At 40.0% G+C, this 144,179-nt stretch overlaps 1 protein-coding gene and 1 pseudogene across 1 annotated transcript; both read right to left on the bottom strand.

Annotated features, from left to right (window-relative positions):
- Positions 1-30,147: 30,147 nt before the first annotated feature.
- On the bottom strand, positions 30,148-30,579 carry LOC138376449 (ubiquitin-conjugating enzyme E2 D2 pseudogene; annotated as a pseudogene).
- A 24,331-nt stretch (positions 30,580-54,910) lies between these two features.
- On the bottom strand, positions 54,911-82,362 carry LOC138376344 (zinc finger protein 737-like). The gene is made up of 5 exons (XM_069460597.1): positions 82,333-82,362; positions 66,575-66,701; positions 65,978-66,073; positions 56,155-56,451; positions 54,911-55,986 (listed from the first exon to the last, which is right to left on the bottom strand). Exons 1-5 carry the CDS (start codon positions 82,360-82,362, stop codon positions 54,911-54,913), a joined length of 1,626 nt encoding a protein of 541 aa, XP_069316698.1.
- Positions 82,363-144,179: the final 61,817 nt, after the last annotated feature.

The raw sequence follows: 144,179 nt of genomic DNA, 5'->3' as shown, positions 1-144,179 counted from the left end.
CTAGGTATAATGGCAAAAGGATGACCCACTTTTTTGAGAACAGTTGCTTCTACTTGTGATAGTTTACAAAAAACTAAAAAGGTTACACTTGGACAGCCAGTGACTGTTCATACTACACATTACGTGTTATCCCTACTAGAACAGAATGGGGGCTATTTGTTGACAACTGGCCATTTGGACAAATATCAAGCTACTCTGTTAGATAATCCTAACGTAAATTTTAAGACCATGTCTATCTTGAATCCTGCCACCTACTGCTTATAGATTCTCCCCTCTCTAGTTCATGATTACATTCAAATCATTGACCAAGTCTATTCTTGGTACTTGGATTTGACTGATCAGCCCCTGTTAGACCAGGATAAAATATTCTTCACAGATGGGAACAGCTTCCGGGAAAATGGACAACACAAAACTGAGTATGCTGTGGTTGCCAGCCAACAGGTCATTGAGACAAAAGCCCTACCCACTGGGATGTCTGCCCCGAAAGTGGAATTGATGACATTGACTAGAGCCCTATATCATAGAAAAATAAATATATCAATATATACATAGACTTTAAATATGTCTTTATGATGATACATGCTCATAGAACTATTTAAAAGAAACAAAGATATCTTACTTCTAAAAATAAATTAAATATGGGCCTCAAATTCTTAAATTATTAAAAACAGTTTTACTGCCTAAGGACATAGCCATTAGGCCCTACTGGGGACATCAGAACACAGACACTCATATTACAAAAGAAAACACTATGAAGTTTAATTGCAAAAAGGGCAGCCTGACTAATAAATTGTCAACTGACGCTAATTCCCTCTCTTCAATTAGGTAAACATGATCCCCAATATTCTAAAAAGAAACTAGAAAGAACTAAAAAACAAAGATTCTCAAAGTGGAATAATGAAAATTGACTCACAAACCCAAAAAAGTTCTTCCTTTTAAAATGTCTTGTCAGACCAGTGCCTAAACAGAGTCATCAGAGTGCCCATGTTAGATGAGATGCCACCTTCCAATAAACACAGCCCCATATGCCTGGGCCCAACTTACAGAAAAGTATTCAAACAATAGTCCCAAACGGACTTACATACTTAAAAAGTAACCCAAAGCCTCCTGAAGCCTCACAGCCACCCCTAAAAGAAAAAATATAATACAAAAGAGTTTCCCAAGAAAAGACTGACAGGTAGACTGTACTGTGAGGCCATGACTCCCTAAAAATTTTCAATATTTACTGGTATTTCTTGATATTTTTCCAGGATGGGTTAAAGCTTATCCCACCAAGACTAAATAGACATCAAAAGTCACTAAGGTCCTTTAAAAAAAATATTCCTAGCTTGGACTTCTATAAACTCTCCAAAGTAATAACAGAACAGCCTTTGTTGCCAAAAACACCCCAAAAGTATCAAAAAATTTAAAAATTAATTAAAAACTATTAAGACATTTATCATAGAAACCCCAGCCTTTAAAAAAAAAAAAAAGAACAACTAAACAGATAATGAAAACCTTAAAAAGACTCTCTCTAAAATTTGTCAGGGGACCAATTGAACTTGGCACAAAGTGTTATCCCTTGCCCTGTTAAAAATTCAAGTGGCCCCCAGAATTAAGCTGGAACTTAACCCCTTTAAAATTTTCTGAGAGGCCATTCCTAAGAGCCTCCAGCCAGGGCTTACCCAATAATTGTCTGCCCCCAGTGATGGAGGCTCACTCGTATGTAAAACAGCTTGATAATATACTAACTGATATTTCTGACTTTACTTCCAACAGCCTCCAGTTTCCAATGGATGTGCCCCTTTATTCCATAAAGGCAGGAGATGAGGTGTAACTGAAAACCTGGAGAAACCAGCATCCTAAAGTCAACTATAGCCACAATGGATTGACCCATTTGAGATGCTCCTGACAATTCACTCAACAGTTAAATGCACAGGAGTTAAGCTGTGGATCCATCACACTCAGATAAAAGAGACACCCCTACTGGAGACCCCCACATCTCCAAAATTCATCACCTTCTGAGAGACTAGAGGAACAGTGGACTTATGAGCCCTTAGGGGACCTAAAGTTACTCTTCCACAAAAAGAGATAAGTAACATAAAGTTATATGCCCTATACATCTTACTTGTTCCTTCAAAATTTTTGTTTGCCTAGTGAGATAACTCTTTAGTTAAGATTTCTCAAACTGTCACCTCCTCCACTAACATGTCTTGCTACTGGTTTTGTCATCTTAAACCTCATTCAGTACAAGACCATTCTGACCCTATAGTTGTCCCTGTATATACAATTTCACTAATGTACCCTCTGTACATTAAAGTCATAGAAGTCTGTCTCTTGGGTCACCTATAGGGTATAATGGATAACTCCATATCCAGAGGTCCCATGTTTCTTTTGTACCCAGCCCTTTATCAGACATTATGTACAAGGTGACAGTAGGGACCCGTGCTTTCACAAGTGTACTTCCTACTGGACAATTGGTCTCTCTAAACTGACCACCTATTATAAAAACTTGACAATTACAGTCTTTTCAACACCCTCTTTAAATTACTAACAAATGTTTTAACCCCTCAGACAAAGACCATGAGACCCCTATCTGTACTATAGTACGCCAACAATAACCGTGTCTTCGAGGTTATGGGAAACTGACAGCCTGGCGACTAACTCCCAGAGAGACAGAATCAACTCTCTTATTTTGGCCTTTAGTTTAAAAATATAATCCAAAACCCTTCTGGGACTTATAATTACTTAAGCAGGTAAACAATGGGGAATACTTGTTTATTAGGACTCCTCACTGCTCCCTTCTCTGTCCATAACAGATCTAAAGTTGCTCATTAGACCAGTTCCCTAAAATTATTTTCATGAATAACTAGAAAAATTTTAGACAGAGCCTCCATCTGGGGAGCCCCAAAGCAGTATCTCTCAGGGACAATCCAGATGGAGATGACTATTTCTTTGAGTACATCCTACTACCCTTGTAGAAAGTGACAGCTCATCAATACATGTTCTGCAACTTCTCCATAAAATTAGTGTTGAAAATTAACACTAATAAAATTACAATAACAAACTCTTTAGATGCTTTAGCTCAAGTGGTTCTTGATAATCAGACTACTCTCGACTACATTTTAACAGAACAAAAATGTTTCTTTTATAGCTAATTCTTCATTCTAAACTTATATAAATACCTCCACGAAAGTAAAAATACCTGTTAATAAAATTAGACAACAAGCTTCATAGTGAAATAGTTGTATATGGTTTTTTAGCACATAAACTAGAATTTAACATAACATTAAAGAAAAAAAAAAAAAGCGCAGAAAAATCCTCAGTGCTGAGTCTCATCCTAAAACAAACAGGACATAGAAATTTACACTAGTTTCACTGCTGAGGCTAACTGTGAAACACCACGAGGCATGTTTACATTTGCATTACATTAGGATGAAAAGGTTTCGAGTGCTTAAAAATTCTGAGTAGCACAAATTTGGATGTGACAGGCTCATTTGGTTAGATCATTGTGATAAAGGAAGCCAAAATTACAGTTTCAATTCTTACATGTGAACAACTAATTTTTTTTTTGATTTGTTGAAATGAAAACCTAATTGTAGACTAAACCCTGTCATTCATCTTTAAAATGTGCTGTTTGGATCAGCAGAAAAAGGGCAAAGAAATATGGAGCAAAAGGGATAAATCTATGACCACTTCTAAATCACATGTGTGATTTACAATGTGAAATACATTGTGTGGATAAAAAGGTGGCAAAATGTGTAAACAGAAAGTCTACAGGTTCTCACTAAAACAGTGACAATTAAAACAAGTGGATCATGTTTAAAATAAGATAAATGAATATATGAAAAGTTGAAATATATAAACTAATTATGAGTTCTTCTAAATATCTTCTATAGTACATCCCATAAAACAGAAACAGTTTTCAGATTTTTCCTGGGAGGAAATAAAATATTGTCTTGGAAACCATTTGAGATTTTTCTCAGGAGAATTGTGCTTGCCCTTGAATGATCAGAAGGTTTTAATTCCGAAGGTTAATCTGTAGAAGAAGAAGATAGGTGAGTAGACAAGTTGATTTTTAAAATAGCTATACGTCACTGGACATGGTGGCTCATGCTTGTAATACCAGCACTTTTGGAGGCCAAGGTGGGAGAATCGTTTGAGCCCTGGAGTTGAAGCCTGCAGTGAGCTATAATCACCCCACTGCACTACAGCCTAAGTGACAGAGCAAGACCCTGTGTCAAAGAAAAATAAAAAAGCTAAACATCAATTTTAATCACTTTTAACAGTCTTGAGAGGAGTTTTTAGTGATAAATATGAAAGAAATATAAAGAAAACAATTTAAAAATTTCACTGGGAAATGCATAGCTGTTGAATATCTCCATACATGTAGACTAAAGGTAGAGTATGTCTGTGACTTTTTTAAAAAAAACTTGTACCTAAATAATCTGAGGCAACTTTTAGGTAAATCATATACATACTCTCCCCTCTGCTTATCAAATACAAATAACAATCACCCTCCTCTATGCTGTTGTGACTGGCACATTTCAGGAACAGTCTCAAGCAACACGTGATGTTGTGGTCAATTACTGTCAGACACCAGCTCAATATATCAAATATGCTAAAACAAAGAAAGTTGCTTGTGGCTAGCATTCTTTAGAGGATCAAATGGCTAATTTTAACTCCATTCAACAAGTGAACAAATTTAGTCAGCTGTGGTTTATTTGGGGGTTGGTCGTCGTGGCAGATTTAAGAGGGCTGCATAAGAAGTTCAATGTTCTAATTTACAGGAACACTTCCACGACAGAAAGAAATTTTTAAATTTTGCCCTCAATTTCCAAAGCTAAACTCTCATGCCTTCCTTCCAACAGCATGATTAATTTGGACCTTCATCAAAAGTATCTTCTGAAGAAAGTCATAGGGCTTCTTCTAAAACTTTTGGCCCTATCTATGCCTGCAGTCCACCTTGCACCAAAGTGGGATAATCTCCTAGTTGCATGAGACTACAAAACAGATTTTTGAATTTTCATAAAAGAAAATTTGCCATCATATGAGATAATGAAAGTTGTCATGAGAGGGCTATGACACTCCTCAGCAGTGTCCACGTCAAGCTACTTATATTAACCAATCTTGTACAAAACTGGGCCAAGTTCCAGACAGATTAACGGCTATGGCAATATTTCTCAAAAGTCATAATAATTGCTCTAAGTCTTAAAAAGGGGTTTAGTGGTCAAATTACAATACACTATATCCCTGGCTCTTACAGAATCAAAATGCACCTTTATATATTAAAAACTAATCAGTCTAGCAGTGAATACTGTCTAACTCAGCATTCCACAAATTTATCTACTTAGAATCTTTTTGTCCCCTCCTAGTAATATGGATTGAATCTTACATGAATACACACAACTTGGGCTTCCCATTTTAATAGAAATCTGAATCATCCATTTTAATGATTCTGCCAGATCACTAGAAACTTACAGAGCTAAACCAACTGCTTTGTTCTACATGGAAATTCCTTCACCGGTTTGAATTTTATTAAACTGCTTTTGGAGAAAACTATTTTTATGTAAAAGATCCACACAAAAGTTATTTTAAAGGTTTTTTCCCCTATATTTTAAAAAAGATGATGAGACAATACTAGCTATTTAGAAAATACTTTTTGTCAAAAAGTGGCAGGAAGACACTCACAGTGGTCTCTAATCTAAAGCTTCTGAAATTATCCATGACTACTTCCTACAAAAAAATCATATATACTACCATTGAATCTAAAAAATGAGAATATCTGCAGAAGAAGCCATATTAGGTATCAGTACCTAAGTCATAATAAAGTTTAATTAAGAATTTTCAATGCAAGTCCAGGAAAATTAGGTATCAGAATCAAATAGGAGCAGACTTACACGCACACACACGCAGACACACCCCCACCCAAGATGTTCTATTATGTATTAAAATACAAAGATCAAGAAGGCTACAATAAAAGAAATGACAATGCACAGGAAAAAAGCAAAATTACCCAAATGTCAAGCTGGTATTCCCCTACCTTGAGGTTTCAGTATGGGCACATGACCCAGGACTAGCCAATCAATCACAGCTCTGCTGGGACTTCCCAAGAAACAGGGGAGAAAGGCAGAGCTGTATTCTATGATGGTGGGTACTCAGGAGCTGCCAGGGCCCCAGAAATATGTACATAGAAAGATGTCCAGGAAATAAAAACACGTCAATACCATGCATCATATGTGAATGCCTTAAAAATTATTTTAAAAAAACCTCTAAGAATGTTTGTAACTAGGGAAAATATTTTTGATCTTATGATTAGTGGTTATGACTAAAATTATATTTTAAGACCCACTACTTTTGTATTATCAATTTAAATTAAAACTGAATTAAACAGCATGAAATTATGATGGAAGAAAAATAAGACTTAAAAATTAATCTCAGGTCTTAATGTAAACATCCTTCAGAGGAAAAAATCTGTAAGACACCACTAACATTGAATACTTCTTTTCCTCTAATCTAAGATTCTATTACTAATAGTTATAAGATCCATCTCAATTACGCAGACGTTAAAAATATAAAAATATATACAACTTAGAGTAAATGAAATGTATTATTAAATTTTGTGTTAAATTTATGCAATTATAAACCAACAAGAAATAATTTTTCTTGTCAAAATGTTAATATTAAAGGGAGAGTGTAGTGACCAAGAAGTTAACTGACGGAAGTGGCATATTTTAGAGGAAGAGATTGATTTTAACATATTAATTTCAATATATCCCAATTAAATAGAAGCAGCATCTGGGCTAAGTGCTGAGCACCCACCATTTAAAGGCTGACTTCGTTGACTGGCCTGCTCTGTCATCCCTGTGCTGCACACTGTGTTAGTTCTATGGCCCGTAACACACGCATTTTAAGTCTCTCAGTTCCAACGTGAAGTCTGATAATTTTGTCTGAGTCCACACTGTCCTACCTGGTGGCCTTGAAGTGGCGGGTCTCTCCACAGGGCACACAGCCACGGCAGAGCTTCATGCCCAGGCCAGTGCTCACGCATGGCTCGCTTCTGCTTTCCTGGCCTCTGACAATCCGAACTCTGGCTTCAAACCTCTTCTATACCTGCTCTGCGTCAGTTCTCAGTCTTGCCTTAACTGTTTTAATCCTCAATCTATGATTTAGTGACCATGACGAGCTGTGACATTTCATATACTGTAGTATAACTGTCACCCTTTATATACGTCTTAATAGCACTTAACTCCATTTCTTAGAGTTTTAAAAACAATTCTGGGTTATGAGTACCTCTGTATTATTTATTATCCAATGTTACTAAAATATTTTAACCCTAAAGCTTAATTACTTTAATATACTAAAAAAGGTAGTATTCAAAGAGGTCCATATAAGTCATTCTATAAATTCTGTTCCTATATGCCATGGATCTGGAATTTACATTCTTGATCTACCAAGTTTTATTTTTTTAAAACCTTGGAAACTCAATTTACACTTCTCAGAGCCTATCTTGTCTTATGTAAAACAGGTATAATTCCTAAACTACCTAACTCAAAACACTGTGAGGATCCAATGAAATGGAAGAGCAATATATATACTATATAATGCACAATAAATTATGAAATGAAGATTTCACTAACTTAAAAGCAAAAATTAAACATTTAGGGGGGTGGGGGAAAAAATATGAAACTGTTGTTTTTAACTTGCATTGTTCACTTAATAATTTATCATGAATATTTCCCATATTATTTCATATCATTGTACAAGAAATAATGTATACATTATGAGGACATACTGTATCTAACAAGATATACTGTTAGACTCTTTGATCCTATAAAATTAAATTGTTATTAATGATAAAAAAAAAATTAAACATTTAGCATTCATTGGAAAACCCATGCCAAAATAATATCTTGGGCAAATATGCAATTTGGCTATCTACTAAAGTTAAGAGGAAAACAGTCACACACAGTCACAAATGTTGTTTTTTATTAAATAAGCAAATACATATTTCCCCTGTTTTCTTTCTTATAGATTAAAATATGTTCTCTCTCTTGCTTTTTTCATGTACCATACCCTAATGATCACTCCCTAGCATATAGAGATATTCTCTTTTATCACTCCATGGTTCTCCTCTGTGTGGATGTACCACTTTATTTTACCAGTCCCTTACTAGACATTTATTTCCAATATTTTGCTATTAAAAATAGTGCAGGCGAGGTGTGGTGGTTTATGCCTATAATCCCAGTTCTTTGGGAGGCTGGGGTAGGAGGAAAGCTTGAGGACAGAAGTTTGAGACCCACCTGGGCAATATATTGAGACCCTGTCTCTACAAAAAATAAAAAAGCCAATTATGTTTCTCTGTAGTCCTAGCTACTAGGGAGGCTGAGGTGGAAGGATCACTTGAGCCCAGTCATTGGAGGCTACAGTGAGCTAAGATCAGTCCACTGCACTCTAGCCTGGGTGACAGAGTAGACCCTGTCTCTCATTTTAAAAAAAGAAAAGAACACAGCAAAACCTTTGTGCATAGGTTATTTCATATTCGTGGGATGTACCTGCAGGATAAATTTGACAAAGTAGGATATCTGCATTAAACTTATTTGCAATGTTATGAGATTGTGCCAAATTCCCCTTCATGGCCTAGAACCATTTTGCGTTTCCACCAGCAATATATGAATGTAACTTTCTTCACAGCCACACCAAAGAATGTACTGTCAAGTTTTTGATTTTCTCCCAATAGGAGAGAGACTGCAGTATAGTTTTCATTTGCTTTCTCTTATGTGTGAAGATATGTTTAAGGATCATCTGCATTTCTTTTTCTGTGACTTGTGTATTCGTAACGTTGTTATCTACTTTTATATTCACTTACTTTCTTCAAGTCAGCCTATTTTCGGTCCTTATTCTCTTTTTGTTCACTTTTGGCTCTCACCTGAACCACTCCACCAGCCTCCTAGCTGGTCTCCCTTCCTCACTCATGCCTGCATGACAGTGTGTTCTCTGATAAGCCAGTCTAATATTTTTCTTAAAGAATAACATTATTCCCCAGGCTAGAGTACTCCAGTGGTTTCCCATCACAACTAAAGTCCATATACTTTGTCAAGGCCCACTGTGCATACAAGGCCTTAACCCACCATACTCCAGTCATCCTTTTCACTCAGCTGCAGACACCCTTGTGTCTTTCTGTCCACTGCCCAAAACAAGTACCTAACATTAAAACAAGTTCCTAACATTAAAATATAAAAGACTGTGTGAAAAGTTGATGAGTAAAAATTAGATTGGATAATAAGATGTTAGCATTTTATTTTGTGTTACTGATAATACCATTAGTTATATTAGATGTACTATTTTATTTTTATTTATTTATTTATTTATTTATTTTTGAGACAGTGTCTCACTCTGTTGCCCAGGCTAGAGTGCCGTGGCGTCAGCCTAGCTCACAGCAACCTCAAACTCCTGGACTCAAGCAATCCTTCTGCCTGCTCAGCCTCCCGAGTAGCTGGGACTACAGGCATGCGCCACCATCCCCGGCTAATTTTCTTTTTTGTATATATATTTTTAGCTGTCCAGATCATTTCTTTCTATTTTTTTAGTAGAGATGGGATCTTGCTCTTGCTCAGGCTGGTCTCGAACTCCTGACTTCAAGCAATCCTCCTGCCTCAGCCTCCCAGAGTGCTAGGATTACAGGCGTGAGCCACCACACCTGGCCTTATTTTTATTTCTTTTATATATATATATATATATTTTTTTTTTTTTTTTAATAGAGACAGGGTCTCACTCTTGCTCAGGCTGGTCTCAAACTCCTGACCTTGAGACCTTGAGCAATCCTCCCGCCTGGGCCTCCCAAAGTGCTAGGATTACAGGCGTGAGCCACCGCTCCTGGCCTACATGTACTATCAAATAAAGCCTCGGTGGCAGAAAATACTTTTTAGTCTATCTGAAATCTATACTAGATTTTTAGGAACATCTCTTTGAAATGGCCTGAAGAAATCACGTTCTTCCATAATTTTTCAGAGAAAAAGAACAAAGCAGAGCACCATTTACATATGATTTTGTCTAGGTAACCAAAATAATTCAATTCTTCACTATAGAAAAGTTAAAATATTTTATATCTAAGTAGAAATGTCTCAGTGTCCAGGGAAACTGATATAAAATTATCTGGAATAAAAATATTAAAAGCAAACTTTCAGTGTGTCTATACTTTATATTTGGTGTTTTAACCATGTTTCTATGGGAACTCAAGAATAATGGAGAAATGTTAAAATTGAGGTTTCTCTTATCACTTTACTGAATGCCACAAAATTCAGTTTTAGGACACACACTGAAATGAAAATTTAACTGTAATTCTAATAAACATAAATTGATACATTTTGTGCTCACAAACTATTTTTTTAACTTTTCTGATTTAACATTTTTTTTCATCACTCTATGCTTAATGTCTGGTATTTTACCTGGCCTCTTGTCAGCTGCTCCTAACATTCGTCTGTCAGGGCATTCTCAGCTTCAATTCACAGTTACCGGAACAAACTCTTTAAAAATTTTTACCCATCTATTTGACTGATAAATTTAGGCCATTTTGTTTCCTCTACTTTTATTCTCATCCATGGAAATGAATATGGACACAAAATGGAGCCAGACAAGGTGGCCCAGACCTGTAGTTCAAGCCACTCAGGAGGCTGAAATGGGAGCTTGAGCCCAGGCTGGGAGTTTGAGCCCACCCTGGGCAACAGTGAGACCCAATCCCTTTAAAAAAAAAAAAAAAAAAAAAGATGGAGAGAAAAATGTTGCCTCTGAGTTGTGTAAAATAAAGTTTAAGTGGAAGTAATCAACCCAGGAGTAAGTTCTAAGAAATAGGTTTACTTTATGAGGAAAGTATTAATCTAAGATGCATTCCTCAGTGTTTCAAATTTTTCAACAACCAAATTTGGCATATCTAACACTTCCATGTCAGTCTGATGACTTAGAACCTAGTTCTATTCAGCAGTGGACTTACATAGGCATTTCAGATCCTTAAGTCCTTGTTTCTTCTTCAGCAATATAGGGAAAATATGCCTTATTTGTATTTGGAAGGGCCAAATAAGATGTACATAAAAATGTGTTGCAAATCCTAAAGAATGATATAAAGAGTCTATTTGGGGCTCTAATTTTTATGGTACCCACCTACTAACTGGTTTATAAAATCACTGAGAAACTCACCCTATACTACCAAGCGGAGCAGAACTTTTCACAAGTGCTTACATGCTTTGTGTATAAAGGCACCGTCAAATAATTAACATAATATATTTGTTAATACTTTTACGATTTTTTAATATTCTGAATAGTGAATACAGTACTTCCCAGTTACAAGGGCACATCCATTATGTCCTGAGGCTTAATTAGTCTAGCTTTTAAATAGGTTGAGGCTAACAAATCTTAAATAGAAGAGCTATAAGATATTTCCTCTATAGTAATGAAACCACTGGCATTTAAATGCAACAAAAAAGCCAAACATATTTAACCATTTTTATGATACAATGCTTTCTACTTCAAAACACTCATTTTTTATTAAAGAACCACCGTGTTATCCTGAATTATTTTTACCTAGATTTATCCCTTTCCAAAATCATAGAAGTAAAAAAAATCAAACGTTTCCTTTCTTCTACCCCACCCATCACTCCCCAGCTAGTGGTTTGAAGTCTGAAAAACTTTTACCTAAACATTCTTATCTTTGAACAGGATTCTGTTCCGGTGGAGGAGGGGAGCCATGGAAACAGTCTCGCACAGGCAGGGTGGCATTTTAACTCCGAAACCTTTACACCACCTCTCCTTTAGAAGGGGAAAATGAAATTTGTTATATCACTGGAGTAGGGCTGAAGATATGTCTGTTTCAAAGTGGGAATTTTAAAGTAATCAGAACTCTATGGATAAAACACATTGGTTAAAAATAAACCAAACAAACAAAACAAAATTTCTGCAGCCCTGGCAGTAACATTCACACTGTTTACAGTTATTGGAACCAACCCCCCAATTTTCTTTCTTTGTGTTCAAATTATAGTTGGAAGAAATAAAGCAGCCTATTAAAAATACCATATGCACCGTCCTATGGCAACCTATATTTTGAATTTAAGAAAGAAATCCTCAAACATTTGGGTCTCTGAACTGTCCCCAGTATCAGATACTTAATGAGTGGGAGGAAGGAACAATGAGGTCCTTACCCGGGTCCTTCACTTTGGTTCCATCTGGACGGGAAGGACTCAGGATGGGATGGGAACTCTGAAGCCAGAACGTGTGAGCTTTCATTCAAAAATGGGAGGGAATATACCAAAAACATCTTTATCAAGTCCCATGGGATGATGAATAGCGCTACAAAAATAAAAGGCCTCAGAGAGGGTCCCATGCGGAGTTGGGGAAGTGGGAAGAGGCGGCAAGAACTGGGCATTTGGGCAGGAGGGAGGGGAAGAAACAGGCCGAGTGGCAGGGAAAGAATCAGGGGTGGGGCTGTGAGGCAGAGCCAGGCTTCACCCCGGGTGCCCAGCCTCGGGAGAACTGGGTCCGGGCAGGAAGGAGCCCGAGGGTGTGGATGCCTCCTGGGGGACCCTGGGGGTCGCAGAGGCCAGAAGTGTGCCTCTCAGGCATCTCCTGGGCACTGATGTGCTGCAGGTGGTGGCCCTCACCAGCTCCAAAATCCAACTTGGCAGTCTTCATGGCAGTGGGTGCCAGCGCCACTGCTGCTGGGTTCCCCCCGCCACCGCCTGGTAGATCTCACAGTCCAGCTGGGCTGGATGGGTGCGCCGGCCCGGCCCTGGGCTGGATGGGTGCGCCGGCCCAGCTTGGGGCTGGCACTGGGAGACACGCACCAGCTCCGCGTGTTCCCCACGGGGCGCCGCGGCTGCTGTCCGGGGCTGCCCGCGCGCTCGCTCCCTCCCCAGCTCCACCGCGCTCACAGCCGCTGCTGGCCCGCTGCTCGCCTGCTGTCCCTGCAGCCCTGCCCTGGGCTGGGCTCCAGCCTCGGCCACGGCCCCGCTCCCGCCGGCCGCTGCCGCCTCTGAGCTGACTCGGGTTTGAGGGTGGGGACCAGCTGGGCTTATTTAAAACGGATGGAGACCCAGCAAACTCTGAGGGCACCGCCACGGCCAGGAAAAAGCATGGTCAGAGCTCCTCCTCCTTCCGCTGCAGCCTCCATACTGCAGGCTGCTTGCCCTGGCCGGTCCTTGCCAGCTAGTGTCCTGTGGTCGCCTGGATACAAGGAAAACGTCACACCCAGAGTTCCCTCTAGGCGCCCACCTCAGAGCCCAGGGACGTGACTGACAATGTCCCGCCCTTCCCTGCCCCGCCCCTGGGCTTTGAGTACCAGACTCTGGTTCTCATTCATCGCTGGCTGCCAGCACCTCTCTCCTGTGGGAAGTGCAGTGGCCACTTGTTCCTTGCAGCCATCCTCGTCAATGGGCTTTATAGAAAACCCCTGTTAATAAAGAGCCGATTCCGTTAGCGAATTGTTTTTTCCCTAGTCTAACACGTTTTCTTTCCTCATCAAACTTAGTTACACCTGGAGCTCAAACCGTGAAAGCCAGTATTTCACAAATGAAACCCAGATCAATGAAGCAATTTGCTGCAGGTTGCAAAGTCAGCTATGCAGGTATTATGCCCATGGCGTTCACAATGCTGCCTTTAATACGTGACTCCATTTCTGGCACTGTTTCTGGCTTCTCTTGTGGAGAATTTCATCTTTTTAGAGGTTAGAGAAAGCAACTAGGGAGCCACTACCATGAATTAAATTCCCATATAGAAGAATTGGGACAAAACATCAGCAACCTTGGGAGAAAGCAACTGGAGTTTTGAGCACCAGGGAGGGCCAATCTGCCAGAATCAAAAGTATATCCCGGACGTTAGAAAGATGGGTTCAAACACAATTGAAAGAAAGGAGGAGCTTGGTTCTGTTACATTCTGAAAGGACAACCTAAGATGGCTGGGATTCTCTTTTTCAGAGTTTTCCAGGCAACACTGCAATTGAAACCAATGACAGAGAAAAGGGAAAAATACGTACAGACACCTTTTCACGTTGCTTGGCAGATAAAACACAGAGTGGAAATACGGAAGAATGACTCAATGGTGGCACGGACCCCGAAAAAAGACAAATGTCCAAAATCATGCAAAATGCTGCATATAGTTAAAAAGCCTTTTTAAATCATTCTAGGAAAAGGAAGACAGGAACAAGGAAAGGATACGCTTTAGTTCTAGGGTTGAAAAGCAAACAACTGAGGACGCCAGCATTTCTCAAACTGTCCATATTCTACCAAAGCTCCGTGAACCAGCAAGTTCATTACAAACAGCACCGAACGCTCTTTTCCCTCGTTTTAACTGTGTAAGTGTGAGAAGAGCAGTAAGGGTTTGGAAGGCAGAGGTGGGTGTCAGCAGCTGCACAGTTGTCCTTGGGGGAACCTGCCTTTAGACAAAGACAGAGGCCCCAGCCCGGGCCTGCCCTGCTGCCTCCCCAGACGGCGACTGGGTGTGACTCCCACCCGAGGCCGCTCCCTGAGTTTCTTTCCCGCCCGGCCAAGGCAGCTGTAATATTAATATAAAACATGAAGTGACGCCGGCTGCGGTGAGGCCCAGGCAGCAGGCAGCCCTGGCCCATGGGCCTCCACTGTCCCTCGGGGCAGCTCCGCCCAGGACAGGACGGCACAGTGCATGGTGGCGATGGGCGGCGGCTGTCATCTCCGTCCTGCACCCACGAGCCGCGCCCACCTGCGCCCCTCCCACGCGGCACCTGCAATGAGCACAGGTCCCCTCCTCTGGCACGTCGCCTTCCTCCAGAAGAAGCCACCAGCTTGGCCTGTGCAGCCACCAGCTGCCCCACGCGCCCACACGCGACCCCCGCGCAGCTCTTGCCCCTCTCGGCCAATGGGATCACCAGACCTGGGCCTGCCTCCTGCCCCGCTCGGACAAGGGGGTCCTTGGGCCGGGTGGGACCTTTAGAAATTTGCAATTTACCCCTGTTAGTGACTGAGGGAGGAGAGGGGAGGGAAGACGTTGGGTGCCGGCGACATCAAGACTGGAGCTCACAGCGGGGCCCTGGTGGCGGGGCATGTTTGCTTGGTGCAGTTTAACGCTGCTTGCACAATAAAACGCTCGCAGGTACATGTAGTGTGTGGCCTATTTATTTACTGGTGGGTCTCAGCGGATCGGCTTGCCCTGGTGCTGAAAAAATGAGGAGATAAAACAGGAAAGCGGCCGATGGAGATGAGGGCCATCTTTTAATGTAGCCATGATTTATGTAACCCCTAGAGTCCAGTCGGCAAGGGGTGCTGGTGACAGTGTAATGGCTTTCCTGGGGTGAAGACAGTAAAGGTGCGAGAAAGACACCATCTCAGCAAGGGGAAGCACTTAGGGTCCTCTAAGAGCCACTACAAGAACCTCCCTTGTGGGATATCTTGGAAAAGTAAACGTAAAATAAAACTGATTTAAGCACAATATAGATGGCATTTAGGTTTTCATCCAGTGGAGACACTGAAGGAGCGGATGGGTCTTTCCCATCCCCTCCCCACTCCCACCCCGCCAAGATGCCAGACCAGAGGCGGGACAAAGAAGCCAGGAAACTGCCCTGGAGTCTGGGTGGTGTGGAACACTGGCTGCATAGACGGCAAGGACTCAGAACACCCAGGGGAGGGGCGAGGACTGAAGAGTCACTCTTCGGAGGCCAAGTCCGCTCCAGTTTCCTTCGCTGGATGTAGGAGGTGATCTGGCCACTTCATCGCCTCCAGCAGGCAAGGGGACACCCAGAACCCGGGAGAGGACACCCAGGTCCCAGGCCGCTGAGAAGCCGAGCTCCTGTCCCGCATTCCCATCGCCCCACCTGAAGCCTGACATCAGGGCCAGGGCAAGGGCGTCTCGTTGGGGGGCAAGGCGAGCAACCATTGGAGACAGTCCCAGGGTGGGAGCGAGTAGGGCAAGCCAGGCGGTCCTGGGAGATGAGGAGGAAGGGGCGGGGTGTGATCTGCCCAGTCTTTTGTTTGAAAAGGAGGTTTAAATGCCAGGGCCGGTCTGTGTGACCAGGACAGCCAAGGCGTGGGGACAGAGCGCGTGTCTCAGGGCGGGGACGTGTTGGCCACAAGCTGACCCTCCCGCTCGGAAACCCAGGCCCTCTTGGTCCTGGCCCGCGCCTCCGCCCTTGCTCCAGCTGCATCTCTGACCGCAGCCCGGGACTTGAACCTGGACCGGTGCTCGGCCTGAGCGCCACAGACTGCAGCCTTTTGGTATCGCCTTCCCTGCCCCGGCCCCTGGCACAGCGCAAGTAAACCCCGCATCCCTGTCGCCCCCGCGCACCCATGAATCTAAAAGACCGCGGCCGCCCTCAGTGCCGCGCGCCCAGTACCCGCCGCCCCCTCCCTGTGACCGCAGAGTGCGCTGCGCTGCGCTGCGCTGCCAGGGTCCGTCTCCCCGGGCAACGGCAGGACGCCAAGCGACAGGGGACTAGGGGCTGGGGCGCTGCGCAAGCCAGCCGGCAGATCTGGGCTGAGCACCAGTCCCCAGCCCTCGGAACCCAAGGCCTGTCCCCCCTCCCCCAAGATTGCGGAGAGCATCCTCCTCCTCTAACCCCGCCCTGGGAACCCCTGACCAGCCCTTGCTCCCACTGGAACTCCAGACCTTCCCACTCCACCGCCCCTAACCCCTGGAATTCTACTCCACTTTACCTGGGAACCCCAGATCTGCCCTGCTCAGAACCCCAGAACTTCCCCCCCACACACACCTGCCCACCTCCACCCACCTGCCCCCTGAAGCCCCGGACCTGCTCTCCCTACCTTCTCCGCTCTTCCTGGAATTCCATGACTGCCCACCTCCCTCTGCCGTCGGAACCCCAGACCTCCCCTCCCCAACCCCAGACCTCCCCTCCCCAAACCCAAACCCGTACCTCTAAACACACATCTGTCCCCCAACCCAGACCCGTCCCTCAATCTGGGCCTTAGAACCCCTGCCCCCTCCATGCCTTCCGTAGCTTAACTGGTAACAACCACATCTCTCTCCTCCCGGGGCCAGAGGCAGGAAGGGCGGGCTGCTGGAGGCCAGCACGGAGTCGGAGAGGAAGAGGCTCTGGTCCGCTTCGTCAGATGGAGACAGGAGAGAAGATCTGTCTCGCCTGGGTCCCCAGTGCACTCCCTCCGAGCCAAGTGGCTGTTCAGGTGGGCTGCCCTCGCTGTAGTCAGCTGTAATGAAATCCGTGAACCCGGGCGGCCCAAATCACCGACTCTGCCGAACGCAAGTGCCTCGTCCAGGACTGTCAGGGGCTCAAGGCCCGCGGGGCTGTGTGCGCTTCTGTGTGGGAAGGGGCCACTCCTGCTGCTCCCGAGCGCCCCCGCTGGTCACCTTCCCTCTTGGGAAACTGAAAAATTCAATGTGTTGGTGTGGAAAGTCTCTCCTGGTGGCACTATGGAGAGCCCTGCATTTGCCCCTGTCTGCCGAAGTGTCCATGCTTGCCTTTTGTCAGACGTGGCGGTCATTTCGTTGGTGACTACTACCAAGAATAAAGTTGGTGGGTCACACAGTAGGGATATATTTACCACCAAACAGTTTCCTAGCTGGCATAAGAGTTCAAGTCACTCCTCTTCAATGCCAAGTTGGTGCTGTCATTGTCATTTGGGGCACGCTGGTGGGTGTATGTGGGTATCTCCGTGTGGTTTGAATTTGCATTTCCCTGACGACTGATGATGTTGAGCCTCTTTTCACGTGTCACTGGCCATTTGGAGCTCTTGTTTTATGGAATGCCTCTTCCAGATCTGTTGGCCATTATTAAATTGGGTTGTGGGTCTTACTTATAGGAATTCTTTGTATATTCTGGATACCAGTTCTTTATCAGATAGAGGCATTATACATCTAGCTGGCCTCGTCAGGCACTTAATGATTCCTTTTGATAATCAGAACTTCTTAATTTTAGTGAAGTCTAATTGTCAATCTTTTCTTATATGTTTAGTGCATTTTGTGTCCTATTTAAGAAATCCTTGCCTATTCCATTGTCCAAAGACAATGTCCTGTTGTCTTTTAGAATTCTTACTATTTCACATTTAGGTGCACACCCTGCTGGGGTTTTGGGTGTTGTGTCTGGAGTGAGGTAGGGGCCGTGGGTCACTGTTCATTCCACTGCTCCCTCCCCCATGAATATCCAGTCGACTCAGCCTCTGCCTGGAAATGTCACCTTTGTGGACAGTCAGCTATAGGTCTATTTTGGGGTTCTCCATTATGTTCTGTTGATATTTCTGCCCATCCATATTCTATTCCCTCCTGTTTAAATTCCAGTACTTTTACAGTATGTCTTACTACCTAAAGTCCTCTGACTTTGTTCTTCTTCAAGATTGTTTAGGTTTTCTTGGACTTTTGCTCTGTCATATAAATTTTAGAATCAAATTGTTAATTTACAAACATGTACAGATCCTTCTGGGATTTTAATTGTGCTTATATGCAATCTCTAGACTATTTTCTTCATCGTTATTGTTAACCTTAACAATATCAAATCCTCTAAACCATAAACATTTAGTTCTCCTTTAATTCTCCTCAGCAATGTTTGGTACATTTCACTGTATACTAGACTTCTTCTGTTAGATTTAATCCTGGATATCTGTTGTTTTTTAATGCTGCTGTAGATGATATTTTTGAGTTTCATTTTCTAATTCTTTATTATATATAGAAATACAATTTATTTTAGTGTACTGACTTAGTATTGGGTGACCTTACTAAATGCTTATGCTGATTCAGATTGCTTGTGGATTCATTTAGGTTTCCTACATACACAGTCATCATCTACAAATCTTTTCAATCTTTATACCTTTGTTTTCTGTTTCATGCACTATTGCATTGAATAGTACTTTCAGTACAATGTTGAATGACAATAGTATAATATACATCTTTGTATTGTTCTCAGATTCAAGAGGAAAGTGTTCAATATTTTGCCATGAGGTATGATGTTGCTATAGGTTTTAAAGGAAGTTCTCTTTTACTGCCACCTTCTAACATGCCTAAACCCTCTGCGTCCTTCACATATGACCTGTGTGGCTCACCTTGCTATCTCTCCACTATCTCCATCGGTCTCTTTCTTGGAGACTGTAGTTAACTCCAGGAGGTGACGCTGACTCTAAGACTCAGACTGTAGACAGGCCGGCGAGCACTTGGTCCAGAAACTGCCCAGGGCACACAATGGAGAAAGGAGTTTCTACACCAACCTACAGGTGAGGAACTGTTGTGTTGTCTGTTTTGTGTTATCTCAAACCATCCGATATCTTGCTGCAATTTCTATTTCCATTTTGTTTCTCTCATTCTATTAAAGTATTTTGGGGGTACATGTTAGAGTGTATGTAATTGATTAGTATCGCAACGTACGTAAAATATGAATAATTATAATGTCTCCTACAAGATGGATGCTCAAATATTTTTTGCTAACAGAAAAGTGTAAACAAAAATGGAGAAAACTGAGAAATCTGGTCATTATTTGGCTGTTTATTTTTGGCACAACACAGGAGAAAAAATTATACTGAATATCCAGTATTTCCCACCAAAACAGTGGTGACTGTCCTATTTGGGAGTGAGGAGGGCAGTGCAGAGAAGGCAGGAGGGAAGGATGGGAGGAAGCTGGAACGTCGCACGGTACTTTCCACACTGCTGGGGGTGGGCAGACTGCCCGAGCGGCCCTCAGGGCAGCCCCGCGAGGAAAGGGGCGAAGGTGCGTGGGCGCCGGTGCTGATGGAACTGGCGCGCGGCGGAGCCTCCGAGCCAGGCGAGGGCGCCAGCCCGTCGGGCGCTCTGCGCCAGTAGCCGCGTGGTCAGCTCTTGCCTGAGCGCTGCTAATCGGAGGGTCCCTGCGCTGACCAGGCTGCTGGCGGGCAGCGTCAGGTGCGTGAGCAGCATTGGGGGCCGAGGGACGCGACAGGGCCGTCACAGGGTTTTGCTGCTGCGCCTGGAACCAGAGCGCCTAACGTGAGATGAGAGAGGTGGGTGCCTGGCCGGTGCAGCGGCAGCGACAGCGACAGAGACAGCAAGTGGTTGGCCTGGCCGAGGGGGGCACCGCTGCTCCTGCCCAGGCCCTACTGTCCAGCAACAGGGCACTGCTGGCAATGAGTAGCCATTGCATTTGACTTCCTTATTTTACTCTTTTTTCTTTCTTTTTTTTTTTTAGTTTTAATGTAGTGTGTAGTTCAGTGAAATGTTATCTTTTAAAACAAGAGAAATCTGAAAAAATTCGGAAGGATTTAGTTATAATTCTCTGTTTTGAAATTTGGAGATACTTAAGTATGTTTATAATATTTTAAAACCATTTAAAGTTGTCATTGTAAGACTGGCGGCAGGCACCCCTGCCTTCCCTAATGAAAAAAGAAAAAGCCCCTCCTATTCCTCAATACCCAGCCCTAAAGCTGAAACAAAGAAATTCCTCACTCTTCCCACCGAAACCTTCCCTCGGGAGAAACTCCCATCCCCCAGCCCTAAAAATGTATATAAGCCCACCCAGACTTCTGGGCGGGGCGACTTCTCTGGTTCCACTCCGTGGGTCCCGTGAAGCTCCCCCGGGGCCCTCTCTTGGGACTCCTTACCCCCACCCAGGAGCACTCCAATAAAGCCTCTTTACTTATCCCTTTCAACTCTGCTTCTCTTTCTTTCTCTGGCGCCAGACACTCCAAAAAAACCTTACAGTTTTAAATCATTTTTCAATATTTTAAATTAATTAGCTCTTAGAAGATGCCTTTAAAAAATTTTATTCTCTTATACATTACTAATGCAGAATTTTTGTTGTTATTGTTACAAAAAGCCCCATCTGGACGTATACCTTTCTGCCACTTATGAATTTTCTGTAGTGTTAATGATTACATCACAGGAATGGGAGGTTGAAATATTCTGCATGATTTTAAATACTTCCCTAAAATAAATTGTGTTTTAGTGTCTTATATGTTTAATAAACTAAAAAGTATGAAGTATCTGTATATTTCTTTGGATGACATTATTAAGGATGAGAAACTAATACTTTCCAAAATATTTAGAGCATAGCATTTCCTTACAATAATAAATATACTTGTATATCTTCTAGATTTTGTTTTCATAATGTTTTATTGAAAGTTTCAAATTTTAATTTTCTTCTTAAAACATGTGTTCCCAAATATGACAAGTTCATTTTTATTTTGTTGAAATTTACTAGTAAATGGTGTACAAATTTAGTAGGGATAGTGCCTCATTGTGCTTATCTTTCTTTAAATGAAGACAAAAAGAATGAAATCAGGATGGGCTGAAAATAAAAAGGAACAATAATGGTGATGACAATTGTTCTTTTATGGCTCAGGAGGGCATCAGACCTTCAAGAATACTTAACAGTAAGAAACCTCTTTCTCTGAACATTAGAAAACATTTAAAGCATTCATGTTAAAAGTCTGAACTGTATGCACTTAAGGTGGATAATGTCAGAAAGGAGGGACATCAACTGATTGTAATCAAGTGTCCGTGGAGAACAGAAGATATTCCAATTTACAGCTTGGAAATGTACAACCAAATTCAATATTTTTATATTTTATTATATATGACTTTCATTTGTCTTCAGAGTGATACACAGCGGCATGATGGTAAAAGAACGTACAAGTCTTTAGGCAAAATAAGAGTATATACTTTGCTTCTTTGTTCTGGACACACACACACACACACACACACACAGACAGCCAAAAGCATTTTTATTATAGCATTTTCCCAAGTTGGTAGCACAGGAATTGAGATCAAGTCATCAGGTCTCTCCATTGTTTCTCTGTCCCACACTTTTACAGTGACAGTTTTCCTGCCTGTGCTTTCCCCCAGGGAAGCTAATTATAAATCTTCCTGTCAGAAACATTGTGGCTCCACTTGCAGCTTACACTCTGCTAACTTTCTAAAGAATAGTCGATGTATTGCAGTCATTCAGTGGTATCTGATGTGCAGCATATTTATCCTTATGCCATTTGTGTGTTTCATAATGATCTTTCCATGGAACTAATCTTGGTGAGAAATAAGTTTTCCCTCTCTGAAATTGCCAGCTGTTTTCCAGTTTGCCAGCTATTGCCACTGACTGAACCAAGTAACCCTTCCTCACCTCGTCACCTGCAATGATCCTATTTACTTTATGCTTTCATTGAGCCCTCATAGGTCTTATAATGCTGCTCAATACCTGTGGCAAAATTAGTGATGAAAATGGCTCTGTATTTATTAGGATAGTAAAAAAATTTAAGAATCATATAGATAATATTTAGTCAAAACAGGGCAGAGTATAAAGATCACTATTCAAATGATATCATTTATAAAATAGCACTATTCTAAAAGTTAGATATTGTGATGCAGAAGTGTAAATAGATTTACCAAACTTCTTTTTTCTTCAAAAGAACATATTCTCTAATGGAAAACTGCTCCTTGATTTTTGTAAATGGCATTTTGAATTCACTCCTATTTTTCCCTACCCCTGATCTACGCCCAGGTACATTATGATCAGTCTTTTATTCGTGGTTCATGTGATGGTGTTATTTTTCATTATTAATGATTGTGCGTGTTCTTTGGAACTTACAACATTGAAAGGAGCCTAGGGTGAATGCCGGTATGAGAATGAACTTGTTCTGTGTCATATGTTCAGTGAGGGTTCTCAGAGGATTCACCTTCAGCTCCAGGAGGCCATGGTTGTCACTTCCTATGTGTGCTGAGATGTGCGTTAGGATTTTAACTTTTCAATGTATCAGATAGTACTCCGTTATTAGCATCTTGGCCAACCTATAGGCCACCTCCATAAATTTTTTAAAAATTTTGTTTCTCCCTAGTGGGTACCATATTATTGCAAATTGCATAATTTTTCCTGTTGGGTTTCCCAGATTCATTAAATTCATAGATAGGACACAAAGTTTAAAATGCAGACCAACAACAAATGACTTTTTTACACACACATATATGTTTTTGACAACTATCAATTGTTTGATTCTGTGAGTTGAGATATATTTCCAAAAGATATAAAAATACTTACACTTTAGTTGTCAACATTACTTTATTGAAATAATATATATAGTTAATGAATAACTGTGTATTCATTATACAGTTATTATATTAGTACATATATTAGTAGCTTATGCCCAAATATTTTTTAAGTGATAATTCCTTAACATACCAGACTATAATTCCTAAAATGTGGAGACCACTATATCTTTAAGAGAGTATTGTTTGGATGCTTCTCGTGGGTCCAACTTGACAGCAGAACAAAGAAATGGACCGAGGATGCAAACATATGATGGTGGCGACTATCAGTTGTTTGCTTCTGGTAGTTAAGACAATGATGTCCCTTTATTAGATTAAGCTTTTGGAGAAAAGTGATCAACTATAAGATGTGTCCTTTACAAACTCTTACATACCAGCTGGTTTTAGAGCAATTGTCTACATCAGCCATTCATTTCTGAGTATGAGCCAGAAATACTAATTATCAACATATCTACATTGCCTTATATATTTACACGCATGTGATGACATAGACAGGAGAGACTTTAGAATATAACTGGACATTCATCTCAGAAAAGAATCTAAGTGAATGTGCTGTTTTTAATTTTTTCTGTCATAAAGCTGAACTGTTCTAAGCACTGAATTAAACTAGTGATGCCTGAATCCAAAACAAATAACATGAGATAGTAACTCCGCAATAATTCAGTGAAATTTTACAAGGTGTTCTGGTGTAGGAGATATCCTGAAAAAATAAGTGGGATTATCTTGGCTATTGTAGACGTCGGTGATTTTCAAGGCATAGGAGAATATCCTTGTTGCAAGTGAAGTCTCAGGAAAAGAATCATGTGACTATTTTGATGCAACTTCATGGCTGTCAAAGTCATTAAAAGTCGTGTTTACCCTTTTGATAATTGAAAAGTTGTATCTTAGCTAGTCTGTTCGAGATGAAGAGTTCACATAGGGATTTCTGGGATGTAAACTAAACTGGGACTAAACTCAGAGAGAACCATGACCAGTTTTAGGTGAAAAGGATTTAGATAAGCACATAATGGCCCCCAAAGTTGCCGCGTCCTAATTCCCACATATTGGGAATGTAATAGACTTCATCGCAAAAGGAATAGAAGGTTGAAGGTGAGATCAAGGTTGCTAAACAACTGACTAAAAATAGAAAGATTATTCTGAATTATCAGAATGCGTCCAGTGTAATCACAAGGGTCCAAAAATGTGAAAAAGTGATAAATAGAAAGTGTCAGATTGGTGAGATGTGAGAAAGACCCAAGTGGATATTATATTTTCATTGGTTTAATCAATTTTATATGCCTATCAATGTTTTGGAAGTTAAATATAAAATGACAGAATAAAGAACAACAAAGATATGATTTCTAAAAGGGGAGGCCCAGGTACAATAAAAGTATAGATAGTGTGCATTCCACAAGGGCATAATTGTGGATATGTTGGTGTTTTCCATACACATGTTTAGTGTGGCAAATGATGCAGAGGCTAGATTTTCAGAATTTATATGAGATAGTCAATGTAAATCAAGACTAAGTGGATAAAATAAGAAACAATAATTATGGTGATAATTTGGCTATTTAAGGAAGAACATTGATGATGTAATGTTGATTGTTTTTTCCAGATATACAAAAGATGTTTCCTCTGTGCCGTTAAGATGAACATTCTTTCTACTCATGTTATTAAAAATGCCTTTTTTTTCTAAGCTGGCATTGGAGTCTCAGCCAACACCTTCCTCCTTCTCTTCTACAGCTTCACATTTCTTCTGGATCAAAGGCCTAGCCCACTAACCTGATCATCTCTCTCGTCGTCATACACACAGTGATGCTCCTCACTGCAGGGGATTTTTGTCTACAGACCTCTTGGAGTCTCTGGATTTTTGGAACGACTTCAAGCATAAGGTGCTTTTCCACATGAGCAGGGCGATGACGGCCTCTCCATCTGCACCACCTGCCTCCGGATCATGCTCCAGGCCATCACCACCAGCCCCAGCTCCGCCCGCATGGCAAAGTTCAAACACAAGTTCACAAATTATGTTATCCATATTTTCTTCTTTTTATGGCCCCTCATTTTGCCTTTTAGTAGTAACCTGGTATTTTACACTGCGGCTTCTTTCAACACGACCCAGACCAATGTGCTGATTCTCCACAAATACTTTCACCCATGAACTCCATCATCAGAGATCTGTTTTTCACTCTGACAACATCCAGTCATGTTCCTTTGTAGGATCCATGCTGTTCGCAGGTGCATACACGGTGATTCACTTGTTCAGCCATCAGGCGGGATCCCAGCACCTTCACAGCACCGGATTCTCCCTGAGAGCCTCTCCCGAGAAAAAGCCACCCAGATCATCCTGCTTGTGGTGAGTTTCTTTGTGGTCATGTACTGGACAAACCTTATCATTACATCCTTTCAACCCTGTTGTGGGTGTTCAGAAGCTTGTGGTAAATGTCTATGCCACTGTTTGCTCTTTGATACAAATGAGTTCTGATAAAAGAATAATTAATAACCTGCAAAATATGCACAGAAGTTTCAACAATGTTTAACATGTTAGGGATAAAAAGTTGTCTGAAAAATAGATTTTCCTGTCGCTAGTTAAATTATCCAAGCAGCATATAATTTGTTATCTAATTTAAATAAAATATATTGAATCACACTTTCATTATCAAAATACTTTTGAATTTGATGCTGCCAAGGACAATTTAGCTCCACTAGTTTAACATCCCTTATGATTTAATATTCTCATGTCAAACCTCTTAACTCTTTCATCTTTATTTGACCTTCATAAGGGAAAATATTTATTTCTCCTTAAAGTATACTTTAAGAAGCTCCTATTGGGCCGGGCGCGGTGGCTCACACCTGTAATCCTAGCACTCTGGGAGGCCGAGGTGGGCGGATCGTTTGAGCTCAGGAGTTCGAGACCAGCCTGAGCAAGAGCGAGACCCCATCTCTACTAAAAATAGAAAGAAATTATATGGACAGCTAAAAATATATATAGAAAAAATTAGCCGGGCATGGTGGTGCATGCCTGTAGTCCCAGCTACTTGGGAAGCTGAGACAGGAGGATCCCTTGAGCTCAGGAGTTTGAGGTTGCTGTGAGCTAGGCTGACGCCACGGCACTCACTCTAGCCTGGGCAACAGAGTGAGACTCTGTCTCAAAAAAAAAAAAAAAAAAGGAAGCTCCTATTGGTAATCAAATCTTTCAGTGTTTTTCTTCTGCTTCTTCTTAGCTAAGAATCTAATTTTAGTTTGAATTTCTCTGAGCACCATTAATAAATATTTCTCTGTTTTCTGGCTCTATAAAAGCTTGGAAACATCCTTCTCACCTTTGGAGATTAGGTTTTTTTTTTACTCTCTCACTTTTTTTAAGTGTTTACCTTCTGTTTGGTGTTAGATGCAGCTTGACTATTGCTTTTAATAATTTTTCTTTGCTTTTCTCTTTTGTATGTATTGTACTTCTGAATTTAATGATTCAGAACCCTTTGTTCTTTTTATATATTTTAGTGAACCAAGCCCATGTGCTTCTTTTCTTCTCGTTGTAGTCTTCATATATGTATTACTAAATTTGTAATTTCTAGTACTTTGTCTCCCTTGGACATGGTGCCCAAAATTACAGTTTCCTAGCCCTCTCCTCATTTAATGTTTTACCCAAATGTTATCTATTAAGTAGATTTATTACATTTTCAATAGTTTTCATTTGATTTGCTCTTTCCAAACACGGCTTGTCAAGCTTTTAGTTTCTTGTGCTAGCCACATTGTTTTGGTTTCCCATTTTCCCCATTGTATTGACTTAAACATTTTAAACACAATTCTTATATCTGAAACTTAGGCGATGTGAAATTTCTTCTAACTCTCATCGTAGTATCTTATTCCTTGAGTACAACATAATTTATAATTTGGCTGTCACCTATAAGAGACAGCATACTCGGGACATCTAAAGGAACTTTTTAAAAAATGTATTCCATTATCCTGTAGCCCATTGGACAATCCGTATGGATTTGATGTGTTTGGGATCAGCTGTGTCTGAATAGAGCATGTGCTTCTTAGTTGATTGCTCCCCTAGATAATGTCCTTGATTTACTTCTACTCCTGGGAAGTTCTTATATTTTCCTTTCACGTCTACTCAGCATTTTATGGATTCTTGTATTTTTCTGAGGATTTTAGCCACGTGCATTAAAAGTGTTTAGAATGTATAGTATTTTCCCCAAAACACAAATATGAACAGTGTCCACATGAAGAAAATATTTCACACAATAGCTTTTGTAGCATCAATAGCATCTCACAATAAATCCCAAGTTTCTTTATCGGGAACACTCCCCCTCAATATGCTTCAATTGCCATATGGCAATTATAAGTTGTAAAATGTGATTATTTAAAAATGTACTAGACCCGTGTGTGGTGGCTCACGCCTGTAATCCTAGCACTCTGGGAGGCCAAGGCCGGAGGATTGCTTGAGCTCAGGAGTTCAAGACCAGCCTGAGCAAGAGCAAGACCCCATCTCTACTAAAAATAGAAAGAAATTACCTGAACTACCTAAAATATATAGAAAAATTTAGCCGGGCATAATGGCACGTGCCTGTAGTCTTAGCTACTTAGGAGGCTGAGGCAGAAGGATTGCTTGAGCCCAGGAGTCTCAGGTTACTGTGAGCTAGGCTGATGCCAGGGCACTCTAGCCCGGGCAACAGAGTGAGACCCTGTCTCAAAAAAAAAAAAAAAAAAAAAAAAAACCAAAACAAAAAACATCCATTTAAAATACTTTTGTCTGTTATTTGAAAAGAATCCATATTCTCTCTTTACTGGTCAAAATGCTGCCCATTCATTTCTATGACTAATTAGTGAAACATTCTAATAAAATTGCCTAACACTTTAGGTTAGTTCATTTATTGTATACCAAAACAGTTGATTTTTATGATGCTTTTAATGTATGACTGAAAATATGTCAATTTGTCATTTCCAATGAATCTCTGAATTATTTATTTTTGCACTCTAGGTATTATATCTATAAATGTGTCATGGCTTGATATAGTAGCTAATACACTGTATGTGCTAAGTAAATACTAACCACCTTGAGTCATCAAATGATCTTTTATAAATACCATTCCATTATAATATTTTGTATTTGTCATAAAAATCATGTTTCTGTCTTATCTAAATACTGATGAAAAGGGGATGTTATCTCTGTCAGAGCCCTCTTCATAAAATCCAATGTCAAATTACAGTTTTACTAATATATTTTATATTCAATAACTTATTTGTCGCACACAGTAAATATGACTATTAGGTACAGTAATTGTAGTCATGATGTCCATTCTGCAAAAGAGTAAATTTTGGGTCTGTCATTGATTAGGGTAAAGCCTCATTGCATATTATTATTCCAGATTTTCTCAGGTCAAATTTCCAGAAAATCTGTTACCATGGAATACTATATATTAGAAATAAATATCTTTATAGGTACAAATTTTGAAAGAAAACTGAAGAAATAGCTTATACAAATAGTCATGTATATAAAAATAAATATGGTCCTGCCCTGCATAACAAAGTTTTGGTCAATGATGGACTGCATATACTAGAGTGCTTCCATGAGATTGTAATGAAGCTGAAAACTTTCTAGTGCATGTGAAGATTGAAGCACAATGCATTATCCATGTATTTATGGTGATGCTGGTGTAAACCAACCTGTGTTGCCAGTGAGATAAAACTATGGTACATACAATTATATACAATACATAATAGTTGATGATAATATAATCATAAGAGACTATGCTATTGGTTTATATATTTACTGTACAACATTTAGTCCTATATGTTCATTCATGGCAAGTGACCTATACAGGTGTACCTTTTTTTTTTTATCTTTCGTACTGTATTTTACTGTAACTTTTCTATGCTTAGATACTTAAACATAGATACACATTTAGATACACAGATACCATTGTGTTATGATTCCCTACAATATTAAGTACCGTAACATGTTGTACAGGTTTGTAGCCTAGGAGCAATAGGTCGTACCATATAGCCTAGGTGTAGAGCAGGCTATACCTTCTAGGTTTGTGCAAGTACATTCTGTGATGTTCACACAATGACAAAATCACCTAACAGTGCATTTCCCAGAACAAATCTCCATTGTTGAATGATGTATAGGGCTTAAATGATAAGTTTTATCAACATGTAATAAAAATTATACCAATTCTTCACAGTAACTTCTAAAAATAAAAGTAACACATTCCAATTCATTCTATGAGGCCACCATTACCATGATACCAAAAGCAGGAAAGAAATCAAAAGTAAAGAAGAGTATACACAAAAATCCTTTAAGAATACAGACACACAAATCCTTAGAAAATACTAGCAAACTTCACAAGGAGCATATAAATATGGCTATATGACCTAGTGAGATTTTATTTTAAAAAATGCAATGTTGGATTAATCTCCAAAAGTTAATGGAGATAATACATAATATTACTTTATTTAAGTGACAAAAGATATCATTCCAGTAGACACAGAAAAACATTTGACAAATCCGACACCCACTGTGATAAAATTCCCAGCACTTTACTCATATTTGGAAAATTCTGAGTCCTGCCAGAAGTAATCTATGAAAACCTACAGTTAACATTATACGTAATAGTGAAAGACTGAGTACTTTGCCGGTAAGTCTAGGAACAAGACAAGATCTCCACTTCCACTACTCTATTCAGCATTGTACTGGAGATAATAGCCAGGGAAATTACATTAGAAAGTGAAATAACATCCTCCAGATTGAAAGAAAGAAGTAGAACTACCTTTTATTGCAAACAACATAATCTTCTACATAAAAATTTGGAAGGAACTTCCTAAAAACTCACTAGAACTAATAAATAAATCCACCCATGTCACAAGGTACAAGATCAATACATATACTAGCAATTAACAATCTGAAAATTGAATTGAAACTACTGTAGTCACAATGGCATCACAAATAAAGAAATAATCAGGACTAAATTTAACAAAAGTAGTGTAAGAACTTTACACTGTTTTTTTAAATGCTAAAAGAAATTTCAAAATAAATGAATAAATGGAAAGACATCTAATATTAAATGATAACAATACTTAATATTGTTAAGAACAGAAAAACCCCATAAATTGATCTACAGAGTCAATGCAGGCCCTTCAAATTTTTTTAAATTGAACTGCCACTTTATCTTTACCATTAAGGTGACGGTATTATATCTTTTTAAGTCAGAGGGCGTATTTCTGAGTCCATTCTCGAGCTATTCCGTCGTAATTTCTCCTATCCTTTCTGCAGATCTTCAGAATCTCAGGAACCAAAGAATCATCAGGGTTGGGGTCGCACAACACGGAAACAGATGGATGAGGACACTTCGGAAACGGTCAGTGTGGGCGACCACTCAGATCTAAGGAAGTGCAGACAAAGGCTTCCATTTCTGTTAATGTCGGAGGGTGAACTCGGGTGGTGAATGCGATCTTGGGTGGTTTGAAGGCCTAATCGGGTGGCAACTTGGTCGTCAGGTAGAACACCCCTCCTTGGTAGGGGCTGTCGTTGGGCCCCATTAGGGTCGCCTGCCAGTGGAACATATCGTCCCCCGCTGGCCCTGCTGAGCCCTGGGCCGGGGTGGCTGCCCGGTGGAGGAGCTCCTTGTGGACGCGCTTCACCGCGCTGTCCGGAGCTGGGGACTCCGGTGCCCCCAGGACGCGCTGCCTCAGCAGCGCTGGTTCCCAGCAGAATGGCCCGGCCGCTTGACCGGCCGCCTGCATCCGGGGACCCGTGAGGACCCGTTCTGTGAGGTCACTGAGGCGGTGTTGACAAGGCGGTGTGGCAGCGCCAAGGACGCGTCCCAGGGGGGCGGGGGCGCACTTCAAATTTTCGACTGCATTTTTAAGGAAATCAACAAGCTTACCCTAAATCTATATTTGTGTGTAAAGGAAACCAGAAACCACAAAACAATCTTTAAAAGGAGTAACAGTAATCAAAGCACGTAGTAGCAGAACGAGGATAGGTGCAGGTAGACCAATGAGGAGATTTAAAGGTTGGTTAACAAACACAGGCATTTTGAGAAAGGGGTCAAGAAATTTCAAAGAAAAGTGTTTTGAACAAATGATGCTGGTAAAATTGGATATGGAGATGCAAAAGGGTAAATGTGGACCCCAAATTTAAAACACATGTGACAAAAATATTCAAAAACATTGTATATCTAAATGCCCAAACTAAAATATTCCTAGGAGGAATAGTAGAGTATTTCATTGTGATCTTGACTTAGGCAAAGATTTCACACATTTTACACCAAAAGAATAATGAAGAGAAAATTTGATGAATTGTCCATCAAATTTAAAATTTTTTGTCTTCAAACATCCTGAAAATATAGGTAAATAAATGGAAAACTACTCCAGCTGCCACCTTGATATCAGATTTCTTGCCTCAGGAATTGAGTAAATGCTGCTAAAAACACCCAGCCCTGTAGTAATTTGTCGTGGCAGCCCTATCAAACTGACGTGATCTATTAGGACATACACAGAGTGTCCCCTGCAGCATAGCTGAGATGGGAAGAGAACTGAATCATGTCAGAGTCCACCAGCCTTGAAAGGCTAAAATGCTGTGAGAAACGGCCTCCCTGGTGGAATATTATGAAGACAAGTGAGACCACAGCTTTCAATATGGCAGCACTAAGAGGATGTGTTCTGTGAGACAGCAAGTTGCAGAAAAATGTTAGAATAGCTTAAACCCCTCAAATATTTTAAAACATAAACATCTTAGTAAGAGTGGTATTTGTTTGTTTTATAGAATTGGAGGTCTGCAAGGGCAGTGGAGCTGACAGCTACATGGGATACCTGTGGCCAAGTAGTTAAAACTAGAAAACAATAGTCAAATGCAAAGATACTCATGGTCTAGTGTAAAGTGAAAAAAATGCAAACATTTTCTCTGATCTTCCTACAAGTATATGCATGTGAATTTTGTACCTAACCAAGTTGCCACTGGGGACTAATTGAGGCCAGGATTCTTTGGGAGGGGACTGAGTCACTCAAGTAAAAAAGGCCTAGGACAGAACCCAGGGAATTCCTGCATTTGGCTCTGGGTCCCAGGCCCACCCTGGTCATGTTCAGTTCCAGGCCATGGAAACCGTTCTGTGCCCACTCTCACCCCAGTGCAGTACTGGCCATGGTTGGTGGCATGGTACCCTTACCCGTTACCCAAGGAGATGGAGTAGTTGGACCCACACACCTCCTTGTTGATCTCCTGCATTGAGCCCTGTGAAAAAGGTGCCTGGCAGCTGGGTCAAGAGGTGTCAGTGGTCTTTTTAGAAATTCTGTACCCTAGATCAGGCACAGAGAAGAATCTCCAGAGACCTCCAGCCAGGGAGGAAACCAAATGGTGAATCAAGATCTCAGAATTAACATCTGAGTAGACAAGCTTGATCCTCAACACTCCACTTTCCATTCTGCCATCATGACCTGGGGTATGAACATGACACACCCACCAGTGTGCCAACACCTGCCAGCCTGATTCTGCACAGGAATCCCTCTCATCCCCGGTCCTCCCACACACATATATTAACAGGGAGGGCTGTGAGGCTGCCCAGGTGGAATCACAAGTGAGGCCTGACCTGGATGGACCTGCCCTGGGGTACCGTGTGTTACCTTTGGGCGTCTCTTGTCAACTGGTCTGCAGCATGGGGGTGAGAAGCTTGAGGGCTGAGCCAATGTCTGCATCATTCAGAAAGGCTCTCACTGCAGGCCTCGGAGGCAAGAGCCTCAGACAGTTGGGATACAGGAGGAGGACATCTTACTCTCTTAAGAGTCTCCTGTCAAGGGAGTTGTATAGAGGGCTGTCTCTAGAATGTGCGTGCCTGGTTATCAGAGCTCTCAGTTCTCTTGGGGTTAATCACCAAGCAGGTGAGGTCACGTCTTCAAAGTTCCATCATGTGGGCCCTTTTCAACGGGCCCTCTGGGCTGCTGACTGCTCACCCTCCTCCCGCATGTCAGCTGCTGTCTCATACACGGGTATGCAAACACAGCCTCCCTCAGCACCCCAGGAAGACCTGGCTACAGTCAGGGCCACAGGTTTGAGGAGACAGAGCTGGGTCAGAGCCTCCTTGTTCTTACCAGTTCTGTGAGCCTAGATATGTCATTGTGCGTCTAATGGCCTCCTCAGTCTTTCAACCTGCACAGTGGGAATAATGCTTACCGTCTAGCTCCAAGGGAACTCATTTGGTGCATATGAGATAATACTTTTAATTCTTGTAGGTGTGTATTACTTGTAGCTAAGGCATAAGCTTAGAGATGGAAGAATTATGATCAGTGGGATGGAGCCTAGAATAAAACTCAAACTGACATGGGTTCTGTCAGTTGGATCTTGGGGAAATCACTCCCTCTCTTGGTCTCATTTACCAAGATCCACCATGGGGGAGTTGGAATTAAATAAAATTCAGATATTATTGTCTCGTGATAATAAACCTTCCAGTGCCTTCCCATTATATTTAGAATCAAGCTTATGTGCCTTACCTTTGTGTCTGTGGTGGGAGCCCCATGATGGTGCACAATGATTCCCACCTCCAAGTATCCCCATCCTTGTGTAACCAATACGGGTTAATGACTCACTTTTAGTCAATAGCATGCAAACTAAAGATATGGACTGTCACCTCACAGATTGAATTACTAAATGACTATGACTTGCCAGTTGCTTTCTCTCTCAGGTGTCTTCTCTCCCTCTCTCTCTCACTTTGTCCTGTACCTTCCTCTGGGGAAGCAAGCTTGAACGTTTTGAGATTCCCTATTTAAGGGCCTGTGTGACAAAGAATGGAGGGAGGGCCCAGGCCAAGAGACAGAAAGGAACTCAGGCCCTCATTCCAAACTGAATGATGCCAGCAACTAACCAGATTGAGCTTAGAAGCGGATCCTCCGCTGCCCAAGCTTCAGTTGGGGAAACAGCCCCAGCCTTCTGAGAGACCCTGAGGCAGAGGCACCCAGCTAAGCCATGCCAGGATTCTCGGGCCACAGAAATTGTGACATAATATATGTTTGGAGTTTAAAGAAACTAAATTTGGAGCTAACGTTTTCAGAGAGCAGTAATGACACAGTGCACCAGGCCCCAGCATCTGACCCTGTCTTCCCCCCACCCTCCCATTATCTCCTCTAAGCCTTGCTGCAGCCATAGTCGCCACCTGTCTAACCTCCTCTGCCCAAACTCATTTCTGCCCGCTAGTTTCCATACCAGGGACACTTTCTCCCTGACACAATGTGCTAGTCAGCACTTTCCAGAGGGCAAAGGAAACCAATAGACTTTATAGAGATATACAGGAAGAGATTTATTATGAGGATTGGCTTATGCAGTTATATAGGCCAAAAAGTTCCATATGCCAAATGAAAACTTAAGAACAAGTAAGCCAGTGGTCTCTGTCTGAAGGCCTAAGAACCTAAAACCAGGAGGGTGGGGGGCAGGGGAAGGTTCAATGGCCAGAGAACCAGGAGCTGTGATGTTCAAAGACAGTAGAAGATTGATATGCCAACTCCAGAAGTGTGGGTGATAATTTGCCTTTCCTCTACGTTTTTCTTTTTTGGCAGTCAGATTTATCAGTTGGGGGGTTGTTGTATATCAACTTTAGTGACATTAATGTTAATAACTTCTGATAACCCATACCTTTCTGTTTTATCTGGGCTCTCACCAGATTTAATGGAGACTGCTTTCATTGGGGAGAGCAGAGTCCCTTTCCTCAGTCTCCTGATTCAAATACAATCTCTTTATGAAATTCCCTATAAAACACTCCCAGAAATGATGTTTTGCCAGCTATTGAGGCATCCGTTAGCCCAGTATAAATTAAATTAACACACAATGAACCACCCAAAATTTTCCCCTTTTTAAACTTGGAACCCATAAGCATCTTCTGAAACCACAATTAATGTTGAAATAAAAATTACAAGGTCATAATTCTACTTAACATGATACAACTTGTGTACAACTGAAACTTGCATACAACTTAAAACACGCTTAACCTTTGCCCATAACAAGAGGTAAAGTCCTTGAGTGATGTTTTCACACCTCTAGGTATCCAGTAACTGAAATAATACGATGTAAAATTAATCACACTAAAATACTGATACAAAGTCTAAATACATCTTATGAAACATAAGGCAATAAGAAGAAAATACAAACATATTTGCTTAATACATGTATATAAACAAAAAAGTACTTATAACAAAATGTGGAAATACTCATGAAAATTACATTCCTCCTTGCCGCAGCTGGTCCCACGGTCCTAGCTCGTATTCATAAACTACCTTCTTTCCCTGCCCATTCTGTATTTGCTGTAACTCCAGAAAGGTCCTGAGCTTGTCCTGGGTTTTACCTGCAAGGTTGACCCAAACCTTCATTCTTGAATGGACTGGGGCAGTTACAGTACTGCGTGCATTGTGCTGTTAAAATTTTCACTGACCTTAATCACAGGGCATAGTGATACAACAGATGCCCTGAGGCCGCAGTCTGCAACCTGTTTGGCACCAGGGATCAGTTTCATGGAAGACAATTTTTCCACATGCTGGGAACAGAGGGGATGGTTTCAGGATGATGCGAGCACATTAATTTATTGTGCATTTTATTTCTATTATTATTGCACTGTAATAGATAATGAAATAATCATACAACTCACCATAATGCAACCTCTCTGCTAATGATCATCTGTATTTGCAACCTTTCCTCAGTGCTAGCTCAGCTCCACCTCAGCTCATCAGGCGTTAGGTTCTCATAAGGAGTGCGCAAACTAGATGCCTCACGTGTGCAGTTGACAGTAGGGTTCACACTCCTATGAGAATCTAATGCCACCACTGATCTCACAGGACATGGACCTCAGGCCATGGTGCAAAGGATGGAGAGCTGCAGTAAATACAGATGAACACACTCACCTGCCTGTTGCTCACCTCCTGCTGTGTGGCTGATTTGTAACAGGCCACAGACTGGTACCAGTCAGCAGCCTGGGGGTCGGGGACCACAGCCCTAAGGGACCCTGTAATCCAAGTATACTGTTTCTTATCTCCATTGTGAAACAGTAGACCGACTTCCTCCTGGTAGTCTGGATCAATTACCTCAGCCAACAATGTAACTCCTCCCTTCTTGGCCTATTGACTCAGAAACATGAGGATCCCAAAGTGGCCAGTGACAGTCTTAGCTTCCAGTGCAATGGAACCATTGTTGTGTCTCCTGGTGGAAGATCCCTCCTTCTGGAACTAAGAAAACTAGGCCAGCAGAGCATGAAGTCATGGGAACAAGAAGCCAAACTTTTGTTATTTGTTCATGAGGGATAATGGTGAGTTGTGCCATTCTCGTTTCCACCACTTGATTTTTTAATGTGTAAATCCTGAGTATAAATGAAACAGCACCGTATGCTGGATGCCAATTCAGAGTATATACAGCCTTCTGTGCAAACTTATCTCATACCTACAAGACACTGCACCTAATTGGTGCTATAAAGGCATCTTAAAGGGGCCATTTCAAAGTTCTGTGAAGCCTGCTCTTTCAGAACAATGGAAAACATGATAAGAGCATGAATTTTACAAGTATGTGTTCATTGCTACACTTCTTTGACTGTGAAGTGAGTTCCTTAGTCAAATGCAGTGCTGTGTGGAATAATAAGGTAGTGGATGAGCCATTCTGCAAGTCAATAAACAATAGTTTTGGCAAAAACATTGCATGCAGGAAAAACAAATCCATATGCACAGTAAGTGTCTTTCCAGTAAGGATAAAACTTACCCCTTCCATTATGGAAGTTGTCCAGTATAATCAACCTGGCACCAACCAGCTGGCTGATCATCCTGTGGAATGGTACCATACTGGGGCTCAGTGTTGGTATCTGCTGTTGGCATATTTGGCACTCAGTGGAGGCCATAGCCAGGTCAGCCCTGCTGAATGAAAGTCCACATTACTGAGTCCCTGCATAACCTCCATTCCCTGCCAGGATGGCCACTTTGATCATGGGCCAAATGGGTGATGACGAGTGTCACTGGGGAAAGAGGCTGACTGGTATCCAAAAAATGGGTCATCCTGTCTACCTGGTTATTTAAACCCTTCTCTGCTGAGATCACACTTGGGTTGGCCTTGACATAGGACACAGATAACTTCATGGTTTTGGCTTTTCCAGAAGTATGTCTGTGCACATGCCTCTTCCCCAGATTCCCTTTCATCAATTTCCCAATCATTTTCTTTTCAAGTTGCTGACACTCCAGCCAAACCGTGGGCCACAGCCAATGAACTGGTATACAGTAGCATGTCTGGCCATTTCTCCTTCCAACAGAAGTTCACAATGATGTGTACCACCCAAAATTCCACCCCCTGGGAAGATTTTCCTTCACCTCTGTCCCTCAGGAATGTCCTAGAGAGGGGCTGTAGTGCTGTAGCTGTCCAGTTCTGAGTGGTGCCTGCATGTTGTGCAGAACCATCTGTCAACCAGGCCCCAGTCTTTTCTTCCCCTGCCAACTGATAGTAGTGTAGTCTCCAACAGGTGCTGGTTTGGAGACAGAAGGCAGTGCAGGAGGAGAAGAAACCATTGGCATTTGGGCCACTTCTTCCTATAACTTAGCTGTGTTTCAGGATCTGCTTGGGCCCAATCACATACAAACCACTTCCATTTGACAACAGAGTGTTGCTATGCACACTCAACCTTATGGCTTGGTCGTTCAGGTAATACTCACCTTATCATAGGCAACTCAGGTCACACAGTAACTGGTGGCCCATGTCCGTCATGCAGTTTCTACGAAGGCCAAGCAGTAGGCTAAGGGCTGTCTCTCAAAAAGAGAGTAGTTATCTGCAGGTGGTGGCATGGCCTTGTTCCAAAATTCTAAAGGCTGACATACGATCCACTTATTGGGGCCTAATAAAGGCTCGAAAAAATTCCTAACTGCCGTTGATACCTCAGGAACCACTGGATCTTGAAGACCTGGTCCAAGTGGCAGAGCAGCTTGCACAGCATCCCGGGCCTGCTGCAGAGTTGTCTCCTGGACCCCCTGGAAACTAGCAGCCTTTCAGGTCCTTTGGCAAGTGGGATGCAGTGATACACCCAGGTAGGGAATATGCTGCCTCCAAACTCTAAAGAAGCCACTACGCACTGTGCCTTTTTTTTGGTTGTGGAAGGAGCCAGATGCAAAAACTTACCATTTACCTGAGAAGAGATATCTCAACATGCCCTAGCCACTGGGCCACTAACAATTTCCTGAGGTAGAAGGCCACTAAATTTTAGTCAGATTTATTTCCCATTATCTGACAAGCAAATGGCAGTTTGGTTTCTGGGGGAAATTCCAATACAGAGAAAGGAGAAACACAGACACATAACATTAAGACAGTCCCAGGAAAAGTTGGGATGGGCCAGCATCTGCAGTTCCTGAGGCCAGAGAAAAAATGTACACCCTATATATATGCATTTATTTCTGTATTAATGCTTCATTTTTCTTATAGTGTGTCATATTTGATGGCTTTGGATTGTCCTAGTTGATTAACTTCCCCAGGGGTCACATAGCCCCTTTGGTGCAGGTGAAGGAATGCAAGAAGAGGGTGGGTGCGGCCATAGGTGGGGAAAGGAGAATCGCCAGAAAAGGATCGCCATCCCCCCTGGAGGGCAGTCAGGTGAGAGGTGCCCAACCAGCCAGTGCAGCTGCCCCAATCAGTATGAAGTTACCCAGTCAGAGGGCACGTGTGATGCTAAGTCAGGAATTGGCAGCATCCCTGGAACAGTCCAGTGAGAACAGAACTCTGTCATCAGCAGAGAGGGCACAGCTGTCCCAGTGTTGGCTGAAAATGAGGGGAGATAAAGAGAGTGAGGATCCGCTGTGGCTCTGGAGGAAACTCACCAAGGTGAGGAAAGAGACATTAACAGGAAGTAACCGGGCTTGAGTGTAAACGTGGACTAGTGGTGGAATGTTGGCAAAGGCATTACCGGCACGCTGAAAGGTTGGCTGCTCGGTGGGTGGCTGAAATGACCCAATGCACTCTCTTAAAATGCACTCCTAGGAAGCTCCTATTTGTAACTAAATCACTTGGTGTTTTTACCTTTGAAATTACTTTAATTTACCCATTTTTGTTAAAGTTATTTTAGCTAAGCATTCAATTCTAGGTTTAATGATAGTTTCAGTGTTATTTTTCTATTTTTGGCTTCACATAAGCTATGGAAATTTTGTTCTCATTTTTATAGGTTAAATTGGTTCTCTCGGTCATTTTAAGTATTTTCCTCTTCTTTGATGTTATACAACTTGACTATTATTTTGTTTAAGCCTTTTTAAAAAGTTATTCTCATTTTGACACACTGCATTATTTTTTAACTCAGTGGATTTAAGGATTCATGTATTCATGTTTGGTTTTCAATTTTAGAAATTTGTACATAACCAATGCCTTGACTATTACCTTGCATTTTTTGTATATATCTAGATAAATAAAGAGATGTGGCCCATTTGTTTTCATTATTTTCTTCACATATGTATATTTGTATTTTCCATAATGTTTTCTTTTTTTATGGTATTTGACTACGTTGTGTTCAATATTTCTGTTTACTAACCTCATTAGCTCTGTATAATTTAGTATTTCATCCATATGTTGTGTATTAAGTTAATTATTTTTTTTCAATTGTTTACTTTCTATTTGGCTCTTTTAAAAACATGGCTTGTCAAGCTTATAATTTCTTGTTTTTTTCCACATTATATATTTTTTCTTTTAGATTGACTTACACATTTTAAACATTATTCTTATATCTGAAATTTGTGTGATATTGAATTTCTTCTGACCGACATCCTGATAATGTATTTCTTTATGTGCAACATAAATTATAATTTGGTTCTTATATAGGAGAGATTTTTCATTTGGGATGTCTGCAGTCAGGGTTAAAATAGTAGATTTTTAAATGTGTATACAACAGAAAATTATAAATATGTGAAGTGATGGCTTTGTTATTTAGTTTAATATTTCCCAATGTAAACATACACCAAAATATCCCATTACACCCAATATATACCACTATTTTTTTAATTAAAAATAAAATTTTTTCTAAGTTTATGATTTTTTCCAATGAATCTTTGAGCTATTCATTTTATATTCTTGTATCTTAAGCCTATATACATTTAATGGCTTAGAACAGTGCCTAACATATTGTGTGTCCTAAATGCTAACCACGCTTATTGCCAAATTATCTCTTGTACATATCTTCAAATACAGTATAATTTTGTATTTTTTCTTATTAAAACATTTTTTCTCATCTAAATATTGCTAATAAAAAAATAAGAAGCAGCTTGCTTTCCCTGATTTATAGATTTCAAAGTACAATGGCAGTTTCACTAATTTTTTATATATCTTACTTAATAAATGTGAATTTTTTGTGTGTGGGATTTTTTATTTCAGAATGTTACTACGGTATAAATGGTTAGGTTATATATATTGCCTTTGCCCTTCCTGAGCCAGAGCTACAAGCATGCCCATCCCCCAGACAGTGTGCACCTCACCCATTAGGCATGAATATACCCATTCCCTCCTCTCTGCCCCAACACCCAATGAATGTTACTTATGTGCACATAAGTTTTGATCAATAAGTACCGATTTGATGGTGAGTGAAAACCTGTGGTGCTTGTTTTTCCATGCTTGTGATACTTCACTTAGGAGAGTGGGCTCCAGCTCCATCCAGGAAAATACAAGAGGTGCTAGTTCACCATCATCTTTTTGTGGCTGAGTAATACACCATGGTATACATATTCCATGTTGTATTAATGCACTCGTGTATTGATGGGCACTTGGATTATTTCCACATCTTTGCAATTGTGAATTGTGCTGTTATCAACATTCTGGTCCAGATGTCTTTATTACAGAATGTCTTTTTTTCCTTTTGGTCTATGCCCAGTAGTGGGATTGCTGGATCAAATGGTAGTTCTACTTTTAGTTTTTGAGGTATCTCCATATTACTTTGCCTAGAGGTTGTACTAGTTTGCAATCCCACCAGAAGTGTATGAGTGTTCCTATCTCTCTGCATCCATGTCAACATTTATCGTTTTGGGACTTGATAAAAGCCATTCTCACTGAGATAAAGTGATTAGCTCATTGTGGTTTTGATTTACATTTTCTTGATGATTAGAAATGTTCAGGATTTTTTCATGTGGTTCTTGGCCATTAGTCTATCTTCTTTTGAAAAGTATCTGTTCATGTTCTTTGCCCAATTTTTAATGGGGTTGTTTGATTTTTTTCTTGCTGATTTTCCTGAGTTCTATTTAGATTCTAGTTATCAGCCTTTTATTAGATATATAGCATGCAAATATTTTCTCCCATTCTGTAGGTTGTCTATTTGCACTAGTGATAGTTTCTTTGGCTGTGCAGAAGCTTTTAAATTTGATCAATCCCATTTATTTATTTTTGTTGATGCTATGATTGCTTCTGGGGTCTTGTTCATAAATTCTTTACCTAGACCAATGTCTATAAGAGTTTTTTCAATGTTTTCTTCTAGAATTCCTGTGGTTTAATTCCTTAGGTTTAAGTGTGTTATCCATCATGAATTTATTTTTCTGAGAGGTGACAGGTGTGGATCCTGTTTCAGTCTTCTACATATGGCTATCCAATATTCCCAGCACCATGTACTGAATAAGAATTCTTTTCCCCAGTGTATGTTTTTCTCTGCTTTGTCAAAGATCAGAAGGCTATATGAGGATGGTTTTATATCTGGGTTCAGTCCTGTTCCATTGATCTATCTCTCTGTTCTTGAGCTAGTATCATGGTGTTTTCATTACTACAGCCTTGTAGTATAGCTTGAAGTCTGATAAATTGATGCCTCCCAATTTGTTCTTTTTGCTTAAGGTTGCTTTAGCTATATGGGATCTTCTCTGGGGTCATACAAACTGTAGAATTATTTTTTCTTGATCTGCAAAAAATGATGTTGGTAGTTTATTAGAGATCACATTGAATCTGTAGATTACTTTGGGTAGTATAGACATTTAAACAATGTTGATTCTGCCAACCCATGAGCATGGTATGGTTTTCCTCCTGTTTACATCCTTTGCTATTTCCTTCCTTAGAATTTTATAGTTTTTCCTGTAGAGCTCTTTCACCTAGTTAGTTAAATATGTTCCTAGGTATTTAATTTTCTTTGTTGCTATTATGAAAGGTAGTAAGTCTTTTATTTGGTTCTCAGTTTGTCTGTTGGTGTATATGAATGCTACTGATATGCAGATGTTGATTTTGCAACGTGAGATTTTGCTGAACTTAGTTATCAATTTCAGTTGTCTCTTGGCAGAATCTTTAGGGTTTTCTAGACATTACCTCACATCATCTGTGAAGAGCAATAATTTGACCTCTTCTACCCCCATTTGGATGCCCTTGATTTCCTTCTATTGTCTGAATGCTCTGGTGAGGAATTCCAGCACTCTGTTAAGAGAAATGGTGATAAAGGGCAACCTTGTCTCATTCCAGTTCTAAGGAGGAATGCTTTCAATTTTTCCCAGTTTATTATTATGTTGGCTGTGGGTTTGTCATATATGGCTTTTACCAATTTGATGTAAGTCCTGTCTATGCCTATTTTGTTAAGTGTTCTTTTCTTAAAATGGTGCTGAATTTTATCAAATGCTTTTTCTGTATCTATTGAGAGGATCATATGGTGTTTTTTTACTTCTGTTTATATATGAATTAGATTTATAGATTTACATATATTAAACCATCCCTGCATCTCTGGAACTAAGCCCTCTTGGGCATGATGGATTTTGTTTTCATAGGGAGCTGAATTTGACTTGATAGGATTTTATCAAGAGTTCTTGCATCTATATTCCTAAGGGATATTGACCTGTAGTTTTCTTTCTTTCTTTTTTTTTTTGAGTCCTTTCATGGTTTTGCTATCAGGGTGACGTTGGCTTCATGAAATGTGTTGGGGATGATTCCTTCCTTCTCAATATTGCAGAATAATTTCTGTAGTATAGGCACCAGTTCTCCTTAGTAGGTCTGGTAGAATTCAGGTGTGAAATCCTCTGGTCCAGGACATGTTTCTTTAGGAAGGTTTTTTCATTGCTGCTTTAATTTCAGTACTTGATATTGGTGTGTTCAGGAATTCTATTTCTTCCTCATTGAGCCTAGGGAGATTTTGTGTTTCTAAGAAGTTGTCCATTTTGTCCACATTTTCAAGTTTATGTGCATAGAGATTTTTATAGTATTCAGAAATGATATTTTGTATTGCTGTGATGTCACTTGTAATTTCTTCTTTTTTATTTCTGATTGCGTTTATTAGAGTCCTTTCTTTTCTGCTTCTGGTTAATCTAGTGAGAGGTGTGTCAATTTTGTTTATCTTGTCAAAGAACCAACTTTTTGTTTCATTAATCTTTCCTATAGTTCTTTTGTTATGGACTTCATTTAATTCTGTTCTGGTCTTGGTTATTGCTTTTCTTCTGCTGGGTTTGGGATTGGTTTGTACTTCTTTATGCAGTTCTTTGAGTCAATTCATTAGATTGTTGGTTTGTGACCTTTCACTCTTTTGGATGTAGGTATTTAAGGCTATGAAGTCCTCTCAGGACTGCTTTAGCTGTGTCCCAGAGATTTTGATAATTTGTGTCCTCGTCATCATTTAGTTGAAAGAATCTTTTGATTTCTGTCTTAGTCTCCTCCTTGATCCAATAATCATTCAGCACTAGGTGGTTTAGTTTCCATAACTTTGTGTGGAGATGAGTGTTTCTGTTGGAGATGATTTCTAATTTTATTCCACTGTTGTCTTAGAAGATAAATAGTATAATTTCTTTTTTTTTTTTTTTAATATTTTGAGACATGTTTTGTGGCCTAGGATGTGGTCAGTCTTAGAGAGTGTCGAATGAGGTGATGAGAAGAATGTATACTCAGTGGTTTTTGTGTGGAAAGTTCTATAAATGTTTGTTAGTCTCATCTGTTCTAGAGTTCTGCTTAAGTACAATGTTTCTTTGTTTATTTTCTGTTTGGAAGATCTCTCTTAGTCCATCAGTGGGATATTAAAGTTTCCCGATATTACAGTGCTGTTGTTTGTTATTTTGTTTAGATCAAGTAGGTTTTGCTTTATGAATCTGGGCACACCTTTGTTGGGTACATAAATATTTAACACTGTTATGTCTTCATGTTGAATTTTTCCCTTTACCATTATATAATGACCATCTTTGTCTTTCATTTCTTTTGTTGATTTGAAGACTACATTACCTGATATGGAAACTGCTCTACCAGCTTTCTTTTGGTTTCCATTTGCATGGAATATTCTTTTGTATTCCATCACCTTGAGCCTGAATGAGTCCTTGTGGGTAGATGTGTTTCCTGAAGACAGCAGATATTTGGCTTCTATACATTTATCCATTCAGCCAGTCTATGTCTCTTCAGTGGGCAGTTCAAGCCGTTCACATCTATTGAAAGAATTGATAAGTGGGGTGGATTTCTCTTCATCCTGTTGAATAGAACTTTGTTGCTTTCTTTTATGCCTTGAGCCACTGTGGTGTCTGACCTTTGACCTTTAGCTTTTAGATGATTTTACTCTGGTGTCTATTGTTCTAATCCATGTGTAACACAGTTCTGAATAGTTTCTACAGGGCTAGTGCTGTTTTGACAAATTCCCTCATCTGTTTGCTTGTAGGAGAAAGTATTTATTTCCCCCTCATATATGAAACTTAGTTTTGCAGCATACAAAATTCAAGGCTGGGCATTATTCTGTTTGAGAAGACTGAGAATGGGGCCCCAGTCCCTTCTAGCTTGTAAAGTCTCAGTTGAGAAATCTGCAGTTACACTGATGGGTTTTGCTTTGTAAGTCACTTGCTGCTCTCACCTTATGGCTCATAGGAGGGCTTCCTTCATGTTTATTTTGTCCAGTCTGATGACTACATGTTCTGGTGTTTTCCTCTTTGTGATGAATCTCCCAGGAGTCCTTTGAGTTTTTTGTACCTGGATATCTAGATTTCTGGCAAGGACAAGGCAATTTCCTTCAATTATTCCCTCGAATAGATTATTCAACCCATGTGTATTTTCTTCTTCATCCTCACGAATAGATATGATTCTTCTGTTAGGCCTCTTTACATAACCATGTATAAAAATGTGTAAGAAATTTAATTTAAAAATTTCATTAAGCTAAGAAACAAGTTCATTCTCACAAGCTATAAGATCAGAAAACAAAATTTATTGTACTTTTATATAAGAGAAATCAACAAATGGAAATTAAAATAAGAAAATCATTTTATTAATAGCATCAAAAAGAAGCATTTATAAATAAATTTTTAAAACTAAGTGCAAGTACTTTATATGAAAAAATTATTAAAAATGTTGAAAGAAATCAAAGAACTGAATGTATTGAGATATATTCAATGTCCAAGGGTAACAATACTTAATAGTAACATCAAAATACCCAAATAATTGATCTATGAATTCAATGCAAATTTCCAAATAACTTTTCTTTAATTGAAATTGAGAAGCTCCCCCTAAAATTCATATGAAAATAAAATCATATACACACAAGAATTTTGAAAAACTTCTTATATGAATTCCTACAATGTTACAGTAGTGAAATGTATAGTACTAGCATAAGGATAGATTTATGTAGATCAAAAGAATAGAATTGAAGGTCCATTAGTAAACACATTAATTTGTCGTAAAACTGATTTTGTCAAAGATGCCAAATAATTGTAATGGGAAAAAATTCTACTCAACAAATGATAATGGAAAAATTAAATATCAACATGCAAAAAAGTGAAGTTGGACCCCTAATCCAAATCAGACACATACAGAAATACTCAAAATGGTTTATATACCTAAATGTAAGAGATTAAACTGGAAAATTTTTGGGAAAAATATTAGAGGACATTTTTGTGATGATCTTGAGTTTGGGAAAGATTTTTTTAGATATTACACCAAAAGCACAATCAAGAAAAGAAAAAAATAATCAATTATACCTTTTCAAATTAAAAATATTATTTGAACATAACAATAAAGGAAAAATTTCTTATTAAGAGAAAATATTTTGAATTATATATCTGTTTAAGGTCTAGTAGAGAGAATCTCTTACAAGTTAGTAATCAAAAAGTTTACCAATTAAAAATCGACAAAGTATTTAAATAGACATTTTTCCCAAGATGTAAAAATTTGCATATAAAATATGACCAACATATTATCAATGATCTCCATTATGAGGTGGTCAGAAGAAAAGGGACTTTGAGACTCCCTCATTTATTCACCCTGCACCAGGTGCACTGGTGGGCCCAACATATGGTACTGAAAATGACCAAGTGGTCCCAGATCCCCTTCCAGGAGCCCAGAGTCTGAGGACAGCTGGATTAAAGCAAGGACATGTGAAAGAAAAAAGCAAGTGCTGTATTGAAAATCATGTAGGATGTTGGGAAGGAGGGCTGGGGAGTAATTGCATTCAGGGACCCAAATGCCTCACTAAGGTGACACTTATGCTGTAACCAGAATGACAACAGGTAGCCAGCCCTGCACAAGTCTGGGAACAATGTGTCAAGGAGAAGCCACCCCTGGTACAGAGACTTCCAGGTAGAAGTAACTTTGGGAGAGGAGATTAGAAAGGGGCGAGTGGGGCTGGAAGGGGCCTGGGGAAGAGAGGAGCAGAGGGAGGGTGGATCCTGGGAGACATGAGGGGAGTGACCTGCTTCTCTCTGACAACACTGCCCCAAGGCATAGTACTTTAAACAACTATTTAATATCTCATAATTCACATGGACAAGAATCTGGGCACAGTATAGGGTGAGCCTCTGCCTCAAGGTCTCTCATGAGGCTGGGCTGTGGTCTCAGCTGAAGCTGGATTGGGGGAGGATGTTTGCAAGCTCACTCATGTGAGTATTGGCAGGATTCAGAGGAGACACAGATCCTGGGCTCCCCACCCTCCCCCCCGTCTGCTGGCCTGGACACTTCCTCAGTTCTCTGCCATGTGGGGCTTACCACAGGGCAGCTCCTAGCATCAGAGTTTGCCTCCTCAGTTTGAGGAATACAATAGAGAAAGAGAAAGAGAGGGACAGACAGAGAGATATTGAGGAAGGGAACAAAGGACAGAGTGAGTGGGAGGTAAATGAAAACTTTTTGGTAATAAAATCTTAGAAGTTACAATAGAATAACTGCCTCCCATAACTTGTATGTTGAAATTTTAACCTCCAACATAATGTATCCAGTCTCCCTTGGGTGTTAATATCTTTTTGATTTTTTGCAAATCTGGTGTCTGTGTGGCAAATGAAATCATTGTTCCTTTCATTTCCAGGTTTCCAAATGATACTTGTGAGTCACCTCTGGGTTGTTGAATACCTACTTGAGTTTTCTCTTCCTTGAGTCATCTCTGCAGATCCTTGACCCTGTGATGGGCTTTTTCTCATGCTGGAGTCTCCTGCCATTTTCCCCATTGCCAGCTTAGGATTATTTAGCTGTTTCTTAAGGCTCCCTTTACTGCAAAAGAAAGGGAAGCGATTATGTTGCTTTAAGTCAAAATGTTTCTTCTAGAGTGTGTTTTGCTGTGCATTGTACCTAAAATGTGAAGAAAATGAGGCTTCCCTAGGCCCTTCCCCTCCATGTCAAAAGCAGATAGAGCCTCTGATAGCACAGAAATTTCATACAGCCCTCACTGCACAAGATTCTCTATTCTCATCTGTGTGCTGGTGAGCAGCTGGCTGCAGACGGGGAGTCAGACACTCAAGTTAGACACCAGAAGGAGGTCATGTCCACAGAATGTGAGATGTGATGCCCTCCTAAAGCCTGTTTTTCCATCTCTGTAATAAGGATTTTTGGGGGGACTCCGTGGAATAATGCTTTTCACACACACAAGCTATTAATACAGGTGGGTGCTATTGCTCTACAGCAGAAAGAATATCATGGAAATTCCGTGAAGGTATTTTACCGGCGTAGGTCCTTGGGTTCATTATGCAATAGAAATTAGCCAGAGGCAGCACAGAGGAAGAGTTCTCTTGCTGACACCCCAAGGGAAGTTCAGGGAGAGTTTTAAAGAGGCTTAGGTGGGAAAAGGATGGTGTGTGAGGAGGTAAAAGTGAAGATTTCCTTGTGCCTCGGTAGCTCTATTACATGCTTCTTCTTCCATTGTGTGTCCCATTAACATGTTAAATCTCCAACCCCGGGTGTGATTTTTAGCATTCAAATGGGAATAAAATGAGTAACAATCAAGGCAAGTTCAGTGTGGGGGTCCTTTTTGGCTTGAGATGGTTATAACTGGATATATCTGGTTTCTTTGCAGAGAGGTTCTTCATCTAATGTCAACATCTTGTTTCAGTGGTCTTGAAGAAAACATTACCCAAGAGACAGATTTTTCAGCCTCCCTGCTTATATGGGTATGGGCTGAGTTCTAGTGGCTAGGAGGCCATTTGTCTTATTGTTTGTTTGTTTGTTTTTTGTCTTCTACAGCTAATTAGGCTGGGCCATGCTGCCCCTTGTTGCCTCCCTTGGTCAGAAGTGAGGCCAAGGCCTTCCCTATACTGTCTCAGGATTAATAGGTTAATTATTTTCCACTCTCAGAAGAAATTTTATTTTGAAAGCCTAGAACATTTTTCACCATGAAAACCCATGTTCTTAACATGCACAAGTCCCTAAAGTGCTGTTCCTGGTTTGCGCTCCAGACTCCAAACCTCTGGTAGTTTGTGGTGCTGTCACTGACCATGTATATCTTCTTATCCTCTGTAGTATGAAAATGAGTCTTCTCTGAAACTACAGGCGGCCATAATGTGGAATTTCCAGCGAGACACAAAGCAGGTACTGGTGGACTCCCTAGTCTGCCAGGGTTGAACTATCTCCTTTTTCACCACCTTCTGGGGCTCCCACTGGGACTTTGCCACCATCCCACATTTCCTGGAGCAGCTGTTTAGCAGGTGAGCATCTATCCCCTCCAAGCTACAGTGGTGACTCTGCCACCTACTAGCTGTGTCACTAGGATACCACTGCAGCTCTCTGAACCTCAGTTTGTCCTTTCAAAAGTGGGGTGATCAAGACATGAACTTCACAGGGATTTTGTAGTGACTAAATGGACTAAGACATGACAAGCAGGTCCCTAGTGCCTGGCTCTGTGGAAAGGCTTCAAGGCATGATGTGGTTGTTCATTTACATTATTTTTTCTCCCCCTCATTGAAGGTCTCCACCTCATGTTTCAATGGTCCATTTTTCTCTACGTTTACAAAAGCACACACAGAGCAAATCTGTTTTTTTTGTTTTTGCATTTGTAAAGTACTTTACTTTTGCAGTCACTTTTCTAGATCCTTGGGATAATTTAGTAAATAAAGGAAGTGAAAATCCCTCAGCCTCAATATTATTTGGGGAGTAAGACACTCACAGCAGACAACATAAAGGAGCCATGGGAACAGAATGTGAGATGTGATGCCCACAATGACTGCTCTAGGTATGGATGCATCCCCCCAGATTCTGACAAGGATGACAGTTCCCAGGACCAACCATGACATTTCAATAGATGAAAAAACAGATTTGACTAAATTCAACATCCCTTCATGATATTATCTCTCAACAAATTAGGAATAGAACAAATTCACCCCAATTCAATGAAGGCCATGTTTGACAAATGCACAGCTAACATACTAACAAAAGGGCAATAGTTGTAAGGTTTTTCTCTAAGAGCTTGAACAAGTCAAGGATTTTCTCTCTTGCCATTGCTAGTCAACACAGTAATGGATGTCCAAGAGAGAAATATTAAAGAAAAAATAAAAACCATCCAGATTTGAAAGTAAGGAGATAAATTGTCTCTGTTTGCAGATCACATAATCTTATATGCAGAAAACCTTAAAGATGTCACCAAAAAACTGTTAGAGCTTAAAAAAAATTCAGTAAATTTTCAGGACAGAAAATCTACATGTAAAACTCACTGGCATTCATATGCTCTCAAAATAAACTATCTGTAAAAGAAATCAAGGAAACAATCCCATCTACAACAGCTATGAAAAAATAACTTAGAAATCATTTTCACAACAAGATGAAATATCTCTATCCTGAGAGATAAAGAACATTAAGTAAGAAACAGAAGCAAATGCAAACAAATGGAAACATATCCCTGCTCATGGATTAGCAGAAATAATATTGTCAAAATGTTTATATTACACAAAATCATCTACAATTCAATGCAATCCCAATCAAAATACCAATGACATACTTCAAAGAAATAAAAATGCTAAAAACGTATATGATTCTAACAAAGATCCTGAATAATATAAGCAATGCAGTGGGGGAAAAAGGCTAGAGACATCACAGTACTTGGTTTTGAAATATATTACATACCTATAGTAACCCAAAAAGTATGGTACTGGGATAAAATCAGACACATAGGATAATGGAGCAGAATAGGGAACTCAGATAAATTTATGCATTTACAGTTAACTGATTTTAGACAAAGGTGACAAGGAAGCACAATGGGGAAAGAACAGTCTCTTCAATAAATTTTGTTGGGAAGCCTTGATATCCAGACACAGAAAAATGAGTCTCTCACATCATACCACGTAAGAAAACTAACTCAAAATCCATTAAAGACTTAAATGTAAGACCTGAAGCTCTGAAACTACTACAAGAAAATTTAGCATGACAGCTTTATGACATTGATCTAGATAATGATTTTTTGAATTTAACCTCCAAATTCCAGGTACCAAGTAAAAACAGGCAAATGGGATTACTAACTAAAACATTTCTACACAACACAAGGTAGAAACAACAGAATGATCACACAACTTATAAATGGGAAAAATGTGTAAATTATATACTGACAAAAGGTTAATATCAAAAATATATGAGAAACTCAACTATACAACAAAAATTGAGTAATTATTTCAACATAAGCAATAGACCTAAATAGACATTACTCAAAATAAGACACACAAATTGCCAACAGATGTAACAAAAATTGTTCACCATCAGTAATCATCAGGCAAAGGCAAATGTAAACCACCATCTCAACCAGTCAATCTTGTCAGAAGGACTACCATTAAAATAGAAAGGATAATAAGTGTTGGTAAAGATGTGGAGAAAAGGGAACACTTGCAAGCTGTTGGTGTGATTGTAAATCAATGCCACCTTATGGAAAAAAGTTGGGAGAATTCTCAAAAATTTAATAAAAAACTAAACTACCATGTGATATAGCAATTGCATAATTAAGTATACATCCAAAAATATAAGATTAGTATGCTGAAGGAACAGCTGTACTCACATTTATTGTAGTCTGATTTATAATAGCCAAGATATGGAATCGACCTTAGTGTCCATAATTGAATGGATAAAGGAAGTGTGTGTCTATAATATTTATACATATATAATGGAATATTAGACATAAAAATCCTGTCATTTTCCATTAAATGGATGAACCTGGAGAACATGTTAATTGAAATAAGCCAGGCATAGAAACACAAGTATTTGATGATCTCATTCAAATGTGTAATCTAAACAAGTTGATCTCATTAAAGTAGAGAGTAGAATGGCATTACCAGAGGCTGGAGTTTTTAGGAAGGATGGGAGCTTGGGGAGATAACTTTCAAAAGATAAATAATTACAGTTAGGAGGAATAAGTTCAAGAGAGCTACTGTACACCATGGTGATTATAGTTAATGATGACATAATGTATATTTTAAAAATGCTAAAACACTAGATGTTAAATGTTCTCACCACAAAAATAATGTGAGGCACCATGCTAGTTAATTGGCTAGAATTAAGCATTTAATAATGTACATATACTTGAAAACATCATGTCTTACATAAGAAATACATAAATAGTACCTACAAACTTATAAATGTTGAGAAATTATGGAATGCTGGCAATATTCTAAAGATTGCGTCTGTGCCTTTGTCATAGCTTGCCTTAACTCCATCAAAAAATGTAGTTTTTGTGATCTTTTTGTTATTCCACTTCTTGGTCATACATATAGGGACTCTGATATTTATCAGTATGTTCAGAACCTAGAACCAAAAAATGGCAGTAGCCAATGCACTTTAAACGTCTGGTTCATGGCGTTCCTTGTGCTGATGGTGATGGTGTGGAAGACACCTAAGACACAGGTGGTGCTAATGGTTCCGTCTCTGGCCACACTGTGAACATGAAAAACAAGTTTGCATCCAAAATCACTGAGAAGATGTTTTAATCTAAAACCTGCTATGATCGCTGAGATTTTTCTAGAGAGAATGATGAAATAGCTGGCTACAGTTGGGTGACTAAGAATGAAAACAGTGCACTGTGAACTATACCCATTAAAATAAAGGAAGATATAAGAGTGAAAGATTTCTCAACATTGCAATATCAATCTAAAAAAAAGATTATTTCAAATTTTAAATCCATACAGGTCATTTTATTACTGTCCAACACTTAGCATACACACTCAAAAATAAAGATTCTCCCGATAAACATGTTTTGCTAAATTATTTCATAAAATTAATTTCAAAATTCAACACTTACTATGATCTTTCATTCAGAATTTATTTCTAAGAAATGCTTTCTTTTAGTATATTTAAGAACTGTTATTTCTCCTTACATAGCATTCACAATATATGGCACACTCTTATTAATGCTTTACCTAATACGAGTAATTTTATATTTACCGCATTTTCTGTTAGGATCTAGTAACGTCTTCCTTTTATAAACAAAGACAAACAATGCTAACTGCTTGACTTAACCCTCTTGTCCATGGCCGCTGAATCCTCCTTACCTCACTTCAGGGATCAGAATGTTGCATTTATAACCTATAAATTGTCTCAAACTCTCCACAGGAAAAAAAATTGACCACATAAAAAAAATCACTTTAACAGAAATACCCACTGCTAATTATGTGACATCTATTATACACCTAGTGCTGTCATGTTTTTTCTTTCCAGTAAATGTCAAAACAACTTGATGACTTATGAAGCCTCTTCAGTGTTTATCTAGATTGGCCCAATAGGCTATCAATTCAATTATGTCAATTACAAAAAGTGAAAAAGACAATAACTAAAGAGAAGTTGGCTTAAACAAATTTCGCCTTTTGCAAAGAAAAAAATGAAATTTACTAATTAATACAATTTAACTTAGTACATTCACTATGGCATTAACTCTTAAAATTATTTTGGGAACACAATTAAATTTTATAAAAATGATTTGTATAATCCCCAAGTCATATGAAGAATATTTCTTAACTTTTTGAACAATAATTTATTTGATGTAGCATGAACAATAGGCATTTGAAAACAGAGGATTTACATGGGGAGATACAGAACCAGGAGCCATAAGATTTTAGAGAAATCAATTCAAAGCAGAGAATATATATTTACTTTCAGAATCTCTGAGGTTTCTAGTTTGGTAGTAAATTATCAACATTTTTTTGAATTACCTGTTTTATTCCAATATTTTTCTTTTCTTCTCAAACTAGGTACACACACAAACACAATTACTTCCTCCATCATTCTGCACCTAATGTTTATCTATAGAGTCTATATGGAATTTTCAGGCCAGGGAGGTTGCACATTCAAAGAAAAATGTACAATGAAAATTTGTAAATAGTAATCCATTATTCAGCAATGTATGGCCTCTGATTATACTCCTATATAGTCTCATTATAACCATTTTAATGGCCCTTTATAGTTGCAAAAAGAAGAAAAAGAATGAAAATATAACCTATGGAAGCAATATTTTTCAAATTCACAGAAGCGTAAAGTCTCTGCAAAAATGCTCCTTAGTAATGTTATGTTCCACTATGTTACCCAATATTATATTGTTTACATTTGTTATCTGGACTTTGAATAAAGTGGACTAGGTAAATCTCCGTAGAAGGTTAAGACCTCATTCAATACACAACATGTAACACATTAAAAACAATTTTGTTTTATTAAAACAAATTGAGATCACACATTGTCTTAGTAACAGCATTTCAAAATCTACTTTGTTATATTACTGAATATGCAATTGGTAAAAACAATTTACTTCTAAAGTTGAAAATGTCCTCAAAAGAATATTACATTAAAAACCTACGACACAAATTACTTAAAACAGTGTTATGGCTGGATCACAAAGAGCCTCTCCACTTAGATTTTCTTACCGAATATTACATCTTGGTGTCCTTAATTTTCCTTGCAAGAGTACAAAATTGATGCCTACATAATTTAGAAAGTTCTTTCATAGCTCAGATGCAGCAAAAGTTGGCCACATCCTTTCACAGAAAGAATAGGAATGAAAGCAGAGAAGCAAGTGATTTGAGTGTTGAACTACATCAATATTTAATTTTTCAAACATCTAAAATCATTTCAATGCAAAATAGCATAATTTGAGTATAATTATAACCCTCCAAAAATCAATCTACTGCTCTTTTTAAGCCTACATACAAATAAATTATCTTTTAATTTTGGATTATTCTTCATAATCAACCCTCTGCTTTAATGTCTGAAAGTGTTAGTGCTTCGGTGCTTTCTACTGTAAATCCTGTCACACTAATTTAGACTTAAGTTATGATTAAATTTTTTCATATTTCTTGTATCTCTAATATATCTTTTCATATTAATGCTGATGTTTTCTAAGGCATATTTTTTGAAGAAAGATTTTTCTGCATTTATTTTATTTGTAGGGGTTCTCTCCAGTCCAAATTCTGTGAAGTTCAATACAGTTTAAACAGTTAGGGGTTTACTCTCCAGTATGAATCCTGTGTACAATAAATAAGATCTGTGGTATAAGTAAATGTATTGCACCAGTCCTTATACTTCTATTTTCTTTGCCTGTATCAATACCATGGTGCACTCTAAGACTTTTATTTTGTGGAAGGTGTTTCAACAGTCTTTACATTTATACTGCTTTTATCCAGTATGACCCCTGTCATGTCAAGTAATATGTGAACAGTTATTAAAGGATGTGCCACAATGTTTACATTTGTAGGATTTTTCTCAGATATGAATTCTGTCATGTATAGTAACGTAAGAGCACTGGGTAAAGGTTTTGCCACGTCATTCACATTTGTAGGGTTTCTCTCCAGTATGAATTGCCTTATGTGTGGTCAGGGTTGAACACTGGTTAAAAGCTTTGCCACATTCTTCACATTTGTAGGGTTTCTCTCAAGCATGAATTGTCATATGTTTGGTCAGGTTTGAACGCTGGATAAAAGCTTTGCCACATTTTTCACATTTGTAAGGCCTCTCTCCAGTATGAATTCTTTTATGTGTGGTCAGGGTTGACCACCGGTTAAAAGCTTTGCCACATTCCTTACATTTGTAGGGTTTCTCTCCAGTATGAATTCTCTTATGTGTGGTCAGGAGTGGACGGTGGCTAAAAGCTTTGCCACATTCTTCACATTTGTAAGGTTTCTCTCCTGCATGAATTCTCTTATGCGTGGTCAGGTTTGAACGCTGGATAAAAGCTTTGCCACATTCTTCACATTTGTATGGTTTCTCACCAGTATGAATTCTCTTATGTTTGGTAAGTATTGAACACCAGTTAAAGGCTTTGCCACATTCTTCACATTTGTAGGGTTTCTCTCCAGTATGAATTCTCTTATGTGTGGTCAGGAGTGAACGGTTGACAAAAGCTTTGCCACATTCTTCACATTTGTAAGGTTTCTCTCCAGTATGAATTCTCTTATGTGTGGTCAAGTGTGAACGCTGGATAAAAGCTTTGCCACATTCTTCACATTTGTAGGGTTTCTCTCCAGTATGAATTCTCTTATGTGTAGTCAGGAGTGAACGGTGGATAAAAGCTTTGCCACATTCTTCACATTTGTAAGGTTTGTCTCCGCCATGAATTCTCTTATGTGCGGTCAGGTGTGAATGCCGGATAAAAGCTTTGCCACATTCTTCACATTTGTAGGGTTTCTTTCCCGTATGAATTCTTTTATGTGTGGTCAGGTTTGAATGCTGGTTAAAAGCTTTCCCACATTCTTCACATTTGTAGGGTTTCCCTCCAGTATGAATTCTCTTATGTTTGGTAAGTATGGAACACCAGTTAAAGGCTTTGCCACATTCTTCACATTTGTAGGGTTTCTCTCCAGTATGAATTCTCTTATGTATCTTAAGGTATGAAGACCGCTTAAAAGCTTTGCCACATTCTTCACACTTGTAGGGTTTCTCTCCAGTGTGAATTGTCTTATGTTTCGTCAGGGGTGAACAGTGGATACAAGCTTTGCCACATTCTTCACCTTTGTAGGGATTCCCTCCAGCATGACTTGACTTATGATTAGTATGGCTTGGGCAAGATTTGAACACTTTGCCACATTCTAGATGTTTGTAATGTTTCACTCTAGTATGAATTCTTTTATATTCAGTAAAGTGTGAACATTTGTTAATGGCATCGCCACATTCTTTACATTTGAAAGTTTTCTCTACAGTATGTCTCATCTTATGTCTATTTTGTTTTGATAATTTTCTGAAGACTTTCAAACATTTATTACACTTGGTGACTTTGCAATGGCTAGCTGTGGAAAATTGGTTACATCCATTATGACATTCTTCCTGCACCTGGCACGCACCCACAATATCCCAGTCTTTCCTTAAGCTTAAATTATGAAGTCCAGAGCCTTCATAATTTCTCAGTAGCACTTTTTGGAATGAATCTTTCAGGCTTTTCCCTGGCAAATGGTCTTGGGTGTAATGAGAAGACACAGCTGAAAGAAATAAAAATAACAAATTATCCCACTTGTTTTTTTCCAGCCTTACATGAACATCTATTACAAATCTAGCATATAAAATTATAGCAAGCACATTATCAAGATAGCATAGTAAACTACCACAGGCCCTAATACAGTTACAGCTACATAACATTAACAAAAATATACTGACCAAATTGCTTCTGTGTGAATTTTAAAACCAATTAAATGTTTGCAGCATCCTGGGAGAGCACAATACCAAAAGCCACATAGAAGAGGAAGGAAAGTTTGTTACATTTACCTACATTGCCCTTCCTAATATTAATATAGCATGGTTTATATGGGTTTAAAAAATCAATTCCTGGATTCTCCCCAAAAAGAGAAAGAGAATGTGGCACATATATATTTGGACTTTTAGGGGCCTTTCCAAAGACTGGTTAGTGTCTCGCATAACACAGAATGCTGAACATAGTTGTGTTATGCTTTGGAAGGTAGACTGGGTTTGCTGAAAACAAAGGTAAATGACTGTTACGGCAGCAGAGAGACTTCAGTACAAGTGGCATACAATAGGTGTAGCAAATGATTACAGGGCCTTAAGAAAAAACATCGAAAAATCACTTTACCTGGAAAATAAACATACAATTCCACAGAATAAACATCCTGAGAATAGATTTGGGAGGCTCCAAGAATCTGTAGCCCAAGCAATTCATATCAGAATCTCCCAGGACAAAGCCATTTTTTAAAGATTGTGACAGATGAATTTTTATTTAATCCCCAAATATCAACCAAAGGTCATAACATACACAAAGTATCAGGATATCCTAGTCCAATAAAACAAACAAAATAAATAATCAGATATTAACTATAAAGAAACAATGATATATAAATTATCTGAGAAAATTAAAAAGCCCCATCTGAATAGTGCACAAGGAGTGAAATGAAATCACAGACAACTAAACGAATAGAGCAAAATTAGAACAGCAAAAAAAGTATAAAAGAAAACAAACTGTGGAGCTTAAGAACACAAATAGAAATGACTGAGCAATTCTAAAATGGAAGAAAAAGAACTAAGAAATCAAGAAGCTCAACACACACTTTAACTAGGATAAACAAAAGACCCATTACAAGACATTATAAGTGAAACTTTGAAAGTCACAGAAAAGAGAATCTGAAAAGCTGCAAGACAACAGTGATGTGTCAAGTACAAGCTTGCTTCTATGAGAGAACCAGTGGAATTTTTATCATCAGAAACTTTGCCCTGCAGAAAAAATTGGGTTATAGTCACAGGGCCTAAAGAACAAAAACTGCACAGCACAAATACTGTATCTAGCAAAACTATCCTCCTAAAAGAAGAAAAAATAAAGATTTATCAACATAACCAGATGCTGAAAGAGTCTGTCAGCACTAGATCTCCCTACAAGAAGTGCCAAAGGAAGCCCCTTTCACTGAAAATAAAATGATGCTAGAAAACAACACAAAATTATATAACAATAATTAACTGAAGAGAGGAGAGGGCAAGAGGGCCTACTAGAGACATCACTTGCTGGAGCACCCCAGAGGGAAGAAAGTGTTTTACATAAAGAAAAGGAAGGAATGGGCACAGCTCATGTGTAGTTTGCAGGAGGTGCCGGAGCCTGCTGCGTACTTCACAGGGGGAAACCGTGAAGCAGAACACGAAAAAGGAAAAAGAAAAAGATGAGAAGAAACTGGTGAGAATCAAACCCAAAGAGGCTCAGAGCCCAGTGAAGGAATAAGGGAGTATTGCGTTTCTCCGTCCTACACACCTTTGGTAATCAGTGGGCTACTGAGTTGTATGTGAGTTTTTCCACATTTATGAGCATGGGCACTGCTGCACCCACTGAATCGTGTGGAGAACAGGAGTGGCTCTGGAGCTTGGACGTTTCATGCAGGCTGCCTTCCAAGGAGGGCGACTGGAGGAGCCAGGGTCCTGGCTCTATTCCTGGCTCTCTTCCTCCCTCCCCGACCCACTGCAGCTGGGAGGGCAGCCACCTTTCATCACCTACAGTGTTCTCCAAACTGGCATTTTTACGGAGAATGGGGCCCATACCTTTATCTTTGGGGACCGGTGGTGGCCCCAGGGGTGCCCAGTCTGGGAGTTCCCTGCCTGTGGTACTCTGTGCAGACACATGCCAGTGAAGAAGATACACAGGATGGATCCTGTGCCCCCACGACTTCAGTGAATTCCCAGGGGGCACAATGGAGAGATTTGAGAGAGTAACTTGGTAGGCAAGGGAGCCCACATGGGAAGAAATGATGCGAGAGTACAGTGGGGGTTTGAGCCACAGAAATCTGGTGAAATGCCCGGATCCCCACAGGAAAGTCACGCTGTCAGACTCGAGTGGATCCCCGGCATAAAGTTCCCAGCCTGTGGTCCCACTGTGGCTGAGTGCAGCAGGTTTCTGTGCCCATTTGCAAACAGACACTGGAGGGAGCCCCTCAGGGCAGGGGTAATGAGACAGCGGCAGAGGTCACTCCAAGAGCCAGTTGGTGAACTACAGACAGCCCCTCCCCCATAAGCAGTCTTTTTAGATGTGATAGATCTTTTTGACCCCTGTCCCAGTGGCCTTTCCCAGGGCCCTGGGATAGGACTTTGAGTCCTGCCAAGACTTTGCAAAGCCTTCCAGGCTTGCTCAACCTAACCCCACCCTGCCTCACTCTCCCACTCTCCTCTCTTGTGGTGGAGAGTAAGCAATCCCCTGGGGACCGCAGGCCCCTCCCACTGTCTGGGATACTCAAATGCTTCTCCTAAGGGGCTGAAGCCTATTCCAGGCACAAAATAACCCCTCTGCACTTGGCTCTTTCCTGCAAGCCTCAACCACTGACAGGGAGAATGACCATATAGCCCATTACAGCACCTACTGACTCAATCCAACAAGGTGCAGCTGACTCTTATAAGCACCACCCAACTCAGAGCCTAATCCAGGGGTCCCAATACAATTCACACTACTGGCAAGAGGAGAAGACAGCAGAATTGAAGTAGCACTGCTTTTTAGGAGAGGAATCAAAGTTCCAGGCAGCTTGAACTCTGAGGAGTCTCCCCGCCTCCACTGCAGATCTCTGGGCTCACTGGGGAGCTGCTCAGAATCCATGCAGAGACATTGCACACGAGAGCAGGGGATGATGGCATGGAGGCAGAGATAAAGGAATCCTTACACACTGTTGGTGGGACTGCAAATTAGTACAACCTCTATGGAAAACAGTATAGAGATTTCTCAAAGAACTAAATGTAGACCTACTATTTGATACCGCAATGCCACTACTAGGTATCGACCCAAAGCAAGAGAAGTCTTTCTATCAAAAAGACACCTGCTCTCAAATACTTATTTCAGCACAATTCACAATAGCAAAGATGTGGAATCAACCCAAGTGCCCACCAATTTATGATTGGATTAATAAAATGTGGTATATTTATACCATGGAGTACTAGACAGCTGTAAAAAAGGTGAATTAATGCCTTTTGCAATCCTTTACATGTACCTTGGGACAATTATCCTAAGTAAAGTATCTCCAGATTGGAAAAATACTACATGTACTCATTATTAAATTGGAACTGATGAGCACACATGTGCACAGAGGAAAGTAAAACTTGCTGGAAATCAAGCAGGGGGCAGGGGGAAGAAGGAGAGAAACAAAAACCTGCCTGATGGGTAAAATGAACAGTATTTGGGTGATGGGCACACCTGTAGTCATGACTGAAGCATTACAAAAGTGATTCATATAACCAAAAGTATTTGTATCCCCTTAATATTCTGAAATAAAAGAAACCCTGTCTGGGAAAGAGATGCAATTACATCTAAATAAAGTTCTGCAGTATTAGAATAATGGTGCAGAAAATGGTCTTAATCATGCTTCAAAGTTTATAAGATAAAAGCACAAAAATGATCAGAAACATCTGTTCTGCTGGGCGCAGTGCCTCACACCTGTAATCCTAGCACTCTGGAAGGCTGAGGCAGGAGGATCGCTCAAGGTCAGGAGTTCAAGACCAGCTGAGTGAGAGCGAGACGTCTCTACTAAAAATAAAAAGAAATGATCTGGAGAGCTAAAAATATATAGAAAACAAAGTTACCCGGGCATGGTGGCTCATGCCTGTAGTCCCAGCTGTTTGGGAGGCTGAGACAGTAGCAGTGCTTAAGCCCAGGAGTTTGAGGTTGCTGTTAGCTAGGCTGATGCCACAGCACTCTAGCCCAGGCAACAGAGTGAGACTCTGTCTCAAAAAAAAAAAAAAAAAAGAAAGAAAGAAAAGAAACATCTGTTAAATCTGTTAATGGATATACAGTATAAGAAGATACAATTAGAGATATCAATAACATCAATTTTAAGGCAAATATAATGAAGAAGAATTTTTATATACAAGTAAAGAAGAGTTGTTACTTACAAGTTTAAAGTATATTGTTGTAACTGTAAGAGCTCTTATGTAATCCGCATGGTAACCAAAATAAAATGCCTATAGAGATACATTTTTTAAAAAGGAGGATAAAAGCAAGTCACTACAAAAATCAATGAGACACAAAGGACAGAAAATGAGAAAAACAAGGACAAAATACCTGCAAGAATCAAAGAAAAGAATTAATAAAATGGCAATAGTAACCCCTTCCCATTCAAACAGTTATTTAAATATTTATAGACTGAAATCCCCAATCAAAAGAAAAAAATTGAGTAAAGGGGTTTAAGGAAATTCAAAAAGCAAGATCCAGCTATATTCTCTTTATAACAGATTCACATTAGATCTAATGAAAAAAAATGGACTCAAAGTGGCAGGATGGAAAAACACACTCCATGCAATGGTTAAGCAAATGAGAGCAGGAGAGTCACAATCATATTAGGCAAAATACATTTTGAGTCAAAAGCTGTCCTAGTTCATAAAACACACTATGCCAAAACTGTCACAAGACAGAGAAAGACACTAAATAGTAATACAAGGGTTCATTCACTGGAAATCTATAATTTATATATATAAAAAATATTTTTATATTTGGTATCCTAGATCCCAAAGCTCTTATAAAGGCACTTAGAGTGTGACATATATTTTATATATAAAACTGTTATACACACACACATATTATAAATCAGGGTTCCCAAATATATAAATGTATAGGTAAAAAAATGTACATAATTTTTTATAGACATATGGCTGATTTGTATTTTAATTAAACCAGACGTTGATAAAGTGTACATAAGTTGCAATTTCAACCAAACTTATAATGTGTAGGTAAAATAAAACACACAATAAACTTATGTGAAAGGACATAACTTAAAAAAGAAATGCAGTAATATGTCATTGCAAAGCAAGAAATGTTTAGACATAACATTTGATATAGAACAAAATAGAAAGTGAGACTGTATAGAGAGAGTGACATTAACAACTTGGTGGAATAGGAAGTCTCGTACTTTTCTGTCTTCCCACAGCAACTAAAATTTGGCAGCCATCCATGGACAAAAGTGACTTTATAAAAGCCAGGCATAGTAGCTCAAACATGTAATTCCAGCTACTCAGAGGCTGAGGAAATAGGATCACTGGAGTCCAGCAGTTTGAGACCAGCCTGGGTGATATTAGGAGACCCCCATCTCAAAATCTAAGTGCTTTTATAAAAGCTTTGAGATCCAGGAAGGAGGTTATAAAATAATACTAAAGCCCATGACCAAAGAGGGTCATTTTGAGAAGGCAGGCCCTCATTCAGGTGGTAAACTTGGGAACCCCTGGTCTTGGATACAGACCAAGAAATGGCTCACTCCACTTGGTACCACTGAGAATTCGGAAGTGACTCTGTAAGCAACTCCAGCTCCTCCCAGCCATGGTCTAGGAATGGTCCTCCCTCTCCAGAGGCCTGCAGGGAATGTCCATTTGTGTCCATGGAGGCAGGCCTACAGACCTTGGGACTCACTGTGGTCTCTGAAGCAGCTGTAACTCAGTTCCAGTTCTCTCAGCCACAGTGCATGGCCAGTGCTGCACACCTAGGGACCAACACCGTGCTCTGGGAAAAACCTCTCACAAATTCAGTGGGAGCCACACCCATACATATACTTGACACCCTCCCCACCATATGCAGACCCAACTGCAACTTCCTGCCCTACAGATCAAAGTCCTGAGGGCAATCCAGTCTGCCTAGGAACAAGACAGAATTGACAACTGTCCAAGCCCCCTAGTAACAGACCCACTAAAAGGAAGCATCAAAGCTGACCAAGAAGCAGCCTTGTAAGCCAGCTAGAACCCCTATTTGCAATTCCAGAGGATAACCATCAAGCTGTGGACCCCAAAAGGAAAGATCTTTACCTGCTGAAATTATGAAAACTGAATGACATATTTGCTCCTTCAAATGCAGAGACACAAATGCAAGGCTGTATTGTACGTACTTTCAGTCTTTCTATTTTATCATAACATTGGAAGTCTTAGGCAAAAATATTGGGAAATAAATTTTTTAAAGCCATCAAATAGAAAAGAAAAAAATCACTATTTATAGATGACATGATCTTATATATAGACAACCCTAAAGAGTACAAAAAAAAACCTGTTTAAAACTAAAAAATTCACTGAGTAAATGAGGAGAATATTAAATTAACATGCAAATGTCACTTGTGTTTTCATACAGTAACAAACTATCCAATAAAAAAGAAAATAGTCTTATTTATAGTAGCATCAAAATAATAAACATTTTAGCACTAAATTTAACTAAAAAGGTGAAAGAGATTTACACTGAAAAATATAAATTGGTGATGAAAGAAATTGAAGACACAAATAAATGTGAAGATTTCACAGGTCTATATACTAGCAGAATAAATACTGTTAAAATGTCATGTTATGCGATGTCACCTAAAGATTCAATGGACTACTTATCAAAATTTCAATGGCATTTTTTCACAGTAATAAAAACCACAATCCTAAAATTTTTATGAAACTACAATATATTTTTAGTAGCCAATGTAATACTGAGGAAGAAGAAAGCTGGAGGCCTCATACTTCCTGATTTCAAACTAATTTCCAAACTACAATAATAAAAACAGACTAGAACATGCATAAGAAAATGAGCAAAAAACCAATGGAACAAAACAGAGGGCCCAGAAAAAAATCCATGCATGCAAAGTCAACTCATCTTTGACAGGGGCACCAAGAGCACATACTGCAGAAATGATAGTCTCACCAATACTTCAATACTTGGTGCTGGAAAACCTGGATACTCACAAGAAAACAATACACTGACACCATTTCTTGTATACCATACCCAAAAATTAATTCAAAATATAGACTTATGTAAAGCACAAATCCTTAAAAATCATAAAAGAAACATATGGAAAACCTCCTTGATAATGACCTTGACAAAGAATTTTTTGAATACAACATTAAACATGTGACAATGAAAGTAAATATAAATAAGTTGGACTGCACTAAACTAAAAAAGCTTTTGTACAGCAAAGAAGACAATGAAACAAGAAAACATAAAGGTTGGGAGAAAATGGTTGCGAACCATATGTCTGACAAGAGACAAAAACAGTAATAATGATAATAACCCAATTGAAAAATAGGAGAAAGACTGAAAAGATCTTTTCCCAACAAAGACATATAAATGGCCATACGTATATGAAAAGATGTTCAACATCACTAATCATTAGGCACTTAATACCACTTCATACATGTTAACATCACTAATATCAAAGAGTAGATAACAAATTTTGACAAGCATGTGAAGAAAAAGAAATCCTTTATACTGTTGGTGAGTTGTAAATTGGTGGAGTCATTATGAAAACCTGTATGGAGGTGCTACTCAAAATGAAAAATTAGAATTGCCCTACAATCCAGCAATCCCACTTCTGTATATATAACCAAAGGAACGAAAATCAGTATCTTTCACTGGGTGTGGTTGCTCATGTCTGTAACCATAGCACTCTGGGAGGCTAAAGTGGGAGGATCGCTTGAGCTCAGGAGACCAGCCTGAGCAAGAGTAAGACCCCATCTCTACTACAAATAGAAAAAATTATCTGGCCAACTAAAAATAGAAAAAATTAGCCCAACGTGCTGGTATGTGCCTGTAGTCCCAGCTACTTGGGAGGCTGAGCCAGGAGGATCGCTTGAGCCAGGAGTTTGAGGTTGCTGGGAGCTAGGCTGATGCCACAGCACTCTAGCCCAGGAATCAGAGTGAGACTCTAAAAAAAAAAAAAAATCAGCATCTTTAAGAAATATCTGTACCCCTATGTTCTTTGCAATATTATTCACAATTGACAAGATATGAAAACAAGCTGTTTGTAAAATTCTGAATGGATAAAGTATGGTATATATACACAGTATATGTATATACTTTACTGAATACTATTTAGCCACAAAAAATATTATTCAGCCATTTCATCAAACACAGATGGTCCTGAAGGACATTATGCTAACTGAAATAAGCCAGGCACAGAAAGACAAATACTATATGGTTTCCAGGGCCTATGGTGGGGAAAATAGATGTTCAAAGGGTACAAACTTTTAGTTATCTGATGAATACATTTTGGAGACATAATGTATAGCACCATGACTATAGTTAATAATAACTTGCATCCTGAAATTTGCAAAGACAGGAGACCTTAAGTATTCTCAATACAAAAAAAAAAGAAAGGTGATTTTGAGGTGTTAGGTATATTCATTAACTTGATTTTATCAATCATTTCACAATGTATACAAATGTCAAATAATTAATATAACTTTTATTTGTAAAAAAAGTGTTACACACCCACACACGTGTGTGTGTGTGTATAGATGGGACAGTTCCAGTTAACTTCAAACTAAGAGAAAACTATAAAATGACAATTATTAAAAAATAAAGTAAAAAGTGGGAACTTAATACATGTTGAGCAATGTTCTAAGCTTCCCGAAGACATACTATATTTAAGAAATGTAGAAAAAAGATAACTTAAGCTATACTAAAGTTGAGGAATTTGGGCATATAGAATTTAAATTATTTATCATAGTTGATGCAAAAACAGAAGTTTGAAGTAAAATAACATTCAATGTCCTATATTTAGAGAGTTCTGATAAATTACTGAGTATGAATTTCCTGTAAAATTACATTTAAAACCTCCATAGGGTAGGAAACCATAAAGCAGAAAACATACCACATCTGTTTGTGGTGTCCCTGGGATACCTGAACCAAGTGCTAATGTCACAACTTCACTCACACATTTCAGAGACGACACAAAAGGAAAATGAAAAAATTGTTTCACAGAGGCTTCCTCAAAAATACACAGATATTACCATGTCCTGAAAGGCAATAGCACAGGACTCAGATCCTGCTGTCCCTTGTAAGCCACGAACAGAACTTTGGTTCTCACTGTAACCTTCAAGGGAGATCACTGACGGGGAATTAGTGCTTAGACAATTAAAAAACAAAGAAAAGACATGCCCTTATGTGAGACCCAGGGAAAGAAACCCAGGCTTCTTGGAAATCATTTTCATTGAAGCACAGCTTCCCAAACCCCATTTTAAGGTCTGGCTTCCTCCTTAAATTCTGGACCTCTCTCACCTGTGTCATCTGCTTCATTCACTCCCACCTACCTGGGTACTTGGCTACTGCAATGTAGTTAGTCGCCTTCCAAGGTTCATTTCCTTGCTCCAGACAGGTGATCAGGTCTGGTTGAGAGACAGCAAGACCTATTTTATTAGAAAAAATTCACATGACTCTTACTGGGGTTCTCCAATTACCAACCTAGTACTGTGCTCAGTAGAGAAAAGAGAACATATAGAAAATTCTAGAAAAATAATCCTCATATACTCTTTCCTGACAGAAACTTTAGAATACTTAGAAAGCATTTAACATTTGTGGGTTCTTAGCTCCACTGCCCAGTACCACTGAATCAAAAATTGGTAGTGGAAATTGCATTTCAAGGTATGGGCAACATATTTTATGCCACTACATTTCTGCAATTACTACTAATGTAGAGTGATACAGATTTGCAGCTCAAAAAGATGTAGGATTAACGTTAAGATAAAACACTTTGAATATTTTCTTTTCTATATCAAAAGTCCCCAAGCTTTTCTTGGAAACAAGCATCAGAAACTCATTCATGCACAACAGAAACTACCAGAAAATAATTTACAAAAATATGAAATTATTAGTGTGGAATGGGAATGGTGTATTGAAGTTCTCCTCACCTAGGGAGACCAGGTTTGTGTAGTTCTCTGACATCACATCCCTATACAAATTCTGCTGAGCAGGGTCCAGGCATTCCCACTCCTCCAGAGAGAATTCTATGGCCACATCCATGAATGTCAACAGTGCCTGGAAAAAAAAAAAACAAACAAACACATACTTACGAAGGAGCCATGGGCAGAGATAATTTCAGTCCTGGTGAAATGAGAGAGTAAAGAGAACTGGTTCTGACTTATACACGTGACTGGAATTACCCAAAAAGATAATTTTAACAAAAAAGTATTTCCTAATGTATTGTGTAAGTCTGGGGAAAGAGGACAGTATAACATCCACAAAAACAGTGCAGATACTATATTTTTTAGATAACGCAGCATAAAATAAGGCCACCCAAACAGCCATGGACATTTTTGAGTGCTTTATTTACATCATACATGATTAAGTTGTGTATATTTCTCTGATGGAAAAGTCATGGTGGGTTAGAAGGTACCTCTCAAATTTTAATGTGTACAAAAATGAATGGAAGATCTGGTTAAAATGCAGATTTTTATTCAGAAGATATGGGATGAAGCCTGAATCTCTAGCAAGCTCATGAGTGATGCCAATGCTTCTGGCCCAGAAGGATATTTTGGCAAACATCCACCAAGTGGTAGAGCCTGGGTTTATCCCAGTTTATCAGACCAGGAAATAAAGACGAGAGCCTTCCTTTTCCAAAGCAAGCTGTATGAAAGAGAATCTAAGAACAAAGGGGAACTTCCAGATTCAATGTGATAGTTTACACACATCTCCCCAAGGTGTGTATTAATAGAGAAAAGTAATTTATAGTGGAAAAATCTGTTAAGGAGCACCTTATCTAAGTGTATAAAATTAACAACTATAATAGAACAAATTGGTATCAGGTGCTGATTCACAAAGGCGGACACAACATCATTGCTGTGACGATAGTGGCCAAAAAAAGTAAATCGTAATTTGAATCTAATCATGAGGAAACATCAGTTTTACGCAAACCTCAAGCTGCATGTATCTCCCATGTTTTATAACCTCTAATAGTGTATGTAAAGTCATTTCTTAGCATCCTAGAAAGCAAGTCTCCTCTAATTATTCTTTTTTAAAACTCTGAGTTATTCTAGGCAATTAATGTCAGCACTTTAAGAGTGCATTTACTTCAGCCTGTTATGCACAGAGCTGATGGAGCATCCACATGGAACCTAAACAGTTTCATGTTCCCCTTCCTCACAGATACCCAAGGACCTGACCCTATCCCAAATAAGAATCTTAGGCAGCCACACGGTCCCATGTTTGGCAGGCACAAAGGGAAAAATTTCCATATTGCAGCTCATAAACTTTTTGAGAAGTGTTCATGGCATATAAGAGGTCTGGATGGAGAGAATGAAGAGAAAGCTCTGCTATACAGGGAAGATTTTTCAGAACATCTTGACCATTATAAGAAAAAAGAACAAAAGAATCATTGAAACCAACTCATTAGCCAAGAACATCACAAGAGAAAGAAAGGTTTTCATTCTAAACACATGACATTTCAGGATGACAAGTGAACATGGTTCTGGACCTGGGTACATAAGAACCAGCCGTTTCTTCCTCTTCCTTCTCTGGAACTTTTTCTCAGGTGAGAGTATCTGGACAAATCGCATCGGCATTTTGATAAAGTGCCATCAAAGGCTACAGCACAGCCCCTTCATCTGCTACGACTACACCCACAGGCAGAGGGACCTTGAAGTGCAAAAAAATCCACCCTTCCCTGTCCTTCATCACAGAGTCATGAACATGGAGCTTCTACATGGAGACCAATGAGTGATTTCTTTCCCTTCCTGCCCACAGGTGCCCTCCTCTACCACAGACACCAGCAATATCTGCTATAGCAGCTGCCCTGCACCCCACAAACCCATGCAGAGAAGACTGTGAGGTCCCCGTGAAACAAAGGCTGGACTCAACTTTCATAAATATATCTGGGAGCCCTTGTGCTTGACCCTGGACTCACTTTAGCATCACGTGGGGCACTTAATTAAAACCACATAGATGCTCCAACCCCAACAAATAGAATCTGCAGGGAGGGCACAGGTGATGGTGTTGCTCTAAACTGGACACGTGATCCTAATTGGAAACTGGGGCTGAAAACACTTACTAAGCATTGCCTCTCAGGCTTTACTGTGCATATAGACCATTTGTTATTCCAGGCCACACTAAGTCACATGATTCTGGGATTACAGGTGTGAGTCACCACCCTAGGCTTCTTCGTACATTTTATAACATACAGTAATAAGCAGTTTAATCAAAAACACTCAAGTTTTTCTGGAATTATATTAGAACTAGCTAAATAGTTATCCTTAACAAGGTAAAAGCAATAAAGACCAATAAAAACAACTCTTCTGTTTATAGATGGCCTTCATGTGCTGACATCAGAACTCACAACATAAGTAAAATGGCCCAAATGAAGCAAAAGTCTGAGCAACTTCCTCGTCTTGACTACATGATGCTGAATTCAACCATTTAGCCATTTGCTCTAGACTGGACAGGAGGAACCCTGCCTGCTTTACTTGTTCCTCTAATGCTCATATGAGATGGAAAGAATTGATTGATCTAGGAGTTTGTGTCTCAAGACCTCATCCTTGTTTATCACTGAAGTACCAGGAAACTGGAGCAACTCCAATCTGGACACCAACAAGGGAGGAGATTCTTTCTATGCGAGGAGGAACAAACCCTGGATGACTTATTCCTCTTCCTCTGAAATGGAGGGGAATTATATCCTGTCATGCTGACCCCAGCATGGAAGGACATCCCCAAATGTCCACAAGCCTCCCACATGCTGGTGAGAGGGTCCCCAGTGAGCTTGGGCTGCTGTCCCCATGCTGATCCAGGCAGGAGAGAATCAGGCTGACTGTGAGGTCAGCAGAGAAAATGGAAATGCCCTGGTAGGGCAGCTGATCCTGGATCCAGGTGTGACATAACCTGTCCTTTATCGGCTAACTTTTAGGTATGAGGAAGGAGAATACCACCTTACTCCAGTAACTGTACAGGAAGCTGTAGTTGTGATCATGGCTGTGAATATTTTGTGGCCCTGGCCTCCCAGAGCTGAGGTGCTTGTTTACACTTACAGATTTTGCCACTAGATTCTATTTACAACGGGAACCCTTCATACAACTCTAAGAGCTCACTGGGCAATATCTGGAAAACTTGAAAGGCCTCATTTAGTAAAGGCTGGCTTCACAAAGCCTATATTGACTTCTCACAATGCAGAAAATGTTTCCCTCAGGTTTTCTGTACAAACTCAGTCCCAAGACTGGACCTGCCTTGTGAATCCCAGGTAGAGGCCAGCCTCATGTGCGGATTACAGGTGGAATCAACCTGGCTCTGTATTCTTGGGTGATACAGAAATGAGGGGGAAACTAGAAGCTTCTCATAGAAGCTGCTCTATCACATCCTTGTGATCATGAGGACCTGGATTCAGAATTTGCAGCTGCAGATTTAGGTCTCGGAGGAATAGGGAAGCAGCTGGTGCCCTCTACATATTCATGAGTATTTGGGAAAGAGAAGGAGAGGGAGTTAAGATTCTCAGGCCTACTCAATGCACATGTGTCTACCTGGCTGGGTTTGCAAGCCCAACAGTCTCTGGATAAATTTTAGGTTTGAAAATGCCAGGGTCATTGACAAACAGTTGAAAGGGATGATTGCTGTCTTGTAACATTATTTTTGTAGAAATCTGGTCAAACTGCTCTAGATAGCAGATTGTGAATAGGCAGAGAGACCATTCTACATGTAGATATTGGAGGCACCGTGCACTTTGTTGCACAATATTGAGTTATTACTGGAAGGCCAAGAAGGAAAGAGCTGTGTAGAGTGAAGCCAGGTGAGCACTTTATATTTTTTTTTTTTACCATGCCTGGTAATAACAAAATTGTTTTCAAGCCCAGAATAACTCTCCACAATGGTAAATCAGAAGGAAAACTTTTGTTATACAATAAAACCAGAATGTCATGTACATCTCAGGCAACCTAATAAGAGATTGCAAAGACATAAAGAAAAGTCAACATAATTAGTCCTCAAGTAGATTTATCAGCACCATTTTTCAAATGTAGTTCACCCAAAATTCACCTAGTAATTGGAAAGGCCATCTGTGTTTACTAATGGGCTATATTCAAAGTGAAAAAAAAAACCCTTTCATATCTTCATGACAGAAGACAACTTTGCAACTTGGAGCTAGGTGCCTACTAATGGGAGGTTCCTACTCTACAAGAAACTGGGATACATGCAGATTTTTCTGACTATTTACATTTCAAAGCAGTGGTTCCTAGATTTAAAAAAAGACAATCCCCAAGTTAAAAAAAATTACAAAAGATCTGTTAGCTCATAAAATAATTTACATAATATTTCAAAGTGGCAGAGAAAAAAGTACATACACAATTAAAGAATTTAAGAAGGAGAAGAGTGTATAATCTCATGTTTTTAAGTTGAAGGATCCATTGGTATTTTTCATTTGCATCTGCTCTTACAACAGCCATGTCAAGGGCCGCGGCCTTCAACTCATGACTATAATTCCAGAGGGTGCTGAATTCAGGCACCAGAGGAGTAGCCTTAGTCACACTATGTGCACAAGAAAGAAGGTTTGTCGGGAAGAAAAAAATCAGAAGATAGAAGAGTGCTATCAAAGACCCAGGGGTGGGAGACAGTGCACAGCTGGTGTGAGGACTGGTTGGTGTTGTAGAAGAAACTAACAATCTCAGGACAATCCCTCAAGCTCCTTTTGCAGAAGCAAAGGTCAGGCTTGGAGGCTGAGTCATGCAACACCTTATAAATGAATGGTTATTACTAGCATTATGCATCAGCCAGATCATGGAGAGGTAAAAGGTTTCAGGGATATACATGGACTGTCCACACAGATCATTCAAAAGGAAATTCCTCATTGGCCTTCTGTAAGTAAGGACTCATAAACTGTAACTTTTCATCTGCACTTTCAGTCTAGCTCTTAAAATTAATCTGTTCAACTCCACACTAATAATGTTGATTACAAATTTATCTTCCCAAGTGCATAACAGAAATAAGATCAACCTTTCTTCTACCTATCCAGGGACATCTACATAATTAATTCTTCCTTCACTTCCTTTTTCTCTTCAAACATTAATTTTAGCTTATGTAATATGTAAATTTTCTAGGCCTCACAAGAATGTAACAATTTTGCCTGTCTGCCCACACCCCTCCTGCTTTTACTTTCTCTATCCATGTCGCCTTTAAATACTGAAGTTCCCAAATCCCCCCTTGGAAAAAGTCACAGATTTCTCTGTGGTTTGGTTTTTCCCAAGCACATCCTTGTATGTTGGCCCAGTAAACCTCTATCAATTAGTATGTTTGCCCCAGTCACTTATGTTGGGCTGTCAGTGCTAAAGATACTAGCCCAGGCTGGGATATGCTCTGGCATTCCTGCGTCCATGCAGGCATGGGATTATAATCAGGCGATCCAGATGTAAGCCTGGATTGGTGGAGGGCCAGATTTCTGCTGCAGATTTGGAGTCTAGGGGTGGAGATAAACCAGGACTCCAGTGTGGATATTTGGTGGGAAACTCTAAGAGCAATGGAGCTGTGGTCTCCATTCCAGAGGGAGGAGACTTGCCTGGGGGGGCGTGGCTCCATCAGTGCCTGCTGCACCACTGCATGAATGGGTGCGAATCACATGGGGCAGCAAGTTGCAGAGAGGGATCTGACCTCAGGGCTCCTCCTGTGTCCTCAGTCTCCTCTGACCACAGGAGGAGAAGCAGAGTCAGGGCACAATACGTGGTGTGACAGCCTATGTGCAGGAGAACAGACTCTCCCTTCCCTGAGAAACCTGACACTTCTCACACCAAATGTGTGGAGTCTGATGAACACTGACCACCTTTCTGGCACCAAATGTTTCTCCAAAAGTCAATTCTGACACCACAGATTTCATACCGACCTCATGAGTTCAGGGCTCAGTCCTACCACACTGCACTCACTGCAGATGCCAGTGGCAGCCCCAGGGGCCCATGCACAATTTTGAGCAACTGCCTATCAATAAGATGCTCCTGTAACCCCCTCTGAAGTTTAATATTTTTATAAAACTAGTCAATGAACTCAGCAAACCACATTACTTACATTCATCAATTTGGTATACTATAAAGTACACCACTCAGAAAAAGCCAAATGGAAGAGATGTATAGGGCAAGAGAAAGTGGCGGGGGAAGATTTGGGCAGGTAATCCTGGTAAATAGTTGCTATGAAAGAAATCACCTACCCTTTGTGTTCTGTAATAGCCGCTTGCTGCCAAGAAACATCCTTCCTATTACGAAAGAGGTTATTCCTCCTTTTTCACCTATTCCAAAGCCTGACACAGATTCTTTAAATTTCCATTTATTGCCTCAAGAACAGTTTTCTTTTCAGTGGTCAGAACAAAATATTTCTTGACCAAAGTTTGCTTAAGGTTTTCTCCTTCCCCCCAGGCCCCTAAACATTGACTGATCCTCAGTCTGAGCCAACACGCAAACCCCCTTTGTGCTCCTCCTAAGAACAGGCCGACTTCAGGGTAAAAAAGCCTCTAAGCTAGGATGTTACTTTTCCACCATCCATCCTGCCCTTCCCCTCCCACCTTCTTTCTAAATTCATTTGCTCCTCTCTATGAAAAAAAGCCCTTGTCTGTGTAACCTTCATGATGCTTCCAGATTTATACTTGGTGCTTTCCCCTATTGCAATACTTCTTTAAATAATTAAGACTTCATTTTATTGAACAACAAATTGTAATTTCAAATATGTTGTAGTGAGCAATGTCTAGAAGGAGCCCTAAGACAATAGCAGTTACACCCTCAGAAAACGCATGTCATCACTCACCCCTACTTCCATGCAGCCTCCACTCCATCTGCCTGTGGATCAATCCCTAGCTTCCCAGGGCTCTGAAGTTTCTCTCAGTATAAAGGGCTCCTATCCTGGCTGATGGGAGCAAGCTGGGATATCTGCAGAAGAGGCTCCCTGGGCCCTCAATGACCACCTTCCAAAAGATCAAGATTGATATTAGCTTAGTCATTGGGCTCAAAACTCTGGTTCCGAGTCAACACTATTCACTTAGTTTTGGATGAGAAAACATCCAGTGTTTGAATAATTCAAGCCAGGCACGATGGCTCATGCTTGTAAGCCTAGCACTCTGAGAGGCCGAGGCAGGAGGATCACTTGAGGCCAGGAGTTTGGGTCCAGCCTTACTAAGACTGAGACCCCATCTCTACTCAAAATAGAAAAAATTAGTCAGGCATGGTAGTGTACACCTGTAATCTCAGCTATTCAGGAGGCTGAGGTAGCAGGATCACTGCATCCCAGGAGTTTGAAGTTGCAGTGAGCTATGATGACACCACTACACTGTAGCCAGGGTGACAAAGTAAGACTCAAAAAAAAAAAAAAAAGAAAAATTAATTATAATTCAGCAAAATCCCACAATCTCAGTGTTGCTGTTTATAGTAGGTAAGGAAATTGTAAGGCATTTACATTTCATAATTCAACATGAATAGCAAAATTATCTATCCTTGTCAGAAAATAAACATTTCATTTAACTGTTACTTCCATGAAAAGAAATCAGTTGGTAAATAATCATACATGAACATTTCTCAAGAGTTTTCAAGTCCCATTTCACAGGATTTAGCATTAAAGTACAACCTCCATAAGTGAAAACAGAGTTAACCGCTCTCCATATTCTCTACCCTCCATAAAAGGAGAACTTTTTGTTAAATCGGTGTAATTAGTCAATTTACCTACCACGTTTTCTTGTCAAAATGTATTCATTTTTAGGCAGTCATAAAGTAAAACAGACTTTGTCTCTTTATTTTCCATGGTACCATTACAAAGCTAAGCCCTGGGACTCCATTTGAAATCACCCCTGAAAAAGAATAGATCTAAGAAACTTACTATACTCATTCAGGGGGGCAAAATGGTAAATAAGGGTTTTTTTTATGAAATGGAATATATGACTACATGTTTAATTCACTTTTCTGAATTTTACTTTTCTCTTGCCCTTTCAGAAATACTTTCTCATTTTCATGCTCTACAGATACATAGCATTTTACAATTAATGAAAAACCGAATCTGAAATAAAGCAACAAAGCTTTTCAAGGCAACAAATTCAAAAAGTGGCACTGGTGACTGGAATACAGGAATGTCTGACTTCAGTGTCAAGTAAGATCATCACATCCCTTGGGACATCCTCCCACCACCATCCTGCTCACTAAAGTGCTTGATGACCACGCTCCCAAAGAAAATGCACTCTGCCTTCTAACACACATGAAGGGAGTACTGCTTTGCAAGTTTTTGCACCACCTTGTTGGGGTGGGTTAACCTTGTCCTTTGAAATAGTTTTTCTCCCTTCACAAACTTGAGAGAATTCAGAGGGCAGGAATGATTTGTGAAACTTCCTCTGAATACCAGCATCTGATGGGCTGACCAGTAATGTGTCTCAAAGGAATGAAAACAGAGGCTGATACAAAAAATTCTTAAAGCCCCAATGGGTTAGCATTTTAGGTGAAGGGGAGACTCCTCTCAACCTCAAGGAAATTCAGCTGCTCCACTGAGAGGCTCCACCCACATACCTGAGGCTGTCCTCTGGGCAGAGATGTCCCAGCGACTGATATTCATGGGACACTCCAGAAAACATGGCTGCTTTGGGCATCTCGGATCGTGCCCAGACAAGTAAGGACCCTGGTCCTTGGGTCATTACCCAGGACCAGGAAAAGGCATAACCGTGGCTGAGGACACATCATCCCGTACAGTTTCTAGAGAGGAACCTCAACCCAAAGACGTTCTGGGAAAGTGTGTGTGCCTGAGGAAGATTAAATGAGGGGAGACACAAAGATTTTTTCCAGCAGAGTGCCATGAAATTATTGTGTTTTCCTTCCATGTGAAATGTTTAGAAATAGAAAACCAATATTTTAAAAACAACCACCCATTGTTATGTAAAGAAATGACAAGAAAACTAAAATACTCCATCTGTTTGCATTGGGCAATAAAGGAAAAAGAGTTGATATTGTAAATTCCATGCAAAGTTGGCATTTGGAAATGTAGCAAGAAACTGAACAATTAGGATTTTACTGTAAGGCCTACAAGAGTTAGGTTGAGGAAACAGGCTGGTGAATGTATGCCCCACTTGCCATACATCTAGAAAATACAGGTAGGCCAGGCACTCTGGCTCACACCTGTAATCTTAGCACTCCAGGAGGCTCAAGTGGGAGGATAGTTTGAGGTGAGAAGTTCAAGACCAGCTGGAGCAACAGAAAGAACCCATCTCTACTAAAGGCAGAAAAAAAATTGCCTGGGCATGGTGGGTTTTGCCCACAGTCCCAGCTCCTTGGCAGGGTGAGGCAGGAAGATCACTTTGGCCTGAGAGTTTTGAGATTGCTGTGAGCTATGATGATGACACTGCACTGTAGCCCCAGCACCAGAGGAAGACTCTGTCTAAAAAAAAAAAGAAAAAGAAAAGAGAGAGAGAGAAAAAGGAAAAGAAAATGGAGGGAATACAAGTCCCCCTATGAAGTGTTAAAATAAATAGGAGGCAATTAGACTGCAATGGCTCTAGTGCCCTGTGTTCCTACCTCAGCAAACCAAAATGTAGCTCAAATTTATTTCCTGTAAATTACTAATATAGGGGCCAAAGGAAAACTTTTCTCTTTATTCTCGGAAGGTTCACTGAATATCAAATAACAAGAGACAAATAAGAGAAAAGGCATATGCATGTATTAATGTGCATTTGGGGACATCACAGAGGGATTACCCCAACCTCCCACTGGGGTTCAGATGCTCAAGTACTATTTTGCATAGGATATGCAGAAGGAGAATGCATACCATTCTTTTGAGAAGCAATAAATGGTTATTAGCAAGAATGAATGGACCAGGGAGAAAGAAGTTAACTTGTAAATTGTTCTTTTTGGCATCTGCATGAACCTAAGAGGCAGGCATTATGTTGAGGGACACACCATTCAGGAGTGGTAGTATTATATATCTGCACTAGCTAATGAGGCAACAGGATGGCAATAGAAGGCAATTGTATTGACTTTCATAAAAAGCTTTCTTTGTTAGATAAGGAAACTTCAGAGAGTCCCTCACTGCTCTTGGGGTGAGGGCACAAAGCATCAAGGCAAGGTTAGAAGGGCTGTGATTTTCTGGCAAATCTCTGACGCTTTCCAATTTTCAAAAGCACTCAGCATGACTAAACTACATTTTTTTTGAAGAATCATTTCTTGTACTCCAGTATTACCTTAGAGGAAACCTGTTAGGTTTGTTCCGGGTGGGAACCGGAAATGTATGTATAGGACACAATGTGGTTATTGCAAAACTTAGGCTTGTAAAACAATAGCCTGGGCAGTCTGGGGAGTCCCTGGGACTTTGTAGATCTAACAGACAGCTGCAGCCAGCATTCCTTCCCCTCCCTCCCAGATAGAGAGGAAGTTCATCCCTCCCTAGCTCTCCAGATAAGAGCAACGCCAGAGCAGAAGACTGGATGTGCCTGCGCCAGGGGTCCCCGAAATTGCCTGTTAAAAAAAATTAATGCAGCAGCTGTTTTGGCCCAAGTACTCACTCCCCCCTGAGAAACCCTCTATAAAATCCAACACTTTCCTCTCCCTCGGTGTGGACGCTTTTTTGCCTCTACTGGTCTGCACCCAGATGCTCAAAATAAACAGCGTTTTGCTATGCCTGAGGCTTCATGTGTCTCTGTCTGCTCGGGACCTAACATTTGGTGCGGAAACCCGGGAGGGCACACTGGGTGGACACGACTCTGCATCTCTAGCAGGCAAGCCTTGCAACTCGGGAAGCAGTAGGCAGCGGCAGCTCATCCTGGCCTAACTCCTGAATCCTGCCTTCCCCTGAGTCCCTCGGTCATTGGCAAGGTTTCCATGGATCTTTCCTGAGCCCTGCAGGGGTCCGTCTCTAACTTGTCTCTGATCCTGGAGTGTAGGCAGAGTGTGTTAGAGCTCAGCCAAGGTAAGGTAACTGTCCACCCGGACCCTCCTGAACCAAGCTGAGAGGCAGACACCAGACCGGGACTCGGATCTTCTCTTTGCTGATCTTCACACTTCACATTTCATCCTCAGGGAGTAAAAGCTCGCAAACTTGCCCTTGGTTCCTCCTATCTCTCGTGCTCTCATTCCCCAAGAAGTTCCACAGGTCTTCTTCCTTCATTGACATTCAAATCCACATCCTGGAGACATCCTGCTCCTAGTGAGGAGGAGCTCACAAGCTCGTTCTTGTCTACTTGTGTTGACTCAAAAGTCCTGTCCATTAGACGGAGGACTCTCAGCACCTGGGGCCCTCGATTGGACACAGGGATGCCTGGTGTGACTCTTTGCTCGTTCAGGCACTCTGCTCACTCCCGTGCTATTCCCTCATTCTAGGAGGCCTAGAATTGAGCAGAATCGGCCCCCTGTGACCCCTACTCTTTCCAGGAACATGGGCAACTCTCATTCTACTCCTCTTCTCAAAACACCAGGTCTCACTACAATGTTTGTCACCGCAATAAACAAATGGTCCAAGATTACCTACGTCTACACCATTTTTACCCTCTCCTCTCATGCTGCATGAACTGTAATCTGGCTCAAATCTTCCTGCTACACTCTAGGCCTTGCCCTTCTCCCTCCTCCTCTACTCTGGACAAACTTGAAACCTTAGATCAGGACTCTTGCGATCTCAGCCCTCGCCCCTAAAGATATCCCCAACCAGAACTCCCTTAGCCTATCAGTCAACCTGCTGCCTGCCCTCATCTCAGTCCCCCTACTACTCATTACTCGCTGTCATTCTGTTCAAGTCCTGGGGGCTGGGGTGGAAGGCATCATGCAGGTACGTGTCCCTTTTATTTAACACAATCTTATGATCTGACCTGGCATGACCTCTACACTATTCTTTCCTCTATCCCCCAAAGAGGAGGAGAGAGTTTGAGTTAACGGCCCAGGCACATGGTGGTGAAATCCATAGATGTACCCCTGTCCAGCCAGTGGGGACAGTCACCATCCCTAATACAGGCCCATTACTGAATTATCAAGTAGGAACCCCTGAAGGAACTTTACTCCTCAATACACACTTTATCCCCTAGTCCCACGAGTCTGACATGAGGAATAAGCTCCCAAAAATTACACAAAGGCCCTCAAATCCCACACAAAAAATCTCCTAAACCTGGCCTTCAAGGTCTTTAATGACCAAGATGGGGAGAAGTGAAGAAAAAAGAGAGTGGAACTGACAACAGCCTCCAAAACAGAAAAAAGCTTTTCAAATCGTGGCTGTGCTGTAAAGGAGCTTTTCCGGAGAGTTCCTCAAAAGGCCCCAGGCAAGTAGATGACAGGGCCACACCTTTACATGGGAACTGAGCCCTGCCTCTACTAAGACTCTGGGTCCCTAAAGAACAATGTCCCAGGAGACGGGCTCCACCAGGACTGTGCTCCCTTTGACAAATGAAGGGCACTGGAAAAGCAAGCGCCCGCTTCTTAAAATGGGAAGATCACACCTGCATTCCGGACATGGCTGCCCCTCCCTGAACGGACATCCTGCATAGCCACGGACCCTCTGAAACTGCTTCAATCTGATGGACACGTCAGGCTTCTGAACACACCCGACTTCGACACACCTTGGGTGACTCTCTGGCACAGGTAAAAACACTGGAGCCAAGTTCTCTGGTCTTCCTGAATTGTCAGGGCCTCTATTTCCCTCTCCTACCCCCACCATTAGAGTAAAACATAAAATACAACCCCTTATGTATTTGCCCACCCCTTCCGTGCTTCCCAGTTACCGCCACTGGGGAAAGATCTTATGGCCTCCTCCCTCTGATTTATGGAAAAGCTTAACTGAAACTTTACATGCAACTTTTGTATGGGGTGCTCTGAGCTTTGAAACTATAAAACTTTCTGCCTTACTTCACCTAAAACTGTCTATATTGTGAAATCTTTACCATCCGCAGATGGTTGTTGTTTTGCTCTGATTCTTCTTAAACAACAGTTTAGAATCAACTGCAGTCCAAGATTGGCTTCCTTGGAAAATGTCATAGAAAGAACTAAAATTTTCATGACTTTTTATTTAAAACATTATTAATTTTCATGCTTTGCTTTCCAAAGCCACTGAAGTAGTATGAAGTAAATAGCCAAGTTATCTCCAGGATTTAAACTATTAAATTCCACCCGGCCCAACCTTATTTATCCTCTCTAGGCCTAAGGGCTATTGTGAAAGAGACAGACATATAAAATTGTAAAAACCAATTTCAGGAGATAAAAATTAGTGAGTTCGTTTCAGTTTCCTTATCTTCCTCCACCACCTCCACCTGGTGCCTACCTGCCAAGAAGGAATACACTAGTGACTTCTTAAAGACACTGGAACTCTTACAGCCTAAAGACTAGATTTTACTCAAGGATTTAACAGAACAAATTGGGGCTCCTGAAAATTTTAAATAATTCTCTCACTGCTTCCACCACTATAGCTAAGCTTCTGGAAATCCTGTCCGAGAGTCGTCTCTCAGGACTCAAACCTACAGGCCGTCCAGAACCTGCTTCCACCCAGGGTGGGCTCCCCCAAAGTCCAGCCCATTGTGGATACCAGGCTCTGATAACATGCTGTGGTATACATAACTCCTTACCATGCTTTGCCTTCTCTTTTTACTTCCCATGTCACTCTGTGAATGCCGCAACAGGCCAACTGACAGACCAGGCCGGTCAGTCCTTTGCCCACACTGGAAACCCTAATAATAACCAGACTTTCCGTCCCCTACTATGGGGCTCTATGACATCTCTCTCTGCTTACAATCCAAAAAACCTCTCCACCTTCTGAAAACTCTCAGCTCTTCTCACCATGGGTGATCTTACACTCCTTAACTAAGGCCCCCAGTGGCTCTACTTTCAACTCTCATTTTCAAATCATACATTCTCCACTATCTAGTAACATTCAGGCCCTGACTTTCTCTCTCCAGTAAAACTCCATCCTGCCTCTATTCTAACTTCAAGACCATCCATTTTCAACCCCCTCCCTTTTAATAAATGAACTCCATAAAAAGGTCTCTATGCCCCTTCCCAGCTCTAAGAAGCTACAGAAGATCTCTGCCCATTTTCCCAATTTCTGAGTTCATTTTACGTAACAATTGAATCTTAACAAGAAAAAGGGAGACTGTTAGGATGGCCTTGAATCTCCCAATTTTCTAATGACAGCTGAAAATCAACTCTGAGCTCTCCCTACTCTTTGCTATCTCTCTCCCAAACTAGCAGGCAATCTGGTGGGACTCTGTTTTCACAAACACCTAAAAGAGCCCAGAAAAGAAATGTAAATCTTTCAGTTTTGATTTCCCCAGCTCACAGCTTTTACAGTTTGTTTTACAGCCTCAAGGTGTTCCTGAAAAAAGCTCCAGGACAGACTGCAGGGGGGTGAACTCCAGGCCTTTGTTTCCTGCCCAAAACCAAATCTCAGGGGCAAAGATCACATCCCCTGCAATGGGCTGACTGCATTTCAAAGATGACCAAATCTCCAGGGACAGAAAAAAACAAAAAGTCAGAAAGAAAACAACGCCCACTTTCCAATATCTCTAATTTTTGGTTTTTGCCCTTTTCCCATACTGTACCCTTCCTTTTCTTATATGTATATAACAAAAAATGTGGAATGTTAGGTGTGTTCCAGTTGGCAATCCCAGAAGTACATATAGCAAAGAGTATGGCTAATGTAAAACTGAGGCTTGTAAAACAATAGCCTCAGGAGTCTCGAGAGTTCCAGGACTTTGTAAATATAACAGACAGCTGCAGCCAGCATTCCTTCCCCCGCCCTCCCTGATAACAGAGGAAGTTCATCCCTCCCTAGCTCTCCTGATAAGAACAAGGCTAGAGCTGAAGGATGGATGTGACTGGGGCAGGGGTCCCTGAAAATGGTTGTTAAAAAAAAAAAAAAAAATTAATGCAGCAGCTGTTCTGGCCCAGGCACTCACTCCCCACTGAGAAACACTCTATAAAACCCAAGGATTTCCTCGCCCTCGATGGGGACGCTGATTTGCCTCCATCCATCTGCAACCAGATGCTCAAAATAAACAGCGTTTTGCCACACATGAGGCTTCATGTGTCTCTCTGTCTCTCCCCCCACAACCCCGGGACGTAACAGAGACAGAATTTAGTCTTAACCAACAACAACCTGCCAATTATCCTCTGATTACAAAACCATGTGATTTTTGCCTGGATAATCCAAATAAGTTAAGTACATGAATGTAATCCGTTATTGAACTTGATGTGCTTCCTCACCACACCTGATAAAAGGCTTTCCTTCAAGCCCCGCCCCCCCCGTGGTCCCCCAAACTACAACCCATCCCTGGAGGCCTCATCATTCCTGAACTGCTCTTCGTTCCAATGAAATAAACTCTTTACCATTTTATTGCTGCCTCAGTTTACTTTTAACAAGAGTTAGAAGGGGCTGGGAACCCCACAGACGCCACCTCCTCCCACGCAGGACTCTGCACACCAAGGCAGCGGGACCCTCCCCTGATGATTCTCCCTTAGTCACCACACAGTCTGGGGGAGAGGAGGAGGTGCAATAGAAGAGCTGCCCAGACAGGGTTCAGGGCCAGTGTGAAGTCACCAGACAGGATGGGACAGGACATTCTGGACCCAGGCTGCCAGGCAGCAACAGCCTGAACAGGAGGGAAATGGGGGTTGAACTGTGTCGGGGGGCCTAGACCGGCTGACTCCGGAACTGCGGCGGGGAGGCCCGGGTTCCCACCACAACCACTTCCACCCAACCAGGACACGCAGACCTGCGTACTCACCACTTCCCAGCTTCCGGGGTGTCCCCACATCCTCCCTATGGATCTTCAGGTACCTGGAGGTCACAGGGCAGCAAAGGCTGCAGCAGAGTCACCTAGGCCTCTGGAAGCAGAGAACAAGGAGCCCCAGAGACCAGACCAGGATTGGGAAGCGCTCGCAAAAGCCCGGTAGTAAAAGGCCGGTCGCCAGGGCACTGAGACCGTGGAGTCCGCCCCCTCCACTCTCCTGCGCACTTGATTGGACAGTTCTCACTCACTTCAGCGCCCTGATTGGATAGGGCTCCAGGCCCTGCCTCCACCAGTTGAGTGACAGGAGATGCAATTACTGGTGGGACTAAAGAAAGTCACAGTTATCCAGGGGTTTTTTGTTTGCTTTTTGAGACAGAGCCTTGCTCTGCAGCCAGGGCTAGAGTGCCATGGTGTCAGCCTAGCTCACAGCAACCTCAAACTCCTGGGCTCAAGCCATCCTTCTGCCTCACCCTCCTGAGTAGCTGGGAGTGCCGGCATGTGCCACCATGCCTGGCTAATTTTTCTATATATTTTCATTTGTCCTGCTAATTTCTTTCTGTTTTTAGTAGAGACCGGTCTCGCTCTTGCTTGTGCTGGTCTCCAACTCCTGAGCTCAAAAGATCCACCCGCATCAGCCTCTGAGAGTGCTAGGATTATAGTCCCAAGGCACCACTTCCGGCCCCACAATTACCGGTTCTTAACGGCTGCCATTTTCATGCAAGTATTTCTTCCAGAACTGTGACATGTCCTTGCCCAGGAGTCATTTGCATTTAATCTTATACATAAGATTATGCTCATTTATTTAAAATGTGTTATTCAGAAATGGAAAAATTTAATAAAAATTATTTTTAAATTTCACATTTCCTAACCTTTCTGGCCTCTGGGTTTTTTTTTGAGGAGACAGTCTGAGCTTTGAAAGAGTGACAATCCTCTACAGCAACAAATTGATAGAAATAAAATATGAGGCACACGTTTCCTTTTAGAATTTCCATTAGATACATAAAATAAAAGGAAAAAAGGTGACATTGTAACAATTTACTTAATATATCTAAAATATTGCCATTTTAGTATGTGATCAATATAAAATTATTAAAAAGTATTTTTATAGTAAGTCTTCAAAGATCGCATTGTAAGCTTCCAGCACATCTCAGTTCAGACCAGCCTATCTTAGGTTCTCAGCAACCCCACGTGGCCAATGTTGGCCACATTGAAGTACAGCTCTGACTTCTATGACCTCGGGGAGGTGAAGGGCCTGAACCTCCTTTTCTGTGAGAGGTGAGGAAATCGTCCCTTTCTAGCAACATCTCTCCTTAGGCTCAAGAGTGGGAGAGAAGGTAACCCTAGATAGAACATGGGGCAGCAGGCAGGAAATGTCCACAGGTAGACCACTGCTGACCACTGCTTGCTGGGGACCCATTCCCTGTCCAGAGATCAAACAGAGATGATAGGATCCCAGAAGGAAGGAACCCCAGGTCTTCAGATACATCTACAATCTTGATCTCCACAGTTAAATGTGGAGGAAACAGATGAAAAGAAAACCTGTTATTTTGCAATTTGGCCTTGACCCTAATGGTCCGGCTGTGTGTATATATTTCTTCCTGTTGTGTGGGGAACTATGTCAGTTTAAGCACTAATGCATGCACACATGTCTACATGCATTTCTATTAACATATAACTCAACACTATCTATTAATAACAAGAAATCCAACTTTAAATAAGAGTAAAAGGAAATCTACTATTTTTCAGGTAACTTGTAATCAACCTGTCGTGGAATTCTGGCATCCTGTCTGTACCAGGTGTATATATTAGTTAGGGATTGCTGCATAAAAAACCACCTCAAAACTCATTAGCTCTTGGTTGAGCTGGTCAGCAATTTAGGCTGGGCTCAGCTGGGTCATTCTTCTGGGCTTAGCTGGGCTCCTTTAAGAATGTGTGGTCAGCCACTGGTTGATTCATTGGCTCCTGAGGCTGAGCTGGCTGTCACAGTATCTCAGGAGGCTTCCATAAGCTTGTTCTCATGCAGAGGGTAGGGTTCTAAAACAAAATCTGAAGCATTCAAGACCTTTTGAACCTAGACCCAAAAGTAGCACACTGTCATATTGACAGCTTTCAAGTGGCCAGAGATAATGAAGTCAGGCCAGATCCAAAGTTTGAGAAACAGATTCCATATTTCAATGGGAGAAGCTGTAAAGGCTCATTGCAAAGGGTATGGATTCAGGGATGGATGAATTGCTGCCATTTCTGCAGTGAGTATCATAATGCATTTTCTTGACAAGATTTACATAACTCTTAACATTCAAGGAAGTACTAAGCAGCTGGGCTGGGAATCAGGATCAACTCTGCCTGACTACAAAGCTCATGTGCATCTACCTATAGAGGCCACACTATTCATGCAGAACCCTAGGCCTTTGAGGTTCTGGAGAGTGACTCTTCTGCAATAGAAGCAGGATTCCTTTGAGAATGTTGTTCTTCTAGTAGTCTTCACCACTGAGAATAATCCCCTCCACAGAATGCTTCTGAAGTGTGCTGGAAGGACCAGGAATAATTTGGGGAAATGGCTGAGCAATGACTTTAGAAAATCAAGGCCCAACAGCATGGTACTCATTTCTCACCTTAGGAGAAATTTGAAAACACATATAATTCACTTGATATGTGTGCAATTTTTTCATCTGTTTCTGGTATTTGTAGGCTATTCATGGTTTTCATCAAAGACTAAACCAAACTGCTGTGTCTGAAACAAACTCTTGCTCTGAAACCAAGTGCTATAAAGATAGATCTGCTGAGAAGATATTTCCTCCTGCTGTAATAGAGCCAAACAGCTGAGCACATTTGGAAGGCATCCTTTGATTTTTAAGAGGGCAAATCTGTTTGTCAGGACCCCAAACTCAGGACTGGCCATGGGGAAAATCTGCACAGTCCACAAGGCAATCAAGCACAGCTAATGCATCCTTTGCTCTGAACCAGTGGTTGTCACTCCTGGCTGCACATGAGAATCACCTGGGTGGGGAGACCTTTTAACCTCTCTCAAATCCAAGTTGGAACAGACCAAATAAATCAGAATTCCTCAACTGTGACCCAGGCAACGGTGTCGTTTAAACCTCTCCAGGTGATCACTGTGTATGGTCAAGCAAAAAATATACTGATTTGAACCAGTATCTTTTGATCAGCAAATTGCAAATGTTTTCTCAAATGAATGTAAAACTGGTTGCTGATGAGTTGTGGCCTTTCATGCTTACCTGCATTACCTACTTACTATATTTTGCAGAACAGACCTCTGCTCCTGGTTTTATTTCTCACTCAACTTAATTCCATGTGCACTGACTACACAGCAGGTTCAGGACACTGTGCTACGTGCCTCAGCTTCAATGAGCATCATTGTCGGGGGAGGGCTTTGCTGAAAATATATTGCCCAAAAATTAATAGTATGATACTTGCCAAATTGAGACAAAAAATGGAAAGACCTACAGAGTCATCAAGAATTAGGGCATTAATGGCCGGGCGCAGTGGCTCACGCCTGTAATCCTAGCACTCTGGGAGGCCGAGGCGGGCGGATCGCTCGAGGTCAGGAGTTCGAGACCAGCCTGAGCAAGAGCGAGACCCCCGTCTCTACTAAAAATAGAGAGAAATTATCTGGCCAACTAAAAATATATATAGAAAAAAATAGCCGGGCAGGGTGGCGCATGCCTGTAGTCCCAGCTACTGGGGAGGCTGAGGCAGGAGGATCGCTTGAGCCCGGGAGTTTGAGGTTGCTGTGAGCTAGGCTGACGCCACGGCACTCTAGCCCGGGTAACAGAGCGAGACTCTGTCAAAAAAAAAAAAAAAAAAAAAAAGAATTAGGGCATTAAGAGATACTTCAGAATATTAAAATCTATCTGATGATGCCCTGAGTGAACATATTCCACTTTAAAAATGCTGCCATTATTCTGAGATACTGAGTTAGGATTTTTGTAGAAATATATAATGTTTACATCTTTTATTTATGTAAAACAATTAAATGCACAAAGCATCCATTTAAGGCTTGATAAATTAATGTAAAACAAATACACTCCTGTAACCAAGAAATAGAACCAGTCTCATTCAGGTACCCCAACAATCACTTTCTCCCTCCCACCTACCCAAAAGTAACCAAGATCTTAAGAACTAATATTGTAGGTCAATTTTGTCTTTTCATACAAGTGTTTTATTACAGAACATTTACACATATACAAAATAAACAAAATAGAATAATTGACCGGTCACCCAGCTTCAACAACTACTAATCCTGTGGCATTTGTTCGTTCTTCTGTACTTCGACCCTTTTTCCACCCCCTTCACTATTTTTTTCTTACTAGTGAGTAAGATATACACACATTGAAAGGCACAAATCTTAACTGTACGTTTTTAGTGAACACATCCATAAAATCTTTCACCCATTTTAAGAATATAATATTTTTATCATCCTAGAAATATCCCTTGTGTTCCTTCCCAGGAAATTTTCTCTTATCCCAGAGGCTGTGTCTGTGCTGACTTTTTCGCTGTAGGTTCATTTTAACTGAAATCATACAATAGGTATTTTATGTCCAGCTCGTCTCATATGGCAGGTTTATGAGATTCGTCCTGGGTCTGTGCTTCCATAGTTTATTCCTTTCTATTGCTGAGTACTACTCTGTTGTATGAATGCTCTACAATTTGTTCCTCCGTTTTCCTATTGATGGGCATTTGGATTGTTTCCTGATTTGTGCTATTATGACTAAAATGTCTACAAATATTCTTTTACAAATACTTTTTTATATTCAATGTGATTTCTTTATTAGCACGTAAGTGATGCCTCTGAATTTTTTTAGGGATTGATGTAGGGATTAAAATATTCATCTTTAACATATCACAATATACTTAGATTTAATACTGTAAAACTTTAGTAAATAAAAAAATACAAAATCCTTGCTACAGGCCAGGCGCGGTGGCTCACGCCTGTAATCCTAGCACTCTGGGAGGCCGAGGCGGGTGGATCGCTCGAGGTCAGGAGTTCGAGACCAGCCTGAGCAAGAGTGAGACCCCGTCTCTACTAAAAATAGAAAGAAATTATATGGACAACTAAAATATATATATACAAAAAATTAGCCGGGCATGGTGGCGCATGCCTGTAGTCCCAGCTACTCGGGAGGCTGAGGCAGTAGGATCGCTTAAGCCCAGGAGTTTGAGGTTGCTGTGAGCTAGACTGACGCCACGGCACTCACTCTAGCCTGGGCAACAGAGTGAGACTCTGTCTCAAAAAAAAAAAAAAAAAAAAATCCTTGCTACAGAACAATTTCTTTTACCTCCTGTGACAGGTCTGTGACTTGTATCTTTTAAAGCACCTTTTTGCTTTCTGGCTTTACAAGCTACTCTAGGTTCAACTCATATGTTTGATCTCCAGCTCTAGAATCATCTACTTTTAAAAGAAGCCCTGGTTCATCTTGTTGAAGAATGGTATTTATTTTACTTATTTATTAATTATTTAGATACAGTCTCACGCTGTCGCCCAGGCTAGAGTGCAGTAGCATCATTAGAGCTCACTGCAACCTCAAACACCTGGGCTCAAGAAATCTTGTCTCAGTCTCCCAAGTAGTTGGCATTATAGGCATATTTCATCACACATGTCTAATTTGTCTTTTGTTTATTTACATAGAGATAGGGTCTTGCTATGTTGCTAAGCCTGGTCTCAAACTCCTGGCCTCAGGTGATCCTCCCACCTTGGCCTACAAAATTGCTGGGATTACACATGTGAGCCACTGTGGCAGACCTGAAAAATGGTATTTAGAAACCAAGATCTGAGAATGAGGTGTTTTCATTGGTTCTGGGGTGTCAAAACTTCTGAGCCTTCTCAGCAGAGTTTGAAAATATATGTATAAATATAAACTGATGTATGCCTACATTCTACCTTTCTGTCTACCTATCTACGTACCTATCATCTATCTACCTACCTACCTCTCTGTCTCTCTCTCTCTCTCACTGTAACTATCTATCTCAATGAATATATTACACTAGATACAGGTTCATTCTGATATTCCTTACTCCAGTCTAGCACCACAGAATTTATTCTAGCATTCTTCCTTCATTGATTTATAACTTTGTCCCACTAGAGTGAGAAATGAGAGGTAATTATCTGCACTATATATGCTAACATGTAAAGTAGTTATAGAATTGCTAATATATACACTTGTAGAAAACAAATTTACCAACTGAAAAAGAGTGTTTTCTGGATATAATGGCTCATGCCTCTAATTCCAGAAAATTAGGAGGCTGCAGGAGGATCCCTTAAGGCCAGGAGTTCTAGACCAGCCTGGGCAAAATATGGATATCCTGTCTCTAAAAACCATTTTAAAAGTAGCTGGGTATGGCGACACACACCTGTAGTCCAAGCAACTTGGGAGGCTGAGACAGGAAGATTGCTTGAGTCAGGAGTTTAAGGCTACAGTGAGGTATAATCAGACCACTGCATTCTAGCCTGGGCCATAAAGTGAGACCCTCTCTCTAATAAATATATAAATGCACACATACATAAAGTGTTTATGTACAGTTCTTGAATCTTAAATTATTCAATCAAAACACTGTTTTCCAAAATTACTTGGGTCAGGACCTTTCATTCCCACCCTTTTCCATGGGGTTAGGTCATACATTTGTAGAACAGTAAGACTTATTTCTCTTATGCTTTCCATCTGAATTCCCCAATGTTCTGGGTTTTTAAATTTTACATAGATAAGACGTACTCTTTGAAGTATACAGTTTAATGGGTTTTGGCAACTTTATAGACTCACACATTCTTCTCCACGGTATCATAGGGAACTGTTTCCTCACCCCAAAAATTCTTTTTTGCTGTTCTTTGTAAAAAGCTGCTTCCCTCAGCCCATTATTTGGCAACTCTGATTATTTTTCATCCTTATATGTTTGCTGTTTTTTTTTACAATTCCATATCAATAGAATTATATAATATTTGGCCTTTTGGATCTGACTTCCTTCATTTAGACAGATGCACTTAAGATTCATTCATGTTGTGGTGTGGACTGGTAGTTTGTTCATTTTTGTTGACAACTAGAATTCTATTGTATGGATGCACCACTGTTTGTTCATTTATTTCCCTGTTGAAAACCATCTGGTTTAATTCCAGTTTTTTTAGCAATTATAAATAAAGTGAATATGAACATCCACAAAAAAGGTTTTTGTATAAACTTTAGTTTTCAATTTGCTTTAGTCAATACTTAGGACTGAGATATTTTAGTCAGATGATAAGTTTAACTTTACAAGAAACTGCAAAACTGTTTTCCTAAGTTACTATATCATTTTGCAGTAGTAGTTCTAGGTATTTGCATTCTCCTTCTCCTTCTTCTTTCCTCTTCTTTTCTTCATTTCTGCTGGGAGGCCAATATTATATAATCAATGTAGAGAAAATGTACAAAATGCCTGGGAAATAACCTGGGATTCTGGACTATCACTTCTAGGAATCTACAATGAAATGAGAGCATGACAAATATAAAACAACTATTTTCAAGTTTATCCCAAGTGGATTTGTCCATTAATGGACCTAACGTCCATTAATAGGACACAGGTTTAATAATCCTAAGGCACACTTTAATTACAACACTGAGGTAGCAGTGAAAATGAAGAAGACAGATCTCTGTGTGCCTGTGGGATGGTCATGGCACATTGTGTAGTAAAGCAAATGTGGAGAAAAATGAATATTGATAATGCTTTAAGTGTAAGATATAAACATTTCAATGCTGTGCATGTTAAAAATGTAAACTAAAAGGCAAACCCTAAAATTGAAAACAAATTAAAATGAATGAAAATAACTATGTATCATTGGTAATATGACCACACAGACTAAAGTTTTGTTTTCCTGACGTTAAAGTGTGGCATACTAATGGGCTGTCCTTAGCGGAGTGTATTCTATTTTTACTAACATTCAAAATGAACTCATTTATAGATTTTAGAAGCTGATGCAAAAGATAAAAATATAGAAAGCTTCAAATGTGCTTTTATCATGTATTGTTACCTAAAATAGAAACTGGTCAAAGTCAACAAAAGACAACTTGAAGTAAATCTCATGTGTCAAAATAGATACTCGAGTTCTTATCAAATAGTATTAAATTAAATCCATAATTTTATGTGTATATGTATTGCACTATTGAAATGCAAATATAATTAAAGATGTAAAATCTGTTTTTATATTTAATTACTTTAAGAGATAAAAAAGTGATTATTTATTATTGTGAAAACAGCATTGTCTAAACAGGTATCTATATAAATAGATACCTTTATGTATTTATATAATATCTCTATGTATTTCTTATCTATATATCCACAGGATGTGTGAGAAAGGTTGCATTTGAAATAAATGAGAGTGCGTGAAAAAAGATGCCTTTTAAATGTTTAATAAAAGGTGGGGTATTATATAAATAATATCCAGAGACTAGGGTATCCATTCAGAAAATATCCAATAGGATTAAGATTATTGACTCAAATATTTCAGATGATCAAAAAGAACATGTAAAAAAATCTCTACTTAGGATTATTAGCCAACAATAAGACAGTACATTCATTTGCATGGAGAATGAAAGCTCTTCTTAGAATGTACATAAAAATTAAAAAATATCATTGAAAAAGACTGATAAAGCAGATTATCTCAAAAATAAACATCTCTGTGCTAAAAAAGTTATGAAACAAGACAGCGGAATTGGAAACTTTTGAATAAAGCATGATTGTAACCCAGGTAGCTGAGGGTGGTGGTGGACCCTCTGTAATTGACATTTCTGTACATAACAACTCTGTTTTTCCTAAGTTGCCTACCGTCATTCCAAACAGGCACTTCTAACTATTACACTAAAACACAAATCTTAATCTAGTTAGGACTATGCTTCAAGAAATAATGTAAATATATATTTAGAAAGGAATAATTTTTATTTTGACAGAATTTACCACTACTAGTTGTATGCTATTCAATTTCTCAATGGAGAATTCATACTACTCAATATTAACACAAGTTATGAAATATAAGTTAAAGTAACTGCTGGGTTTAAAGAAAACATTACTCTATAGTTATCAAGAAATTATTATTTTTTGATAAATGGAAATGACTTCAGATAGTTTTTACTGCCTACAAAACAAACCCCAAATGTAGGTACATACTGTTTTGAAAAAAAGTGGTTAGAAGAAAAAAAAATCACTGGAATGAGGTAAAATTGTGCAAACTGTAACTCATGCTTCACGAAATTTCTATATATATTAGGACAAAATTGAGCACTGGTGGCAAAAATTTTGATAACCTGTAAAAGTTAGGTTCTAAGTTGCCATGCACTGTGACTCAGTTAAAATGCAGCCTAGAATTCCTAATTGAGAATATTCATGCAAATTATATACTATATACATGTGCTATATTCTTCCACAAACATTTTAATGCCTAAGACTATGTAATTTAGCATTTTTTAAAAACATAAAAGATTTTTTTCTTCAAGGCCATAATATTTAGATAACATTTGTTATTTCTAGCATTCTCTCCCCTTTTCAAATCTCTACAAAAACAAACCTTTTGTTAAACTATTCAAATTCACATAATAAAAGAGAATTAGCACTATATTTTAAAAATGCCCAACTACTTCAAAAATTCAAAAGTCCTAAACATCCTGTTAGTCATTTTCTACAGTGTGTGAAGCATGGCCATTTCTTTCTCTGTGTAGTAACAAGATGACGTATTGCATAAGTCTTAACACCCTACCTAGACAATGTTCTATAAATCTGTAGTTTACCATAGCATTTCAGATATCTTATTTTTACCAAGGTTTTTTCCTGTGAATTACTTCAGGCATCTGTTCGTTCATATTCAGATAAAAAAACTATTTTAGAAGTCATTATTTTATTTTTAAAAGTTTATTTTAAAAGCAAAAACTGAAATATCATATCTTTGGGAATTTTAATATTAGTATCTGACACACAACTTATCATGTACTATAATTATCTCAATAGAATTATAGTTATGCCAAATTTAAAAAAAACAATATAATACATTTTATTCCATTGAAACAATGATGTAATGTCATTTATATTAAAAGATTGATTAAACAATTACATTGGAAGGCTGGAGAAGACAGCAATGTCTGAGTCAGCCTACATGTGTAAAACAACGCGCACACGTGCACTAATGCAACGTTTACTAAGCAGGTACCATGTGCTCACCAGTCTGTTACAGAGCACTGCCCTGGGAAGGCTGGGAAAGTCACATTGTGTGAGTTAATCTTCATAATAGTATCGTGGGAGTCAGATACTAGTTTTTCCAAATTCCAAGCAGGATTCAAAAGAAAGACGCAGTCTTTCTATTTCTCTTTTGTTTCCCTATTACTGATTTTAAGAAGAAAATATGTAAAATAAAACCTAAATGCAGATAGTGTTACCAAAAATGTTGGAGTGTAGTTCAGAGAAATTTTTCACTGTTGTGTTAATGTTTAACTTTTTATAACTTGTGGAGCAAGTACTGGATACGCAAGAATGTAAAACAGATTGCTAGATGGGATATACCTAGAAATATGTCTTAATAAGAAAAAAACTCCCCAAAATATATATTCCTTTATTCCCACTGACCTGCTTTTGTGTTTTAAAAACTTGTGACCACTAGCTTTAGAAAGACAGCAGGGGCAGCCACCCAAAATTCTAATCTCTTCTAGCTAGTTCTGTGAGATGGGATCCCAGGGTACAGCCAAACCTGATCAGGCTCATAAGAGGGTGGATGGATCTGGGCAGGGCTAAGGCAGGCAGCAGGCCTAAGGCTTCTAATCTCTATGCTGCTGGTTTGTTTTCCATTGTCTTTCTTGAGCCTGTCCAAGAGAAGTTTTACTCCCAGAGCTTGTTTGATTTTAACTGTTTAAACTCTATTCTTATGTATTTCACAACATGCAATAACAAGATATTTAATGCAAACACAAAAGATTTCCTAGGAAAATTATATTAGAAACTAAATATTTATTCTTAACAAGGTAAAACCAATAGAAATAATCATAACAACTCTTCTGTCCATGAATGGCCCTTCAGATGGTGACATCAGCACATACAACATAAGTGGCACAAATAATGACCAAGTCCCCTGAACACCTCCCTTCTTGGGACTGATCCCAAAATGCTAAATTCTGCCATTCATACATTTGTTCTACACTGACAGTTTCTGCACATTAATGACCATGACTGCTTCATCTTGTTCTCTCATGGTCAGATAAAATGAAGACAATTGATTTATCTATCAGTTTGCATCTCCAGATGTCCTTCTTGTTCTTTGCCCAAGTAACAGGACACTGGAACAACTCTCTTCTGGGCACAAACCAAGGAGATTTCTTCTATGAGGAAACATTCCCTGCATCACTCATTCCTCTTTCTCTGAGGTAAAAATCAGGATTAAACCCTGTCCTCAGCCTGAGCCCAGTGTGCACAGGACATCTCCAATGTCTCAAGGACACCCAGGTCCTGATGAGGGGGTCCCTAGTGACACTAGGCTGATGCCCCCATAGAGAATAATGAATAAACCTTTCCTAGTGAAGAAGCTGAACCTGGATCAGCTGTGTGCTATTACCTATCCAGGATCAGCTATCTCTGGAGTAAGAGCAAGGACAAGAATACCCTAATACCCAGTACACAGTGTACAGGCAGGTATAGTTGTGGTCATGGATGTTTACATTTTGTGCCCATGCCTTCCCACTGCTGAGGTGCTAACATGCACCTTATACTTACAGATTCTGCCACCAGATTCTCCTTATACCAGCTGCCCCTCACACAACTGTAGCATAACACTGGAGAAGGTCTGGAGAATTCAGAGAACCCCACTCCAAAAATGAGACTTTAAGATATGTATGTTGATCTGTCTCAATGCAGGAAATGTCTCCCCTGAGTTTTCTGTACATCCTCAGTTCAAAGTGTGGCCCTGTCTGTGAATCCTACATGGAGGCCAGATCTTATATGCAGATTCTAGGTGGTATCAACCAGGCTCTGTGTTCTCGGGTGTTACAGTGAGCGGAGGGAAGCTAGAGACAAAGCCTCATGGAAAGGCTCTAACACATTCTGAAGAACCCCAGGACCTCGATGTAAATTTCAAGCTATAAATTTAGGTCTTAAAGAGTGGGGAATTGGCAGGTGCTTTCTGCAAATCTATCAACATTTGTGGAAGAAGAGGATGGAGAAGTTGAGATTCTAAGGCTTACTCAATGCACATGTGAAGGCCTGGTTGAGTTTTGAGGCCCCACGTACTCTGACTCTACTTTGAATTCTGGAGCTGACAAGAGCATTGAAGGAAGAGCTGAAATGACTAATTGCTGCCCTGTGAAGTTACTTTTTGTAGAAATTTTTTGTAACTATTCTAAAAGAGATCGTAGATACCAAATAGGTAGAAAGACCATTCTGCCTACAGATTTGAGGCAGTGTACACTTTGCTGCACAGTTGTGTGTTACGAGTGGAGGCCCCAGAGGGAAAGACGCCTCTAGAGTGAAGCCTGGTGAGTGCCTTATATGTTTCCATCATGTCTGGAAAGTCTGGACAGCTTTTCAGAAATATAATAAATAAGAAAATCATTGCCAGCCCCAGAAAACCTGTAAAACCATCCACCATGGTAGAACAGGAAAACTGTTGTATTACATAATTAATTCAGAATGTGATGTGCATCACAAGCACTCTGAGAGATTCCAAAAATAAAGAATAGTCACCATAATTAGTTCACACAGAAAACTTGACAGCTTCACTTGTCATATGTAGTGCATCCTGGATTCACCTGGTAATTGGGTAGGCTATCTCTGTTTTGGCTATATTGAAAGAAAATTTGAATTGGCTACGTTGAAGGGAAAAATTCACTTCTCTTGTTTTCATGACAAGACGTAAATTTGCAACTTGGATCCAGGGGCCTGCTGAAGATAGGCTCCTACTTTCCTACAAAAACTATTAGATAGAATTCCATCTTCCTCACTATTTAAATTTGAAAGCAATGATTTCCAGATCCTAGAAAGAGACATCCTTGAGTCAAAAAGAATGGCAAAAGCCCTCCCTGTTTAGCTGTTGCATTTGCTGTTGCCCCAGCCAGCTCTAGGAGCATGGTCTTGAACATATGGACATTTTAACTCCTGGAGGTCCTAGGTGCAAACACCACAGGGGTGGCCTTGGACACACTGAAAAGTCAAAAAAGAGGGTTTGTGGAGAAAATATTCAGAACAGAGGCGCTATCAAGGATCTGTGGGTGAGGGATAGTGTAGGGATAGCGGAAGGACTGTTTTTTGCTGCAAATAACAAGCCCTGGTGGAGCTATGTCTTACTCTTCTGTCCATGTAAATGAGATTATGATCATTATCACTGTTTCCAAGCCCAGGCTGGTGGAGGGACCAGATTTATGCTACAGACTCACTTTCTTTGAGTGGGAATTATCCAGGAGTGAGGCACTTGTGTTGGTCTTCGGTGAAAATGTCCAGAAGCAAATATGCTGTGGGTGCAATTTCTGAGCTTGAATACTTGTCCTGAAAAGGACACAGCCATGTCATTACCTAGAGCACAAGTGTATGAGTGAACAGAAATCACATGGTGGCAGCACACAGTGATAGATTTGCCTTCAGAACACATTCCCTCTGTGCCCTGAGAAAAGAAAAACATCTCAGAGTTTTCTGAGCTATGTGAGATATACAAAATTGATCAGGCCCAGAGATGAGTATGTGACTCAAGACAATCCTGTACCCATGCCTGGGGGCAATTGTTTAGACCAGCTGCCTTACATTATCTTCATGTGCCTGGAATTGGTAATACAAAAAACGAAGTATAGCCAATCAATACCTTGATGAGATTTTAATGTAAATTCTTAATGAATAACTTAGAAACTTCTTTCCCTTACAATCCCGTTTGTAGCTGCTGCTAATAGGAGCTCATAATATTCAGGACAACTTGAATTTATTCTTCACGCATGAATGCTTTCTTTAAATTATGAAGAGATTCTGACCTTTTTGATTATTTTAGGTTCACAGTCATCAGGTCTAGATGGAAACGGAAAGACATGGAATCACAGAACAATTTGTGATATGACAGCCCATGTGCAGGAGGACAGAGCCTCCCTTCCCTGAGACGCTCAGAGTCTCCCTTCAGCCCAGGCCCTGCCTGACCCACACTGGTGAGATCTGCAGGCACCCATGTGTCCCAGGTTCCCCAAGTGCCCCTCACTGGAGACACTTAATGGTGGAAACCTGAGCACAATAAACAAGTCTGTTTGTTTCGAGAATCTCTCAGGGTATATTATCAGGAATTATTACAGCATGAGCATGAAGGTGTTTGCATCTCAGCTTTGTTTGAAAATGAACAAATGTGTAACAGTGGAGCCTGGATCAATAATATGTGGTGGAAATAGGTGGAAACTCTTAACAATGATGCCATGATGCATATGTGATGATACAGAAAGGATGTCATAATTCATGTAATGTGATAAACAAATTAGAGCAAGATTAAAAATCTGATTCTACTGTTTTTGCTTAGTTTGTGTATATATGTTTTCTATGAATTGTGGTAAAATACATCCCCTTTTAAAGAACCTTTTTTCACTTTTGAAAAGTCTATTCCTTAAGGTAAATTTTAAAATACCCATTTTGCTAATATATTTAGAGAATATTCAATATTTTAAAGTAACATCTAAAGTGTTTCTTACTCAACACATAATTATAATTTAATATCTATGTTATAAAGAATGTTTACCTGACTGTTTTAAATTTTTTTATCTAAGATATTTTTAGAAATGATCAATCCAATAGCATACCCACAATATAATAAACATAGGGGATATTTCAAATAAAATAATGACAGAATTCTTATGTTTTGAGCATAGTCCTTATTACAATACTGGTGAGAATTCACATGGAGACAGGTGTCTTAATGACAACACATACAAAGAAACAGACAAGTAAAGCACAACTGTGGTTTGCACCAGGCAAGTTAAAGCAAAGATAGAAGGGTGATTGGGAGTGTGGTTAAAGACTGTAAGTTTAAGTGAACCCAGGAAGGTGTCACTAAGGAGGTTTCAGTAATTAATGGAGAGTAACTGAATATCATGGAAATGGTAATCAGAAAGATGTAAATTTAATATGTTGTAGGATTAAAATGTTGGTGCTCCTACTAAATAAACTATTAATTCCTCCCATCCAGTAATTGATGTATTCTTATCATTATTGTTATATCATTTAGCTAATTTAGGTGAATTATCTTCACTTCCAAATCAGGACATTACATTTGTCATATTCTCTACCCCCACGGACAGCTTTTGTTTCTCTGTTTTACCAACTGTTTCTTTTAATCTTTCCTTTGGCCTTTGTAGGTTGATGGTCACTTGAAAAGCTGAGACCCTAGAAAATATGGTCTGCAGATGTGGGGTTGCACCACACATACGCCTATCCAAACTTTCTTTCAGCTGTCATTGGAGGGTCTGCAACTTTTTGCTGCCTCTTTGCAGACCTTTCTTAAAGCCATAATGGATTTATTGGTTTTATTTTCATGCATGTTCATTTGTGTTGGTTGTATTTAGGCATGTCTTTTGTTTAAAATGTTGGTTTATGCTTACAATGTGGTAGGACATGTTTGGTTTTTAGTTTTTTAGCCTTATATCCCAAGACAAAAGAAACCATATCTGCAGAAAAAGAGGAAAAAGTTCATTAAAAAAATCTCCAAGACAAATAGCTTTAAACAGTGTATTAGAGTCTAGTGATCATACTAGACCTCTGATCAGCACAGGAGCTTTGACTTGCTCCATTTCTGACCTGGGCCGGTTCACTGCTAAGGAGCCTAAGGAGGCAACCTGGTGGTTCCCCGCTCCCGGGAAGTCACCATATTGATGCCGAACTTAGTGCAGACACCCGATCGGCATAGCGCACTGCAGCCCAGAACTCCTGGACTCAAGAGATCCTCCTGCCTCAGCCTCCCAAGTAGCGGGGACTACAGGTGCGCGCCACCGCATCAGGCCATAGTACACCTCTAATACACAAACATACCCCATCTCCATCATTCCTTCGTGGTGTAAATTTCAGAAAGAAAAAGCCAAGAACCATGAATGTTTGCTATTTATTCAGACCTGACTTTTTTTTTTTTTTTTTTGTGACAGGGTCTTATGCTGTCACCCAGGCTAGAGTGAAGTGCAGTGGTGTCATCATAGCTCACTGTAACCTCCAATACCTGAGCTCAAGTGATCCTCCTTCTTCAGCCTCCCAAGTAGCTGAGACTACACGCATATGCCACCACACCCAGCTAATTTTTCTTTTTTTTGTAGAGACAAGGTCTCACTCTTGCTCAGGCTGGTCTTGAACTCCTGGTCTCAAGTGATCCTCCCACCTTGGCCTTCCAAAATGCTAGGATTAGAGGCATGAGCCATCATGCCTGGTCCTGATGAAGTTTTTAAGAGTTCTATAATCAAAAGTTTACTTAATTACAACTGATATTTAGGCTATCTATGTAAACATATATTTATTTGAGGTCTGTTTTCTCTATAAAATTTTCTCAGTCAACTGGATTCCTCTTTTCTTAAACCTCTGCTAACTATATGTGCTCCTTCTGTTTCTCCTCTTCTTGACATGATTTTTGCTGAGAATAATGTAAAACTTTTTTTGTCTTTTTGAAAAACAAGCTCTTCTAAAATGGGGTCCTCCAAGACTTATTCCATTTACTGCTATCTGTCTCTTCTTTCTCTTGCCACCTTTGGCATCACATAAGGGGACATAATAGAAACTTGTAGCAGCACGGGGACTCCTTGAAGAACACAGAAAAAAACAGCACATGCTCCTCTTTTGGCAGGGTGCACCTGTTTTTCCTCATGGAGCCCAAGAATTGTGGATGAAACGTTTGTTGCCAGGTCTAAAGCTCTACTTGCTTTTACATGAACCCTTCATTCTCTTTGGCACTTAGATGCAGACATACATACCTGTGTGTCTACATGCATCTATGTCTATACATGTGTTTGTATATTGTCTATATGGGCCCAAATTAACTTAAGAATAAATGAATGTGGCCGGGCGTGGTGGCTCACGCCTGTAATCCTAGCACTCTGGGAGGCCAAGGCGGGTGGATCGCTCGAGGTCAGGAGTTCGAGACCAGCCTGAGCAAGAGTGAGACCCCGTCTCTACTAGAAATAGAAAGAAATTATATGGACAACTAAAATATATATATACAAAAAATTAGCCGGGCATGGTGGTGCATGCCTGTAGTCCCAGCTACTCGGGAGGCTGAGGCAGGAGGATCGCTTGAGCCCAGGAGTTTGAGGTTGCTGTGAGCTAGGCTGAAGCCACGGCACTCACTCTAGCCCGGGCAACAGAGTGAGACTCTGTCTCAAAAAAAGAATAAATGAATGCTCATAAATTAAACGAGGCCAAATATTTTTAAAGTTAATATGACTTGAGTAAATCTCTTGATTTATATGACTAGTTTAATATTTTTAATATAATAAAAACAATATCTTCAGAGTAATCACCAAAAAAGGCATATGGTCAACAGAAAGGTTACTACTTTTATGATATGTGTCTAACATACAGTACTATAAAAATGATTAATAGAAAGTTTAAGAAAGTTAAGAGATGATAGCTAGATTTGTCTAACACTTCATGAGATTTTTCCTAACATAGTTGTTAAGAATGAATACATAATAGATGTAAATGGAATATTATAAGTGAATTTATAACAATAAATTTTTTAGGTTTCTCAAATATGTTTGGTAACTATATACTTAGAGCTTTGCTAAGCTAAGTTAAATGATGGGTAACCCTTAAATATCTGAATCATTTCTGAATAATATCTAATGCTAGAACATTAATAACTGAGTATGAGCTTCTGCTTATATACAATTGGCTTCTTATTTCTGAGAAACAAAAGATATTTAGATATATCAGTAAATGTGTTCTATCCCACACTGAAAAATTTTCCATTATAATGCCTGTTTCTAAAAATTGTAATATGTATGCTCATAAATTGTTCATATGTGACTGATAGCTAAAACTTTTTAGTTCTTAGATATTCACCATTAATTCAGGTTATTCAGACTTAAAATTCTGACTCACATATAGGCAACCAAACCTAAGATAAAGAGATAACAAGAAAAACAATTTTATATACAATGTATAAAGAAAATAAGATTTTTTTTTTACTGAAAAATGTTATGAGACATGCGGATATGCTTTTTCTTAAAAGAAAATAAATTTTGCCTAGTTTAGAGGTTATTCAAAAGTTGCATTAAAGGATTAAAAGAAAAAAGGTAGATAAACTTAATGATGTAGGAAGTTGGAGAAAGAAAGACAATGAGAAAAATTGTAAGAGGTTACTAAGGTTTTATAAAAATCTTATCTAGTGTGGTCAAACCTGATTGAGATTGAATAGATCTAATTATAAGGTTTTATTAAATTTAGATTTCATATTAATAATAGAATAAACAGGTACAATTGATTTTTTCTTTTAAATAAAATTTTCATGAAGTATTAATGAGATAATAGACGACTTTGGTTCACCTGTCCAATAAAGTTTGAAAAAAAAAGACCAAATTTCTCTGTCAATTGCATCTCTAAGTATGACCATTTTAAGTCTTGTCCTATTCCACCTTAGGAAGTTTCTTCTGAGCTTCACTGGAATCAAGAAACCCCTTTCACTTGTCAAATAATTCAACCTATTTGTAATATATGGCCAATATTTTAGCATTGCCATTGTGTGTACCACTGTAAGTCTTCTGAACTGGTGGAATGCACAAATGAAATAATAAAAAATCAGTTGGCAAAGTTTGCCGAAATGTTCCACTTTCCTGGAATAAGGCTCTTCTTTTGATATTGTTAACTTACCTTCTACCACATTTGGAAAACATCAGCTTTCTCCCTTAAAATAATAACAGGAAGGCCATGGACCTGGATAAAGTAGTCTACTAACCAGATCTTAAACATAGTATTCTGTATTATTGCCAAAGCCTTAGAAAGCTTTTCAGTATAAAAAGAAAAGAAAAAAATCTAAATTAATTAAAGAGTTTTAACAGTGACCTCCCAGGAGATGCAAAGGTCAATGTTCATCATGGCCAACTTAAAAATTTTATTAGAGATGACATTAAATAAAATATTCCCTCCTACCACACTGGAAGAAATTATAGCAGGTATTGTTAACCAGGCCCCGTGCTGCTCAATTGAAGGACAATGTTTCTTAGGATATTTGGTCACACGACTATCTATAGATAGCTCTGAAGAAAGCCCAACACTGGACTAGTTTCCTCAAACTTTTCTCTAGGCAAGATGGACATTCTTTTGGGTGAAAAATGCTAATTATCTGCCTAGACATGAGGAAACATAAGTCCACAATTTTTATTGCGAGTATCCTTTTACCTTTGTGGTTGAAAATTCACATCAACCCATGATTAGAAATCAACCTTAGCAAAAATTGCTAATGAAACTCCTGCCTCGATCACACCTCAACAAAAAACAACTGATAACAGGCTGAGGTTATACTAGGTAGTCACAATCTTTAGATTACACATTAGCTGAGCAAGGAAGTGTATGTAGGGTGGCAAACACCTCTTGTTGTATATACCTAAATACTTCCTGTGATGTAGAAACTAATCTAGGAAAAATTAGAGAAGATGCCACTTGGTTACAAGTCTCTAAAGAAGAACATGGATTTAGTTTTCTTCATCATGTTTTTAGTCGGCTCTCTAATGGAATAGGATTGTTGTTCTGGCATACAGATTCTCTTTTTATAATTCTGAATATATTTCTACTATCCCAATTATTAATGTTATGTGTCTCTCACTGTTTTACTTCAAAGAAAATTAAAATCATGCTATTCAAGGCTAGAGATGATAAAACAAGTGATGGCAGGTAGCAAAATCAATAACTTGACTGAAGTCTCAAGTTTTGCCACTCTGTGATGCCATTCCAATACAGTTTTTAGGCAATCATAAAATTTATCACTGAGAAATCTCTCTCCCCATCACCTAACATAGGACAGGACTATCTTGGAGTAAGCCCTCTCATTGGTGAAGGACACTTTGACACTCAGGCATAAATCATTAGTTCTTTCAAAAGAATTTTGATCTAAATGGGGAAATTAGAAAGAAAATGAACTTTTTCATTTGAGGAATGCAAGCCTCCCACTCCACCACTTGTCCTAAGTAAACCTCTCTTGAAGCTGCTTGTTATGTCAACTCTAGACTTAGTCATGCCACTTTCTGGACACCAAAACTTACAACCTATAATTCAACAATAGCCTATCCCTAATCAATGTTTGGGTAACCAAATGGGAATTTCTGACAACTTTTCATCGGCCCAATCCTTTTCTCCTTTTTACCTTTAAAAACATGCTTGTAAAAAATGGAGCTCATATCCAAGGTTACTTGGTTCTGAGTCTTCCAGGCAGCTGTATCAAACTTAGCTGAAATAAACTCTTTCAAATCATATTTTGTACCTTAGTTTCTTTCTTTCTTTCTTTCTTTCTTTCTTTCTTTCTTTTTTTTTTTTTTTTTGACAGAGTCTTGCTCTGTTACCTGGGCTACAGTGCTGTGGCATCCGCCTAGCTCACAGCAAACTCAAACTCCTGGGCCCAAGTCATCCTCCTGCCTCAGCCTCCCAGAGTGCTAGGATTACACGCTTGAGCCACCACACCTGGCCTCTTAGTTTCTTTCTTTAGGTGAACGAATGTATAAAGTGATGCACTTGAGAACAAAACCAAGAATGACATTGTCAAAAATATGAAATAAACTTCAAACCACTCAAGTTCCACATGTAGTACAATAAGTGAGTAAACTGAGTGACCCATAGGTCAGCATCATGTGGACCACACAATGAGGCCAGAAACCATAAAAAAACCTTTTCAGCATAATTTTAATGGTATATTAATGGGAACATTAAGTTAATGAAAAGTCAAAAGAGGCAAAACTAGGAAAAGTATGCTTCATGATACATAGATGGTTAAGCTACAAAAAACAACAAAATAATCAGTTCTGTCCCCTCTGGGGAGACACACCAGAACTGCCCACAGCTTATTTATTCACCTGGATGGTGAGTCCATGGGAGATTATATTACTTTTTAAACTCAGCGTGAAACAAATGGCATACTTCAAAACTTATTTCTGCTTCTTCAGATCATGCCACTCAATCTACTCATATTTTGAACCAAGAAAATAAAAAGCTTAAGCTGAAATCATGGAATAAAATTCTTAAATAGGCAAACAGGAATTACATGGCAGAAAAATTTCATAAAATGCTCCTTATATGGTCGGTGTGAGCAGGCTGGGAAACCTGCAGTGGAGGCTCCCCAGGAAGAACTAAATGGGCCTTTAGTGACCTCCTTTGGCAGATTCAAGACTGGCCATAGGGCTGGCACAGTGACTCATGCCTGTAATCCTAGCATTCTGGGAGGCCGAGGTGGAAGGGTTGCTTGAGGTCAGGATTTAGAGGCCAGCTTGAGCAAGGTTGAGACCCCATCTCTACCAAAAATAGAAAAAAAGTTAGCCAGGCAACAAAAAATAGAAAAAATTGGCCAGCTGTGGTTGTGGGCACCTGTGGTCCCAGCTAGCTACTGGGGAGGCTGAGGCAGGAGGATTGCATTAGCCCAGGAGTTAGAGGTTGCTGTGAGCAAGGCTGATGCCACAGCATCTAGCCTGGTAACAGAGGGAGACTCTTGTCAAAAAAAAAAAAAAAAAAAAAAAAGAAAAAGAAAAAAATGGTTGGACTTGGCTTGGAGTCCCTGGGCTCAGGCTTCAGTTTTTTGGTCAGGGTTATTTACATAATTTTAAATGAGAAAATACAGTGTTTAAATAAGCCAGCATAATCACTTAAACTCAGTGTTTATGTTTATAAGATGAAAGGAAATTCTAAGGGAAAAAAAATCTCATATCATAAATGTTTTTCCTCTCCTCTCTCACACCACAACATCAACACAGAAGAGTTCTGTGACCAAAGGTGAGAGCACTCCTCCCTATCAACAAGCAACCAATCAATTTTGCAAGAAACAACGCTGGGTCTCAAACTCACTTCAATTCCAACACTATCTACCTGCAGATGGGGTACAACTTCATGTTCTTGCCAGAATGACCACCCTCTAGGAAACTCTAGATATTCAGGTATCTGGAAGCTTCCGAACTCCCCGACCCTTTTGGGTTTTTATGGAAACTTCATTTCATAGGTATAAATAAGTAAACCACAGGTGATTGGTAATTAACTGAAGACCCTCTCTTCTCCCCAGAGTTTGGGGGTGGAAATAAAAATTCCATTCCTCTAGGTATGTGGCTGTGTCCCCTGGCAACCAGCCTCCCAAAGAGTTATTTCTAGGGACTTTCTAGAAATCCCCTTATTATAATGACATAAGCTCATTTATGTTACACTTGAGAGCTGTATAAACAAAATACGTAAAAATAAAACAAAAACCAACTCCATAATCTCAAGTGTTTGAAAGGGCTTCTTGTAAATAACAAAAGACTATCTTTCACCTCTACTGATTAGCAGCCACTTCAAAAACCAAGGACACAAGACCAAATAATCTAACAAATGGATTCTTATTGCTCTAGTCACTTAGGAAATAGAAAGGCTTATAGGAGCTGCGGGCCAGGAATCATGGGAGAAAAAAATATATATGTATCATAATATAACAGAAATTATAAGGCACTTAAATGTCCTATCCCAACAGAAAAAGTATCCATCAATTTTGGAAAATAAACAGAGCATTTAATTTTTATTTCCATGATAACAAACCATTTAGTAAACAAATTTGGGAGTTGCCAAATGCCACCACATAAGATTTAGCATTAAACTCCAACATCCAGGTAGCAGTAAGCAAAACAGAGTTATCCACTGTCATAAATTCCCCAGCTTGCAAAAAAGACAAGAATAGATGTTTTGGTCAATGTTTGTCATTCACCAATTTTTCTACCAGACTTGTAGACATGTATTCACTAATTTTCAAACAAAATGAAAGAGAAATTTTTCCTTTCTTTTTTTTCTTCTCCCAGGTAGCATTCCCAAAACTAAGCCCTAGAATTCCATTCAAAATCACCTCTAAATAAAGAACAGAAAAATGTACTACATTGAGTTTGGGGAAGAAAAAATTTATAAAAATTTTCACAAAGGGAATATTATATGTCCAGATTTTTTGTTCTAAAAGATACATTTTTCTTGCCTGTTTGAAAGTATTTTCATATCTTTCAAACTCTACTGTTAAAATTCATTTTAAAGTTGGTGAAAAACTCATTTGAAATAAGTGAACAGGCCGGGCACGGTGCCTCACGCCTGTAATCCTAGCACTCTGGGAGGCCAAGGGAAGAGGATCACTTGAGGCCAGGAGTTTGAGACCAGCCTGAGGAAAATGTCAAGATACCGTCTTTGCAAGAAATTAAAAAAAAAAAAAAAAAAAAATTAGTCAGGTGTAGTGGTACATGCTTATAGTCAGTCCCAGCTATTAGGGAGGCTGAGGGAGGAGGATGGCTTGAGCCCAGGAGTTGAAAGCTGCAGTGAGCTGTGATCAGGCCACTGCAGTGTGGTCTGGGTGACAGAGCAAGACCATGTCTCTAAAAAAATAATTCAGATATAACCTTCATGGCCTCCGGTCTTTTCAGGAGTGCTTGAGTTTTGAAAAGGGAAACAATACTCTCAGGCAGTAATGTCTACTATTTCTAAAGTAGGAGCCTCATGTGTCATTTTAAATTCTCAAATAGCAACATAAAAGAAAAAGAAATACATGGGATTTACTGCAATAACTGAATTAATATATCTAAAATATTATTGTTTCAATGTGATCAATATGATAGTATTAATGAAGTTTTTTTGGGGGGGGTACTAAATCTTTCACAGCCACTCTGTATTTTAAGCTTCCTGAACAACCCAAATAAGACAGCACATTTGGATGCACATGTCTGATTTTTCCACATTTATTTATATGAAGGTTGATCAATGGGTCCAGGGAATGTCTGCCTTTTTCTTTCATATAATTGCTTATCGTTACTGATTAGTGTTTTCCTAATGTCACTTATTTCACTGACTCTTGCAAAATAGCAGTTTTCTAATTCTATTATATCCTCTGCATGTAGTAGTTCTCATTCTTCTATTAAGAACTGCATTTTATCATGAGCTCTTCATTACATTCAAAACTAACTGATCAGGAAAGGAAGGATAAAAGCTTGATTATTTCTTTTACCCATTGTCATAATTATGATAACGTGGCCCTAGCAAACAAAACATATAAATGATAATTTTCCTAATCCTATTTTTAGCATATTTGATAGGATTCGATACACCCTAGTCTATATTTATTTTTGAGTTCAAATGGTCCCATAGATCAGTGAGGGACCCTACACATTGTTGCCTGTGTTTTCGTGCCATGAGACCATATGTTCTGACAGCTTTCTTATTTTCTGGAATGAACACACGTGTGCTTCCCTTTAACTGTTATATAATTTGCATACAGCTATCCCATTTGGCAGTTTCCTTTTTACTTGACTTATGGTGCTTCCTACCATACACAATATTCTGGTTTTATACTGCACATTTTATCAAACTTCTTTTTGGTGTTGTTCTTTTTGTTAACATTTCTTGGTCTGAGTCACAGGCCAGACTTCTTCTCATAGCTGATAGAAATATTTACCAATGTTTTCTTCTACTATTTGTATGTTTTCAATTTTTTGTCAGATTTCTCATGTCATTTATCTTACTATTATGTGTAAAGAATAAATCCATTTTCACCTTTCTTTTTTTAAAAGGAATATCCATTTCCAATCACCAAATATCAATAAAAGCGTCTCCTCTGTAGTTTTTATTGCATAACTTCTTTTATGCACCTTGGTAGATGTTAGAATTTTCTACTGGTCTGTTTGCCTATCTTTGTATCAACAACACACTGCTTTAGTTACAGACTATTTTAATGTGTTTTAACTTATTACAAGACCACTCTCATTGTGTTTCTTTTTCAGGGATTTTGGCTATTCTTGTATGTTTGTTCTTCAATGTCCACTTTGAAAAATAATTGCTACCTTAAAAAAAAAACTGATCCATGTCAATAAAGTATAATCAGAACAAATACAATGTTGAAATTATCTTACCAAATGACTTCTTTATATGACTGAGTTTTTCTATCCAAGAATAAGACATGACTTCCTATTTGGTTAAGTCTTCATTCATATATTTCAATAACTTTATTACTTTGGTCATATAGACTCTCTACATTTTTAATTAGATTTGTTCCTAGGTAATTTTATTTTACTTCCTAAAATTTGTATTATACATTTTCATTGTATTCTTCTCACACTGTACTCATAAATGATTAAGAATTAGACTTGCTACAGTTTTGTGCATCAATATTAGATTGTATTAGTTTACCAAAGTATTTTTTGTATTAGGTTTTGTATTTCCAGGTATATAATCATTTCATCTGCAAATTGAGTCCTACATATTTGTTTCCATTTCTTCTTCCACCTTCAATTGCCTTGGATAAAACTCACTGCAAATTTAATAAATACTATAGATAATATTGTGCTTTTTAGTATTTATTGTTTCTGAAAATAGTTGTAATCCTCTTCTTACTTTCTATGAATATGAAGGCTGTTTTGTCAAGATTGAAATTCCTAATTTTAATGGTTTTAAGTAGTACTGTACATTAAATTCTCCTAAATAGACATTTCTACATCTATGAATATGATTATGTAACCATTGTTTATCTTTATGAAAATGATGAACATTATCAGGGGATTTCCTAATATTCAATTACTCTCAAACTTCATATATAAACTGAATTGTCATTATGTATTGTTTTTAATAATCAATTAGGATTTGTCTGCTAGTATTTTTATTTTACGTATTTCTATGTGTATAAAGATGAGATTTTTCTGTAATAGTGTACTTTGTACAGCATTTGGAAGTTTTGTTTATGAAGGATCCATTTGATTTTCATAATTTATTTAGAAGTTATATTTCCATTGTAATGTCTTCAGTTTGAGTTAGAAGCATTGACTTATATGATATTCAAATATAACTGTAAAATCCTCCTATTAAACCACTTGATCCTGAAACTTTGTGAGAGCCTCTTTTATAAACTTTTCTACTCCTGCTCCTTATTCTGTTTACATCTTGAATCTAAACAGGGGTCCATATAGGTAAACAGTATTTTTGTAGAAAATTTCCATATCATCTTTGTCCCAAATCAATGAACATTGATTGGGTTGAGCTAATTATTCTTTAGTGATTTTAGTATAAATTTATGATATCATATTCCATGTTCTATATCCAACCATTGTAGCATCCTTATTTTTTTTACATCATCTCATATTTCTTCCTATAACTTAAATAAAGGGACATCTCAGGAACCCAGGAGTTAACAGAGTGTTCAATTTTGGGTAAAATACCTTCTCATGGAAGCACACAATCCAGCGTACAAAACAGGCCTCACTGCCAATACCTCCAGTGTCAGACCTCAGCATTTCCTTCTCTCTTCTACATGAGACCCTGTCTGCCTCCAGGGATCATGGAAAAAGAAAGAACCTCTCACAAATGCTTTAATTGTCTCATTGAAGTTGCTGATTAGAAACTGGCAATTATTTGGGGGATTCATGACAAAGATAATTTTTTTCCTCAGAAACAATCTCAGTTCCATTAGTGTGTACTGTCAACTGCACTATAGATAAAATGGCAACAGCAGTTCTGTAGAGAGGTGAGGTCACAGAATGGCATGAGTCTAGCTCAGGGTTTTCCTGCCTCCCTTCTACATATACTGTGACTGCGAAAACTATCACATTACTACCACCATGCTGAAATCAGGAAGGAGTCAGCTGTGTATCTTTCTTTCTTTCTTTCTTTCTTTCTTTCTTTCTTTTTTGAGACAGAGTCTCACTCTGTCACCCAGCTAAAGTTCAGCGGCATCAGCCTAGCTCACAGCAACCTCAAATTGCTGGGCTCAAGCGATCCTCCTGCCTTAGTCTCCCAAGTAGCTGGAAGTACAGACACATAATAATACACCTGCCTAATGTTTTCTATTTTTAGTAGAGACAGAGTCTCACACTCCGGAGCTCAAGAGATCCTCCCTCCTTGGCCTCCCAGAGTGCTAGGATTATATGTGAAAGCCACTGAACCTGGCCAGGTGAGTACTTTAGATTTCAGATTGAGAAGCAGAGTCTGTATAAGGGAAGGAAACTTATCAGAATTATGGGTAAGTGCACCTGTCTGCAAAAGGGATTCTTCTGGATTTCAAACTGGTCCAGTGTCTAAGACACTCAGGAGGGAAAAATAACTCCTAGGGAAGGGCTGATCTCTTGAAAATAGATTGAGGTCCTACATCCTAGACCCTATACTGATGTCTTGTCTTCTCCTAATATCATTCAATACACAGTAATGGAAGTTAATGTTTTATCTCAGTAAATGTAAGCTGATACTTAAATTCTATGATTGTCATTCTGAAATTAATCTTCTCTACTTAAATCACAGACACCATTTTCAGAAAAATAAAAATATTGGTATAAAATCTACATGCATGTGATTATAATTTAGTGGACCTATAATACAATAATCAATTGCTGTACAGAAAGCATGTGTCTTAGTGCCAATGAGTAGAATGTTTCTTTTCCCAAATGCTGGGTGTGTGATGTGCTTAACGGTGACAGTACCTGTTTTTACAGAAAACCTCTGTGGTTTGTTAATTATGATGAAATTATTTTCCATGTAGAAATAATGGAATGCAGAAGTTACATTGTGATACTGGGATTCATATAGCAGAAAAAACCCAAAGCCTTCAAAACTTTCTGCTTAAAAAAATTTACAATATCACCTCAAGTCTCACTATGAATCTCTCCAATAATATTCAAAGCACTTATCGCCATGCCTTATAGATGCACTTAAGTATTTATCTTACATTGATGTATGATTTCATAGTAATTACATTATCATTAGCTCTTACAATTCCATTTATTACTAAAAAATCATAATATGATCACAATCAATAATAATTTAGTAGTACCCTACAATGTTTCATCTTTTATTCACAGGTTCAATCCCATTGGATAGCTCACAGCAGTATTCTGCAAAGATATTGGCTGTTGGCACCACTGTAATCTGATTTCTGGATCAAGAAGGCATACATAGGCTGGGCACACTGGGTCACACCTATAATCCTAGCACTTTGGGAGGCTGAGGTGGGAGCATTGCTTGAGGTCAGGACTTCAACACAAGCATGAGAAATAGCAAGATGCTGTCTCAACAACAAAAAAAAAAAAAAAAAAAAAAAATAGAAAAATTAGCCAGGCGCTTGCCTCTAGTCTCAGCTACTCAAGAGGCTGAGGCAAGACAATCAATTGAGCCCAGGAGTTTGAGGGTGCAGTGAGCTATGGTGATACCACTGCACTCTAGCCTGGGCAATGAAGCAAGACCTGTCTTAAAAAAAAATACATATATATGTATACATATATATCACCTGATAGTGTAGTATTATGAGTAGGTATCATTTTTTGACAAACAACCTAGATTTAAATCATGATTCAGGCCACATACTGGGATGGGAGTTAAAAAAGTAATTTCCAGCTCTTTGCCTAAAGTTCTTTATCAGTCATGAGAACAACATCAACAGTTTTGCAGAGCTGAATCTTCAGTCAGTAACTACATGCAAATGTATAATAATAACTCTTACTCTAAGTGCTGCATAGAGGATAACAAATATGCAAACAAAACCAATAACTTCTTAAAGCAAATAATAAGTGTTTCTAAGTGTGAACAAATTCCATGTTGAGAATATTGGGCTGCAGTAGCCTTGAAGTAACACCATGGTCATGTTTGCAATGAAGACATAAAAGTGATGAAAAATATACAAAAACGTGCTCAACAACACTAATAAGCAAAGTGCAAATCAAAATTACACTGAGATATCAACTTCCATCTCCTAGGATGGCCATTATTAAAAAGTCAAGCAATAATAAGTATTTCAAGGACGTGGAGAAAAGGGAAGGCTTGCATACTGTTGGTGCCAATGTAAATTCATACAGCTATTTTGGAAAACAGTATAGAATTCCTTAAAAATTATAATTTAATATTCCTCAAAATATTATAAAAAATTAAATAAAATTTTAAACATTAAAACTACCACGTGATCCAGCAATTCCATTTCTGGGCATATATCATCAAAAGGAAATAAAATCAGTACCTTGAAAAGACATCTGTATTCCCATGTATCAACTGCAGCATTATTCACAATAGCCAAGGTATGGAAACAAGGGAAGTGTTTTTAATGGATGGGTGAATAAAGAAAATGTGACATAGAATGGAATATTTTTCACCCACAAAAGGCAAAGAAATTCTGGCATTTGCTACAACACAGATGGGACTAAAGGATGTTACGTTATGTTAAGTGAAAAAAACCAGGCACAAAAAGACAAATACCACTAACTGAAGCGCTAACTCTGTACTTGCCTTCCCTGGTTCTTAAGCATATTATACTGTACCGGAAAGTGTTTAACAATCACCACACCCAGGCTTCGGACAAGACCCGGTAAATTAATAAGTCTGAGTCATGGATTCAAACTTCAGTATTTAAGGTGATTCCTGTTTGTAGTGAACCTGAGAACCAATCTACCCACTTAATAATCATTAATGTGCATAGGAATCATCTGGAAATATTAAAAATCCACACATTTTGATACAATTGGTCTAGGTTTTGCCTGAGAATCTGTATTTCTATGAAATTACAGATTTGTGGAGCACATTCTCGTACCTAAGAGAATAAAATTTGACTGCAGACATAGCAGCCAAGGTGGCAGCTGTCCTGCTTTCCGTGTGACCTGCCTTACAGGCCATGGGCCATGATCTGGGACTCCCCTAGCCCATGGGCCACAGCTGCATCAACCTCCAGAGCACTGCTAAGGACGGATTCCTCCTGGAGAAGGCACCACTGCTCAAGCCGGCATTGGGCTGCTTTCCAGAGGGTGCTCCCAGCCCAGACCGCCCAGGACATCCTCCCGCCAGGACAGCAGCAAGGCCACAGCAGTCCCGCCCAGTGTCACAGGTCTAAGAGTGCTGGCGGCAGCTGCAGGTAAGCACGCAGGCCTGGCCCTGGCCCATCACCAGCCTCCTGGTGCCCCGCAGCTGCTCCCAGCTGGAGGAGACGCTGGCGCGGAACCACCAGAGCCCACCTGATTGATGAAAAGCCCGATAGGTCAGGGGAGCTAAAAATTCAGAAACAGACCAAAGTGCATAAGAATGTCTTAGTCCATTCAGGCTGCTAAAAAAACCCAAAACCAAAACAAACAAACAAACCACCTTAGACTGGGAACTGTATAAATAACAGAAATTTGTTGCTCAGAGTGCAGGAGTCTGGAAAGTCCAAGATCAAGGCACCAACACTTGTGGTGTCTGTTGAAGACCCTGTTACTCTTGCTATGTCCTCACATGGCACAAGGATGCTCCCTTCAATCTCCTTCACAAAGGCACTAATTCTATTCTGAGGACAGTCCTGACTTAATCACTTCCTCCAAAGGCCCCCACACTTAATACTATCACACAGAGGATTAAGTTTCCGCATATGAATTGAGAGGTGGAGGGACACAAATATTCAGCCCATAGCAAAAAGTTCATAGGCAATAAAAACTAAAGTAAGGATGACATTAAAACTTGGGGTGTGGGAATTTGATTTTCCTATCACAAAGGCTAAAAAAAAAAAAAAAAAGATTTACTCTTCACAACCGATAACAAAATAAAGGTCCAATGAAAGATGAATCTGTATGGAAAAAAAAAAAATCAAGTTTTGACAAGGTTAATTCTAACAGGCTGCACCAGGGTTTTTGATGTTTCTGGGATGCAGGGCCCCAGAATTCCTTCCTATGACATTTTCACTGAAGTTACTCATGCTCATACTTGATTTGGAAGTGGATAAAATGTTTTCTCTGTTTCATTATTTAAGAAATTGAAAATGTAGAAGGCTGATTTATGCATGATCCTCAAACAATTATTCAGCCAGTGCTGCTCTGCTGAGGAAGGGCACAGAATCCCAAACCCACAGAAGCATAATGTTCCCTCAGAAAGGAGACTTTACTCTGAGCCAAACCTTCATCTCTCACTGATGATCAGAGTTTTCACAGGTGTGTACTGCTCTGTGGCCCTACCACACAGGCTGAACTCTGAGAATCTGACTTCAGAATGTGAGTGATGAGCACATGTCCTCTGATCTATAGGGATCCTGCCCTATCATAATAATCCCTTCCAGGGCTCTGAGATATTTCCTGGATCCATCGACCAGTACGGATAAACTGGAAAATGTGAGCAGAAGCTTTGATTCCCCCTAGGACCTTTGCCCTGCCCCACTAGCTTCTCTGGAAGTACAACATTTTAATCTCTCCTGAATTGATTTAGCAAAGTGGGAAGAAAAATAAGCAAGAGTCAGTTTATGCTGGGGGCTGGGTCTAGGGTTCCTTTCCCTGAGTTATGTCTCTAACTTATGCAAATACTGACAAATATAGATTCATCTCTTTGTGGTAGAAAAGCAGAGGAGGAGCCCCAGCTACAGAGGAAGGAGAAAGTGGAATCCGTGCTGCATGGATCCACCTTAAGCTCTGCCATGGGGTACTAAGTGTCTTTGGAAAAAAAAAACAACTCTCCATCATCTCAAACAACTGTGGCTTCAGACAGCTGGATCCTGGAAGCACGTGTTCTTCACTAGAATTCCATGCCTACATCACAAAGAATTGGAACAGTCTCAAAGGATTCTCTCCCCATATAGCCAGCAGCTTTGATTCAGCCAGTGGACGGGGGAATAAAATAACCCCAAAGATAAATCCTAATTTTCCCTTTACAGCTGAGATATTTCTCTGTCTGATTTCCTTCCAGAAGATATTGTTTCCATTTAACAAGTGGATTTCTGAAGTCTCTGACAGAGTTCAAATTGGCCTACCTCAAAATTGGAATATAAACCTGAGGAGCCCCCAGCCCTTGATGGGTTAGGATTCAATTTGCCAGGAGCTCTGTAGCAAGCTCACAGCTGGCTTTCAAATCAGTGTAACCAGTAGTGTTAGGGTGGCTATGATTCTAAACCCCAAGGGATTTCTTTAGTGGAAGCTGAATCCCTTTGCCAGAGCCTCCAAATGGCAACATCATTAAGTTTTTCTTGACCACTGGATAAACTTCCCAATGCTAACCTGCCTACATAGTTCCACTAGGCCTTAATCGGAAAGCGGGACTTTGGATTTTCTTGAGTCTTATCAGCTACCCCTGCAGGCAGAGAGATACCATCCCAGACAGAAGCTTATGACTTGGCAGTCAACAGAACGTCAGCCACAGAGTGAAAATATTGGCCATCAGAGCACAGAGTCACTCATGACAGATCCTGATCTTTCCTCTGTGGCAAATAGCAAGGAAGTTTGTCTTATATTTCTCTACCTGTCCCTCACCTGAATTGGAATAATCCACTCTGGGTCTTATAGGTTAGGGAAGCACAAATTTAAAAATTCCTACTATAAATTCTGATGAAGAAACAACAGAGGACATTGAATTAGCCCAAAGGGCCCTACCTCCATTGTTAGGTGACTTTCCTCCTCTCACTGTGAAACCTGCTCAAAACCTGTCAGTTTTATTTTGTTTACTTCTCCTCTATGCAAACCTGGTCTAAAATGTTTACACTAACCCCAGGGCAGGAGAATGCAAGGGATAAGGAGGCTAGCTAGAGTGTATCCAGGAGGTAGGGCCAGGGCAATGGGGAGGGATTATTCTCTTTGAACTTTTCAAAGTTCAAAGCACAGATCCTAAAGTCTGTGCTGTCCTCTTGGCTTCTTTGTACCTTCCAGTATTTGGGGAACATTCAAAATCAGAAGCTTCTATCTGCATCTTTTTAGCCAGGGTTCACCCCACTGTCTTTGGCATTTTCACCCACCTCTGCACCTACAGCCCCTGCCCAGAGGACCATATACTATGGTAACTTGGACATTTTTATGCAATAGAATTATGTAAGTTTGAGTTGTTCTCTCCCCAAAGTTTTCAAATATATCTGACATTTTTCATAAAGTTGCTAAAGTGGAGAATATGTGCAGGGAAGGCTCAGTGGGTATAGGGATTGACACTCGGTTAGTAGGCAAAGCCCCCAAAGCCACACTTCCTTTTAGTTTCTAGCAGTCTTTCGAATGGTCTCAGAAAAACCACAAGAACTTAAATATTGTCAATTTATGCAAAGTACTATATTAGCTTTGGGTACTTCTTGTTCTTCTTTTCTTCCCAACTGGGGAAGAATAAACAACAAATGAAAGACATTCAGACAGGGAATTCCAATTCTCCCTCTCACACACAGCCTCATTAGCACGTCAAAGAGTGGAGGGATCTTACTCTCACTTCATTCCCACGTGGTGAGAGAATTTTCTACTTGATCTGAGGAGCCTTCTCATATCCCCTAACTATGTCTGTGAAGAATCTTTCTACTTTCCTCATACACAAAGTCATATATCAGCATGTCGTCCGCATCATGAAAACTATCAAAAATGTGAAAAGTCTTAGATTTCTACCCTTTCTGCAAGCCAACAAGAAGGACTGTCAGTTTCATGTATCTCATGCCAAAAGAAGGAATCAGATCTCTGGGTCTGATAAAAAATAATTATTCATCATACAAATGGAATAAAGTCTCACATTTGCATTTGTTCCTTATATTCACCCAAGTGACATAAAGATGACGCAAATAGACCCAACTGGATATTTTATGCACCATAGACTTGTATCACGGCTGAGGAACCTCAAGGTTAAGAAACCCCAATACTTCGATGTGTTTCAAAGGAAATCTTTCCAAACATCGCCTCACACAGGGACAGAATCTCTATTAAATTCTTTCAGGTATTTTTTTGCCCTTTATGCAGGAGAGAGCTACTACTGGAATCTCCCCAGGTATTTGTTATTTTAAAAAATCCTTGAAAAGACAGTTTAAAAAACAATCTTACACAAGATGTGAAAAACTGAACTGAGAGATCCAGGAAGAACTGTCAAAAGTAGGGTATAACATTCTCTTAAAAATATGAGAATATTGACGCAGACATAATGAAAAACAGCACAGTGGTTAAAAAAAATAAAGGAATAGATATATAAGATGGAACTATCATATTATCCAACAATTTCACTTCTAGCTACATATGCAAAAAAAAAAAAACAGTATCTCAGTTAGACATCTGCACTACCAAGTTTATTGCAGCATTATACACAATAACCAAGATATAGAAACAAGCTAAATGTCCATCAATGGATAAATAGATTTAAAAAATTCTGTTACATATATACAGTAGAATAGTATTCTTCCACAAAAAAGGAAGTCTTGTCATTTGTGATAACATGGATGAACCTGAAGGACAGCAGGCTAAGTGAAATAAGCCTGACTTAGAAAGGCAAATACCGTTTGATCTTATATGTGGAGCCTTAAATCTTTGAACTCATAGAAAAAGAAAGTACATAGTGGTTTCCAGGACCTGGTGGGTGAGAGAAATAGGAAGATGTAGGCCAAAAGGTATAATCATTCAGTTATATATTTTATAACAAGTTTTGGCAATTTAATGGACAGCATGGGTAGCGATAGATGTAGTTTTAATCCATTTCTACTGCTATAACAAAATACCTTAGAATAGATAATTTAGAAATAGCATCAATTTATTTCTCATGGTTATGGAGTCTGGGACATCTAAAATCAAGGCACTGGCAGGTTAAGTGTCTGATTCGAGCCCAGTTTCTGCTACACCATGATGGCACACTGAATGCTGTGTTCTCATGTGGCAGAAGGGCCAAAAGGGGAGAACTCACTCCCTCAATCTCTTTTGTGAAGTCACTAATCCCACTGATGAGGGCAGAGCCCTCATGACTTAGTCATTTCCTATAGGCCCATGTTTTAATACTACTACTTTCGAGATTGAGTTTCAGCATGAATTTAGGAGAGACACAAACATTCAAACAATAGCAAATATGTTCATTAAATTCATTTTGATAATCACTAAATAAGGTATACATATATCAAATCATCACATTGTATACCTTAAATATATTCAATTCGTATTTGTCAATTAACATTTCAAAATGAAAAATAAAAAACAGAATAAAATGTAAGAATAATTTATCTCCTGAGCAAAAAGTCCCACTGAAGATTTTTGACCAAAACTAACATTAGCTATTTTGTACTGTGGGGTTGCCATAAACTGAAAGGGGAAGAAAGAAATAGAAATAATTACATATGATCTTTGTAAGGCTGGTGGCAGGCACCCCTCCCTTCCCTAATGAAAAAAGAGGCAGCTCCTCCTGTCCCTCAATATCCACCCCAAAGCTGAAACAAATTCCTCACTCCTTGCACCAACATCTCCTGGCCAAAGAAACTCCCATCCCCCCAGTCCTAAAAACCTATATAAACCCACTCAGACTTCTGGGCGGCGCGGCTTCTCTGGGTCCCGTGAGTCCCGTGAGGCTCGCCCGGGTCCCTCTCTCAGGGGCTCGTTACCCCCACCCGGGAGTGCCCCAATAAATTCTCTTTACTTATCCCTTTCAACTTTGCTTGTCTTTCTTTCTCTGGCGCCAGCTACTTCAAAGAAACCTTACATTTGGTGCCGAAACCCCGGAGGGGCATTTGGCTGCACCACCCCCTCTGAGAACTCTCACTTTCCGGACCGGGACCTCTGCTGACTGCCTTCCAGTCCCTGATTGATGACCTCAGCCTGGGTGAGTCACCCCATGTTATCCCAACCCGGATCCCCCAGGAGCCTCCGTTCCTTCCAGGAAACTGTTTCCTATCCCGTTAAACCGTGGGCCCACGTCGGAGGCTCCCCCGTTCCAGGGGCTGAGGCTATTCGGGGACGCCTGAATTCCTCTCACCCCTTTCCGTGCCGGCACACTAGTCTCGGGTGGAGACGTCCCCCCAGGCTTTTGCTGCCTCCGTAGCCAGGATACTGTTCCTGGCTGTTTCTCCATCCTGGTTGAGGTGACATGGGGGACCAAAATTCCCTTCGAGACGCCCCTGGGGTGTCTGCTGGCCAATCTGAAGGCCCTGGATTTAGGCATCCAGCCCAAGTGCCTCATTCTTTACTGCAACACTGCCTGGCCAGTGTATAAATTGGACAATGACTCCCAATGGCCTGAAAATGGGACTTTCAGTTTCAATATTCTGCAAGACCTTAATAACTTTTGTCACAGGAATGGCAAATAGTCGGAGATCCCATATGTCCAAGCCTTTTTCTGTTTGCGCTCCCGTCCTTCTCTCTGTCTGACCTGCCACCACGCACAGGTCCTCCTTGTGCTGGATCCCCCACCCGCCTCTGCCTCTTCTCCCTCTAACTCTCCACCAGACGTCTCTTCAGACGCCCCTTCTGCTTTCTCCGATCCACCCGACTCCCTCAGCCCTCCCCCTCCACTCGACCTCCACCATACCCACAGGCGCCCGCCCATCCTCCCACACCGCCCAGCCGCTTGCTGCCCACGTCTCCAGTCAGCCAGCACACTCTCTCCCATGCAAACCCCTCAGACCAGCCCCTCCTCTGTCCGTTACGGGAGGTGGCAGGCGCTGAAGGGCTTGTACGCGTACATGCTCCCTTCTCCCTTTCTGACCTTTCTCAAATTGAAAAGTGCCTAAGCTCAGGGAAATCACTCAACAGGCAGACAAAAACCCTGCAGCCTTTCTCAGCCTCCTTACAGATGCCCTTATCCAATACACCCGCCTAGAGCCTACCTCCCCCGCGGGGACTGCTGTCCTTACAACCCACTTTATTACTCAGTCCTCCCCTGACATCAGAAAGAAACTCAAAAAAGGCAGAGGAGGGCCCTCAGACCCCTATCTGAGACCTGGTGAATATGGCATTTAAAGTCTTCAGTTCCCGGCCGGGCGCAGTGGCTCACGCCTGTAATCCTAGCACTCTGGGAGGCCGAGGTGGGCGGATCGTTTGAGCTCAGAAGTTCGAGACCAGCCTGAGCAAGAGCGAGACCCCATCTCTACTAAAAATAGAAAGAAATTATATGGACAGCTAAAAATATATAGAGAAAAAAAACTAGCCGGGCATGGTGGTGCATGCCTGTAATCCCAGCTACTCGGGAGGCTGAGACAGGAGGATCGCTTGAGCTCAGAAGTTTGAGGTTGCTGTGAGCTAGGCTAACGCCACGGCACTCACTCTAGCCTGGGCAACAGAGTGAGACTCTGTCTCAAAAAAAAAAAAATAAATAAATAAAGTTCAGTTCCCAAGATGAACAGGCAGAGGCCCCAAGGGAGGCCCGTGTCTGCCAAAAGGCACACCTACAGGCCCAAACCTTGGTTGCAGCCCTGAGGCTGGCGGGACTGGCAAAACCATCAACTTCGTCTAAGGTGACCAGCCGTGCTCCACCAGGCACCTACTTCAAGTGCGGTAAGGAAGGCCACTGGGCCAAGTGGTGCCCATAGCCACTTCCACCCACCACGCCTTGCCCGGCTGTGGTCAAGAGGGACACTGGAAAAGTGACTGCCCCTTGGACAGAAGTCTGGAGGGTCAGTCCTTCCATCCCTAGACCTGCTGATGGCAGTTTTGAGTCTGGCTGCCGAAGACTGAAGAGACCCCGACTCAATGACCCCATCACCCTCGCCGAGCCCAGGGTAACAATCAAGGTAGCGGGTAAGGCAGTGTCCTTTCTGGTTGACACGGGGGCTACCTACTCTGTCCTGCCTTCCTTTTCAGGCCCTACTTATCCTTCCCAGGTGTCAATTGTGGTTATTGACGGCAATCCCTCTCGATCCCCCACCACCGGTCCCCTAACTTGTCTAATAGATGACCGTCCCATCACCCATTCCTTCCTTATCATGCCCTCCTATCTTGCTCCACTATTGGCAAGGGACTTACTAACCAAGCTGGGAACCACCCTCCACTTTTCCGCTGGAACTTCCGCCCCCCTTCTTCTCTCTCTCTCTCCAGATTCCTCAGCTCCGCCCACAGCCTCTCCCACTTTACCGAGTCCTACATACCTCCTCCCACCAGAACTCGTAGACCCCTAGGTTTGGGACACCTCCACCCCAGTGGTGGCCACACACCACATCCCCCGTCCTCATTCGACTCACAGACCCCTCATTCTTCCCTTCCCGGCCACAGTTCCCTATTTCACCAACCCACCGCAGAGGTCTAAAACCCATCATAGAACGTCTTCTGCGTGAAAAACTTTTAATTCCAACTGACTCTCCCTATAACACACCCATTCTCCCAGTAAGAAAGCCAAAAGAATCATACCGGCTAGTCCGGGACCTCAGACTCATTAACAAAGCAGTTGTCCCCATACACCCTGTGGTGCCTAATCCCTACACTTCACTCTCTCATATTCCACCCTCCACCACCCATTTTTCTGTCCTGGACCTCAAGGACGCTTTCTTCACCATTCCTTTAGACCCAGCCAGCTACAATCTCTTTGCCTTTACATGGGAAGATCCCAACACGAACATGTCTCGACAACTCACTTGGACTGTCCTGCCCCAGGGGTTCAGGGACAGCCCCCACCTCTTTGGTCAGGCTCTCGCCCAAGATGGTCTTCAGTGCCCCTTACAACCAAGCACTATCCTCCAATATGTGAACGATTTATTACTCTGCAGTCCCTCATACTCCAACAGCCGCACACACACTGCCTCTCTACTCAACTTCCTTGCCCCTAAGGGCTACCGGGTGTCCCCCTCCAAAGTTCAGCTGTCTAAGCCTACTGTCACTTACCTTGGACTTAGTCTCACCCCCACTTCCCGTCATCTCACTGTTGATCGCCAGCAGGCCCTCCGCAACATCCAGCCTCCCACCACTGCAGAACAAATTCTATCCTTCCTTCGGTTTGTTGGTTTCTTCTGACACTGGATCCCCAACTTTTCTCTCCTTGCCAAACCCCTCTATGAGGCAGCATGTGATGCCTCTTCTGGCCCTCTCTTAAACCCTCAGGCTGTCTGCCGCACATTCCTAGAACTTCGAGACTCTCTCCTACTAGCACCCCCTCTAAGACTCCCTCATCCTGAAAAACCCTTTAACCTCTACATGGATGAGCGCCAGGGCCTGGCCCTCGGCGTCCTCACCCAACCTCTGGGACCTACTCCAGTGGCCTACTTATCCAAACAGCTGGACACCACGGTCCGTGGCTGGCCGCCCTGTCTCTGCACGTTAGCCGCGGCCACTACTCTCACCAGGGAGGCCCTAAAACTCTCCCTGGGACAGAACTTACATGTCTTCTCCACCCACCGTTTACAGGACCTTCTGACTCACCGCTCTTTAGCCCTCATCACCCTGTCTAGACTACAGGAATTCCATCTCTTGTTTATTGAAAATCCCACCATTACTTTATCACAGTCCCCGACTCTAAACCCTGCCACTCTGCTCCCCATTCCCTGCCTATCCCTGTCCCCACACTCCTGCTCAGAAATGGTTGAAGCCTCCACTACCTCTAGACCCGATCTGTCAGATAAGCCACTTCCTACAGCGGACTTAATTTTCTTTGTTGATGGCAGCTCTGTCACAGGTGAAGACGGCAAACGCCGGGCAGACTATGCCATTGTCTCTGCCTCTCAGGTAATAGAAGCCTCCCGACTTCCGGAGAGCACCACCTCCCAAAAGGCAGAACTCATTGCTCTCACCCGAGCCTTACACCTAGCCCAAGGCAGGAGTGTAAATATTTACATGGACTCCAAATATGTGTTTATGATGGCTCACTGCCATGCTGCCATATGGAGAGAACGGGGCTTTCTCTCCACCAAGGGCTCCCCTGTTATTAATGCCACCCTTATCTCCTGTCTCCTCGAGGCCCTTCAGTAACCCACCCAATTAGCTATCATACACTGCAAGGGACACCGGACGGACGGGTCCCCCGTCGCTAAGGGAAACAACTATGCTGATACTGTTGCCCATAGTCTAACATCCCCAAAACATCCTAGTCCAGCTCCTCTTATTTTCCTTTCCATTCCTTCCCTCCAGCCTCGCTACACTCCAGAGAAGGTGACAGCCTTCTCGCCCAAGGGGGATCAACCACCACCGAAGGGTGGGCCCTCCTGAAAGATGGCAAGCTAGCTCTCCCTAAGGCACAGGCCCTGGAACTCGTTAGCCAGGTCCACTCTTCACTTCATATTGGCACTAAGGGCTTCTTCCACCTCTTACAGCCTCTATTTTCACACCCTGCCTTATATTCTCTCATCAAAACTGTTTGCTCAAACTGTGGCATCTGTGCCTCTGTTAACCCTCAAGGGGGCTTCAAACCCCCTGTAGCCACCCACCAGATGGGTGGTCACCTCCCCGGACAAGACTGCCAGGTCGATTGCCACCTCACAGGTGTTTCAAATATCTTTTAACACTGGTAAATACCTTTACGTGCTGGGTTAAAGCCTTTCCCACTGCCAATGAAACTGCTGCTGTTGTTGCCTCCACTCTCATTACTGAAATTATCCCACGCCTCGGCCTTCCTTCCTCCATTCAGTCTGACAATGGCCCTGCTTTTGTTTCTAAGGTTGTTCATCAGATCTGTGAGGCTCTCAATGTCGAGTGAAAACTTCATGTTCCCTGCAGGCCTCAGTCCTCAGGGAAGGTTAAAAGGGCTAACAAAGACCACCTCACCAAACTCATTATTGAGACCCGCCAAGCATGGCTTGACTTTTTACCCTTAGCTCTCACCCGGATCAGGGCAGCCCCTCGACATCCTACCTAACTTTGCCCTTTCAAACTCATGTACGGCCGGCCTTTTCTCATTAAGCACCATCTTCGAGCCCAGCCCCCACCTTTGGCCTCCTATCTGCCATATCTCTCCCTCCTCAGACAACTTCTCCGGGCCCACGCAGACAGATATCTACCTCAGCCTCCGGAGACCGACTCAGATATCTCTCACACAGATATCCTCGACCCTTGAGACCAGCATTGGAAAATTAAAGTCACAGGAAAAGTATACTGAAAAATACACGACTACTACCCTTCAGCGACTATTCACGTCAGCCGTGAATATGGCCTGGCCCACCAGACACAGGTTCAAATATCTATCAATATGCTGGAAGCAGAACAAACTCTAGCAGGACAACTTTCCTGCCACCCTAAACATCCCCTTCTTACCTCCTGGCTAAATATTATTCAACATACCCTCGCCTTCTTAAAACTCCTCTAAAATAATCTCTAATGTCTCCCACTGTTTCCTCTGTGACTCCCTTCAGTGACCCCCTACTGGCCGCTGTTCCCCTAAACTTTTCTAACCCCCAGAGGACTCCCTCATCGGGTCCCTCATGCTCCACTCCACTCACTCGAGTTCCCCTATGGGAACCTGAGCCCACAGGCCAACCTTATGCAGATCGTATATGCTTTCTCACCACCCTCATTGACCCCAACCTACAACTTCATGGATGCTGTCTCACTAACCATACTGTGACCACAACCATCTCTTCTGCTCGGGGACAGTTCTTCTGGTGCAATGGAACACTTACCCGCTGCGTCAATACGTCCACCCCGGGCCCTTATTTCCCTGTCATAGTCGTCCTTCAATTAATTCTATATGGTGAGTCTGAATTCTAGTAGCTTCTCCCGGGACCCCGCTCAAAACGAGCCATCTTCTTGCTGGTCATGAGAAGTCTCAACTTGGTCTCCTCCATCGCAGCCTCAGGGATTGCGGGAGGCGCCCTGGGCCACAGTGTTATTTCTGCCCAAGACTTTACAGATCGCCTACAGCTATCCCTGGAAACCACGTCGTCCACGTCACTAACTTTCCTGCAGAGACAACTGACTTCTCTGGCTCAGTTTCTCCAACACCGCCTACAGAAATTATCCAGAGTAGCAGTAAACCAGATGCTTCTTCACCCCTACTCACCTCTTCCAGTCACCCCTCCACCACCTGACTCTGACCCATATCCCCCACTACGCCCCTCAAAAGCAGGAAGTAGCCAGAAAGACTGCGGCGCCCTATTATCACTAAAAAGCCGCAATGTAAGGCTGGTGGCAGGCACCCCTCCCTTCCCCAATGAAAAAAGAGACAGCTCCTCCTGTCCCTCAATACCCGCCCCAAAGCTGAAACAAAGAAATTCCTCACTCCTCGCACCCACATCTCCTGGCCGAAGAAACTCCCATCCCCCAGCCCTAAAAACCTATATAAGCCCACTCAGACTTCTGGGCGGCGCGGCTTCTCTGGGTCCCGTGGGTCCCGTGAGGCTCGCCCGGGTCCCTCTATCGGGGACTCGTTACCCCCACCTGGGAGCGCCCCAATAAAGCCTCTTTACTCATCCCTTTCAACTTTGCTCGTCTTTCTTTCTCTGGCGCCGGCTACTTCAAAGAAACCTTACAATCTTCACAAAAACATCAGCTGTGCAAGTGTTTTTTATTACAAAATTTTTACGGGGGTACAAATGTTTGGGTTATATCTATTGCATTTGCACTGCTGAAGTCAGAGCTACAAGCGTGCCCCTCCCACATGGTGCGTACCACACCCATTAGGTGTGAATTTACCCATCCCCTCCTCCCCCACCTGCCTGATCCCCAATGAATGTTTCTTCCATATGTGCACATAAGTGCTCATCAATCAATACCAATTCGATGGTGAGTACGTGTGGTACTTGTTTTTCCATTCTTGTGATACTTCACTTAGTAAAATGGGCTCCAGCTCCAGCCAGGGTAAGAGAGTGAGGTGATGTTTACTTGAGTGAGACAATGACAGGTGACAGCAAATAAAAAAAGACATTTTTACAATAAATTGAATTTTGTTAGCTTACTGGAAAAATACTTAAATCATTAGCTATACAATAAATCAATTCTGAAGGGAATGTAAAATCAAAATTTAAACATAAATCCTGATTATTAAAAAAGATGAATATCTGTGATGTTAAAATAGAAAAAGATTCATTAAAACAAAAGAAGTTTACTACATTGGAAAAAACAACAAATGAGATGATATTGAAATTAAGAATTTCTCATCAGAAAACAGGAAGATAGAGACAGAAAGCAAGAGTGAGAGCAAGAAAGAATGAAAAAGAGAGAGTGCTAAGAAAGAAAGAGTGGGGTGATGGACAAAATAAAATAACAATCTTCAAAACAGAGGTCATTCAACGAATGAAAACATGAAAAATATTCCACTTTCTTAGTAATCAGAGAAATACAAATAAAGCCTGATATAATCACACAGCCATCAGCAGACTAAAATGAAAATGACAGAAAACACTAAATGTTGGCACGGATGTTGGGACACCAGAAAACTAATACACTGTTGGTGGGTGTGAAATTTGAAAAAAACATTTTGGAAAACTGTTTGACAGTATCACCTAAAACTGAAGACATATAAACAAGAAAACACAAAAAATCTACTACTACTTATGTTTCCAGCAGAAATTTGTTCATTCATCATCAAAAAATTTTCCAGAATTTACATACCACCACTTTTCCTAATAGCCCCAACTGAAACACACATGTGCATCACAGTGGAATAATTAAGTTAATTGATATTTACACTATGGAATTCAATGCTAAGAAATAATTGACAACAACATGCAAATAAATTCAAAACAACCTATGGAATTTAAAAAGCCATGTATAGGCCGGGCACGGTGGCTCACGTCTGTAATTCTAGCACTCTGGGTGGCCGAGGTAGGCAGATCATTTGAGCTCCAGAGTTCAAGACCAGCCTGAGCAAGAGCGAGACCCTGTCTCTACTAAAAAAATAGAAAGAAATTAGCTGGACAACTAAAAATATATAGAAAAAATTAGCCGGGCCAGGGCGCATGCCTGTAGTCCCAGCTACTCGGGAGGCTGAGGCAGAAGGATTGCTTGAGCCCAGGAGTTTGAAGATGCTGTGAGCTAGGCTGACGCCATGGCACTCTAGCCCGGGCAATAGAGTGAGACTCTGTCTCAAAAAAAAAAAAAAAAAAAAGCCATGTACAAAAAGTTCCTGCTGCAAAATATTTACACAAAGTATAAAAGGAATAAAAGTGGCCTCTGCTCTTAGATGTTAGTATAGTGCTCGTCCTTGAGGATGATGACTGGCTCGGATCACAGGAAACATCTGTGGGCTAAAAATGTCCTTTTCTAATCTAAAAAGTCTCATACAGAATCATATCCAACTTTTTAAATTTCCATTTATTCACTACCCAGTTATAACCTCTGCAGGTATCTTCAAATATTTTAAATAAATGAGAATTTTTTTTAAGTTGAAGAAAGGCAAACACATTATCCACAGGACACAGGTATTAAATCACTTGACCCTGTTATTAGTGTTTAAAGGCAAGGTGTAATTTCTAAATTAAAATCTAAGAGAAAACAAATATACAACTTTCAATTACAAAGAGGAAAAAGGTTGAATTATGTTAAAAATTAATACACCAAGAATGGAAAAACAAGCATCACATGTACTCACCAGAAAATTGGTTGCCCTGAACATCACCTAAATACACATCTGGGAAGGACACCAATCGGATATCAGACTGAGGTGGGGGGTGGGGGAGGGGATGGGGGTATGCCTACACAATGAGTGCATTGCGCACCGTTTAGGGAATGGTAATGCTTGAAGGTGCTGACTCGGGAAGGGGGGGTTGGGAAGGGAGGGATATATACCTACATGATGGGTGCAACGCGCACTACCTGGGGAACAGACACGCCTGGAGCTCTGACTTGGGGGGAAAGGCGGTACATGGGCAACGTATGTAACTTGCAATTCTGTATCCCCCGTAACAATAACATGATATAAAATAATGAAAAATAAAATAAAATAATTAATACACAGAATATCAATAAATAGGAGACTAAAACAGGTTATCATGAAAAGCACACAATACGTAAAAAATCCAGTCCCAAATGTATTCATTATGATATTCATCAAAATAGACCAATTGTTCCTATTATAGACAAAAAGTATTCGACCATATTGAGTTGGATAATTTAAAGACAAATTAACCATTAATCACTTACCATAGTGATATAAATATCAAATATAACAGACTTTATGGTAAACCATTTTCTCATTGTCACAACTAGTACTACTTCTACATTTTTTTTTTTTTTTTTTTGAGACAGTCTCGCTTCCTTGCCCGGGCTAGAATGAGTGCTGTGGCGTCAGCCTAACTCACAGCAACCTCAAACTCCTGGGCTTAAATGATCCTACTGCCTCAGCCTCCCGAGTAGCTGGGACTATAGGCATGTGCCACCATGCCTGGCTAATTTTTTTTTTCTATATATATATTTTAGTTGGCCAGATAATTTCTTTCTATTTTTAATAGAGACGGGGTGGGGGGGTCTCGCTATTGCTCACGCTGGTCAGGAGTGAGCTCAAACAATCCACCCGCCTCGGCCTCCCAGAGTGGTAGGATTACAGGCGTGAGCCACCGCACCCGGCCGCTTTTACATTCTTAATGTAAAATTTTCCAATATTATTGCTTGAAATAATAGGCATGATCTGACTGTCCAATACAAATACGTACACCCACATTTATGCTTATACAAATGTATGTATGTATATACTGTCAGTTTCTTGTACTGTGATTACTTCATAATTATGTTTAAAATCCTATGGAGATGACTGAACAAACAACATTGAACAAATTCATATAGCTCACATATTTCTGAGAAGATTGGGGAATTTTGGGTTACTTATCCATGAATAGCAAACTTGAATACATTGGAATCTCTGCTCAGAAGAATAAAGGACTGACAGTGGGAAAACTGCATTGGTTATCACAGAGATGTGCACCTTCAACTGACTGGGATTATGAAAAAGGGCCAAACAAACTTGAAAGATGAGGAGATTGTAAAAAGATACAATGGTGCCTACCAGAAGAAGGATGGCTTTAGTAGGCCTGGACTCAGGGAAGGATCTGGGAGAGATGATAGTCAAATGTATGTATTTCACCTGTACACATGAAAACCATGTAGCCACTGGCCCAGGTGTAGTCCCCAAACATAAAACACCAGGGCATGATCACAGTGCTGCATGGAGTGACCGGTTTTGTCAGGATGAACAGCAGAATGCAGAATAGTATCTCAAATCTTTTTGTCTTTGTGCTATTTTCGTTACTTCATTTCCCAGTCACATACATGGGAAAAATGATGTTTCAGAATTTGGAGGATCCACCACAGGAATAGGAAGGAGTCATCCTATTTGGGAGATTTTCCTTCAAGCTCTGCCCCACCTAGGGTTACTAGGACTGACCATAATTGCCTGGAAGACATTCGAGAGGCAGGTGGTGGCAGTGGACACACCCCTGCCCCCACTCTATGATTATAAATATTAAGTTTTCATTTGAAATCACGGAGGGAATGTTGCCACCAAAAAGCTGCCATTGGCAGTAGATGTCAGCATAGTGCTCACCCTTGAGGATAGCAACTGCAAGATGAGGTAGGGTTGCCTCAATCAAGTATTAAAATTCTCCTCTCATAATTTCAGTTATATCTTAATGAACATAACTAAATACAGTTGATTTTGTCCAGGCTAAAAAAACATTTTCGTGGGTCTAATGAAGGCATAAATTTATAGATTAGTTTAAAGGACTTTCATAATTTGTAACATATTTTAACTTAAGAGCTATCATGATGCCAAATGCACCCTACCCAGGGTGACAGAGGATGACTGTCTCAAATAAAAGTACTTGTAAGTGCACTAATGCTCCCAAAAGTGCTAAAGTCTTAAGCCCCTAATCCCCAGATTTTAGGAATACATTAAGTTTCACAGCAAAGGAAAACTAAAGTTGCAGATGGAACCAAGTTTGCTAATCTGCTGATCTAAAAATAGAAAGATTATCCAGATTATCAGAGAGGAGAGTATAAATACAGATTTTTATAAACATAAAAGAAAGAGGAAGAATAGAAAGTGTAAAATGAAGTGATGTGTAAGACAAGTGAATTTATTCCAGTTATTTGTTTTGTTGAGTCTTTTTTTATTAACACAAAATTTGTTCATTTCAGATTTATAAATACAATAGAATAATTTTATATACCTATCATTCTTCTGGGTACTAAATATTAAATGAGAGAAGGCGGAAAATACATTTTTCTAAAGTGAGAAAGACATTGGTCAAATTGGAGTGTCGTAAATACTGTGTATAGGCAAGATTATTAATTGTTGGTGTTTGATACATGCGTGCATGTGTATGTCATATTAGGTAAAAAATAGTAAGTAGGCTGTATTTTCAATAATTATAGTGAGCTAGTCAGGGTTATTAAGAATAACTGGGTGAAGTAAAAATGATGGCAGTGGGTAAAAATTTTGAATATTAAAAAAAAGAACATTGATGATGAGAACTCTATTTATCTTCCAGATACATGATATACGAGGATTCTCCAGAAAGTATGCAGCCATGTATTGTAATATGAAAAATAGTATTAATAACAATGGCTGGATACTTTCCAACAGCCCTTGTATGTTTCCTCCCTGCCATTAGTTGAACACACTTAACATATGTTACCATTGAAAAGTACCTTTCTTTTCCAAGCTGGTATTGGACACTCAGCCAGCACCTTCCTTCTTTTCGTCCATATTTTCACACTCCTCGATTGCAGGCAGAAGCCCACTGACCTGATCACCTGTCACTGGGCCCTCATCCACATGGTGATGCTCCTCACTGTACTGTTTTGGTGTTTTCCCAGGTCTGTGTGGGTCACTGAATTTTCAGAATGACTTCAAACTTAATTGACTTCTTTCTGTATTAACAGGGTGATGAGGAGCCTCTCCATCTGCACCACATGCCTCCTCAGTATGTTCCAGGCCATCACCATCAGTCCCAGAACCACCTGGTTGGCAAGGTTTAAAAAAAAAAATTGTATATATATGTGACATTTTACATGATTTTGTCTTTTTATGGTTCTTTAGTTTGTCCTGCACTAGATACTTGATCTTCAACACTGTGGCTTCTTCCAATGTCACCCAGACCAATCTTTTGAATTGCAATAAATACTGTTCACTTTCCCCCATGAGCTATAATGCACCATCAGGATTGTGACGTTCATACTCACAACATCCAGGGATACCTTCCTTGTAGGAGTTACGCTACTCTCAAGTGCATACATGGTGGTGATTCTTTTGTCTAGGCATCAGAGGTATCCCCAGCACCTTCACAGCACCATCCTCTCCCTGAGAGTTTCCCCAGAGTAAAGGGCCCCCACCCATGCCATCTGCTGCTGGTGATTTTCTTTGTAGTCACGTACTAGGTAAATTCAATCATCACATAATCCTGCACCCTGCTGTGCATGTACAACCCAGTCATCCTGCATGTCCAGAGTCTTACTGTCAATGTCTATGCCACTCTCAGTCATTTGGTCCTAATCAGCTCTAATAAAACAATAAGCAATATTCTGCAAAATATGCACTAGAAATGCCATCAATTTTTAATAACTTAGTTATGGAAACTTCCTTCTGGAAAAAAAGATTATTCTTCCATCAGTTAAATTATCCAAGTATCAGAGGATGTGCTGTTTCATTCAATAAAAATATACAAAATTTTACTTTTAATAGTCTAAATACTTTCGTACCTCTCTCAATCTTTCTTTCTGTGCTCTGACTTCTAAAGATTTGGAGATTTTGCTCTTAACTTTGTGGCTTATCTATCTCACTGCTTTTAATTTTCTCACTTCTCTTGGTGGTATGCAATTTTACTGTAATTTCTGTTAAGTAGTTTTTTAAATCTTTTTTGACACAAATTCTGAATTCATGTATTTATGATTATTTTTAGAAATGTATAAAATATCATTTTTTGGTTATTGTCTTTCATTCTTTTTATATATTCTAGTGTAAAACTTAGCGTGTTTTGTTCTTCATTCTATTTTCATACCTAGTCCTCTCATCTGCTCAGTCTAATTAAATGTTTAGCTTATACTTTGTATATTAAGTTTACTTCTTATATTTTAATTGTTTACTCTTTGGTTTATATCTAAATATCGCTGTTTAAACTTAGAGTTTCTTTTTTTTCTGACATTATTTTGATTTTTTATTTTCCCTGCTGTATTTATTTAATATTTACAACATAATTCCAATATCTGAATTTTATATGACATCTGTTTCTTCTGACCCTTCATCCTGGTAGCTTATTTTTTTGTGATTCAAAATTTACAATTTACTTCTCACATTTGGGGGATAACATATTTGGGATGTATTTTGGTCAGTTGATTTCTGTTTTTTCCAGTTGCCCTGCTGGAAGCTGGATAGAACCCACATGGATTTGTCATCATAGTGATTTGTCAGTAAGTGAAGGGAGTACTTGATTTTTAGTTTGATTACTCCTCTGGATTGTTTCCTTTATTTAATTTTGCTCCTGAGGAACATTCATATTTTTCTTTCAACTTTCTTTAGAATTGTGAGATTCTTGTTACTTTTAGTTGTCTGTTATTAAAAGTTTTTGCTATATATAATTTTTTATATATAGCAAATATCCATAGTGTACACATGAGTACTATTTCATATAGACATTTTCTGGCAGACAACAGCACCTCATGAAACACGGCAATTTTTTTCATTTGGAACATTTCTCTTCAGATATACCATGTAATTTGTAATGGGTGATTATTTTTTAACATGCAAAGTTCTAATTTATATTGTATGCAAATTTTGAAAAGATATACTCCATTTCAGTGAACAGTCCTGCATATGGCCAGAATTACTGGGTTTATATCATCATGAGATAACAGTGTACAATCATTTACCTGAACTCAGGTCTCTTGGCTCCAATCCCCATTCTCCTCTTTAGCATATACCTGACTCTAAAAATAATCTCAAGTAGAATTTCCATTTAATCAAGAAGTTAATTAAAAGAGAAAATTGAAATTTATATTTGGAAAGCTATACTGGATGATTACATTAATTTATATAGTCATTTCACAATACCTAAAAAAAGTGACTTGTTTAATATTGCTTTAATAAAGTTAATGCCATTTTAGGCCTAAAACATTCCTGTTTTAAATAATTTTCTATTCTGCTGAAAAATACTATGTCTCTCATGTTTTCTGGTGAATACTGTCCATTTGTCACTATGATTAATGAGTCAAACTTTCTAATAAAATTATTTAATATTTTATGTTCAGTTATGTATTATATATCAAAACATATTTTATTTCTATGATGGCTTTAGTGTTAACTAATATTATAAATGTGTTAATTTATCATTGTCTATAAACCATTGTATTATGCATTTTAAACTCTCTGTAAATCTATACGTGTAAATGACTTAGAATAGTAACTAACACAGTATATGGACAAAATAATTATTTACCACTCTGATCCATCAAATTTCCATTTTTAATATCATTCATTATTTTGTATTTATTTAGCATTTGCTCTTCTTAAAATTTGTTTTATTGTCCTACCTAAATATTGATGAAAAAGATGAGGGAGGCTCAGTATGCTGTCTTAATAAAAGCTAGAGTCAAATGGCATGCTGCACTAGTTTTCTTTAGCTTAAATAACACATTTTGCTTATATAATGAATTATATATTAGGTATAGCAATTACAGTCATGTTTCATCCTATAATGGAGATAATTTTATATCAATCATTGATTACACTAAAGTCTCATTATCCTACATTGTACTCCCTGAATTTTCAGTGTTAACTATTTAGAAAAATCTACAAACATAGAATATTATAAATTTGAAATGAATACTTTGGTAGGCACAAATTATCAAAGTAAATTCAAAAAGAAGTAGACTACATATTAATAAATTGACATATATGTAAAATTATTAAATTAATTTAAAATCTTTCCACAAAGAGAAGCCTAGAGCCACATTCCATGACTGGCAAATTCTACTAAACATTTAAGAAAGAATTAATGCCAACTCGTCACAAACGCCTCGAAAAAAACAAATGAACATTATTGGGAATACTTTCCAACTCATTCTATGAGGACTGTATTAACCTGATACTAAAGCCAGAGAAAAGCTTTCAAGAAAAGACGACTACAGAATAATATCCCTGATGAATATGCACAGAGAAGCCACAAGAATAACCTAGCAAGCAAATTTAATCTAGACACACAAATGACAGTGCATCATTACCACATTGATTTAACTCACAAATGCAATGTTGACTTAACACCCAAAAATCAATCAGAGAAATACACAAACAGAATAAAGAAAAGACACTTTTAATAGACACAGAAGAGTATTTGTCACATCCAACACCTATTGATAATTAAACTTCTAGCAAACTAGTAATACGAGGAAACATTTCTAGACCTGCTAAATGGAAACTATGAAAAACCTACAGCTAACATCCTAATTATAAAAGACTTCAAAGTTTTGGAACAAGAATGTTCACTCTACCACCCTATTCATGATAGGACTAAAAATATTCTCCACAGAAATTACATAAGAAAAACAAATAAAATTCTCCACAGAAGAAGAGGTAGAATTGGGTTTTTATTGCACATAACATGAACTTGCATATAGAAGTTTGTAAGAAATTCACTACAACTCACCAGAATAAATGAGTTCAGCAGTCACAAGGTTCAAGATCAACACAAAAAATTCAACTGTATTTTTTACACAGTAGCAATGAGCAATATGAAGATGAAATTAAGAAAACAATTCCACTCATTATGGCATAAAAAAAAGGACAGATAAACATCAGAAAAAAACTTAACAAAAGAAGCGTCAGGCTTTTACACTGATTTTTTAAAAAACTTCTTGACAAAAGAAATCAAAGAACTGAATAAATAGAAAGACAACTAATGTTCAAGGATAACAATATGTAATATAGTGAAGATGTCAATACTTCACAAATTGATCTAAAGTCCTTCTATGGAGTATCAAAATAACAAAATAAGAGGCAATCAGACTGAACTGACTCTAGTGCCCTGGGTTCCTACCTAATAATACCAGTATCTAACTCAAATGCATTTTTTTGTACATTATTAATTTAGAAACAAAATTTAAGCTTAACCAACCATAAGTCATCCATTAACTTCTGATTATATAACCAGAAAATAGCCACCTGGATAGTCCAAATAAGGCAAATACATAACAGTAACCGGTCAATTATTGATTTTGGTTTGCTAGGTCCTCATGTTCCTTATAAAAGCCTTTCCTGTATGCCCCTCTGGGGGACCCCCAATTAACAAAACACGGTTAGATACTCCCCAGTTCACAAATTGCTGTTTGCTCAAATAAACTCTTTAATGTTTTAATGGTGCCTCAATTTAACTTTTAACAGGAGAAAGGAATTAGGTAGATAATGAGGGATTCCGGCTCTAGTAGGGACAAAGGTGGGCACCTTCCGAGTGCCCAAATCTACAATCTACCCTAACACAGGGACTACAGGCCCTGGGACCACAGCTCCTCCCCATGCACGAACTTGCACACCAAGTCGAGGTCCTCCCCTGGTGGCCCTCCCGTCGTTATCTCACAATCTCAGGGATGCGGGCGCAAAGATGCACAGAGAGGGCTCCAGGCTAAGGCCAAATGCACTCTGCAGGGACGGGACAGGACGCCCGGGGTCCCAACTGCCAGCCCAGCTACCCACTGAGGGTAGAAGCGACTCAGGGCCCAGCAGCGACTGAGGCCCACTAACCTCACAGCTGACCGCGGGTTCCCGCCACAGCCAGTTCTGGGGGGTTTGAACCAGCCCCTCTCCCCATCTCCAGACACGCGGCCTGGAAACTCACCATTTCCTGATTTCCAGGGTGCCCCGGTGTCCTCCCTATGAAACTCTGAATACCTGCTGGTCACAGGGTGACAGTGGCTGCGACAGACCCACGTGGAACTCCCTGCGAGAAGGAGGAGCGGCGAATACGGACCTCTGCAGCGAACACTCGAGCAAAGAAGACAAAGGCCCACTCAAAACCCGGAAACCGCCCCCTCCTTTCCGGCTTCGCGCCAAATTAGACAAGCCCCACCCCACGGCCTTGATTGGATAGGGCTCCAGGCCCCGCCCCCTTATGCCCAGAGTGACAGTAGATGCGATCCCAGGCATGGCTGATGGAGGCCAGAATAACAGGGTCTTTTTTTCAAGCCCTATTTTCTATCCAGTCCCTTTTTTTTTTTTTTTTTTTTTTTTTTTTTTGAGACAGAGTCTCACTCTATTGCCCAGGCTAGAGTGAGTGCCGTGGCGTCAGCCTAGCTCACAGCAACCTCAAACTCCTGAGCTCAAGCGATCCTCCTGTCTCAGCCTCCCAAGTAGCTGGGACTACAGGCATGCACCACCATGCCCGGCTAATTTTTTCTATATATATTTTTAGCTGTCCATATAATTTCTTTCTATTTTTAGTAGAGATGGGGTCTCGCTCTTGCTCAGGCTGGTCTCGAACTCCTGAGCTCAAACGATCCGCCCACCTCGGCCTCCCAGAGTGCTAGGATTACAGGCGTGAGCCACCGCGCCCGGCCAATATCCAGTCCCTTTTTAGTCAGGACTTCCTCCCTGCGCTGGAACCTGGCGCCGCCTGAGCGACATTCCCATTTAACCTTCATATAAAGTTATATTCATTCATGAATAATATATACAATATTTAAAATTGGAAAGAATAGAATGACAATTATTTTAAATTTATGATTACATAACCTTCGTGGCGACTTGGGTCTTTTATGGAGGCAGCCTGATTTTTGAAAAGTGAGGCCAACCACTTAGGCAGCAATGGCCAGTGGAAATAAAATGGGAGCCACATGTCATTTTAAGTTTTCTAGTAACCACATAAAAGAAAACAAAACAAAACAGATAAAATTAATTGCTATATATTATTTAATCTCATACATTCAAAATATTATCATTTAAATATGTGATCAATGTAATACCATTAATAAAATTTTTTGTGGTATTAAATCTTTCAAAGTCAATCTCTATTTTAAGCTTTCAGGTTATACCAATTCAGACCAACCACATTCCAGATGCTCAGCAGCAGTGGCTGCCACATTGAAGTGCAGCTCTGAGGTCTGTGATTCCTCTGACCTCAGAGAAATGAAGGATCTTACCCCCTCCTTCCAGATGAGAGGGGACACCCATTTCCTGCCAACATCTCTCCTCAGGCCCAAGTGTGGGAGAGACAGTGCCCAGAAAAACAGCAGTGTCTGCAACCAGCTATTTGTCCACAGGTAGACCACTGCTGCCCACCTGCTGCTTGCCAGGGGCAAAGGCCACTTCCAAAGATCACAGAGTGAACAAAGTATATGAGGGGCCAGGAGGAGGGAATCCATGTCTTCAGGTATGTTTACATCCTTGACCTGCAGGATACAGATGTAGAGGGAATAGATTAAAGGCAAACTTCTTATTTTACACTTTGGCCTTGGCCCTAATGATCAGGCTGTGGCTGTCTGTTTCCTCCTATGGTATGGGGCACTGTGTGAGTTTAAGTGCCAATCACATGGACACATGTCTACATGCATTTCTGTATAACTCAACACCATATAACAAGAGATCCAGCTTTAAATAAGGAGAAAAAAATCAAAACCTAGAGAGTGCCTTCTGTTCCTCAGGTAACTAGTAATCGACCTGTCACTTAATTCTAGCATTCTATCTGCACTGGGCATACGTGTCAGTTAGCTAGTGCTACATAACAAACCACTCCAAAATTTAGTTTATTATTGAACTGTAAGCCATGTAGGCTGGGCACAGCTAGGCCATTCTTCAGGTCTCAGTTGGGCTCCTTCAGCCACGTGTGGTCAACGACTGGTTGACTAGGTAGCTCTGCTTCTTGGGGTAAGCTAGCTGTCGACTGAGGCACTTTAGTTCTTTTCCCTATGGTATCTCACGATCCATCAGGCTAACCTGGGCTTGTTCTCGTGGAGATGGCAGTGTAAGAACATTTGTCGCTAGGCCAAAAACAGGCACACTGTCATATTCACAGCTTATCTGGCCTGAGCAAATAAGCTCAACCAGATGAAAGGTCCCAGGAACATTCTGTGATGGCAGCAGCTGTAAAGAGGGCATTGCAAAGAGAATGAATACAAAGAGGGATGAATAATTACTGCTATTTTTGGCAATGACACTATTATACATTTTCTTGCAGAAAATATAAGCAGGATTCCTGGGAGATTCTCATTCATCTAATACTGTTTACCATTGGAAATAACCCCCTGTAGAGAATGCTTCTGAAGCATCTTGGAAGGTCATGGAATAATTTGAGAAAATGGCTGAGGGCTCAGTTTAGGAAATCCCAGCATAATGTTACATTTTTCATTTCTCGTCGTAGGAGAAATTTGAAAGCATCTATAATGCACTCCACATGTCTGTAAATTCTTTTCATCTCTTTTAGGTATTTGTAGGCTATTTATGATTTTCAACACAGAAGATACAAATTGCCGTGCCTGAACCATCTCTTCCTCTGAAAGCAAGTGGCAGAAAGACAAATCTACTGAAAAGACATTTTCTTCTGCTGCAATTTAGCCAAGCAGCTGAGCATATCTTGAAGCCATCCTTATATTTTACCAGGGCAGAGCTATTTTACAAGACCCCAATAGATCATTTGACTTTTAAGGTAATGCTATCATCTCAGAACATTGACCAAAGAGATTGTAGGTCTGGGGATGGGATGGTGAGGGGACTCGCACCAGTAAGTGAGTGGCAATAGGACGATAGGTGATACCAATTATCAGGTGGGGTGTTTTAGGTTTTGAGGTTTATAACAAAAGTAACATGTATATTACTAAAATAAATTCTATAACATTAAAATAATGGAATTATATATAAAGTAAGCATGTCAATAATTCCAATCACTATATTTACTATAATTATTATTATTACCACTATTAGAAGTAGTAGTTGTTGTTGTTGCTGCTGCTGTTGTTTTACAAATGGTGATAAAAACATCCCGTAAAGCCTCCTCCTCCTTCCACCCTGGTGCTGCTGACTTGCTAGTTTGGTGCAGACTCTAGACCTCTTTTGTGAACACGCAGCTGAAGAGACTTCAGACTTTGCTATGGACAAAGCAGAGCCTGAGTCGAGACTGAGACCTATGATCCTATGAACTTGAAGGTGGAGGGTAGGATGGTTCTGGGTGCAGTTGAAGGGAAGGGACACACACCACTTAGCAAGTGAGGGGAAGCCTGTGGTGAATCAGAGGGTTTGTCCCTGGGGCAGATCAGATTCCAGCCAATCAATGAAACAGACTCATCTGCACATCTGGAAAGTAAGACAGAGATACAATTGCTGTGTTCCAGCAGCAAAGTGCCTGCTACGAATGAACCTGCTACTTTGCCCCAGATCTCTGTTTCCACAGACCGAGCAGACAGTCTCATGAGGAAAGCCACAACATGGTTCCACCACATCCTGATGGTACAGTATCATTTTCTCTATTCCTTTTCTTTCTCCTTCCCCATTCCTTTATTGTACATAAAGTATCTGGTGTAAGTTCACAAACGTGTTATTGCTTTCGTTTGTTTGTACTAAATGACCAATGGTAAGTGTTGATGGACAATGGAGTTGGGGTGGGGGAAATACTGATTCTGTGAAAAGAATCTCTTTCTCCAGTGGCTGCTCATTCATCTCTTATCTCTATATTCCAGACTTTATTTTAACAAAATACAATAATCTTTCCATTTATAGTTTAATTGGAGAACTTTAATGTTTTCATATAGCATTATAAAGCCAAGAATAGTTTCATAATTTTTTTCTATGTAGCTGTTATACACAGAGCAAGTCTGTCTTTACATAGGGCTAAATGATACTTAACAGGATGAATCTCATATATGTTCCCTTTGAAACTGAGTATATGGTTGTTTAAATACACACCCTGTTTGAAAGGAAAAAATTAAAAAATATATAAATATAAAAATAAAAACATGGAGCAAAGTTTCTCTTGCCACCACGTGTGTCAGTTGGACTGAAAATGAGGACAGAGGGTTTTCTATCTACAGGAAGTTCTATCTACCTAGGAGCCCAGAAACCATCAGCACCTTCTGAGTTCTTTTTCCTTCTCCAACTTCTGCCCCAGCAGTGTGCCCTAGTAAGATTTCCAAGTCTTTGCCCAGGAGGCACATGGAGGGGAAGATATTGTCTTTCTCATACATAGGCCAACAACCCTGGCTCACGATCCTCCGGAATAATATTTCCCAGGTCCCCATCAACTTCCAGAGTCAAGCCCTTCCAGAAAAATTATAGGCATAAATTGTTCTTGGGGATCAACCCATGGGTGATACTAAATGACTTTGCATCCCGGACAGAGGGCGACCCATCGAATGCAACTGCAAAGTACAGTGAAGCTCTATCAGCAGACAAAACCCAACAGACAGAGACTGGAACATCCTCCTTTTTGCTCTGAAGGAAAGAACAGACTGGAAGTGAAGAGGGCCACCTGTTCTTGACTGCTGTTGTCAGGGTCAGCTGAGAAGTGCAGGAGCTCAGAAAAGGGCAGTGCTGCATAACAAGCTGGGGGGGTGACAGGGGAGGCTAGAGATGCAGCCTGTGAAGTTAGATGGAAGTTCCACTTCATGGACACATAGAACTTTTCTTCCTCAACAGTGAAGAAAAAGAAAGAAGAAACAAAAAAGGAAACCTGGAGGCCCCCTATTTCTATTTAAAAAGCATAAAGAAACTTCTATAACAAAGTCCTCGTTAGGGTGTGGATGTCACATCTGTGCTTTCAAGCAATGATTGGCTGAAAACTGCTACCAGGAAATTATTCCAGTTGAGTACAGGGTTCCAGAAAATGAAGAAAAAAATAATATGGTGTATACTCTTGTCACAGACATGTGAGAAACTCAATTTTGATGTTTTACAAAAGAGGGAAAAAAATACTACCCAGATTGAACTGGGAATGGGACTTATCACCCCTGGAGCAAAGCACACTCAAATAGATTAAAGTGTTACTCATAGGGTGTGTGTGTGTGTGTGTGTGTGTGTGTGTAGTGTGTAGCGTTTGCCATTGAATATCAAAAAGCTGCTTTCTTGAACTGAAGGAAATTCTATGAATCTAAATAAAAGTAATGTCCTATGGAGCCCCAGAATCCTCCACAGCTGGTAGTTTTTTCTCCACCTTCAGTTGTGAGCCTCAGCTCCTTTGAGCATGGCCAGCAGAGCCAGTGCAGTGGGTGGGGGACTCCAAGGAGATTTCAAGGTCCTTTTTGGGGCCAGACAATAACCAGGGAGAATTCTGTGAAAGAACACATCCCCATCCACAATCCGGGCTCACATCTGGGTGTCAGCAGGTGGTGGCCAAAGATTGAAGATCAGTATCACTGGAACTGGAACCAGCTGCAGGTCCTGTGACTTTATTTTTGGACAAATAATAATTTTGTATGTTTATGGGGTACAATGGGGTATCATCCCCAGTTCAATCTGGGTAGTATTTTTTTTCCTCTTTTGTAATACATGGAAATTGAGTTTCTCACATGTCTGTGACAAGAGTACACACCATATTAATTTTTCTTAATTTTCTGGAATGGGGTAGAATGTGATGTTTTGATATATGTATAAATTATGAAAAATTTCAATCAAGCTAATTAACATATCCATCACCTCACCAATTTATCATTTTTTGTGGTGAGAACATTAAACTTCCATTTTTGCAATTTGGAAAGATGAAATACATTACTATTAACTGTGGTCATCATGTAGTGCAATAGATCACTTTTTCCTCCAGTCTAATTGAAACTTTGTATTCCTGCATAAACACTTTTCTTTCTCCATCCTTCCCTTCCCCCTGCCCCAGATTCTGGTAATCACCTTGCTTGTCTGTATTCTCTGTTTCTGTGAGATTGACTTTTTAATTTCACCTATAAGTGATGAAACTATCGTACTGAAAAGCAAACATTAACATCTAAAGAAAATATAGACTTTCAGTAGAAACACAGCTAAGCACAAGCAGCTGCCCCTTTAGCCCATTTCCTTGTAGTTACTTACAGCTTGCCCATTAGCTCTCCTATAGTTGCTTTTTATCTTAAGGTCAAGTAGATCCTGTCACAATGTGCTAACTTCCCTTAATTTTTTCTATAAGATAACATCTTGAATGTTAAGAAATCTAAAGATTTCCATTTGAGATGTTTTTTAGATCCTGGATTCCTGTGGGTCTGCTGATGCCAGCCAGTCTGAGGAAGTGATTCAGTTTTCACATCCTAATGATTTCACCTCCTGTGCCCCAATCAGTCAGTGACCCCAGCCCCTTAGCCTCTTAACCACCAAAATGACCTATAAAACCCCAGTTCAAGACCCCTTGATGACACAGATTTGAGGTTCCCTCCCACCTCATTTGGTGTCCATCCAATTATTAAACTCTTGCTCTGCAACAACTGCTGTTTTAGTGTATGGGTTTGTTACTGCACTAAGCGCAAGAACCTGTTGGGCCTGTAGCAGTGAGGTCACACTTTGTCTTTCTGTGACTGGCTTATGTAACTTAGACAATATATTCCAGTTCCATCCATATGGTCACAAATGACAGAATTTCCTTCATTTTTAAGTCATGATAGTATTCTATCATGCATATGAAGCACATTTTCTGTATCCATTTACCTGTTGGTGGACACTTAGGTCGCTTCCATATCTTCACAATTGTGAATAATGCTGAAATGAACTTGGGAGAGCAGATATCTCTTCAACATAATGATTTACATTCCTTTGGATATTTACCTCATGGTGGACTTGTTATCAGAAGATACTTTTACTTTTTAGTTATTTAAAGAACCTCCCCACCATTTCCAGAATGGTTGTACCACTTTAGATTCCCACCAACAGTGAACAGATGTTCCCTTTTGTCCACATTCTTGCCAACACTTGTTATCATTGGTCTTTTGAATAAGAGACATTCTAACAGGCCTGAGGTGATATCATTGACACTGCTGTCTTCTTATTTCTATGAAATGGTCAGGATGTTGTATTTAAAGCCTGTGTTTGGCCTCAAATTCTCAGTTAAAACCATTTCTCATGGCATTAGCAATATTTCAAACTACTTATCAGAACCAACAGAGCCCCGTGTGAAATGACACGGAGTGGGGAGAGCAGTGAGCAAGCTGTAGCCACAACACTGCAGGGAAGGAGAAGGGCTGTGATGCAGGTGCAGCAGGTGCTGAAACTGAAGAGACAGAGAGGGACTGGGGAGGATTAGGAAATGAAGCAAGCAGAATTTCTCTTCCTAAGTTCGTTGAGAATCAGTTGTGCAGCCTGGGAACAGGTGTCCTCTCTCCTCATGTAGCAGCAATGCCACTTCTTCATCTGGATGTTTCAGTCTCATACCTGCAGATACAATCTCACTCCAATAAGACCATTCATTAGTCCTACCCTCAACTGCCAAGAAGAGGGAGAGGCTGAAAATTAAGCTGATCACCCACAGCCAATGATTTAATCAGTCGTGCCTCCTAATGAGACTTCAATAAATTTCCAGGAGGACTGGGTGTTTAGAGGTTCTGGATAGGTGAATACATGGAGGTTTCTGGGCAGTGGGGTGCCAACATTAAGAACACATATTTTGGTGCTCTGTGTGTGTGTGTGTCTGTGTGTTGTTTTATATTATCTAGTCCAAGGCCATTGTTTTTGTCAATATCTTTCTGGCCAATTGTAACATTCTTTAAAATAATTGACAAACTTGAGGTTGATTTGAAATCTTTCTTTTTTTATGTAGGACTTTACTGCTATAAATTGCCATCTCAGCACCATTTTTGCTGCATTCCAATTTTTTATGATGAATCTTTACTTTCATTTATCTCCAAATATTTTATAATTTTCTTTTTGATTTCTTCCTTGACACATTGGTTACTTAGGATTTTATGTTTAATATTCACACTTTTTTTTTTTGAGACAGAGTCTCTCTTTGTTGCCCAGGCTAGAGTGAGTGCCATGGCTTCCGCCTAGCTCACAGCAACCTCAGACTCCTCAGCTTAAGCAATCCTACTGCCTCAGCCTCCTGAGTAGCTGGGACTACAGGCATCTGCCACTATGCCTTGCTAATTTTTTCTATATAGATTTTTAGTTGGCCATATAATTTCTTTCTATTTTTAGTAGAGACATGGTCTCGCTCTTGCTCAGGCTGGTCTCGAACTCCTGACCTCAAGCAATCCACCCGCCTCGGCCTCCCAGAGTGCTAGGATTACAGGCGTGAGGCACCGCGCCTGGCCTATATTCACACATTTTTTAATTCATTAAATTTCTAGTTGTCATTAATTTTCAATTTTCTTTTATTGTTGTCAGAGAATCTTCTTTGCATTTGTAAAATTCTTTTAATTTTGATGTTGTTTTATAGGGCCTAGGATATAGTTTGTCCTGGGAAATGTTCCATGTGCACTTATGAAGAATATATATTCTGCTTTTTTGGGGTGGAGCACACCCAGGTCTGTTAGGTCTAGTTAGTATGCAGATTAGTTCAAGTCTTCTATTTCCTTATTGATCTTCTGGTTTTTTGGGTTTTTTTTCTATCCGTTATTGAAAGTGCAATATTTATGTCTGTAACACTTATTGTTGGATGATTTATTTTTCCCTTTAGTTTCATCATTTTTTTGGCCCATATATTCTTTGCTCTTTTGTTAGGTAAATTTATGTTTATAATTGTCATATATGAATATATCATATATAGCATGTATGATTTTCTGAAAAGCTTCAAAACATTTTATTTAGATCCAGCTGCACTGAGAGTAAAAAGTAAATTTAGATCCATCACCTCACAGGCCCTCCCCTGACAAATCACACTAATTAAGTATCATGGAATTCAATTAAAATGTTATAATTTGCTTTCATATAAAATTTATAATTGGCTTTAACTGCATCTTTATTTTTTTGATGCAAAAACATAAAAACAAATACAACACAGTATTTCAATGCTGTAACATTATGCAAATGACTTCATCTAAACTTCTTACACATCTGTGGAGATTTTCCTGATATAAAAACTGATTCAGGTTCATGTTACAGTTTTTCTTTTGTACTGAAAGCTGCAGAAATACAGCTTTAAATACAAAGACACTTTAAAGTCTTCAAAATAAAAAAAAAAAATCTATTAACTGCCACTGCTCTGACTTTGCCCACGTTCTTGGCTGTTACTCTCTGTGCAGTGTTGGTAGCTCAGGCAGGCAGTGTGTCATCTGTACAAAATAACTCCAGCCAAGCTAAGG

The sequence above is a fragment of the Eulemur rufifrons genome, chromosome 28, assembly GCF_041146395.1.
Source record: "Eulemur rufifrons isolate Redbay chromosome 28, OSU_ERuf_1, whole genome shotgun sequence".
In the NCBI taxonomy this organism is placed as follows: domain Eukaryota; kingdom Metazoa; phylum Chordata; class Mammalia; order Primates; family Lemuridae; genus Eulemur; species Eulemur rufifrons.
This window is presented reverse-complemented; position numbering and strand designations above follow the sequence as displayed.

Coding starts and splice junctions, on each gene's coding strand:
- LOC138376344 (XM_069460597.1), bottom strand. CDS start 82,362: ATGTGGGGACACCCCGGAAGCTGGGAAGTG. Junction 66,074..66,574: donor CACAAACCTGGTCTCCCTAG/GTGAGGAGAACT, acceptor CTAATAAAATAG/GTCTTGCTGTCTCTCAACCA. Junction 56,452..65,977: donor TGCAGTAGCCAAGTACCCAG/GTAGGTGGGAGT, acceptor TATTTCTTTCAG/CTGTGTCTTCTCATTACACC.